The sequence below is a fragment of the Lissotriton vulgaris genome, chromosome 11 (genome assembly GCF_964263255.1).
Source record: "Lissotriton vulgaris chromosome 11, aLisVul1.2, whole genome shotgun sequence".
NCBI lineage: Eukaryota > Metazoa > Chordata > Amphibia > Caudata > Salamandridae > Lissotriton > Lissotriton vulgaris.
The window spans coordinates 1,012,671,135-1,012,815,313 of NC_141699.1; the positions used below are offsets into that span (position 1 = coordinate 1,012,671,135).

The window sequence follows — 144,179 nt, forward strand, 5'->3', positions numbered from 1 at the left end:
CCAACATACAATTCTATTCTCTCATGAATGTCCTTAGCTGAATGTAGTTAGAATGCCATAGATGTTGGATATGATGTTGTGAGAGCCCATAGCTCAAGCCGTGATTTTCTCAAACGTTGTGAGATATCTAGAGGCTATTGGCTTCATTACTTAATGCATTACCCAGTGCCTCAACTGGGAGTAATGGAATCTTTCTTCTTTTGGTATTGTGAAATCCAATTTGCAGTACTCAGAATATTTGATTAGACTTTGTTTGAGCATAGGCCTAATGATAATGCAGTTCACTCCCACAAGCTATCAAAAGCTCAAAGTTTGAACAACGGGGAGAAGCATGAATCCTGGTTTATGGGGATGGAAAAGTAGGGAGTCTGTATTGGTTTTAGATTGCATCCCATTTTTCGAGACTGTGCCTGTGAGAATGCTGTGGTACATATTCGGGCTGGTCTACTTTACACTTCCAGGAGATATAGCGCAATGCATTCCGCGCCAGTATTCACTCAATATGGGGCCTTGTTTCTTGTAGAGCTCAATCATTCAACACCCTGAGGTTGGCCACCTGATAGGATAGGTTAAAGTCATGTAGCCCTCTGACGGCCCCTGTCTGTGAGCATCTTAATTATTCTGCCTAAATGGAGTTACCCTCTGCCATGTAATGGAGAGAAGAAGTTGTTCAAGTTCTTTAAAAAACCTGTGTGAATGGAGGTTGGTAGGGATTGAAATAAGTACAGAAGTCACAGAAGAAGGTTCCTTTTGATGGCATTAATGTGCACCGCCCTTGGGATAAAAGTGATAATTTTCTTTGATCATTTACACGCTGACATAAACTTCTGGAACTTTGCCTTGATCAGGCTATCAACTTTGGGCGCAAGTATCTGATCAATTTGTTTACCCACAAGAAGGGAGTTGCTACTTACAGTGTGTTCACCTTTATCAGTTCAAGGACTAAAGTAAGAATCTCAGATTTGCTAAGTTTAACTTTAAAACATGCCAGTCCCTCTACATTTTGTGGAAGTGACATTTGATTTTGAAGAGAAGTGGAAGTGGAGCGAAGAGTTAATGCCAGTAAAGACATTTTGTGCTTGTCTGGCCCAAAGTGTATGCTCTTGATTCCCATCTCCTTTCTTATCTGAGTTGCCAGCAGTTCAATGGTTTGGGGGAATAGGAGGACAGGAATAAGGTAGCCATGCTAGTGCCATGCTAGTGCCTCTCAGAAGTGAAAGTCCTTTATTGGTATAACCATTCATGTCAATCATAGATAAGGGGTAAAGTGAGCCTGCCAGAGCTAGGCATGGACTAAGACAAATCTCAGTCCACACCTAGCTTTCACATTGCCAGACCTGAGATCCTGGGAGTGGTATTCCCCCAGAGTTTTGAGCCTTCACTGCCCTGTTTTTTCTGAACTCATTTTTGTTGGCATTAGGACCGTGCACTCTGCCCCTGCTAACCAGTGGTAAGGTGCTTTTGCTCTCTCCCTTAAGCATGGTAAAATTGGCACAGACACAATTGTCCCTAGGAAATGGTACTTCATGCAGGCAAAGTCCTGTAAGTTAAACAGTACTAGTGGGCTGTAGCACTGCTTGTACCATACACTAAAGTAGCACTATAAAACATGGCCCAGGCAGCCACAGCAGCCTGTCGTTTAGTTTTAAAATGCTTTTTCGGTCCGGCAATGCAAAATATTTGCCAGACCTAAACCTTTCTTTTTAATACTTAATACTTAAGCCACCCCTAGGGTAGTCTCTAAATGCTCACAGGGCACAGTGCGAGGTATAAAAAATTACTGCATGTGGATTTAAGTTTACCATGTCCTTACAGTGAAAAACTCCTAAAGTCATTTTTCACTGTTGTCAGGTTGTCTCTCCCATTGTATAAACAATGGGTTTCCTTACTATACTTAAGTGATAACCTCAGTTTGGGAACAGATAGCAAAAATTCTTCTTCAACTTAAATTAATTGTAATTTATAATTGTGTTTAATGGTAAAGTTGGCTTTTAAGGTAATATTATGAAAATGTCACTGGAGAGTTGGCACTTTTCTGCCCAACCAAATGTGACTTTCTGCCAGTGTCCAGGATCATATGTCTGTGAATGGCTCTCCTGGGGTGTTTTCTGTATTCCTTACAGATAAGGGGACAAAAGGGCCTTAGGTCTTGGGCAGGGTGTTTCTCTCTTGAGCTTGATATTCAGGTGGGGGATGTACTTAGTTTTCCTGAGTATCGAAGGGAAGCCTCAGAGCTTACCCACCCCTTCCAAACTTCTAATGCCTGCCTGCCCTAGCACTGGCCTCCTGTTTCAGCTACAGAGACACACCAATCTTCCAGAGGCCTCATTGTGACATCCCAGCTGCCCAGCACCAGTGCTGGGATTTGCAGAAACTCTTGCATGAATCTATCCTTTCCTATGTTAGGGGCGTAGACCATGGCTATTGTAAGCTCTCTGTGGAGTATCCAACTACTCACCATGAAATATCTTTCCACTTTATCCCCTTTAGTCTGTATCAGGCTAATTTGTGTCTACCTGTCTAGGAAGATGGCCATGTTATTATATTTGGTTTGAGCAGAAGGCCATTGGATAGAGTGACAGACTTTCTTCACGCACCAATGTTAGACACATTATGAAACTCAGGGGCATATTACCAACGTTTAGCAATATTTATCGCTAACGATGCTTAGCAATGAATTATTTAACGCTAAGCATTGCCGGAAATTATCGCAGAGATAACTTGCTATTAGCAAGGTTTATCTCAGAAGTGATAAAAATCCTCGTGCTAACTGCCAATTGAGAGATTATCGCTGGAAAACCAACGATAATCTCTCGAAGTTTGGCGTTAGCTTGATGATAGGGGCTCACAAACTTAGCCATGATATCCACCTTCCATAGGATATCATGGCTAAGTCAGGAAAATCACGAAACAAAACTACTTAGGGGAGGGTCTGAGGGCTGTTTTACGACTCTATACTGCATACATGCCCCAATCGTACAACTATAACCACAATAGGTATCCAGGAGTCAGTGTTTTACTCGAGGCTTACTACTATGTAACTTGGGCTGTGCGCATTCAAGTGTTAACCAACATTCAGTGTGCAACTAAGGGCAGGAAATATTCCCATCAGTTGCCGTTCTGTACCACCATGTTTTCATCATTTGGGTACTCCATACCCTGGAGTTAGTACACAGAGCTGATCACACTGTGAGTGGTGTGAAGACCGTGTGAGTATGAAGACCGAAGTGAGTGGTATCTTAAGAATGATGTCGGCAATGGTTTACACTTGAGGGAAGCAGTGCAGTGAGGGATGAGTGAAAGTGAGTAAAATTAGGTGGACTCGAGTAGAAAAATGATTTATTGGTTTCTCTCGGACCCCTAAGACTAAAAATAGGTGCAAAAAAGGTAGATTTAACAATATATCTACATGCAAGTGGTCAACATGTTTCTGCATTTATCAGGGGTGTTCCCTATGCATTCTTCAGGACCATGGTATTGCTACTGCTTGCTTTCAATAGTGAGAAGTAAAATTTAAAATGGAAAATTTCACCTGTAAAGCAGGTGTAGAATCTCCGCCACAGTCCAATACTTGTGGGGATGGCGCCTCACCTCACCTGGCGGGAGCTCAGGTAGAAAAGGAGCACTGCTCTCTCCGTCAGTGTCTCCAAACGTCCCTCTGGCCTCCCCAGAAGAGCCCAGAGGGACGTTTGGAGACACTGACGGAGAGAGCAGTGCTCCTTTTCTACCTGAGCTCCCGCCAGGTGAGGTGAGGCGCCATCCCCACAAGTATTGGACTGTGGCGGAGATTCTACACCTGCTTTACAGGTGAAATTTTCCATTTTAAATTTTACTTCTCACTATTGAAAGCAAGCAGTAGCAATACCATGGTCCTGAAGAATGCATAGGGAACACCCCTGATAAATGCAGAAACATGTTGACCACTTGCATGTAGATATATTGTTAAATCTACCTTTTTTGCACCTATTTTTAGTCTTAGGGGTCCGAGAGAAACCAATAAATCATTTTTCTACTCGAGTCCACCTAATTTTACTCACTTTCACTCATCCCTCACTGCACTGCTTCCCTCAAGTGTAAACCATTGCCGACATCATTCTTAAGATACCACTCACTTCGGTCTTCATACTCACACGGTCTTCACACCACTCACAGTGTGATCAGCTCTGTGTACTAACTCCAGGGTATGGAGTACCCAAATGATGAAAACATGGTGGTACAGAACGGCAACTGATGGGAATATTTCCTGCCCTTAGTTGCACACTGAATGTTGGTTAACACTTGAATGCGCACAGCCCAAGTTACATAGTAGTAAGCCTCGAGTAAAACACTGACTCCTGGATACCTATTGTGGTTATAGTAAGTCAGGAAAATACCAGGTGTAAAAAAAGCAGTGCTAACCGCGGTTAGCGCTGCTTTTTTATCAGTAACCCTGTTTTATCACTAACAGGGTTAGCGAAATCCTTGATAATAGGAGAAATGTCGCCTAACAACATTTCTCCTATTATTTTATCTGGAACGCCCCCTTTGCATCTCATAAGAGATGCAAAGGGAAGCGTAGAGAAAAAGGGGGCTAACATGCAAATTTGCGAGTTAGCACCCTGTTGCTGATAGGTAGATAATTTTATTTCCGCTTTCTTGGCTTTTAAAGCCAAAAAAGCGGGGATAAATCCCTTGATAATATGCCCCTCAGTCATTATGGACACTAATAAATATAGGAAGTAATGAAAGTAAACAACCTCATTTATATTAAATGAATACCATGAAAAAGTAAAAATATATCTGCAACACATTTTTCTGATGTGAAAAATATGAAAACTATGCATGGATAAAACTTCAATTCTAACATAGAAATGCAGCTATAAATAATGCTTGTTTCCATCAGTAGCAAACAACAGTAAGGTATGTATTATGTCTGATTTAAAGATGTGTTCATATATTATTCACATACTTGTTAGCAAACCATTTTGCTTCAGCTTTTGTCACGCATAACCATCATGGTCCTGATCTCTTCCAGTCTTGCACATTTTCACACATTGATTAGATCATTTCAGGGAAAATGAAATCACCTTGGCAGTCTAAGGGAAAAAGAACCCAAACGGAAAGCACGCCTTATGTGGCTACCTCTCTTCTCAGTTTCAGTTTGATAAAAAAGGCAGATGAGGGCTGTGAGTTGGCTGTGCGACGGCGATGCCTTTAGAGGCCCAGACGACTATTGATTTTTTTAATTGCAAGTAAGTTTTGATATCAGAACTCTCCCAGCATTATATATGAGATAAAGTACACCAAAAGTACACATTTAAGATAAGAAAGCCAATGAGGAGATCCAAGACCCGTTCAAAAGAGCAAGAAAGTCTCAGCTGCTTTGGAGTATCCTCCGAATATGTTTTTGCTTTTTTATTCTTTAAAATAAAGATTTATAAAATACTTTATCCACAGATAAGGAGAAATATATACAACTGTGAAAACACTTTATATAAATCCTTTGGCTGGAAACCACACATAAATTATCACAAAAACTTAAGGTGACACCAAGGGGCATTTGTACAAGCCCCTGTTGCCACGGGAACTTCACTTTTTGTGACATTTCCATGGCGAAAGGGGTGTTGCCTTATTTACTAGGCAGCATTAAGCCACTTAATGTGGATTAATGCTGCCTTGTAAATAAGGCCCCCTTTCACGCTATGCTTAGCGTGAAAAGGGTGAGCAGTGGTTGGTTTTGATGCTGCCCCCTATTTACAATGGCAGCATTAATAGGAGGTAGCGCCAAAATTAAGACTAGGGAACACCTGGTCTTAACTTGGCGAAACAAGGAGAAATGCTTTATTTATCCTCGTTTTTGCTTTTTTTCTGCACATAAACAATCCTTAAAAAAATTACATTTTGTAACTTCCATGTGTGCTGCATTTAGCAGAAAACATAGAAGTGACAAACAGCATTTAAAGATTGTTTATGTGGAGGAAGGGACACCTTACTACACATAAACAATCGTCCTCTGCACGCAGACAACCCTGCACTATAGTGCAAGGGTGCCTGGGTTAGCGCTGCACTGCTAAGTGTAGCACCAGCACAGGGGAAAACGCAAGACTGCACCATATCCTTCTAAATATGGTCCAGCCTTGCGTTTCTGAAGTGGCAGAGTGATGCTTTAAGCCATGACGGCTAACGCCTCACTCCGCCACTTATTTGTAAATATCCCCCCAGATTTCTTAATAATATGTTTGGATGGTATGTTTATTAAACCAATTCTGTATATTATATCAATTTGTTATCATTTTTCTCAAGATGCTGCTTCAACATTTCAAACTAAAATGCTTAGGTTGTTAGAGGGAGTAGTACATTCCAAGAAAAGTCCATAGGAAGTGCCTAGAGCGAGACAAGCCAGCTGGCTCATTCTTTCAAGCTGTACATAGCATGTTTAATCACACCTGGAAAAAAATATTGTTTCAGAACAGCATTTCAAATTACTTGAAAGATATGCTATTGAAATGTGGTTTCAACTTCACCTGTATTTTACAGAGTGCATATATGTAAGGTCTGGTTATCGGAGCCATTTACTGCAGTAAAATTACACTATGTTTAATGTTGAAATTGGACCCTTTTACTCTGGTCAGGTTTTCACAAAAGTATGCTTTGAAGGATTACCTGTGGCTATTACTATGGAATTGCATGCTACATTTGGCATAGTAGTAAACTCCCAGCAAGGCGTGGAGTGGGAGGATCAAGGTGCATGTTTTCTCTGTGTGTTTGTTGCCATTCACAAACTCCTTTCCAATCCTTGTACACCATTAAAATCCTCTGAGATTGTCTCCAGCACAGGCATGCAGTAGCTTCCTTCTGGGCTGAGAAAAGGAACAGAACACCAGCAATCATTGTAGGGTGAAAGGGAAGAAGTTTCCTCACAGCGCAAGAAACAATGTGTACCTTCATAGGTGGCAGCCTTAGAGCTAATATGCACTTTTACCCTAAATACAGCTTGGCATTGAGGAAATAGCATTACATTCCTAGTAGTATGCCACAGAAACTGTAACTGGCACAGCTTTCTAAGGGCCTCATTACGATGGCTGAGGACCCAACACTCCCAACCGGTCGATGTGAGGCCCTCCGCCATCGTAATGCTGTTTTTCCCCCGCCATATTATGATGGCGGGGAATCGTTGGTTAAACATGGTGGTTGTAAAGACCGCCCCCACGGTTCTGACAGGTGGCCCTTTTCCGACCAAATGTCAGGACAAACACATTGGCCCACATTGCGGCAGTGCCTTGCAGGCACCGCCGTAGAGATTATGATATCCCTTTCCTCCGTTTGTTTTGCAGCGGAAAACTCGCTGCAAAACGAATGGCCGAAACAGATTTGCGGGCCCGTAGCGGCCTCCCTCAATTCCAGGTGCAGGGTCATGTACCCTGGGGGGCACCTATGGTACCCCCCTACATATTCGTGGCCCATGTGGTGCCTGCCACGTAGTGCAGGGATGTGTCTGCACCCTCTATTTTTGGAGGGGGCTACTGACCACATCCCCGACACAATACAAAATATAGGTGATGCGACCACTGTGGTGGCGGTTGCATCGTGATTTGGAGTGTGAGGAGGCCGCCTCATGAACAGCTAGTCCCAAATCTGTATCGATGGCGGACAGACTAAAGTTAGTCCATCATCGTAATGAGGCCCTAGGTTTTTTACAGGGCATGTTCGTGAAGTCCCAAAAAACATATATTTACATATGTGCATAGGATTAGGTGCATCTTTTTTTGTAACTAAAAACACATAAGCCATATCCGAGTAAGGGATAATTGGGACAATAAGGCTTGGAGAACAAACCTAGGGGAAGCAGAAGTCGAAAAAATTAGGATAGAGGACCTTAAAGGATCAAGCATTGAGATGAGCAATCTAGAAGTCAAACAATTCAAATATGATCAAGCTCAAAAGAAGAGGATGCCAGAAGATAAAAAGCGGTAATCTTTGGTCAAAAATCATGAAGAGAACATTAACAATAAAATATCAAACATAGTTATATGTAAACCCAAAGTAGTTAGCTGGTGATAAAAAACAAAAGCAGAACATTGTGAATCCAAAAGAGGTTCAATTGAAAAGAAGAGCAGAAAAATTAGATTAATAATAGTAATGCTCGGCTGAAAGCATGAAAAAAAGAAACTTAAAAGAGAATCAAAATATATTACTTTTATGTTAAAACGGAGCTAGTCAATCGTCAATGAAACCACAACAATCAAAAGAAAAATAACGCACAATTAGATCAAACCAAAGGAGTATCAAAACAGGCAGGGATGGATCCAAAACAGAAGCAAGTTAGACAAGGATTGGCAAGCCAATATATCTGGCTGTTTAATGTGAAAATTCTTCTTCAATGGTCGGCAAGTTTGCATGTGTGGTTGTGTGGTAGGATGAGAGGGTAGGTTGACAATCGTAGAAGGGTTGTAACGGATGATTGAGTTCCTGGCTGAATGAGTGAGTGACCAGCCCCATGCCAATTAATAGGAGAATGCTACATTTGTGTAAGCCTACAATAATGAGCGATTCAAAATGGCCTTGCAGAATACCTAGTAGGAATATAGCACAAAAACACTAACCATCTTCAAACAGTGAAGAAATATACAATAAGCCATCAGTCATTGCAAACAGAGGAGAAATTGAATTTGGAAAGAACACAATATTTTTTATTGATGATGAAACCAATTTTCTTATTTACTGTTACAAACAAGATGCACAAGCAAACACTGAATTAGAATATTTCCAGTGAAAATACAGACTTTCAAAAGGGAAGCGATGAAGAAAATGTTTAAATCCTGATAGGTTAAAATGCATGAGATGGAGAAAAGACTGCATTAAAACAAGCAGTGCATGTGTCTCTCCAAAGCCGCAAGGTATAAAGGGAGAGGTGATGTGGCCATGACACAAACAATCTGTGCACAATACATGTGCATTATGCAATAATTGCTCAGCTCAATTCCTTCTTTGATGTTTAGTGTCTAAACTATAGTTCAAAATTATTTAAATGAGATTGTGTAAACAATAATTTTGGGTAGTAGTTCAGTTGTGGCCGGCATGAATCGCGGGTGGGGAGGCGGGCGGTCGTGCGGGGTGATTAATAAAAAAAAAATTACAACTTACCTTTGCCTCTGGTCCCACGTCTCCTCCCTCTGCTCCTCACAGGAAGCAAACAAAACAGATGATGGACCGAATGTGGATCAATGTCACACATTCACCCCAGTCCAAAGATCTGGGCCCAAATCAATAATTTTTTTGCACTCCACACCACCCTGGGTTAGACAATGGCGATATGCAAATCAGCTCTGACCCTGTGCCCCATGGGAACAGTCCAGTCCGAACTACAAAAGCCATGTCCTTCCCAGAACGGAATCAAGCATCCAAGGACCGGACCGGTTTCGAGGTAACACCTCTCATCAGCCCGGCTAGCTTGACTCCAGTGGTGTGGAGTGCCTGGGACCCACGTCTGAGCATCCCCAGCGCACTTATGGCGGTATTGCAAACAAAACAGGTGATGGACCGAATGTGGATCAATGTCACACATTCACCCCAGTCCAAAGATCTGGGCCCAAATCCATCGTTTTTTTGCACTCCACACCACCCTGGGTTAGACAATGGCGATATGCAAATCAGCTCTGACCCTGTGCCCCATGGAAACAGTCCAGTCCGAACTACAAAAGCCATCTCCTTCCCAGAACGGAATCAAGCATCCGAGGACCGGACCGGTTTCGAGGTATCACCTCTCATCAGCCCGGCTAGCTTGACTCCAGTGGTGTGGAGTGCCTGGGACCCACGTCTGAGCATCCCCAGCGCACTTATGGCGGTATTGCAAACAAAACAGGTGATGGACCGAATGTGGATCAATGTCACACATTCACCCCAGTCCAAAGATCTGGGCCCAAATCCATCGTTTTTTTGCACTCCACACCACCCTGGGTTAGACAATGGCGATATGCAAATCAGCTCTGACCCTGTGCCCCATGGGAACAGTCCAGTCCGAACTACAAAAGCCATGTCCTTCCCAGAACGGAATCAAGCATCCGAGGACCGGACCGGTTTCGAGGTAACACCTCTCATCAGCCCGGCTAGCTTGACTCCAGTGGTGTGGAGTGCCTGGGACCCACGTCTGAGCATCCCCAGCGCACTTATGGCAGTATTGCAAACAAAACAGGTGATGGACCGAATGTGGATCAATGTCACACATTCACCCCAGTCCAAAGATCTGGGCCCAAATCCATCGTTTTTTTGCACTCCACACCACCCTGGGTTAGACAATGGCGATATGCAAATCAGCTCTGACCCTGTGCCCCATGGGAACAGTCCAGTCCGAACTACAAAAGCCATCTCCTTCCCAGAACGGAATCAAGCATCCGAGGACCGGACCGGTTTCGAGGTAACACCTCTCATCAGCCCGGCTAGCTTGACTCCAGTGGTGTGGAGTGCCTGGGACCCACGTCTGAGCATCCCCAGCGCACTTATGGCGGTATTGCAAACAAAACAGGTGATGGACCGAATGTGGATCAATGTCACACATTCACCCCAGTCCAAAGATCTGGGCCCAAATCCATTGTTTTTTTGCACTCCACACCACCCTGGGTTAGACAATGGCGATATGCAAATCAGCTCTGACCCTGTGCCCCATGGGAACAGTCCAGTCCGAACTACAAAAGCCATCTCCTTCCCAGAACGGAATCAAGCATCCGAGGACCGGACCGGTTTCGAGGTAACACCTCTCATCAGCCCGGCTAGCTTGACTCCAGTGGTGTGGAGTGCCTGGGACCCACGTCTGAGCATCCCCAGCGCACTTATGGCGGTATTGCAAACAAAACAGGTGATGGACCGAATGTGGATCAATGTCACACATTCACCCCAGTCCAAAGATCTGGGCCCAAATCCATCGTTTTTTTGCACTCCACACCACCCTGGGTTAGACAATGGCGATATGCAAATCAGCTCTGACCCTGTGCCCCATGGGAACAGTCCAGTCCGAACTACAAAAGCCATGTCCTTCCCAGAACGGAATCAAGCATCCGAGGACCGGACCGGTTTCGAGGTAACACCTCTCATCAGCCCGGCTAGCTTGACTCCAGTGGTGTGGAGTGCCTGGGACCCACGTCTGAGCATCCCCAGCGCACTTATGGCGGTATTGCAAACAAAACAGGTGATGGACCGAATGTGGATCAATGTCACACATTCACCCCAGTCCAAAGATCTGGGCCCAAATCCATCGTTTTTTTGAACTCCACACCACCCTGGGTTAGACAATGGCGATATGCAAATCAGCTCTGACCCTGTGCCCCATGGGAACAGTCCAGTCCGAACTACAAAAGCCATGTCCTTCCCAGAACGGAATCAAGCATCCGAGGACCGGACCGGTTTCGAGGTAACACCTCTCATCAGTGTGTGACATTGATCCACATTCGGTCCATCACATGTTTTGTTTGCAAATTCCGCCCTAAGTGCGCTGGGGATGCCCAGACCTGGGTCCCAGGCACTCCACACCACTGGAGTCAAGCTAGCCGGGCTGATGAGAGGTGTTACCTCGAAACCGGTCCGGTCCACGGATGCTTGATTCCGTTCTGGGAAGGACATGGCTTTTGTAGTTCGGACTGGACTGTTCCCATGGGGCACAGGGTCAGAGCTGATTTGCATATCGCCATTGTCTAACCCAGGGTGGTGTGGAGTGCAAAAAAACGATGGATTTGGGCCCAGATCTTTGGACTGGGGTGAGTGTGTGACATTGATCCACATTCGGTCCATCACCTGTTTTGTTTGCAAATTCCGCCCTAAGTGCGCTGGGGATGCCCAGACGTGGGTCCCAGGCACTCCACACCACTGGAGTCAAGCTAGCCGGGCTGATGAGAGGTGTTACCTCGAAACCGGTCCGGTCCTCGGATGCTTGATTCCGTTCTGGGAAGGACATGGCTTTTGCAGTTCGGACTGGACTGTTCCCATGGGGCACAGGGTCAGAGCTGATTTGCATATCGCCATTGTCTAACCCAGGGTGGTGTGGAGTGCAAAAAAACGATGGATTTGGGCCCAGATCTTTGGACTGGGGTGAGCTCTGACCCTGTGCCCCATGGGAACAGTCCAGTCCGAACTACAAAAGCCATGTCCTTCCCAGAACGGAATCAAGCATTCGAGGACCGGACCGGTTTCGAGGTAACACCTCTCATTAGCCCGGCTAGCTTGACTCCAGTGGTGTGGAGTGCCTGGGACCCACGTCTGAGCATCCCCAGCGCACTTATGGCGGTATTGCAAACAAAACAGGTGATGGACCGAATGTGGATCAATGTCAAATATTCACCCCAGTCCAAAGATCTGGGCCCAAATCCATCGTTTTTTTGCACTCCACACCACCCTGGGTTAGACAATGGCGATATGCAAATCAGCTCTGACCCTGTGCCCTATGGGGACAGTCCAGTCCGAACTACAAAAGCCATGTCCTTTCCAGAACAGAATCAAGCATCCGAGGACCGGACCGGTTTCGAGGTAACACCTCTCATCAGCCCGGCTAGCTTGACTCCAGTGGTGTGGAGTGCCTGGGACCCACGTCTGAGCATCCCCAGCGCACTTATGGCGGTATTGCAAACAAAACAGGTGATGGACCGAATGTGGATCAATGTCACACATTTACCCCAGTCCAAAGATCTGGGCCCAAATCCATCGTTTTTTTGCACTCCACACCACCCTGGGTTAGACAATGGCGATATGCAAATCAGCTCTGACCCTGTGCCCCATGGGAACAGTCCAGTCCGAACTACAAAAGCCATGTCCTTCCCAGAACGGAATCAAGCATCCGAGGACCGGACCGGTTTCGAGGTAACACCTCTCATCAGCCCGGCTAGCTTGACTCCAGTGGTGTGGAGTGCCTGGGACCCACGTCTGAGCATCCCCAGCGCACTTATGGCGGTATTGCAAACAAAACAGGTGATGGCAGATCTTTGGCAGCAGCTCATTCAGAGTTTCATTGTGAGCAGCGCAGTTCTGGTGTGAACAGGACAATTTTTGCGGTCATGAAGAACCCAAAAGCTTGAATTAAAGAGCTCAAGAGCCACACCAAGGGTCCAGGGCATGAGAGGTACCTCTTGGGGGTCAGGAACTCACTGAAGACAGCTCCAGGAGCTGTGGGGGAGCCAGCAATGTCCCTGAGGCTTAGATCAGGATGCCAGCAGACTAGCCCTTTGAGTCACACTGGGGTCCTGGGTTCAAGTTGGAGTTGTAGGTCAAGTTATTCTTCCCCAGGCAAGAGGTCAGCAGGTCAGCACAGCAGGACAGCATTTCCTATAGAGCAGCAGTCCAACAGAGTGGCAGTCCTTGAAGCAGCACAGCAGTCCTTCTTCCTTGCAGAGTATGCACAGGTCCAAAAGTGTGCTGAAGCGGTGGTGTCTGAGGTCTATCTTTTTGACCTTGGTGCAAGAAGCTTCTAGACAGTGACTTTGAAGTGCAAGGAATTCCCTGCCTCTCCTGCACTGTCTCCAAGATGGCTGTGTGGAGACAGGATATAGTCTGTCCAGATATGAGGCTGGGACAGCTCCTCACCCCATTCAACCAGTGATGGCCCAATCAGTCTTACCTTAACTCTATTGTGTGTGGCTGTCTAGTCGGAATACAGAAACCCCAACAGCCAACTACACCCAGTCATGTCACCAGAGACAGGCTGCAGGCTCCAAATGGCTAGGGCAAGAAAATGCCAAATTTGTCAAATTAGCATTTTCCAAATTGTAATTTAAAATCCAACATCACCATAAGTTAAGACGTTAAATTTGGCACCAAACATGAACCCATTATCTCCTCCCATTTGGAAATTGTACTTATAATATGCAATAAGGCAACTCTGAAGGTATCCTATAGGAGAGATTGCATTAGTCAAAATCAAAATGAAGAGTTTTTCCCTACCAGGATATGTAAAACACAAAAGTACATGTCCAACTTTTAAATACATCGCCCCCTGCCCTCTTGGCTGTCTATGGCCTACCCTAATGTGACATATACATATTAAAAAGGAAGGATTGGGTCTGGCAAAAGGTTTATTTTGCCAGGTTGAAATGGCAGTTCAAAACTTCACAAACAGGCTCTGCAATGGCAGGACTCAGGCATGTTTAAAGAGCTACTTAAGTAAGTGGCACAGACATGGCTGCATATAATTTACAGGCCCTGGTACATGTAGTATCAGATTATAAGAGACTTAAAAGTAAATTAAACATGCCAATTAGGGATTAACCAATATTATTGTGTTTTAAGGAGTGAGCACATGCACTTTAGCCCTGGATGGCAGTGTTAAAGTGTGCAGAGTCCTAATGTGAGCAAAAACGAGATCAGAAAAAATGGAGGAGGAAGGCAAAAAGTTGGTGGGAAGACCACCCTAAAGCTGACAGGTATAACAACCCTTAAGTTGTCACCAACTCACATAAACACAAATGCATTATTTCACTGTATACCTGATCACACAAGCTCTCATGCCCCACCGTCTCATATTGTTTAATTGTTTCTTCAAGCGCCCATTCATACCATCTCACTATTGAGACTCAATCATGGACTCACAGACAGCAATGCATTCTTAGATTCACACACTGCTTAAACATGCGCATGCTTCCACAGGCTGTCTGCCTCTGACCTCTGTCAAGGTCACATGTTTGACATCACTGGTCATCGTGCAGCTCAACAACATGATGTAGAGACGCTATCCAGGCTGTCATCTATATCTATACTACAATTATAAAGAGAGAACACAAACCTTTGAGCCAGGTAAACTACAAAAGTAATGCACCAATCACTACACCCAATACACCATTTGAAAGGGGAGATATAGCAGAAGGACATAGGCTATAGATGTGTACACCATATATATAAAAAAAGAAAAAAACCAAAAGTGTAAAAGTAGTCCCTTGGGGGCGTGGCCACGTGTAACAACAGGCGTCTCAAACAAAATATGTGGCCGGTCACAGGGACAAGGCAACTGCAAAGAGGGCAAGCTTACATTGCACACATAGAGCGCTCCTTAGATTTCAGACATAGAGCGGCCCTTACATTGCACCCTTAGAGCGCAAATGTGCTTTCCACAATTTTTAAAACTCACTCACTCAAAACGAGATCGGAAATGCACTTTCACCGGATTTCACACGATTTTAAAAAAACATTTCATATCAACAAAAACGCTATTAAGGATTTAATTATGTGTTTAAAAATAGCGCCGAAATTACCTAAAGACGTCTTCATGTAGCGCTGACCCATAGTTCAATTGCCGTCTTCATGTACCACAAACCCATATTTAAAATCAATGAATTACCCTCGAAGCCAAAAGCGGGAGTGCCTTCCATAATGACGTCACACAGGGGGAGGGTTAATAACATTATTCCACCAATCACAAATCGCTAAATAAAACACACTCACAACTTAGCATAAGACAAATAAGTACTCTGTAACCATTGGACGATCATGTCATAAAGGGGGCAGGAAGTAAACAAGGCTTTGTTTGTTCAACCCGAGGAGGATTGATTTATGCGTGTTTCACAGAGCGTGGAGATTCCCAAAACCATTTACACATAGCACAGACCCGTATTGATAGAACATTTGCCGCGGCAACGTATTTCAACACCTAATGCCTGTTAAACATAGCGCGCCTAATGTAAAAACGCTGTGTTTATGTAGCAATCGCATTTCTACAGCATACATAGCGTGCCAATTTCAAAACGCTGTGTTTAGGTAGCGAGCACATTTTAACAGCATATGCGTGTTACGCATAGCGCGCCAATTAAAAAAAACACCGTGTTTAGGTAGCCCTGACCAGTACTTCAATACCTCACATTTTAAAACCAAAGGCCTCTTTATATAGCGCCGAGCTTACCCAAGGCCGTCAGATCACATCACAAAAGGCACAACAATAAACTCAGGCAATGGTGGCACTTGTGCAAGTATAAACAAGAAACAAAATGTGAGAGGTAGCATACTGTCTATTCAAAATAAAAAGTGGTGTGTGCAACTACTGGAGTTACTACACTTACACACTCAGGCACTACAATAAACACAGGCAATGGTGGCACTTGTGCAACTATAAGCAACAAACGAAATGTGAGAGGTAGCATACTGAGTATTACAAATAAAAAGTGGTGTGTGCAACTTACAAGTACAAGGATAATTACAAAGGCATACTCAGGCACAACAATAAACAATACTCAGCCAATGGTGGCACTTATGCAAGTATCAAACAACAAATAAAATGTGAGAGGTAGCATACTGTGTGTTACAAGGGAAAAGTGCTGTGTGCAACTTACAAATAGTTACTAAATACAAGTACAAGGATAACTCAAACATAAGAAGCACATTACATGTCAAAAGATTACAAAAGCACACCTTACGATACATGAGGGAAAAGTGACTATTGTGACCACAAAAAAAAACATTAGGTAGCAAAAACTGCCAGGACTAAATCGTGACAAGTGTGCAGGTTACAATAAACATAAGGAGCACATTACACGTCAACAGATTACAAAAAGAGACGTTAAGAAACATGAGGGAAAATTCACAATTTTGAAGAAAAAATATACATGCGGTAGCAAAAACTGCCAGAAGGAAACAGTGACAAGTGTGCAGGTTACAAGAAACATAAGGAGCAAATTACACGTGAACAGATTACAAAAGCAGACGTTAACACCAAATTACATGTGAACAGATTACAAAAGCAGACGTTAACATACATAATGGAAAAGTGACAATTGTGAACACAAAAAATACATTAGGTAGCAAAAACTGCCAGGAGAAAACTGTGACAAGTGTGCAAGTTACAATAAACATAAGGAGCACATTACACGTGAACAGATTACAAAAGCACACCTTACAATACATGAGGGAAAAGTGACAATTGTGACCAATAAAAAAACATTAGGTGAAGACAAAAAATACATTAGATAGCAAAAACTGCCAGGAGAAAACCGTGACAAGTGTGCAGGTTACAATAAACATAAGGAGTACATTACACGTGAACAGATTACAAAAGCACACCTTACAATACATGAGGGAAAAGTGACAATTGTGACTAGAAAAAATATATTAGGAAGCAAAATCTGCCAGGAGAAAACCGTGACAAGTGTGCAGGTTACAATAAACATAAGGAGCACATTACACGTGAACAGATTACAAAAGCACACCTTACAATACATGAGGGAAAAGTGACAATTGTGACCAGAAAAAATACATTGGGGGAACACAAAAAATACATTAGGTAGCAAAAACTGCCAGGAGAAAAACGTGACAAGTGTGCAGGTTACAATAAACATAAGGAGCACATTACACGTGAACAGATTACAAAAGCACACCTTAAAATACATGAGGGAAAAGGGACAATTGTGACCAGAAAAAATACATTAGGGGAACACAAAAAATACATAAGGTAGCAAAAACTGCCAGGAGAAAACCGTGACAAGTGTGCAGGTTACAATAAACATAAGGAGCACATTACACGTGAATAGATTACAAAAGCACACCTTACAATGCATGAGGGAAAAGTGACAACTGTGACCAGAAAAAAATACATTAGGTAGCAAAAACTGCCAGGAGAAAAACGTGACAAGTGTGCAGGTTACAATAAACATAAGGAGCACATTACACGTGAACAGATTACAAAAGCACACCTTACGATACATGAGGGAAAAGTGACAATTGTGACCACAAAAAATACATTAGGTAGCAAAAACTGCCAGGAGTAAACCGTGACAAGTGTGCAGGTAACAATAAACATAAGGAGCACATTACACAAGAACAGATTACAAAAGCAGACGTTAAGATACATGAGGGAAAAGTGACAATTGTGACATTACTACGCTAAAACATTTAGGGAAAGCAACAGTGAACATCAACGTAACTACATTACTCTCGCTTTTGTAAATATTTAAAACACATACTTTTCAATATGGTGAAGAGGAAAACACATCTTTCACGGACTACATACAAAAAAGTGCAAACACAAACAAGCACATAAGACATACACAAACAAATAATGAGGAAACATTACATAACATCGAAGCACCATCAACCTCATATCTTTCACAAACAACAAATACAACACATTCACAACAGCATCATAACAGTACTCCACAGCCAACGACCTCTAAGACCACACACACTAACAACAAAAACAACACCAACAAAGACAACACTGACACATTCATTCCCTATCAAACACTGGAGACAAACAACATACAAAAACAACAAAGTTTCACAACTCAAACTATGCAATCACAGCAAGAAGGACATACAGTACAACACCCACACACTCTCAGGTCAGCATTCAACTATAACCCACTTCATGACTACAGCAACAATCCACATGTACAAATTGGACTCATGAACAATATCTGTACTCACTGCAATGCACTTAAATGGAAGGCAGAGCCTAAAGGCCTTTGCTGCTCATTAGGAATAGTAATTCTTAACAACATTGAAGATCCACCGCCACTCATTAGACAACTACTGGATGGTATTCACACACTTTCTAATCATTTCTTAACAAACACACACCGTTATAATACTCTATTCCAAATGACATCCTTTGGTGCAAATGAAGTTAGGGAAGGAAATTTCATGCCGACATTTAAAATGCAGGGACAGTTATACAACTTGATTGGAAGTATGCTGCCAATGGAAGGGAAAGCACCACAGTTCCTACAAATATATTTCCTATCTCAACAGCAACAAATAGACACACGCTCACACATGGTGCCAAATTTGAACACAGACCTTATACAACTACTACAAGACACATTGCACCATCATAACACATACATTCGTTCACTAAAGTACAACTATGAAATGAATTCACAAGAGGAAGATTTGTGCATTATTATACACGCTGATAAACGGCCAACAAATACACATGCAGGAAGATATAATGCACCAACTACCGATGAAGTTGCCGTTCTTTTAGTCAACGAGGACAAGGGACCACACAACATTTTATTACAAACCCGAGAGGGAGTATTACGCAAAGTATCTGAATTACATAGATCCTATGATCCTTAACAATACCCCATCCAATTCCCTAAAGGTGAAGATGGTTACTGTCTCAATATACCACAAAGAAACTCTGCAACAAACAAAACTGTTACATGCATGCAGTACTATGCCTATACTCTTATGGTTAGAAATGCAACTTTCAATACCTTGCATTGGTTCCGCAATCTCTTCAATCAATACATTGTAGATATGATGGCCAAAATGATCACAAAAAGACTAGACTTTATTAGGCACAATCAAAAACAACTACGTGCAGACAACTACATCAATTTAAAAGATGCTGTCAATCAAGATCACAACATACAAGCTCAAGACATTGGACAGCACGTTATTTTACCAGCTACCTTCACTGGATCACCAAGGTACATGCACGAAAAAACACAAGATGCTATGACATACGTCAGGCACTACGGCAGACCAGACTTATTCATTACTTTCATATGCAATCCAGACTGGCAAGAAATTAAAGATCAACTCTTCCCAAAACAAAAACCATGCGATAGACATGACATAGTTGCACGGGTCTTCAATTTAAAAGTTAAAACACTAATGAAACTATTAACACAACAGGGTATCTTTGGATCTGCTAAAGCTTACGTATTTACTATTGAATGGCAAAAGAGAGGACTACCTCATGTACACATACTATTATGGCTTGAACCAAAAATTAATGCAGATGACGTTGATCTCATTATCTCCGCAGAGCTGCCTGATCCTATTAACTATCCAAAACTATTTCTTATTGTCAAGAAAAACATGATACACGGTCCTTGTGGTGAACACAACATTCTTTCACCATGTATGAAAAACGGGATTTGCACCAAAAAATACCCACGCCCTCTCATTAATGAGACAGAAACTGGGGTTAGCGGCTACCCCATTTATCGTAGAAGGAACACCGAACATGGTGGACATACTATCACAATGACGGTTAGAGGACAGGAAGTCACTGTCAATAATCAGTGGGTTGTTCCATATTCCCCACTACTCTGTCGCACTTTCAATGCTCACATTAATATTGAATACTGCCAATCTGTTAAAGCTATCAAATATATTTGCAAATATATTAACAAAGGCTCAGATCAAGCAACTGCTACTATTGAAAACAAACACAATGAAATAGACACATATCTAAATGGACGGTATATTAGCACTTCTGAAGCAGTGTGGCGCATTCTAGAGTTTCACATTCATGAACGCCATCCCACTGTCACACATCTAGCTGTGCATCTTGAAAATGGTCAAAGAGTCTATTTCAACGACAAGAACATTGTACATGTAGCACAGAACCCAACGCACACAACGCTTACTGCCTTCTTCCAATTGTGTGCCACCGACAATTTTGCAAAAACATTGCTATACCAAGAAGTACCACAATACTATACATGGTCAAAATCAAGTTTTCAACGGCGAAAACGTGGACAGCAAGTATTAGGACACCCTGGTGCAAAAAAAGACTCAGCTCTTGGTAGAATGTACACTATTCACCCAAACCAATCGGAGTGTTTCCACTTATGCATTCTTTTACAACATGTTCGCGGGCCTACAGGCTTTGAAACTCTTTTAACGGTTAACGGACAACTAATGCCTACCTATCAAGCAGCGTGTAAAGAACTTGGACTCATTGAAGACGACCAACATTGGAAACATACATTAGGTGATGCTGCACTTTCACATTCCCCATCTAAGTTACGTGAATTATTTGTTACTATTCTGCTGTTTTGTAAACCATCTGATCCTCTCACTTTATGGGACCAATACAAAGAAGATTTGTGTGAAGATATACTACACAATAGGCGTCAAGAAACAAATGATGAATCAATACCAATGAGTAATGACATATTTAACCAGGGTCTCACACTAATTGAAGACTCGCTGTATGTACTAAAGTGAAAAAACTTTAAAAGATTTCAAACTGCTGCAAACAAATAGAACTATACATACACCGTACAACCATACTGGTTTTGACAACTCGACAGAGAACCTACTGCAATATGTTGCACATTTGCCAAACTTAGTGCCCGATCAAACAATAGCATACAACACCATTGTTGAAAGTGTGCAAACAAAAGATGGAAAAATATTCTTCATAGACGCACCAGGAGGGACTGGGAAAACGTACTTAATCAACCTAATACTTGCAAAAATACGCTCATTAGGACTATTGGCTCTGGCAGTTGCATCTTCTGGAATAGCTGCCACTTTGCTAACTGGAGGTAAAACAGCACACTCCACGTTTAAACTACCTTTAACTGTTTCCATTGAAAATGAAACCACTTGCTCAGTACGCAAAAACGGACCCTTAGGCACCCTGCTTCAAAAAGCGTCTCTTATTATGTGGGACGAATGTACTATGACACAGCGCGCACATATAGACGCCGTACACAGAACTCTACAAGACATTAGAAATTGTCCTACAATCATGGGTGGGGTCACTTTTGTCTTTGCAGGTGACTTCCGTCAGACTCTTCCTGTTGTCCCAAGAGGAACACGTGCTGATATACTAAAAGCATGCTTAAAAGCATTACACCTATGGGACTCCGTACAAACTCTTACCTTACGCACTAACATGAGAACACATTTAGGAGGTGGAGATAATCTCTTTGCTGATCTTCTACTACAAGTTGGTAATGGAGATTTACACAACACAAATGATACCATTAATATTGAAAATTTAGGGACAGCTGTCTCGAACTTACAGGAACTCATACAACATGTATACCCAGATGTTCACAATATTATTAACAAAGACTACCAATGGATTTGTCAAAGAGCTATAGTTGCACCCAGAAACACAAGTGTCAACCACATCAATGAACACATACTACTTCAAATCCCAGGGGAAACAAAAGCATATAAATCCATTGACACAGTATTAGATACTGAAGACGCAGTACATTATCCTCAAGAATTCCTAAACTCACTTAACCCTTCGGGACTTCCACCTCATGTACTCCAAATAAAAGTTGGCATTCCATTCATCTTATTGCGAAACCTACATCCGCCAAATCTATGTAATGGAACCAGACTACAAGTTAAAAGTCTTTAACCTTATGTCATTAAAGCAACTATTCTATCTGGCCCTGCTGCCGGCCAGTTAGCTCACATTCCACGCATACCCATGATACCTACAGATCTACCTTTTCAATTTAAACGTTTGCAATTCCCCATTAACATTGCCTTTGCTTCTACCATTAACAAATCGCAAGGTCAAACATATAAAGTTATAGGCATCGACTTACGAGAAGAGTGCTTCACTCATGGTCAGTTATATGTTGCCCTCTCTCGCACCGGGAATGTGCAAAATCAATTTATTCTACATCCTGATTCAAATGAAACTAAAAATGTAGTTTATCGCGAAATCTTACAATAATGACATACTTCATCTGTAACAACATTACACACTTTACATTTCATCCCCGGACAACGTCGGGAAGGGTTGCTAGTAGTCTATAATGCTGCATCAAACCCCCTTGATCGGCATTTTGTCTACGAGAAGGTATATGTCATCACACTGACAAAGCCATATCATGGACTTTCAAAGTCCTTGAAATATCACCTGCTGCAAAAGGTGATATGGTGTGGTATAAACAGTGAATAAAACAGAGAATGTTTGAAAGCTGTTCCAGATGTATTTATGATCAAATGAATCATGCTAATAAAGAAAAATGTTCATTAACTAATGAAACCAACATACTATTCCTTTCAGATCTTAGGAAGCAACTGTGCTGCAAAGCATTATTTAGCTCACTAAAATTCACGCTTTAAACAACCCTAAAAACCTAAATTATGGATTAGCTAACTTTAATATAATAAATTGGACAAATACATCTTGTGCTTCTTTTGAGCTCGATTTTGATGCACACACTCAGACTTACTCAAACACGCTCACTCATACATATACTACAAGAGGCCCATACTGCTCAGGTGACATGAAAAGTTATGTTATGTTATGTTATTGTTATTTGTTGTGCGCACAGCTACTCCAGCTAAGGAGCGTCCTGGCGCATTGACAAGGTAGAACATAACATAACAGGAACTAAACAAGAAACTTGAGGGGGCTAACTAAAACAGAAAGGTTTTTATGGCTTTCCGGAAAGCCGTGAGGTCCTCCAGCAGGCGAATTTCAACCGGAAGAGAGTTCCAAGTTGTTGCAGCTTTGACGCTGAAGGAACGTCCCCCCACACGGCAAAGTGGAACTGAATATGGCCTGCCAGGCAGCTAGCATTAAAGAAGGATGAGATGAGCATGGCAGCAGCCTGAAGGGTGACGGGCCAAGCAAATTGGGCAGTTGAAGGTGGGAAGGAAATAGTGAGGGAGCTGCAGGAGACATGAAGGATGGAGAAGTGGAAGCAGCAGCAGCTTGTAAAGCGCTGTGTGGGGGAAGAGTAGAAGGTATGAATGATCTGAGCAGGGAGAATTTCCTGGAGGCCCAGTAACTCATGGACTCACTCCATTGAGTTCAATCGTTAATTCAGTGAACACTCGGGGGCCTATTCCGATGTCGGACGGACCTGAGTCTGTCTGACATTGGCCAGGAGCTGTAACCGACTGACCTTCTGTCGTCGGTTTCAGCCCTGCTAGTACGATGCGACCAAACAGGGTTCAGTCGCATTGGTATACTTTACAATGCAGGCATGCTTGCCGACCGGAATGCATGCCTGCATTGCTGAAAGCAGGGGTGCAGTTCATCCCTGCAACCTGTGGCTGGCACCCCAAGGTGCCTACCACCGGGAGCAGAGATCAACGGAGGGGCAACATAGGTGCCCTCAGGCCACCATCCCGCGGCCTCACACCCATAGGGCCTTGCTGGGGCCCCCCAGAGACAGCTTACGACTGCCTTTTCATGCCGGACAGACTGGCACAAAAAAGGCAGTGAAAAGCTGCCATCGTACTCCCTTGGTCGGAAAGAGGCGACCAGGGGAGTACTGAGGGATTTCCAGACTGCGGACAGGCTGAGCCTGTCGTCCGCAATCCGGAAATCCGAGTCGGATTCCTTTCCCGACCGAGCCCATAGGAATGGCTCGGTTGGAATGGAATCCGGCCAGCACTGACCAATTCGGTCGGAAGGGCTCCGAACATGGTTTGGAGCCCTTCCGGCCAAAATCGGAATCGGCCCCTCTGTGTACTCTTTTATCACACCTATCACTTACTTACTCACAGAAAAACAGACATGCAATGACTCACATCAACAAACTCATGCACATGTTTATTGTCCCATCAAGTTCTCACTAACACCTGCACGGGTTTGACACCTATTTATGCATGCAGTCACTCACTCAGTCACTCACAAAAAATGCAGTCTTTCATTTACTCACTATTTCAACATGCACATGCTCACACTAAATCAAGCATGATGCTAACTCCTGCACTCATTCACTCGACAAACAATACTCGCACCAACTCATCTAACACCCTCATGCATGCACAATTTGCATCTGCATACTAATGTTTTCACTGTCTATCTCACCATGCACCCATGATGATGCCTCCAGAACCCACCTGAGCCTGCCTAAAATTAACTTAGAGGGTAGGGCCTGAAGTTGAAGTCTGACATCACGCAAACTACCACCTGTCCAGATGGTACCTGGCATCCAACTCTCTCCAAATGAGACCTACCCTGAAGAATAGGCATTTTATTTTAGGACATTGCAGCATGTACGTTGAGGCACTGAAAGGCTGAGCATAACAAGCCTTTCCTCGGGATGGAAGTACAGAGCCTGCATGAAAATGTATTATTAAATATGTGTAACAGATCCTATTCACTTAATGCTCAACATTTCTGCAACCTCTACTCTTCTCTGCAAACCTACTCATTTGGCCACTCTGCCCACTTTGCCAATGCTAATTTATTTTAAATTTTGCAGAGTGGTGAACTTCATTTTCTGGAAGATGGCAGGTAGAAGGGAAACAACAGTTACAACGCAACTGTTACAACGGACTACTTTTACAACGCAACTACTACAATGCAGGATCCTTTACAACGAATGCTTTTACAACGCATGACATTACATAGCAGATGCTATTACAATGCATGACATTACAACGTAAGTATAGGTAAGTTTATCTTTTTTAAAACATTTTTTTAATTTGGGTTTTGGGGTACAGGGGTATTTTAAGGGTTCAGGGCTAGGTTTGGGTTATGGGGCACAGGGATATTTTTAGGTTTCAGGGCTAGTTTTGGGTTTTGGGGTACAGGGGTATTTTGGGGTTTCAGGGATAGGTTTGGGTTATGGGGTACAGGGGTATTTTTAGGGTTCAGGGCTAGGTTTTGGTTTTGGGGTACAGGAGTATTTTTAGGGTTCAGGTCTAGGTTTGGGTATGGGGTACAGGGGTATTTTTAGGTTTCAGGGCTAGTTTTGGGTTTTGGGGTACAGGGGTATTTTTAGGTTTCAGGGCTAGGTTTGGGTTATGGAGTACAGGGGTATTTCTAGGGTTCAGGGCTAGGTTTGGGCTTTGGGGTACAGGGGTATTTTTAGGGTTCAGGCCTAGGTTTGGGTTATGGGGTACAGGGGTATTTTTAGGGTTCAGGGCTAGGTTTGGGTTATGGGGTACAGGGGTATTTTTAGGTTTCAGGGCTAGTTTTGGGTTTTGGGGTACAGGGGTATTTTTAGGGTTCCGGGCTAGGTTTGGGTTATGGGGTACAGGGGTATTTTTAGGGTTCAGGGCTAGGTTTGGGTTTTGGGTACAGGGGTAATTTTAGGGTTCAGGGCTAGGTTTGGGTTATGGGGTACAGGGGTATTTTTAGGGTTCATGGCTAGGTTTGGGTTTTGGGGTACAGGGGTAGCTTTAGTGATTAGGGATAGGTTTGGGGTACAGGGGTACAGGGGTATTTTAAGGGTTCAGTTTAAAAAAAAATACTTTAAATAAATTAAATAATTAAATATTTATTACTTACAATTTTTTTTAAAATGATATACTTACCTATACTTACGTTGTAATGGCATGCGTTGTAATAGCATCTGCTATGTAATGACATGCGTTGTAAAGGCATTTGTTGTATAGGATCCTGCGTTGTAAAAATCGCGTTGTAATGGTATGCGATGTAAAAGTTTGCGTTTTAACGTCATACATCCCATCTCATGAGAAACACAAGATTCTAACAATCTGTTTACCAATGGGGATTGCACCACACCTGGACGACAGTCACACTTGGGGTACAGTCTTTGCTGCAATTTACACAAAAACACGTGGTGTTTCGTCCATGACGGTAATACCAGACATCCTGAAACAGATTCAAAATGAATACGGGGCAGGACCTGCTTTAAATCTCGGTATGAAATTACTGAAGGATTTCAAACAGGTCTCAGCTATAATATTAGCGAATATTGAAGGTGAAGCAGCATCAGTGGCAATCCGCCAAAAACTAAAAGAACTTGATATAGCTGAGCAACCACACGAACTGGCCAGAATGATAGAAAAATCCTATGAAGAACTAGGAAGAGATAGTTTGGGAGGGAAACCTGTAAAGCCCGAACTAACAGAAAATCCTGAAAAAGTTTTTTTAAAAACACACCCACTACTCCTAAGAAGAAGTGGGAAAATACTAAACAGACACTTCCTAAAGAGAAGCGCTCTCAATCCAGAGGTAGGTCTCCTCAAAAGGAGCACTCTGAAAAGAGATATAACCTAAGAAATAGGGATAATTTGAGAAAACCAGATAGATATTAAGATACTGATAAACGTTCCTCTCGTACCTTTCAGACTTCCTCGCAAAAATCCGAAAGAAGAGGACAATCAGAACACAAGGCAGAACGCGTGAAGTCTAAAGACGATCAACACGTTCCAAAAAATAAGAAAACTTAATTCTCCAAAAAGAAAGTAGCACGTATCAAAATCAGACATGCCAAGGATCTTGAGGACACAACTCAAGAACGGGGAGTGGGCCCAGACAATGCCGAACACTGCAGCAGAGGTCACCATAGCTCGCAGGATCCTGAAGGATCATCTGGAGACAGTGGATCTGAATGAATGCATTCAAGTTGAAACTGCAGATACCAGTGTTAGTGTACCCCATAAGGTATATGAAGTAACACTCCGGATAGAAGGGGACATAACTAGAAAAATAAGTGCACTCTTTTTGGAGAAGCTCTCAAAGGGGTATGACATTCTTCTAGCTGAAAAAGACTGGCCACAAGAATTTGTCAGGGAGTGCCCACATGGCGAAGAAATCATTATGCCAGCCTTCTCCAATCATATTCCTATTCATAAAAAATACACCTATGCCAGAAAATGGGGCGTTGCCCAGGCTCCAGCATTATTTAAAAACCACGTGGGATGGGATAAGGACTCTCCTCACCATAAGATCCAGTTAAAAAATCAACCAACTGCTCAGTGGCAGTATCCAATTAAACAGAAAGCTAAAAAACAGGTCAGGGAGATCTTGGATCAACTTGAATACCAAGGGGGGATTGAAACATGCACCTCGTCAATGAACAATCCTTTGTTTCCTGTCTCCAAACCAGACAATACATATTGTCTAGTTTTGGATTACAGACATTCAAACTCTTGTTGCAAAACTTTTCAAGTACAAAATGCACACAGTGCAGCACTGATGAATAACATCGTACGCAAAAATTATAAAACAAAATTCAATATTTCAAACTGTTTCTTCTTTCAGAATATCGCACCTGAAAGCAGGTATTTGACCGCTTGCTCAATAATGGGGACACCACGACACTTCTGTTGCCTCCCCCAGGGATTCAGGAATAGTCCAGGGTTATTTTCAGCCATAGTAACAGAGTTACTACAAATGTATGATGATGAGGCATTATCGTATGTCGATGACATCTATCTTACAGACGATGAATTGGACAGGCACTTGAACAGAGTGAACACCATAATAATTGGTTTTGCATCTGAAGGGTACAAATTCAACTTTAAAAAATCAAGAATTGCCCACCTCAACCTCCTATTCTTGGGATACGAACTTTCAAGTGAAGGCAAAAGCCTGGCAGCAAACTTTTTAGAGAAGTGTGCGCTGCTCCAACCTCCATTTAGGTTTCCTAAATTTTGGAACAACTTACATTCTAAACTACGCAGAAAGGGAAAAACCTCTCTACGAATTAATCAAACCTGATTTCAGACAAACTAATTGGACAAAAAACACACAGAAATTTTGCGTTCAGTGCAAACAGACATGTTAACAACAAAACATTTACAAACACGCAACAACGTACGAAACCTTGTAATCCGAATCATTCCAGGGAGATGCAGATTCACATATACCTAACCTTTAATGAGGGTGAAAAGGTACCCATTGCGTATAAATCACACTTTTAGACACAAGCTGAAATGAAATTCACTTCAACATAAAAAATTCTGATGGCGGTTCAAACTGCAGTAGCAAAAGAGAGAGCCCTAACGCAGGCAAAACGCATAATGGTCGTTACGCTTGTACTTGCCTTAGAGGCAGTGACAAAAGCAAGCATTCCAATTGCAAAGGCTTTACATCCAAAATGGATCTAATGGGTTAATTCTCTTGCTGCAACAGACGTTGAATACGTTTTTGATCCTACTTGAAGACACAAGAAATTCTCCAATATGAACAAGAATGTGCTATGCCCACTGAGATTTTGCATCTAGAACACTACGGATGTATAATATATACAGACGGATCAGCACAGCCCACAATAGGGGGAAAACAAGGTTATAGTGCTGCATGCGCGATTGTTAAAGGTCGCTGGCGCGATGGTAAATTCAGACCTATGGTCACATAAATTCAATCTCTAGGAGACTATACAGCTCAGCGAGCTGAACTACAGGCTTTCAAGATGGCGCTTGAGAATACCGATCGCGAATTCACCACACTCATAGTGTGCGATTCGTATTACTGCATCCAGTCTTACAATGAATACTTGCAGAACTGGGTTCAAAACAGTTTCAAAGTCGCAAAAGGTGTCACAATCAAGCATAAATTGCTTTGGGAACAAATAGTTCTACTACAGAAAGGAACTACAAAAGACTCACGTGATCCATACACTGAGTCATCAGCGTGATGGCGTTCACGTTGAAGGGAATTCATTGGCAGATGAGGCCGTGAAGGCAGCTGTGCAAACGGCTTCCGTAGCTGCAATCATTCGTTCAAAAACAAAAATAGACAGAGAAACAATGCTAGCTGTCAATACTACAAGCAAAGGCTGCGGTGCAGGGTTACCTCTGAACTATCCACTCGAATATACATACATAATTGATGCCAACTCCTTTCCTTTAGCTCGAATCCCTGGAGTGGGTGATAGGGCAATCCCAAACAGGAACCGGAGAGGTGCTTTGATTCAAGAAGCACATATGGGAGAGGGTCCGATACATCAAGGGATCTCAAAATCTCTACTAGAATTAAAAGGGATGTATTAGTGGCCAGGGATGAGTGCCCACATTTACGAATTTGGGATTAATTGCGATGCCTGTTACAGAGATCACAGCTTAGAACGCTGCCAGATACCGGACTACAGTGTAGCCAGCCCAGTACAGACACCATTGTTAGACAGCATTAGACTTTCTACACGCAGACGTCACTATGGACAAATGCGGTCCCATTACTATTAGGACAAGATTCCTTTGGATGTAGCCTCAGCGCTCGGCTGACGCCGGAACTGTTATAAAAGATTTGCAAGTCTTTATCAGCACATACGCAATTGGCACGCTACATTCTGACCAGGGTCCTTCATTTAGCTCCAAAGTTAACAAGGAGGCTATGGCCAATTTGGGCGTTGCATTGCAATTTTTGAGTCCATTCCATCCTGAGGAAAGTTCGGTTGTGGAGAGAAAAAAACGGGACATAATGCAATCTATAACAGCTAGGGTATTAGGTTTGGGTGATGGGTGGGTCAAACATCTAATAAGTGTCCAAGAAATTCTGTGGGTGGAATCACTCCATATGAAATCCTGTTTGGTACTAGAATGATTGTCGAAGACCTCGATCGTCATACTTCAGTGGTAGAACAAAAACCCTTTACTATCAAAGACTGTTTGGCAGTTTTGCTGAACTTAAATGAAACAAGAAAAAGTCTAAGCAACTCCATACAAAACCCAACGACCACTGAAGAAAAACCACCCGTTCCAGCAGGATCTGTCTGGATTCCTAAAATTGGGGATCTGGTCAGAGAAAAAATAGCATATAAGAAGGAATTTGGTCCTTCTTACAGAAAACCAGTACCTGTACCAACGGTCCACGGATCAAGAACAGTGTTACTGCCGCCCCTTGCTGGAAGAAAAGAGAACCGGTTCGTCTCCATCGACCTGGTCAAACCACATCATGTGGCCGATAATAAGTAGTAGGCCCAGTGGACTCCAAAGTTGTAGCAGAAGACCAAATCTTGCTACTATCCAAGAGGTTCAAACTGAAAGACTCAACACCTTTGAAGAATCCGCAGTGAGAAAAGAAGGACTATGCAAAAAAAACATAGAACTTGTGCTTCTAGAAACCCAAATAGCAGTTCGTCAAGAAACTCCCATCTACAATGATGTAGCATCTGACTATACTAACATGTCAAGGGACCAAGCAGCTCCAGCAATTTCGAATAATCTGGATGCAATACCAATAATTGACAGAACTGCCTCTGGCTATTTCATCAACTTTGATAACTTTTCTGAGGATCCTAGTGAGCCCGAAACAACGCCAGCAAATAAAACTTTCAAGGAACAATTATCGGAACTTTGTCACCAGCTTGCAAATACATATCTGGTTTCACCATGGGTTGAATTTTGGATTGTGTTAGGCGTACTTTTTCTCCTACTATGGCTCATTCTCGTATTAAGTTTGGGAAAGCTGATAGATGGAAAATATAGTAAAATGGCACAGCAAGTAAGAACATCACTTGCTCCTGAAGCCACACAAATCATCTCATCGTGAACAAGGAGACCTGTCATCAGTGAACATCACAGCCGTACCTCTACGTGGTGGTATAACTTGGGATAGAACTGATTATGACATGTATGGTCCTGTTGAGCTGCTGAAAATTCCACACCAATTTAAGGTTTCCTTGAGTGATTTTGTTTCACCCAGCACATTTTCTGATGATTGGGACTTTGAAACTGTTAATAACATGATGGCAGACTTAGAAATGTCAGCAAAATTTATAAAACATGAATACTTAGAAGGTTCATCGGATTATGAACAAATGTATTGTTTTAACCATTTTGGTCACCATTATTTGCACAAATCTACAAATCCTAGAATTTTTTTAACTTATTATCAATGGGAACATTGTCCAACACCACCAAAGGGTAGCTCTAAAACATTTTATGAAACATTTCCATACTTTTCAGGTTTCAATACCACTAATCCAGAAACATTTTACTTTGGAAATATTAATAAGACAGGAATGAAAAGTATGATGACTAATACAAAGCAAATTTATTCTGCGGCCTTTTATGCTCAATTGTCCACATTTGGTTTTAACTTTTGGAAAGACAACATTGAGACAAAAACTGTCTGAGGCACAAAGGACTGGCATGTGCAAGGTTTAGAAGCCTTATATAGAGCCTGCATCATCCCAGAACAAATAATGTTTTTAAATGAAACTGTTCAGCAGACATCTATCTTGGCCTAGCTAAGATAAAAGATGTAAACAAACTGTCCATACCTAAGCCCACACCTGATAGTATTGGAACTACAGATGAGGAGATAGATGTAAACTACATTTTAAAACAGAACAGAACTAATCCTAAATGGAAAAAATGGTTAATCTGGCCCTCAGACACGAATAACTGTCAACATAGATTCCTGAACAAGACACAAGGGTTTACAGTAACTAGGCAAGATCCAAGATATGTCCAGAGACAACATCCTGGGATAATAACAACTTACAGTGTAGGAAAACTGTGCATTGAGTGGATACAAAAGTCCACACTCCCGGAAATAAAACAACACTTAAATTTACTTAAAGATGCCGTTGATTTGAGAGACTTCTTACAAGGACCTGGTAAACCACGTCATATATGCCGGTATATACGCTGCTTATAATGAAGCATGGAAAGTCACGCAAATGGAAACTGCAGAACAAATACGAGAAATTGATTGTATTAATTTAGAGAAAGCACTCTCTGTAGTTGACAATGGTTTAACAACTCTGTCATCCAGAATGTATTCTTTGACCAGCATTGTATCCTCTGCCATAGACATAATGGAACAGGACTTGCTAATGTTACAGCATGGCCAGTCTCAATTGCGTTCTATAATGCTGCTATGCTGGACGTTACAAAACCTTTGTTCAGGCTATGTGCCTTGGCGTCTAATCAACACCACATCTTTGTTTATTGGATTTAATCTTTCAGATAAACAAATTTCTAGGGAAAAAGGGGAGCAGACTATACAGTGCTGAGCATAGAAAAACTAGAGAGATTACCATTGACCGTTTCTGAGAAACCAGCCGTTGAATGGTTAATACATGGCACCATCACAATACCAGTGACGATTTTCCGGTTTCAGTATTGCTTAAAACACATACCAGCAGGCCTGCATGAAAGGTTGAGTAAAGAATACATAAAGTCGACCTGGGATTTACCATACACACACAAATGTTGGAGTGGGAAAAATGAGGTGTTTCTTAGTGGTAAAAATTGCAACTACGCACTAAGCGGAACTCTTCTATGTCAAGGCATTAAGTTACATGGAGCCTGTGATGGTTCTTCAAACAACTTATCATGTAACCTGCAGGGTTCCCCGGCAGCAGTGGTAGATCCAATTTTTAGGCAGCTTTCCAATGGGAGCCACATAATGTTGAATGATCACAGCTGTTGTGGAATGATGCCAGGAATAGCCTATCTTGTTAGTGTGTCAGCCAGGGCCACTTGTTTTATGCAAGTATTGTTTCCTAAAACTAAGACATACGGGGAGTCGCTGCTATGGCCTTCACTGAACATCTTTTCTATACAAATTGATACTTTAAGCAGAATGAAAGCCATTCTTTTGCAAAAAACTGTGCCACTGACCGCGTCCAGAGAGACGTATGATCTGCAAGTTTGAAGGTCCTCTGCAGAGATACATGCATTATTATCAACAAACTGCCCCATTCTTTTCGCAGAAATAATAGGTCGTATCTTAAACATGTCTGATACCAGTGGTATAGTACATGTATTTAAGACAATTTTTTCGGAACTGTTAGCACCATTTGAAGCAGTCCTAGGCATTTTTCAAAACTTCGTGCACTCTGTGTTCGGCGGCCTGCCTCTCATCTTGGGACTCATAGTAGGGCTACTATTTTTGTTCCTTCTGCTCCGTTATGGCAAATCCAGTCACCGGCGATACCTAGATTGCCATGGAGAACGCTCTTCTGGCAATGAAGTATCGTTATCACATAACAAAGATTCTTGGCTCGGCTCGTTTGAGAGATCTGAATACCACATGGTTCCTATCGTTCAGACCTATCTGGCAAGATTGCATCTTACCTTTTCTATGATGCCTGCTTTGTGGAGAGGAATGCTTGTTGGCTATCTGTCTAGCACTTCCATCAGCACTGCCAACGGATGTTGATGCTTTGCTTGGTCCGGTAACGGCTCATGCATTGTGTTGTCCCCAACGGCTACCAATCCTAATGACGGCATTCATTGAGGTCTCACCGGCAATTCCAGCTGAGGGTGAGATACGTGGACCAACACGCACACAGGTACCATCTACTGCGAACATTGCTAATGCGACTGATGCTGACTGCGATGCTTCTCATCTGTGTACAATTGATCTACTTAATGAAGTGGCTCAACTTTCATCTACTGTGGTAGACGATTTCGCTGCCAGCCTTGATGACTTAATGTTTTCTCCTGACACCAAGACTAACTTTTGAATTTAGCACACAGCGTTCTATGAACTCTGAATTCGACCTTCGCTTTTCAAAACAAAACTTCTAACTTTGGAACTGTATTTTTCTACGATTTGATTTGACTTTACTCCAAAATTGACCTCTTTTGGCACAAAGTAACCTGCTTAAAGTAGAACTATTCTTACAGAACAAGAATTCTTTGAATACTTCCTAGAAACAATATTGACCTTATCGGCAAACCAAAACAGTTTATATATTCTGCTATGGGATGGTCTCGACTTTTTATTCTGTAACTAAGAGCCATTTCATACATGTAATTTCATTATTCATTCCGTTGGCATTTCCAATATCAAACTGCACATGCTTACAATGAGATAGTTGCTTTAAATGCAAACTGAACAAATGCTCATTTTTATGTGTACAACCATTTTCAAATGCATTTAATGTATTTTTGGGTGGGATTGTAAACACATGCTTTAGATATGTTTAAGTGCTTAGAATTTAGTAATGTCGAACATAATAAAGTGGAGTGGGTGTTGTATAGCGTTTTAGGACCCTAGTGCAATTTTCCAGAATCATGCCCTTATATAGGTATAAATCACCTTGTCCTTATATAGGCATAGAAATCATAACCATATTTAGACATGGCCCATGCAGTCCAAATGCTGCATGGCTACTTCCACTAGTTCTGAAAAACCACAACGATTTCTTGGGAAAACTCGGCTTCAGCAGTTAGGGACTTCCCCTTGCTTGAATATTGATTGGTCCAAGAACTCATGGAGTTTTCAAAGATCTGAGGCTCTTTGATGATGTTATTATGTCCACCTTTACGTCAAACTCGGCACCTTCAAGGTATAAATATGCCCACACTTGCCATAGCAAACACACGGTGGTTTGGAGCAGTTCGACTATCTACTTGCCCTACGCATCCTGCTGCAGCAAGTGCTGAAGGAAGCCGACCCTCCAGCAGACGCACTGAGAGAGACGCTGTCTTTTCTCTTGCTGAGGCATCCAGCTCCAGTGTTTCCAAGCTCCTCTTGCGGGGTGTTGGGAAATCGAGTCCTGAAACAGAGAGATACCAGACCTTCTTCATTCTAAACCAAGGTACGGAGCTGATTAGACCCTAAGAGAAATCTTGGATAGATTCTTGGTAAAAAGAATACTAGATTTATGCTATATCTCACTTACTCCTTCCCTCGTACTAAACTTAGGTTTGGTACATCGGGGTAGGAGTATTTTAGAAGCACCAGTTGAGTACTTTTTAACCTTTTTTTATTTATGTATGTATTTTATGGCTTAGAAACCATACCATGCTTTTACAGTATTATTTTATAATACTCTTCTTGCTGTAGGCATTATACTTTACAGCCAGTATTAATTGTAGCAGTTCATTTCTTCTGCATGAGAAAGAAGACTGTTCAATAAATATTTTTTATTGAAAACGCCCTCCTCTCTATTTCTCTGCACCTCTGGTGAAACGAAGCATGCACGATTGACTGAGTAAAATAGCTATCTATTGTTTCCACAACTCTGAAGATCAGTTTTATCTTGGGGAAACAAAGTTGACATGTTTATGCGGTTGTCAGAAACTAATCCCTTCTTGTTAATTCGAGAAAGTTTCTAGTGACCTCTGAGCTACCTGACACTCACAATTAAGTCTAGTATATTCGATAGAGACCTAATAGACATTAGTCCTACGTCTAATCTATAGGAAATATTATTCCAATGCGCAGAGCCTATTGGGAATATAGGAACTACACTACAGTTTGTTTAATAGTGCATTTGTACTTTTAGTGCCATAGCAGGTTGTGGGGTTTATAGGGGTATGACAATGGAAGTAAAGTAATTGTAATGAATAATTAATTTGCAATTAATATTACATATTTAATTGATTATTAATTATATAAATGGTGTAATTATTTTTTTTAATCAATTTTTTGTGTCAGCTATGGTTTTTGTAGGCGTAAAGGTGTGAAGGAAATTCATTATAAAAATTAATAATTAGTTAATTATTAATAATTATTTAATTGATACTTAATTATGTAAATTGTGTAATTAAGTAAGTTTTTAAAGTCATGTATCAGGTGCAGATTGTTCTGTTTGTAGAGATAAAAGGTGGGAAGTTCCTTAAATATAATTAGTTTATTGTTAGTTTATTGTTATTAATTGTTTAATTGATAATTAATTGTGTAACTTTTACCTCTCCTGAGTCCAACGCTTTCCCTACTGTTGCACTGACTGGAGTGGGAAAAGTGTATTACACCCCTCCAAAATCCAATTACTTTCTCTTCTGTTGCACAGACTGGAGTGGGAATAGTAAATTTTACCCCTCCTGAGTCCAACGATTTCCCAACTGTTGCAGAGATTTCAGTGGAATTGTATATGTATTATTCCTACAATTTTATAGTTTTGTTTACATTGTTTGAATGTATATTAATTTTATGTTTCAGAGTATTTAGCATGACATTATTGTAATTCAATAATGTTTGTAATAGGTAATATATTTTTAGTAAAATGTCATGTTTTATTTGGTTACTTTTATGTGTGCAATTAACTTGGTATGTTTTGTAGATTTTTTAAATTTATTTTTAACGGATTGTAATTAATTAAGTATATGTATATATAATATATGTATATATATATATATTTGTTATTTTTTTAAAGTTTACAAAAAAAAGTACATTGTACTATAAATTATAATTATTATTTCAATGATAGTATAACATTTATATATAATTTTTATTTATTTGAATACATTTAATTTACATTATATTTCTGTGTATTGTTACTATATTTTAATGTTTACTATGTTTAGATTCAATATTAGTGTATATCGATATTTTTGTATGCAATATTTTTGTTATTTACATTTTAAGTGTATAACAACAATGTTTTTGTGCTCAATATTTTTTGACACAATATATTTGTCCCTCGATATTTGTGGTTTTGATCTTTTGTCAGTGAACCCTCAGAAATCATTAGCCTATATTTACATTTACCTTGTCACTCGGTAACCCATATGCATGTTCAGATTTGGACCATCATTCATTTATATTGATTGTATGTTCGTATTTACACTCATAAATGTTGTGAAACTGACCAGTATGGACACATTTGCTCATCATGTGTGCCATGTGTGCCTACTGAGAGGTTGCTGTCAACAGCTGGGGTTGGTCATCAAATCATGTATGTCTTTAGAGTTGTGAATCCAATTCACAATCATAACTTTGGCCTTACCTGGTAATAGATCCCAGATACTCTTTGAGTATGAAGAAGAGGGGGGCACAGCTATGGTGTAATCCTTTATTCTGTATGTGAGATACTATTAATACACCTTTTTGTTCTCACACTTTCTTGACACATCAGTTATCATGGGTTACTGCTACGAAGTTCTAAAGCAACGTACTATATCTTTAGTGATCCGTGTACACTGTTGGGTTCTATGTGGAAACAATGTTTGTATGCTTTGTTGGTAGAATCTCTTGTATTGTATATATATTCAATTTGGCACTTTATGTTTATTGATGTTTGTAGTTCTGTTTTTTATGGAATCTGTCTAAGTCAATGTATGTGCGTTTGTTTTTAAATTGCACTTACCACCCTGAAGAAGCCTTTTTCTGGGGCAAAACACATTGACTGTTCCCCTCTTCTTTTTAATTTATACATGACCCCTCTTATCCGGTCTTCATGCGGCAATCATGTCACCGCGTTTAATTACGCGGACGACATCCAGCTGATCTTTAATATCGATGGCTCGGCGGAGTCCATCCTCAACTTCCAGTCCACCCTCTGCCACATCAGTGACTGGATGGGGGCTAACCACCTGAAGCTTAACCCCGACAAGACAGAACTGGTTCTTGTCGGGGGAGCCGCCAATCCATGGAAATCCATCTTTTGGCCGGTGAGCTTGGGTCTTCCCCCTAGTCCAGTCGACTCAGCAAAAAGTCTGGGAGTCATCATCAGTAACGATCTCACGATGAAGCCCCAGATCAATGCTGTAGTCTCCTCTAGCTTCTTTCAGCTCCGGAAAATCGGGAAGATTGCCCGTTTTTTGACCACTGAAGCTCTTACCTTAGTTCTGCTAGCCTTAGTTATTTTGAGGATTGACTACGCCAATTCACTCTATTTAGGCATCCCGTCCTATTTGCTGAAGAGGCTGCAGCTTATTCAGAACCAGGCTGCTCGCCTCATCCACCATCAACCAAGGCACCTACATGTCAGTCCCTTGTTGAAGACCCTTCATTGGCTCCCCGTGTCTGAGCGGTGCAAATTTAAGCTAGGCTGTACCATCTTTAAGTCCCTCGCTGGCTTGAGCCCTTCTTTTATTTCCTCACTATTGCACTCTTATGTTCCTGCCCGCAATCTTCATTCCTCCCACCTTGCCCTTCTCAAGGTCCCTGCTTTTAAATGTAAGAAACATGGAGGTTCAAGATTTTCCCAATATAAATGTAATAAAATGAAACATATAATTGCACAACTCAATAAGGTCAAATAAAAATAACATGGTAAATAAAAGAATTTCAATCAAACATTAACATAAAAAATAATAATATTTAAATATATTTAAATATATATATATTCACTGAAAAAACCATAGGTTATAGACCATATTTAGTTAGGAATTAGCATTTACAAAACCTTGAAAATTCACTGAAAAAACCATAGGTTATAGACCATATATAGTTAGGGATTAGCATTTACAAAACCTTATTTTACTCGCACAAAACCATTGAAATTCGCATATATAGTTAGTTGCACTAACTATATATCGCGCACCCGCAATCCACTGCTGATGATGTCACATATTACATCATTCATGACATGGTCAGTGACATCACCGATGACATCACTGATGACATCTCAAATGACATCACTGATGACAACATCCAGTGAGTGTATGTTTCTGTAAAGTTAAAATATGTCTTACATATTAAAGAATGAGTGGATGTAATTGTGTCTGGATGAAGGATTTAGTAGGTGCCTGACTGACTGTATGAGTGAGTGATTAAATGTGTCTCACTGAGTGCATGGGTTAGTGACTAAACTGTCTTAATTTGTTCATCATTATGTCTGTTGTTCTGTAAACTGCTGCATGTGTTGATCAGTAGCTATATGAGTAACTATATGGGTTTTTGATTGGTTGCCCAAGTATTTGTATGGGAAACTGAGTGTGTGTGTGGGTGGCTGGGAGGTGTATGACTCTGTGCATAGAGGTGTGGGCCGTTGATTCACTAGATGTATGGGTTCAAAAGTGCATGTGGAAACAGCTGCATGGGCGGTTGACTGTGTGTATGAGTGTATTGGTGAGTGAATTGATATCTCAGTGCTACATGTCAAAGTGAGTACATATGTAAAACACAGTACATGTGAGAGTTGACATATATAAATAACTGTGCATAAGAGCCAGTGAATGTGTGAGTGGCTGTATGGATCATTGTGAACTTGTATCAGGGATTGTATAAGAGAGTAACTATGTGTTAGTATATGTTTGAATAAGTAAGGTGTGTATAACTGTATAGTTGAGGAAATTGAGGTGTGATTGATTCTTTGCATGACTGACTAGGTGTGTGAGTAACTCCATGGATGAGTGACAGTCTGTGAGTGTCTGTTTACACTGAGTGTATCTAAGGTTATATTAGAGTCTGAAGAGGTTCATCGTATTATCACATGAATAATGTCATCAGTGATGTGATCAGTGATGTCATTTGAGTTGTCAACAGTGATGTCATCAGTGATGTCATTTGAGATGTCATCAGTGATGTCATCAGTGATGTCACTGACCATGTCATGAATGATGTAATATGTGACATCATCAGCAGTGGATTGCGGGTGCGCAATATATAGTTAGTGCAACTAACTATATATGCGAATTTCAATGGTTTTGTGCGAGTAAAATAAGGTTTTGTAAATGCTAATCCCTAACTATATATGGTCTATAAGCTATGGTTTTTTCAGTGAATTTTCAAGGTTTTGTAAATGCTAATTCCTAACTATATATGGTCTATAACCTATGGTTTTTTCAGTGAATTTCAATGGTTTTTTAATAGCAAATATCAAAAGATGTAAAATCTATTCTTTTTATTTTTTCACTAAAGTACGCTCCCCGGTTAGCTTACCGGTGCGCGTACCGAGCGCTCCCCCCGCGAAATTTTTTTTCTTCTTAATTTTTGCATGTATCAGCATCCTAATCCTCCCTCCGAAAACCTAGAGGGTCACAAAGTGTCTACCGTGCCCCCTTCTACCCATTCCGTACATTGTTTGTCCTCCATCTTATGTCTTAATTCTACCAATACACAAAATGAAGGACTCCCGTAACACTGCCGGTTCGCGTACCGGGGAGCGCACCGGTAAGCGCTCGATAAAAAAAGGCGGGAAAGTAATTTACAGAAAATCCACTACAGACACTTTCATCAAATATAGAATAGCCCCTACTACATAGCAGTCCCTACCATTTCCCCAAATTTGATGGAATTTCATTGTGAAAATTATGCTGTAAGCCTGATTAAATATCCTGAGGTAAATTACCTAACCAAAACACTTATGAAGTGTTAGAATTGACAACCAATCAAAATGCTACTTTCAATATCTTCTATTATTTCATGACATTTGATTGGTTATGTACCTGAATATATATAAAGAAAGAGAGAGAAACACAGCCATTTTGACTACTACTTCTTGAAGTACATATCAAGTACATTTCAACTGATAACTTGAAGTTCTATTTGAAAGGTAAGATGTTATTTTAAAAACTGAAGTATGTTCTGTACTGTAAGCTAATTAGGAAAACATTTTCTGATAGTTATATACTATCCCTCTGTAATACTTATAGAATAAAATAGACTTCTCTGTTTTAGTTATGGATGGAGTTAGACTTGTCTTGTATAATTAAGAATTGACTTAGAGTTTATTTCATAAATGTTTTCATATTTCTACTTCCAGTTTGATACCATACACTGCCCAACGAAAAAATCACTGTTTAAAAAACCAAACTACCTGTCTGTACTTAAACCCAACAGTGCCCTATCTGTACTGATATATTTTTTTTAATTCATTTTACAGCATAGAAATGGAAGGAGAGCAGAAAAATAACGTGGAAATTGCAGAATGCAACCAAGACAAAGAAAATGATTCAGAATTCTTTGATCAATCAATGGACATAGAACTTCTGCAATGTGTTGAAGCTGTGGATTTGTTAATTGAAAATGAGTCAAAATCTTACCAAGAATTATTAGAAGTTCTTTTTAATTTTGAAAATAAATCAGAATAATAAATTTATATATAATAATTCAAAAATTGTTTGAGACATTATTCATTTTTATATGTATTTTTTAAACTAGTAGCAAATTGATTTTAACGTAAAATCAGACTTTAAATATACTGTGCAACTTTAAGTTTGCTCATAGTTACTTCCTTTCGTCCACTATATCATCTCCAATGTGTATTTAACATCTCTTTATCATCTCCTGCCTCCATGGTGTTTCTGCTTTCCTGACAGACTACGCTATGAATTCCATATATCTCAATAACTTCTGAAACAACCTGCAAGATATCTACAAAGGAAACAATGTATTTTTATTTTTAGACTCTGCATTGGTACCTACATGTTGGTACTTAAATAAAAAAAATAAAAAAAAAAAAATAACAATCAATAAACATACAATATTTGAACATTCTTTCATCCTATTTTCCCAATATTACGCTTCCCGGACCGCTTCCCGGTGCGCGTACCGAGCGCTCCCCCCGCAAAAAAAACGATATAAAAATTATTATTTTTTAACCCCGCGAGGCCCTTTTAAAGCCCCCTCATCAAACCTAGGGGGTCAGGGATGATGTACTCTGTCCCCTTATGCTCATTTCCCACTTTGTTTTGGCCACCTCTTGTGTCTCGATCCTACCGAGACACAAGATGGCGGCCGCTCTGGACTGTTTAGAATGTTTACAGACACCCGAGAGCCAATCAGCTTCGCTTCGCGAAGTTCCGTTACGCGTCAGGTACGCGAACCGGAGCGCTAACCGGAGCTCTGTCACAGATAAATCTGTTTTTTAAAACGTTAATTTCTCAAAATCCACTGGAGCACATATATTGAGACATAGCAAAGGCACTTTGGGCAAACCATATCTACAATTTTGCCAAGTTTCGTGTAAATCCATTCAGCCGTTCGAGCTAAAAGTAAGTCCAACCGCCCTATGGAAAACTCAATGTTAAAAACGCGTTTTGGGACCCCCCTTTTTTCTCGGCCCCCACTTGACGAAACCCCCCCACATTTTTAGGGGCTGCTCAGAAACAAAATGTGCCATTTTCCTGAAAATTTCAGCCAATTCCGTCCACAAACGCCAAAGTTATTCGACATAGAATTTTCAAAAATCCCATAGGAAAAAAATCCTAACTATATATACCTACTGGCGACCGCCAGTAGGTTATATATATATATATATATATATATATATATATATATATATATATATATATTACCTACTGGCGGTCGCCAGTAGGTAGTTATAGTTAGGATTTTTTTCAATGTTAAATCTCAAAATTCTATTTGGAATAACTTTGGAGCCGGTTGACGAATCTGCCTGAAAATTTCCACAAAATGGCCTCGTCGAGCTCCGGTCCTTCCCAGAAAGTTTGGGGGGGATTCGTCAAGCGGGGGCCGAGATAAAAGGGGGGTCCCAAAACGCGTTTTCTCCATGTTAATTTCCATAGGGCGGTCGATTTCACTTTTAGCCCGAACGGATGAATGGATTTCCACCAAACTTGGCAAAATTGTAGGGACTGGTAGCCCGATGTGCCTTTGCTATGTCTCAAGATATGTGCTCCAGTAGAATTTGAGTAATTTAAGTTTTAAAAAATATATATATCTGTAAGCGCGCACCGGTGCGCGCGCCGGCGAGCGCTCCGGTCGCGTCACGTGAGGTGCGCACTGAAAGCTGATTGGCTGTCGGGTGTCTGAAAACATTCGAAACAGACCGGAGCGGCCGCCATCTTGTGTCTCGGTAAAATCGAGACACAAGAGGTGTCAAAAACAAAGGGGGGAATTGACCATAAGGGGGCAGGGTAGACCCCCCTGACCCCCTAGGTTTAATGTGGGGGCCATAAAAGGGCCCCGCGGGGTAAAAAAAAAATATATTTTGTTTGATTATCGCGGGGGCGCGCACGGTAAGCGCACCGGGAAGCGCTCCTGGGAGAAAAGAGAATGGCAGAATTTTAAAATTTAAGTCATTTTATATAAATGGGAGGTAGTTCTGAAAAGAACTGTTTTTTTATTCTTTTTGTTGTTTTATATTTTTTTTGGGAGTTTTTAAACTTTTTTTGCTTTTTTTGGTTTTTCTGAACATTTTTTGTTTTTTTTGTATTTTTTTAAGGAGAGAAACAAAAACCAAGCATTTCAAACGGGCTCAACAGGAGAAAAAAAAAAGGGCAACAAATTAATATTTCCTTTGGCACTTGTGGTTTTCCCAAGCACGATTAATAAGAGTGATGCATTGCTCACCATAGCAAATCATTTGACCACAAAATTTACAAACCATTTTAAAATTTGAAAAGTTGGTTTGTATGATGGAGCATGTCTCCCTAACTTCCAGTCCTGATGGGGTGGGAACAGTAGTTTTGGAGGTGCTGGCAGAAGATTGTACAGGGTTTTTGGCCAGTTCCCTGACCTCTGCCCTAGAATAGTTGTTGGGATGTTTTCTTAGCATATGCCTAATCATTGTGTGGTTGCCGAAGGAGTACTTCTTGTTGGGATTCCCCCTTGACATCTCCTGATGACAGATAAGGCAGGTTGCTTTAGGTGCATTCACTTTTTTTTTGTCACTCGGGATAGAAAAAAATTGCCAAATGATGTGCTCTTTTGGTTTGTATGTTATGTTGTCCTCTGGGACGAATCTACTGTCCTCTTCGTCCTCATCTTCCTCCTGTTCTGGATCTGCACCACTGTGAAGTTGAGGAGGTCCTTGTGGTGGTGGTGGTGGTGGTGGTGGTGGTCCAGAAGATCCAGCAGCTGCAGCTAATGTAGCCATTTTCTATAGATAAAAGTAAAGGTCTTCCTCTCTCAAAGCAAAAAGGTAGAATAAGGAAAAAAGGTGGGGGCTTTCCTCATTTTGAAAAAAAAATATCCTGAACCAATGAAAAGTGTTAATTTTAGGTCACATGACTAGGGGTTTTATCATTATGAAACCAAAACTGTTATGAACCAATCAAAAGTGTTATTTTTAGGGCACATGACCCGACGCGCTTACGCTACGCGCCCAGGGGCGTGCTCGGGGGCGTGCCCCGGGTCACGTAGCATAAGCGCGTCGGTGCGCTTACGTCGTGCTTTCGTTTGCGATATTGGCGCTCACGGGACGCTCCCCGGAGCGCGCCCGGGGGCGCTTTTCGGAAATACGCTTTTCGGGGCGCACTCCGGGGCGCGCTCTGGGAGCGCTCCCCCCAAAATTTAAAAAAAAAAAAAATGGGATAATTGTAGGGACAGGTAGCCCTATTCTGAAGTGGTTTGTAAAAAAATTAACTTTATAAAAATATGTATTGTGCTACATTGGGCTTAATATATGTTAGAGCCAAAATGTAGCCCAAATGTAGCCCAAAGTAGCCCAATGTAGCCCAAAGATGGCCACCAGAGACCAAAAATTGTAAATGTAGCCCAAATTTCAACTAGATGTAGCCCAACTGTAGCCCAATGACAGAATGTAACAGAGTGTTAAAAAGAACAACTAGAGTGCTAACAGTCTTATTTATAAAGTGAAACTTATAGTTAGGAATTAGCATTAACAAAACCTATGAAATTCACTGAAAAAACCATAGGTTTCACACCAGTTATAGTTAGGAATTAGCATTTAAAAAACCTATGAAATTCACTGAAAAAACCATAGGTTTCACACCGGTTATAGTTAGGAATTAGCATTTAAAAAACCTATTAAATTCACTGAAAAAACCATAGGTTTCACACCAGTTATAGTTAGCTGGAAATTTTACTGATATAAAACCATTGAAATTCCCACGTTATAGTTAGTCGGACTCACTATAACTTGCGCGTGCAATGCACTGCTGATGACATCACACATTACATCACTCATGACATGGTGAGTGACATCACTCATGACATCACTGATGACACCATCCTTGTGACACAGTGACAGACCTCCTCTCAGTGTAAAGTAACCCTTGAGACACATATTCAAAAATAGAAACTGAAATTTTTAAAAAATGGACATACCTATATCAGTTACAACAAGCAATTCTGTACTTCCACTATCTATATACACATCCACTCATTCACCAACAGTTCTATATAGTCACTCATACATATACTCACTCATCATATGAAGAGATACACCTATACATCCTGTTACACACCGACATTCATCCAAAAGTTACTCACACACATATTCACACGTGCAAATAAACTATTGAACAACCATTTATTTGAATATAGAGTTATACACACACTTCCACCTTACTTCGATTGAAAATTACACATATTTATTCTCTTAAACAATCACTTATAGAAACACATACTTATTTAAACAGGAACTCTTACAATCTCTTACTCTCACATATACTCACTTATATACATCAATATTCATATATACTAGATTAAAACATATGTAGTTACTGATAAAGACACTAGTGAGACAGTCATTCACTCACTAACGAACACATATAGACACTCATCCACCCATACAGTCCTGTACATATGCTGTCTTCAAAACACATACAAACAAAGAGTCAGTCACTCATGCATCTATGTGCTAAGTAATACCCCCACCAAACCATATAGACACTCAAACTGATACTAATAAAAATATCAAATAACCCATATACATACGCATGTAGCTACTTATCAACACATGTAGCCACTTATACACAAAGTGAAACACTAATATATGTATTTAAATATTTAAACATAACTCACTAATATTTATTTTTCAGAAAGACACATATTCACTGGATGGTGTCATCAGTGATGTCATGAGTGATGTCACTCACCATGTCATGAGTGATGTAATATGTGATGTCATCAGCAGTGCATTGCACGCGCAAGTTATAGTGAGTCCGACTAACTATAACGTGGGAATTTCAATGGTTTTATATCAGTAAAATTTCCAGCTAACTATAACTGGTGTGAAACCTATGGTTTTTTCAGTGAATATATATATATAGGGGTGGGTGAGAAAACAAACACTGCTCGCTTCATTCTCCATTTATTTCATAGAATGAAACACCGCCCTAAGTGGGCGTGGCCTTGTCGTCACAACCAGCGGAATGCTGGTACTTATAGTCCAATGGGCAGTGAAGTATATGTAGCCTATAGTAGGTTCTGTTCCCCTCCATAATAAGGGAGGGCGGTGTTTCATTCTATGAAATAAATGGAGAATGAAGCGAGCAGTGTTTGTTTTCTACGCGTCGACTACTGGAAATATGCATGGAAGGCGAAACCACGAGTGAGAGAGAGGCAAACAGCACGCAAAGTGGGGAGAACGCTGTGTGCCTTCTCAGAGCGCGAGGGCTCTTTGGTGGTTTATGTGTTGCACGGCTGACCCTAGCCGTGGAGAAGAGCACTGACTCCGGCTCAGTTTGGACTGTGTGGCTGAGAGCGGAGGGCTGATGGAGGGGACGAACTTTTCCAGGGACAGCGCGATCTACTGGCAATCAAACACTCATGAATTTTGACTTTCCTCCTTACTATATGGTGTACAATACGGCATAATAAGGGAGGGGAACAGAACCTACTATAGGCTACATATACTTCACTGCCCATTGGACTATAAGTACCAGCATTCCACTGGTTGTGACGACAAGGCCATGCCCACTTAGGGCGGTGTTTCATTCTATGAAATAAATGAAGAATGAAGCGAGCAGTGTTTGTTTTCTCACCCCCCCCCTGCCCTGTCCTGGAAAAAGAGGCGTACCAGCCTCGAAACGCGTCGACTACTGGAAATATGCATGGAAGGCGAAACCACGAGTGAGAGAGAGGCAAACAGCACGCAAAGTGGGGAGAACGCTGTGTGCCTTCTCAGAGCGCGAGGGCTCTTTGGTGGTTTATGTGTTGCACGGCTGACCCTAGCCATGGAAAAGAGCACCGACTCCGGCTCAGTTTGGACTGTGTGGCTAAGAGCGGAGGGCTGATGGAGGGGACGATCCTTTCCAGGGACAGCGCGATCTCCCGGCAATCAAACACTCGTGAATTTTGACTTTCCTCCTTACTATAAGGTGTACAATATGGCATAATAAGGGAGGGGAACAGAACCTACTATAGGCTATATATATATATATATATCAGGTAACTCAAACACATTCCTCATGCCACGAGGAAGAAAGAGCGCGGACCACAATAGCTTCTTTTAGCAAATCACTTTATTGTCATGCGAGGAGCAGTAGAAGCCATGACTCGTTTCATCCCTCCTGGGGGACTTTATCACATGACGCGCTCATGGTAGCACAGTTGGTTTAAATATATTTGACTTTTTTTCTGCAGATACCATGTGATTACAACCATTAACAGTGACAGTGCAAAAACAATTGTTACAATGAAATTTAAAGTGCCAGTGCAATATATACAATTTATACAATGATCCCCGAAAAATAGGTTGCAGTATTTACAACAAACTCATTACTTATGTTAGCAGACATCCATGCTTACATGCAAGATTGTACAGGCCTCCTCAAGTTGATCATTGTAGAAAGGGCTATATAGCTGGCCACATACATATAATGTTTCGGTGTGTACATTTATTCTCATGCCCCATATCTACTATTTTTGAGTGACCCTTCGAAATTCTGCCCAATAATATACCATAAATAATGCAATTTCATAGTCCAAGGAGTCATCATATTCACATGTAGTGCAAGTGTTAGGTTGACATCTCAACTCTGCAAAACCCAATAAAAACAGAGCGATATAGGTAGCAGCTGAGCGGGCAATTTTTGGGTTAAAAAATTGTTGTTGTCACATTCTAGAGGAAGAGAGAAGGAGAACATAACAAATGAATATAAATGTAAACTCATTTTTGTATGTATCTAAAAAGTATTGACCTCATTTGAAGTGGGGGTTTCTATGATTGTGGGCATAGGGGAAGAATGAGGGCATGTGCAAACTGTGCACGCATATAGATATACATATATAAATATATAAATAAATAAATACAATTACTATTATTATGTGGATATAAATATGAATGTGAATATAAATATAACCATAAATATAAATATAAATACATATAAATACAAGGTAGCTAAAATCCAATTGGTTAATATAAAATATAAATATATTAAATATAATCAATATGGATTAGAGCCTAATAAATATCTAAAATCTAACACCTATACACAAAATAGCAATCAATTCTTCCTGCCCTCACTAGTAGTTACCATTATTCCAACCTTGTCTAGTTAATCAAAAATTTTTGTAAAATAAATATCTCCAAACAGTGTGGTCGATTAGGATGGTGGACGGACTTGCGTCCGTCCGCCACCCCCGAGGTGGAGGGACCGACCGCAGGGGCAGCGGCGGTCCCTCTGTAGCAATTAGGATGTGACCGTCACCCTGGCGGTCACATCCCATATATTTTACATTGCGGTGGGTGCTGCTCTGAGCAGCACCCGCCGCAAATTAAAATATGCATGTTTAACTTTGGCATGCACAACTTGACAGGCACCGTGTGGTGCCTACCACCTTGTGCATGCCAAAGCAGGGGGGTACCATAGGTACCCCCCATGTGCAACCCCCACCCCCCAACACCCTGGGGGCCCGCAACGGGCCCCCAAACACAAAAGACCACATCCTTTTCCACGGCGGAAAAGCTGCCGTGGAAAAGCATGTTTCCGTCTGCATCCTAATATGGCTGGGGGTGTCTTGCAGACACTGCCACCATATTTGCTTCCATACACCGTGGCTCATCGGTGGATGGACTTTCCATCCGCCGCTGATCCCACCGCCATCCTAATGTGGTGGTGGGTGTTTCCAATGTCTGCTGCGGTGAATCCGCATTCTCCAGGCCGTCGGTGGCTTCTGCCGGCCCAGAGGATGCGGATTCACCGCCATCCTGATCGGCCATGTGTGTTGCTATTGTGCTTCAAGGCTCGACCAAAGTTCCTCGGTTGCATTGAGGCCCCGCGGGGATTTGGTGTCTAAGTTTAGAATGTACAGCATTTCGAGTTTGCGCATATATATAAATTAAAAGATTACCCAACCAATCCTTTAGCAAACCCCACTACCCACAAAACAAAATAAATACATCATTGTAAAATTATGAACAGGAAAATAATAAAACAGCATATAAGCATTGCCAATCTAAGATATTACACAACAGTAATTAATATACACTTTAAAAATAATACCAACCCTGCAACAAATAATAAAATAATTTCCTATAAGAATTATACACAAAACCTTTAAAATGTATAACAAAACGACATTATAAAACAAATCTCATTAAAGAAATTGCACAATTAATCTTAGTATAAATATATACACATGCACACACACACAAACATGCACAAATGTATGTACAAACTAACCACCCTCTGGTAGGCCACACAAGCTGAAATTAATGTTTATTTCATAATTAATACATTATTAAACATGTAAACAATTAAATATCAATTCAAAGGAAATATTTGAACCATTAATCAAGTAACAATAATTAAAATATCAATAAAAGGACACTAACCTCCCAATCCCCCGATAAATCCAGCTGCAAAAGATATACATAACTATATAATTATAAACATCACACTAAAATTAATAATCAAATAACATAATGCAATATACTGAAGCAATGTTAAATATTATTAAAGTAAAGAATATTCAGAACGTCAATATTAATATTGTAGAAAAGTAGCAAATGATATACCTACCTATGATATTTTGCCCACAATATTTTTGTAATCATTAATCATTATATTTAAGTAGTGACAATATCTTACTCAGAATATCATGGCCAGGTGATATTTTGGAGGCAATAGTGAAGTGTCATACAATTTGCAGAAATATGCATTATGTATGAATTGCGCAACCCTGAAAAGCAAACATTTGCATGGCTTATATAAAAACAGTCCTCCTTCCTAGCGCTATAACGTCTTGCATTTGAACAATACAAAACCACCTTAGTTAGAAAGAACAGGGCATTTTCAAATAAAATGTTGGATATTATATGCTCTAAAATAGGCAAGGACCCAACAACTACCATATGTGCTGCACATTCATTTAACAAGATATCTGGAATCCTTATGTACATGACGTGTTACAATTTGTGTTATGTGTAATCCTACTTATTAAAGGAACGTACTGCAATTCACTGGCCAGTTAAGTTCAGCTGTGCAGCTCTTGCCATGCCTTTCACTTTAAAACCTTCTGGTAGGAAGAGGGTGGGGTTTTCACTCACAGTTACGACCAGTCTTTAGCTCCTGGTAACCGACAGGGTGGACATTTGAAAAATACAGTTATACCTCTTACAAAATTAGTTCTGTTTACGAGTTATTCCCTATTTCACAGTTCAGCTGCAAACACTCTGAAAATGTTACTTGTATCTGGCTAGCTTTGCAAAGGAAATGACTGCTCTAAGGCAATTGAGTAATTTAATGTTATGATTCTGTGTTCAAATATTTCTATGTGAAGTGTTCCTCTAACCTTGTTCTGAAGCCTGTGGTTTATAAATATTGCAGTGTCTAAATAAATAAATAGGCTTTTCTAGGAAGATGAATTTATGATACCCAGATACATGCAAGTAGAAAACATCTGTATTATTTATATTACCTTCTAATAACTGTCATTAAATATATGGAAACCTCTTTACAGAGTGCTCTTGTTGCAAACTAGAAGGAGAAAGGACATGAGTCCGGAATATATGTGCCAATTAGCAAAGATGACTTGTCAGTTCTTTCCCAAATGGATGAGTACATCTTAAGAATACTAATCTACTGCTCATATGCCGTGTCTGTAAACTTGCTTGTTGCAGGCTTGACAGTTCCTGATGTTATTCGTGACTGTCGCTATTTCACAGCGGGACAAGCACCACGGATTACAAAATCATATCTATGAGGCCATGCAAAGCCACTATGCATGGCTTTGAATGGCCTCATAGATATGGAGTAAGGCAAGGGAGTGAAAATTGTTACGCTGCCTTACTCTGTGCTTGGTAGTCATTCCATGGGCATTGCAGTGGGTTTTCCCAAGCAACACACATGGATTTTGACACTGCCCCATATTTACAAGATCATGTTAACCTGGGGAAGTGCCACATCCTTGTACCTCCCGAAGTGAGGCGTAAGGAGGGGAAATATCTTTATTTCTCATAGTGTTTTCCTCTTTCTATGTGTGCTGCATTCTTAAGCACACATAGAAAGATGAAAAATCCTCTTGGAATTGCTTTTTGTCCCCTTCTGCACAAAAACAATCCTGCCGACAAAGCAAGCACCTTTCCAGCATGGTGCAAGGGTGACTGCATTGGCACTAGGCGACCTCAATGACATCAGCACAGGGGGAAATGACAGCAATGCACTGTATTGCTTGATTAGGGTACATTTTCGTCCTTCCACTTTGGTGTATGGCAGCGAAGCAAGGCGACTTGCTATGCTGCCCTATGCCAAATCCCCGTAAATGAGGGCCTAATTGACGGTTAAATAAATGTCTAAGGAAGAAGGAGTGATAGTAACCCAGGAAAGAATTACTGTTAATGCCCTTGACTTAGTAAGTGAAGCTGAGTTTACTCTCTGGTTGGATTATTGAGAGATTAACTGTTCTTAACTTCAACGGAGGTCCAAGATGCTCTGTCCTGGCATGTCAAGACCCTGTGGCATCAGTGCTACTGTCTACTCTGTTGATGGGTAAATCACCTTTGGCGTACATTTTTTATTTGTGTGTAGTACCTGAGGAATACAACAGAACAAATGTTATGCTATTAAGACCTGAAATCCTAACGCATATGTCCCATTGCATTAGCTAGAAAGGTAAATGGGCTACAGATCTGAATGAAAGTACTTGAAAAGTGGATTTCTGCCGATAAGCAATTATTCCACATATGACTGCCAAAGAGAGGTTTTTTTTGCTATCCAATGAAAGTTAGAAGATATTAAAAGAAATCCCATAATAAACTATCACAATAAACTATGATTTTGGGGATCCAGGAATGCACAGAAAGAAGTGAAGCTCAAAGGGTAGTGGCTGGCTGAGTTGAGGGGAATAGGGGATATAATATCAAAAGGGTTGGAAAGCATTTGAAGAAATTAATGTCTAAATACTAAAAAAGCTAAATACTTTGCACAAGTGGAAGCTGGGTTGAGAATTAATATGTCATATAATAAACAGCATTTATATGGTTTGTCCAGGATATGCACAGGGATATGTTATTTTAAATTGCCTATTGGAGAGTAAATGCCCATACGTCACCAAACACAATTATGTACAATAATTATGTGAAGATGTTTTAATCTAATTTTTAATTTTGAAAGGTTAATATTTTACTGTTTTAATGAACATGAAGAAGGATGATAATGTTAATGTATTGGTGGTGTTTGGATATATATTTTGTACTTATAATGTTTTTACTTGCTTTCTGTCTTTTATGGCGCAATGCCGAAATAAAGATTGCTTTACAGTTACAGTAATATAATATTAAATCAGAAGTGGTTTGCTTACAAGAGACATATTTCAATTTTATTGTGGTATAACACAGTGGTAACCTGAACTACACCACATTTAATCACAGGGGACAATTATGTTGGCAGGGAGACATGTTTCCCGCCCACCATATTACAATGGTGGGCAGGTTGATTGAGGTCGGACTCCGACGGGTTCCTTGAATATGCTGGTGAGGTGGAGGGGCTTGTAGTCCTGATCATGTTGGCGGTGCCAGCCAGGCAGCGCCGCAGGGATTACAATGTCCCTTTCCACTGGACTTTTAATGGCGGTTAACCTGTCATGACTACGCTGGCAGAAAGGGACTTTGTGGGCCCGTAATCGGCCCCCTTTACCTTGGACCTGGACTTTGAGTGTTGGGTGACACCTATGGTGCCCCCCAACGTATCCCTGCACCATGTATCAGGCACCGTATGGCAGGGATATGTTTTCTGCCTATTTTTTGTACTGCGGTGGGTGCTGCGGCTCGCAGCACCAGCCGCAATACAAACGATGGACCGTTCTTGGAGGAGGTCGCATTTTAATTTGGTTGACAGGACCTCCGACAGCATGTGTGCCGGTCCTGTTCTCCGATAGGGTGGCGGGCAGACTTGAGTCTGTCTGCCATCCTAATGAGGCCCATAGTTCTAAACATAATCTCAGTTTAAACTTACATCTTACAGGTGTAGTCTTTTTATACTAGTTCACTTTCACATGATAGAGTTTTGATAGTTATGTTGACGGCATACCTCAGGAAAATATAATTACATCTTCAGTCAAACACAAATTCACAGACTTCTTACACTGAGATTGATGTTAATACCATTTCTGGAGTTTACTTTGGATGGCAATCCTATAAATAGGTGACTGGTAAAAGTTGGCCCTTTGAAGAAACCTTACACATATGTTGTGTTCATGTTCTTGTCGCCTCAGTGAAATACACTTGTTAATAAAAATCTCCTTCTTGCCAAAATCCCCTCTCTTAGCTCAGCCATTGATAATTGCTTGACTAACCTCCCTCTTCAATTGATGACAAGGTCTGTTCAGTATTTTGAGCATGCAACTCATCTGTTGAGAGCACAAAGCACAGTTTCCATTTAATAAGTTTTGGTGGGTGCCTACATAATTTAAATGCATGTATTATTTTTGTATCTCCTACTTTTATTCATTGAATAAAGAATGTTTTACAATGCAACTATTTTAATATTTCCATTACTTTACTTGTTATCGTTTTTGTGTGTGATGTCTAGGTTTAGAACAGTTTTAATTATTCATACAATAACTTAATTCACTCATTCATAGTATCCACTTCATTGTGAGTTTCAATATTTTGGACAATAATTAAATTCACTCATTCATAGTGTCCACTTCATTGCGAGTTTAAATATCTTTCCAGGGCTGGGTCGTTGACTTCATTATTTAACAGTATTGCTGAAGCACTGGTTCCCATTCAGGTTGATGAGCCAGGGCACTGGGTGACAGTACAGTTAGTCCAAGGGCTAATGGAAGCTGGATATATATTGACCCAATTAGAATGGTTCAGGAATTGCTGTTAAAAAATCCAGTGCTGGATTGGGCCTTAAATACTTTTGGAGACTTTCCTTCTACTATAGATCCCTTTTGTACAGTAATGAAAGAGTGGCTAGAATTAGCATGGTGGGGATGTGGGCCATTATAGAGCATTTGCAAACAAATACATGGCTAAATGAAGCAGGTGGTTCCACAAAACGTTTTTACCAGCCATTCTGTTAGACGGCAATAGGGTATTTTTTATTAACCCACACACACACATCTCTGGGTTCTACATGCTTTTTAGCCCTTTAGAAATATTGACACCTGCAAATATAGAAATTAATTTAAAGATATCTTGGGACCATAACCCAATAGGTTTTAATGTGGAAATTGGGAACAGAGGGGAGTTGGATCAACATCTTCAGTGGACATTCACCCAATGCCTCCTGCTACGTCCAGTGTTTCTTTGAATAATGAAAGAGATGGTTTGGCTTTATATGGAATAAAAGTGGTGTTGAACTATTTGGGATATATTAAAAATCATTATTAGGGAATTAAAGTATGTTTCTCAATTTTGAAGAATAGGGCTTAGAGCACCCACAGTAAGCAGTTATTTGCACCTGAAATTAAAAATGAGATTGTAATGGGAAAGGATGTATTAGAGATGAAGAGAAGTGTCTCTATACCTCTTGGTAATTGGGTCTCATTAATTTAAATCCTGCTGGGAGTTTGAGATGTCAGCACACTAGAGTGTTTCTATTTATATAGCACTTTGAGGGGAGCAATTAACTGATATTTATCCTCCCTGCAGTTGGCATATGATCAACGAGCAACTGGGTCTTAATTTAGTTGAATCCAGCCTGCAGAATTACTTCTGATCTAGTGGCAGACTAAGATGCTGGCCAAGCCTACTGATAATGCAGGTCCAAAATACTTCTGGAAAATTGAGAGTGTGCCTGAAGACCAGTGCCTCATTCTCGTGGACGGTGCCACAAACCAGTATGTGCTGGTGCTGGTGCTGCCACTCGGTGCTGCACTGGCAAACTGCCTTCTGGGCATAACAGACAATGAGAAATTGGAAGTATACAACCAAAGAGCAGTACACTGGTAGAGTGGCAGTGCAAAATATGGGACCTGAATGTACAGGAGAACAGACGCAACAAACCTGTGAAAAATAATAAGTTAAACTTTAAGCTTGATATTTACACACACAAATAACACAAGGTCTACACTGTAATATTAGGTACATACAAAATCTTTCAGATATTCTGAGTTGTGGAGAAAAACTTTTGGTCACGTCCTGACTGGGAATCAAATGAGTTCTACTCTTAGTTCAACTGTCATTAGGATTGGAATCAATCTACTTCCACTCTTAATTTGACTATCATCACTCCTCATTTCACCCTTATTTAGACTGTCCCCATTCCACATCTCAGGTTCAACCACATGGCACTTGACCAACATCCTTGCATTCCACCATTTTCCCTCTAATAATACTTTATCCCCTCCCCACATCACTGATTTGTTTGGAACAAGATCACCTGGAATAACCCTTCCCTTGACTTTCTCTAAGTGTTCTATCCCCATGACTTTGTTCCCCTTGAATTATGTCTTTGTACATAGGTATTCTGGTAGTCACTGACCTTCTTTCCCAATGACTCCAGATTCACGTTATCCTTAACTGTCCTTTCCAACCACAGAGGGACTGCAGTAGTACATGCTACTCTTCAGTTCAATAGGAAAAATTAAGTTTCACCAGTGATGGTGGCTTGGTTCTATAAGTACATGACATATTTTTAAATAATTGTTTGCATTCCAACCATGTACACAAAGCCAATGGTACACATTCACTCAATGCTCGAACCTTTTCACTAGACCATTTTCCCCAGGGTGATACACAGCGGTGCGATAATGTTTGATACCTTCCAACTTTAGAAAATTACTGAATTCCATTTACATAAATTGTGCGATATAGTCCAATACCAAAATTTCAGGACAACCATCTCTCCTGAAAATCTCTTCACTGAATGATATTACATGATTGGCATTGATCTCTCCCAAGAATGCCACCTTCGGCCACTTGGAAAATAAATCTATTAATACCATAGCATATCTATTTTCTTGTCCTAAGCTATCAAACTGCCCACAAATATCAATGGCTAACTTTTCCCAGGCTCGCTTGGTAAAAGCAGTAGTGGCAATGAGAGTTTCTGTGACAATATGTGACTTTTCACTGCAGGTACATGGATACAATCCATCACAAATCTATTGACATTTTCATTCTTTCCCGGTCACCAAAAATCGATACGTGCCCTGTGTTTCATGGTTCCATGGTTTCATGGCAGAAATTCCCTCATGACCTTCGTGCAATAATTTAAACAATCGGCGATGCAATCCTTTTGGAAACAGTAGTCTGTCTCTGCTCCTAACAAAGCAAACAGAAGATGATTGATGGAGCGCTGCATTTTTTCAGACACTCACCCCCAGTAAGACATCTGGTTTGAATCCATCATTGTTCTTTAGCTCACTTCACCACCCCACTTTAGACCCAGCCATATGCAAATCAGCATTGACCCTGTTCCTCATGTGAACAGTCCAGTCTGAACTGCTAAGCCAGGTCTTCCCAGGACCGGAACCAGGCATCCTGGGACCGGTTTCGGTGTAACACCCCTCATCACCCAGGATAGCCTGAATCCAGTGGCAAAGTGAGCTAAAGAACAATGATGGATTCAACCCAGATCTGTGACTAGGGGTGGGTGTCTGATGAAATGTTTCTACTTCACTTGCCTCAAATTTGCATTTTTCCAAAGCAATTGTTAGTCATGCTTGCTCCAACCTCAACAATACCTCATTCAATTTGGCAACACGTTCTCTCATGTCACTTCCCCTCTCAAAATGTCATCTTGAAAGCATAAGATGTTTGAAAATCCACTCAGCACACCCTGCATTACGTCTGAAACACTGTAGATGCATATGGCAATCAGAAGGGCATGCATATGAATTAATACATACCTTCAGGTGTAATAAATGATGTTAGGTGCTTGGACTTGGCATACAGATATATCTGGTGGTATGTGCTAAACAAATCTAACGTGGAGTAACATTTTGCACTTCTTACACTCATTATCATCTCGCTGATGAGGGGAAGGGGGTGACAATCTACCCATATGCAATTGTTCAAGTCCCTCAAGTAGACATACATTCATATATTGCCCTTAGCCTTCTTGGCAAGTACAATGGTGCTAAGCCATTCTGAGGGCCTCAATGGGCATAATGACTCTGGCCTTGCACAAACAATCCAGGCAGAAACATCAGTAAACATGCGCTACTCAGTGTTTGAAAGGATCTGGAATTGGCGCCATCAGATAGGAAGAAGAGATATCTCTTCAAGATACCCTAGAAAGATTATCTAAGTAGCTGTGCAAACTACAGGGCGATAACTCTTTTTTCAACCCCAGGCAAAGTGTTCAACAGAGTCACCCCTAATAGAATAAAAGAATATGTTGATGCTCAGTTGTGTGTCCAGCAAGCTGACTTCTGCAAAGTTAGGTCCTACACAGACCAAATTGCAACACTGTGCATCATCTTTGAGCAGTCGATGGAATGGAACTCACCTCTCTATGTCAACTTCATCAACTATGAGAAGGCATTCAACAGTGTGGACATAGAGACCTTTTGGAAACTTCTCTGCCTCCACGGTGTGCCAGACAAAATCATAAGAATCTTCAGGAACTCTTATATGGGAATGTCCCACAAGATAGTCCATGGAGGACAACTCATGGAAACCTTGCAAGTGTAGATGGTAGTCCACCAGGATTGTTTGCTTTTGTCTTTTTCCTTCCTGCTTGCCATTGACTGGATCATGAAGACATCCACAGCAAGGAGCAGAACTGGGATCCAGTGGACACTTTGGGTGCAGCTTGACGGTCTGGGCTTTGCAGACAAACCTGATCCTAATCTCTCACACCATCTGCAGATGCATGAGAAGACTGACAATGTGGCAGCCACATCAGAACAACTCGGCCTCAACATCCACAGGGAAAAAACAAGATTTGTAAGGCTAACAAGACCAGCACAACAGCAGTCATTTTTGCAGGCAGGTGATGCACTGGAAGAGGTTAAAGCATTCACCTACCTGGGCAGTGTCATAGACAAGCAAGGAGGCACAGATGCCAATGTCAAGGTAAGAATCAGCTAAGCAAGGGGTGCCTTCATTCAGCTGAAGAAGATCTGGAGCTCCAAGGACCTAACGCCGCAAAAAAAGATCAGGAATTCAGTCCTTTTATATGAAGTAGAAATTTGGGGGACAACAGTGACCACCATCAACAAGTTCCAGACCTTCATCAACACCTGTCTGAAGAAAGTCCTCCAACTCCTCTGGCCAATCATCATCAGCAGCAACTATGGCAGCAGACTTTCCAACTCCCTGCTCATGAAGAAATCAGGAAAAAGATGCTGGAGCTGGATAGGTCACACCCTCTGCAAGCTGCATCAAACACCACCATGCATACCCTAACTCTGATCCCTCAAGGTAAAAGGAAAAAAGGAAGGCCAAGAAATACCTGGTGCTGAGGCCTCGAGGCTGGCTGCAAGAAGATGGGTTACACCAGCAGTTAGATAAAAGAAAAGCCCCAGGACAAAGATGGCTGGAGAGTCCTGGTTGATGATCTACTTCCCAAGAGGGGTAGTAGGCATAAGTAATTAAGTAAGCAGGAAGTCATTTAAGCTGTCACCCATACAGCAATCAATTAAACCATAAAATAATCACTGTGTCAAAATTAGCTTTTTCAATGTTAGACCTTTCCTGGACCCACTTCAGTGACTCCACATAGACTACATTGGAAGAGTAAAAAAAGATATGGATATTATCATTTCATATATTTTTATTGCATGTTAGTTCAGTGCTCTTCATCCAATGGCTATGCCCAAGCACCAACAGTGGAAGGGATGGAATGAGGCTAGGACTTGGAATAAGGGAAAGGGGATTTGGAGGATATGTCTGAAGAATATTTCAGTATTCCAAGAAATGTATGTCTTAACACTCAAAAACACTGCTATTTTTCCCTGAAATAATTACTAGAATGCCTAATGAGCATATGACCTGTACTGAAAATGCAAGTATGGGCCCACACACGTCAAAGTGTCTGATAAATCTTGAATCAAAGTTTCCCTCAGTGCTAGGCTTCTTTCTAAATAGTTCTTAGGAATCTGCAGCATCAAGTAAAAATGGAGTGAGTTGCAGAGGTGACAGATGACAGGAGATAAAAATAAGATACTTAAGTGATGAGACTCTGACTCAGACTGGCATTGGATATGACCTATTGAGGTTAAACTCTGCTGCTTCCGCACAAAACCTTGAGTGGAGTGATCAGCACAGGAAAATTACAGTACCCATGACTCTCCACTACCATCCTGAGGAACCGGAGATGGGGTCAAGACCTCTTGGGTGAAAAGAGGGAGCTTACCCCACTGTCAAAACAGTGCCATCCCTTCTGAAGCTACATATTAGACGAGACACCTTGGAAGCCACCAAACAGATGCTTAAACATGTCAAGTCATACTGGGCTGAACCATTATGCTTAGATTGAATCTCTAAAGATAGGGGACCTTGGGGTTAAAGCACAGTGGGGCAAGAGAAAAGGGTGCAGTAACTAATTCTTTTTATGCATACTTCTATTCATCTTTTTCTCTTTTCCTCCCTGCGCTTCCTTGCTTTCAAATTACCAGATGTCATCCAGGTGTTATTAGATATTTCCTTCGAGATAACTTGTACATTGAGGTTTACATTTTGATCAGGAAAGGGACAGTTTGGATAGATAATGAGTGGTTGTTGTTAATTGTTAATTTCGGCAGACCTTACACCCCTTTATAGCTATAGATACTTGTATCACTCAATCATTTATTCGGTATAAAGAACAATAGACCATAAACGCACATAAAAAATATTGCACATAACTATAAACACACATAGAAGATTAAAATCATTGTACAATGAAGAATATTTTAAAAGTGTTAAAAACTGTTAAATTACAAGACAAACCCATCAGTTAAAGCATCATATATCCAAGCAAGCTGAGCAGCATGACCCTAAAATTACGAAGGAATATTGCACGCAGCTATGAACACACAAGCAGAATTAAAATAAGCAAAAAGCTAAGAAGGTGTTTGGCAGGATGCACAGGGGGCATTCCGAATTTCAAAAGTGATATATCAGAAAATTCATTAGACATCGGAAATCTAAAAAGGGAACCTAGGATGCGAAAACAGAATTAAATTGCAGAACACTAATACATAATAGAGGATAGAAGCTGCAATTAAAGCACCAAGAGGGGGGATAAAGAGAGGGCAAAGACCTCAGATAGGGTCCGCCATATGCTCCTACTATCCCCCGTTAAATAAAATAAGCCCTACACTTCTACCAAGTTCAGTGCACTGAACCGCACTGCGCATAAAGTTCTGTCGGGCTATCCCAACTATGGGGCCTATTACGATTGCGGATTTCCCGCATCCTCTGGGCCGGCGGAAGCCACCGCCGGCCCGGAGGATGTGGGAAAACCGCCGCGGATGCTTGAAAGACCCACCGCCAAATTAGGATGGCTGGTGGGTCTTGGAATCTGTCCGCCGCTTTTCCGCAGCGGTCGCCTTCCAACCCCGGCGGAAAAGCATTAACATGGCTGGCGGTGTCTATCAGACACCGCCAGCCATATTATGATGAAGTAGAAAGTATGCTTTTCCATGGCGGCTTTTCCGCCGTGGAAAAGCATACAGACCTTCACTTCGGGGGCCCGTTGCGGGCCCCCTGGGTGAAGGGGGGGTAGGGGGTGCACATGGGGCGTACCTATGGTACCCCCCTGCATTTGCGTGAACAAAGCGGCAGGCACCGCACGGTGCCTGCCCCTGCCGCTTTGTGCACGCAAATGCCGTGCATGCAGTTTTAACATTGCGGCGGGTGCAGCTTGAAGCTGCACCAGCCGCAATGTTAAAAAAAAAAGGGATGTGACCACCACCCTGGCGGTCACATCCTAATCTGCACGGAGGGACCGCTGCTGCCCCTGCGGACGGTCCCTCCTACTCTATGGTGGCGGACGGACTCAGGTCCGTCCGCCATCATAATCGGCCCCATAGTGTGTTTAGTCCTAATCGCTGCTTTCAGGAAGCCACAAACTGAGAAAACAAATTCAGGGGAGCACAAGGATTGTAAGTGAAGGAGAGCAGGACTGCAGTGGCGAAGGTATAGCCTCCATAATAGGGGAATCAAAAAGTGCAGCCGTGCTATACTGTGCAAAGTGCAAGAAATATTGGACAGTGCGATTATTGCAGGGACAACAGGAGACCACATTCCCTACAGAATCGAAAGAATGTTTAAAAAAGAAATACCAGTAGATTGTACCAGCTCGGAAGCGAAAACGTAAGAACCGCTCCCATCTGGTCATTCAGGGCCAAATACAGCTGGAGTTGTCATTACAAAAGAGATTGTAGTGTTGCAACACCAAGGGTTTAGAAACGTTCAGATTTTAACCTAGTATTTGCTCAGTGAGCCGTAAATATTGATTTCACCTCGGAATTGGCATTATTGGGAATGTGGCTGGGTACAGAGTACCACCAGGGTGAGCTGAGGGAGCTGAAAGTGTCTTGTAAATAGCTCAGCCATGGTATAGAGGAAGCCTTGTCCAATGTCATGCAGTCGAATATATTGTCCTTACATTATTAAAGATGCCAACCCATAATAAAAGCGGCACCATCTGATTTGTATCCTCAATAAAACCCTGGTTTAGCTCGAAGTGCATGATGAGGGTGGAGGTGGATAGTGGTGCACTTAAAAGCCTTCGGAGAAAACAGTTTTTCTCTGCCTGAATGGAGCTGCACTTGCTAAAATCCCAATCTGCCGCTCCATAAGTAGCCACACTAATACATTGGGAGTTAAAGACTTTCAAAGGTGGAGACAGTGTGCCCCTTATTTGTGGTGTGATGAAGTTGCTTACTGTGCCTGCAATTTTGCTTAACTTAGTACAAACCTGAACACAATTGGGATTCCATGACCCTGAGGAACTATAATTGAATCCCAGGTGAACACAATTTTAAACGGACGTCAGAACATGCCCGTTAATACTGATTCATTTGGGCGGCAGGACATGATGTGCGACTTAGAATATTTAGTATTAACATCCAATTTATGCACAAAGGAAACAAAACAATCCACCTGATGTCTCAGGGCTTTTGGGGTAAGGGCCAATAATACTGCATTGTCAGCGTATAACAGAGCAGGAGCTGGGGAGTCTGCAATTCTAGGTATGTCTCTGTGGGTAGAGGCTAGGTGAGCTGTTAAACCGTTAATATATAAAATGAATAAAAGAGGCGCCAATATGCAACCCTGCCTCACCCCACTCTTTAAGCTGTATTCAGGAGAAAGTTCCCCAAGCGAAGTTAAATGGATCCGTGCAGTAAGGTCCAAGTGCAGACAATATAAAAAGTTCACATGGGGTGGATCCACACCTTCATCCAGCAACATTAACCAAAGTTTGGTTCAGTCCACCTTATCAAAGGCAGTGGATAAATCAACCTAGATATATGGGGGTGCACTTGGCCTTAGTATATTTGGAGATTGTCAAAGCCAGATTCAGACATTGTTCGTTCATACCAGATTTAGGTCAAAACCCAAATTGAAAATGGGAAAGTATATCAGCTGCCCAATCCACCAGACTGTCGAAGATGGCTCGGCCAATGATTTTAATCATGCTATCAATGAGCGAAATTGGTCGATAACACTTGGGCGACAATCGGTCTACCTTTTTGAATATGGGGACTATTGTCACAAAAGACCATGAGGGAGAGATAGAAAGAGATAGGGAAGTGTTAAAAGTATTCGTAATGAGTGGGCCCCACAATTTGGGCATGGATTTCATCAGGTCTGTTGGTACCCTGTCTGGACCTGGGGCTTTACCCCTTACTGTGCAGGATCGTTGACTCAACTTCCTCCAAAGTTAGCAAAAGTGGGGACGAAATCTGTAATGCGATGTGAAGAAGAGTGGACTGGATAGGCTATTCCACAGTGTGGTAAATAGAGGCAAAGTGAGTAACCCAATCCGCACAAGATATTATTTCGGAGAGGGGGATTAGTGGGAGAATTCCTGCACCGTATACATTTTTTCTGCGTCCCAAAAGAGTTTTGTTAGACCTGGCATCCTTGGCGTGGTTCCGCTGACTTTTTGCCTCTACCTAGTGTATTTTTGACACTGTGCTGGATTTCGTTTTTGCTGGTTTAGATGCTTTGGGGACTTTGCCACTGCTGATCAGTGCCAAATCGCAAGTGCTCCCTGTGTAAAATATTATTGTAATTTTTTATCCATGATTGGTATAGTTTGTTTTACCAGTAGGTCCCTAGTAAAGTGCACTGCATGTGCAGGGCTGGTAATTCAAATGCTACTAGTGGGCCTGCAGCACTGATTGTGCCACTCACTAGAGTAGCCCCAAAGAGATGTCTCAGGCCTGCCACGGCAGTGCCTGGGCGCAGTTTGCTAACTGCCATGTTGTCCTGGTCAGTGTACTCACTTGCCGGGCCTAACCCTTCCCTTTTCTAACACATTGGACAACCCTATGGTAGGCCCAAGGTACCCACCTGGGCAGGGTGCAGTGAATGTGAAAGGTAGGACATGCATCATTGTGGGTAACTTGTTCTAATAGTGAAATAATGCCAATTTCGTTTTTCACTATTGAAAGGTTATCTTGCCCATAGGACAGAATGGGGAATGCTGTGTTACATGTTTACCTGCATATCTTCCCATAGAAGTAAGATAGAAAATTTAAATCTGGTACCCCTGATTTCAGAATTTAATAACACAGCTTTTAGGAAGGATGGTTTTTAAATTCAGTGTTCGAAAAAAGCACTTTTAGAAAGTGGCCTTTTTCTTGTTCAACCTTTCTGTTGCCTCTGCCTGTTTGTGTATTGACTGTCTGGTTTGGGAGTGACAGGGCCTGGGGTGGCTCCAGGAGTCTGGGTGGTTCAGCACTAGGGTGAATAGACCAATCTGCATGTGTAGTGGTGGGAGGAGTAGCACCTCGGCATGAATAGGGCTTTGCCTGCCTTCCACAATGCTGGCTCTACCTCCTGTGGTGCGACTGATGACCCTGCCCATACTGAAAAAGGAAGAAGTTGTGCACTGGCAGAGTGCACCCAGAACTGGTTTGGACTGGGTCCAGGACCCCTCACACATAAAGAATAAAGACTTTTGGGGTATAAATATCAGAGCTGAAACCCCTAAAAGTTAGACTACTTCATAATGAAGAGGAATCCCTGCCAAAGAAGATCAGCTGAAGAGACAGAGGAGAAGTACTGCCCTTGCTGTGTGTCTGGGGTTGGCCTGCAGTTTTCTGTTTCTACTAGGGAGAGATCTAAATGACTTTGCTGTGTGATGGGTCCCCTTCTTGGAGAAAGACTTTGCTGTGTGCTGTGTCCCTCTGAAGAAAAGTCTCCAAGGGCCTGAGAAGAGCTGGCCTCCTGTTTCTGAAGTCCCAGGCACAAAAGGACTTCACCCCCAGCTTCCCTGAACTCCCTTGCTGGGAATTCCAGTCTGCCAGAAGGACCTGTAACTGTGTGTGAAGCCTTTTTGCTGAAAGGAGCTGGAAGCGGGAAGCAATGAGAGAAGCGTGACGTCGCCACAGCAGCTGCTGTCACATCACCGAGGAAGCGTGTTGCTACTGCCACTGTCTGCCGTCCCATCACCTGAGAAGCATGCCGCCACACAGAGGGTGCTGTCGTATCAGCGGAGAAGCGTGTCGCAGGGCCGTCACATCACTGAGCAAGCGCGCTGCTGCTGATTGCCGCTGCAACACAGGAGAAGCGTGTTGCAGTCACTGAGGGTGTTGTCACATCACCGGGGAAGCATGTCGCAGGCCTTGTCGTGGATCAGAAATCCACCTAGTTCGCCGCACGGATGTAGATCGTGCATGCATTGCCTCTACGTTGTTGCATCGCAGTCAAGGCACCATTTTCTCGCATCGCACCAGATCGTCGCAACGCATCGAGGTGCCATCATGTCGCATCGGAACCGGGGCGCAGGAAGAATCAATGCATCGCATTCTCTGGGACCCTTTTGTTTGTTTTGCATTACGCATCCCAGGTACTTTATGAGTAAAGTGTCGCATTTCATCATCTACAAGTTTATTTTACCAACAACCTTTCTAAAGATATTCTACTGAGTTTTAGTATGTTGGATGTTTGTCGTTTTGGTCTTGTTTAGTTTAGATATATATATTTTATTTTTCTGAACTGGTGTAGTGTCCATTTGTGGTGTTTTCACTGTGTTACTGTGAGTGTTGTTACAAATACTTTACACATTGCCTTTGGGATAAGCCTGCCTGGTCGTTCCAAGCTACCAAGGGGGTGAGCAGGGTTTATCTAAATTGTGTATCCCCCTTACCCTGACTAGAAGCAAGGGTCTCTATTTGGACAAAGGTATCTACTGCCAGCTAGAGACCCCCATTTCTAACAGGTTTACTATCCTTTCCCTGGGACGTGAGTCCCTTTTCCTAATTGCAAGGGCGGATTTGTACTCAGTGCATGCCATGGAGATTTCAGACCTATTCCTAGGGCGTGCGTTGAGGGCTTACCTTAGCCTCCTATTAGCCAATCAGCAAGCCCCATCGAACCATCTTGGGTACGTGCTTGGGATACGGATAGGCTTAAGCACAGAGTCCCTAATTGCATGCATTAGCTGTCTGAAAAGTGTGCCAAGAATCCGGGGCATTCTCCCCAAGATAATAACAAACTTTGTTACTGTGTAATTAAGTAAAACCGTGAGTGACTCTTCTGGATTATTCATATGTCAGAGTAGGCGGAGGCCATTGAACAGATTGTTGCTTGAAGGAAGCTAAGTTACTATTATGTGCCAAGCCCTTAAGCGGTAAATGCAAAGAAGCACCCCAATCTGTAGGCAGAATCTCACTTATGGAGAACCAAGGTAAAAAGTCTCAGCAGACAAACATATAATCTATGAGGGAAGCTCTCTTACCGCCTTTAAATGATGTCTGTGTAATGCATGCACCCCCAAGGTTTTCGAATAGAACAACCAAACCGCGGTTGGTAAGATATCTAGAAAGTTTGGCACCCCTAGCATCTTGCCCAGTACAGTGCCTATTTATGACAGCATCTTTGTTGGTCTTTGCATTTTATCAAAATGTCGCGTGGGAGGTGGGAAACAGGATAATTTGGAGTTTTGTTGGATTGTTCTAATGGCAACATGACATCAAATCCAAAGGTATCACAAGCGGGCAATTTACTAAAACATTTCTAGGAGAAAAACCTGCAAATGACCACCAACAATGGGGAACATGTGTGTTATTACATTGAACGTGACTCACTTGTTGAAAATAGGGGCTTAGGGGCTATTCATAAGACCACCAAGTGGTATAATCCTGATGTCCTCCAATTACAGAGACACACTGATGGGCGATAAATGTTTCTTTTAGGTGCTATTACTTTTCAGTAAAACATCCTGGGACTTCTAGAGGAACCAAGAGAGTTGTGATACTGGTTTGAATCACTGACACATCCAATGGTGCAATATATAGCAATGACTGGTACTTTGCACAGAAAACATCTGTCCTTCATTAGTATGTTTACCAACCCCAACCCTCCCCCACAGCTGTGTAATTTCAGGGGGTCTCTGGATGCCTCATTTCTTAGATTCCCACTGGGTGTTGGATATATTTAGGTAAACTCAACAGATCACTGACTGGAGTTTAGATGAATTGAGGGTCTGTGCACCAACCCAACAGCAATTCCTCTACGCCATCAGCTTCTCTGACTTTAGCAGCATATTTACACAAAGAAGCACTATTATAGACACTATTTGGGAGCCCATGAGTCCTTCAGGAGATTGGACAATTTCCTTATGCCAAACAGAGGTGGGTGAAGAGCTTGCATGCTAGCCAAGGGTCTGTCTGATCATTCACTAGTAAAGCTAATGATAGATCAAGGGTCTAGAGCGGGAAGAATTGACTGGTGCCTCAGTGAGTGTCAGCTGACTGTTAAACAACTTTAGCCTCATACTGCTGCAAAAGCTGAATTATACTTCACTAAAAACCAGGGTATCGTCAAATCACTAGTGACACTGGTAGGCTTTCTAAACTTAAAAATATCTAGTATTAGGGGACCCATCTGTACTTTGCAGCATTGAGCATAACAAAACAGTATTAAGGCAGAAGCTACGGGTGGAGGTCAAAGTGAATGTGGCTAAAACCCCTGCGCTGTATTTATCAATGGACCAAAAAAGACAGTAAAATACTACCTTGGTTCTGCTAAAACAATAGTAGTTAAGGCCATATAACTAAAGTAAAAGATGAAAGAAGACAGGCTGCCGCAGAGAACTGCTCTGCACATCAAACCTTTGTATCCTCCTATTCAACCTTATATATAATAAAACTTTAAATATAGCAGATTTGGAGAACTCATACATGACTTACCAAAAAGATGCCTGTCCAGAGCAGAACATGACTTCTCAGAGTAGGACATCACTGTGGCAGAGTTATCATCTGCCTTCGGTGAACTCAGGTGGGCAAAACGCCCTACCATATGGGTTTCCAGTTGACTTCCTTACACAGTTCTCATCAAGGGTCTTTCCCAACAAGGCAATTCTAGAAGGTGCAGTAAAGAGAGGAATGGGGTAGTGTAATGACCGGATTCTCAGACCAGATTGGATCAGCTCACCAGAGCACCACCAACCCGGCCAAAACGTAACCAACTCCCTCCTCAGGACCCATCTTTCCAGGCACCTGGGTACCTACCTGAGGATGGGGAACTCGCAATATACAAGCTCATATCATCAGAAACACCACTAAATCTATAGGGATTACTAGGGATACTCACTGATTACTGAGGACGTCCATACCCTACACCACACTCATACCTCATAGTCTCGCGACCACATGGGCCCAGACTAATCTACCCTGGGGCAGTTCTGATTATATACCATTACACACTGGCCACAACCAGTGCTCCCTCAAGCCACAATCCGGTGGGTATACATACCAGTCTCCACCCTGGTACTCGCTAAACAAGCCACAATCCGGTGGGTATACATACCAGTCTCCTCCCTGGTACTCGCTAAACAAGCCAAAATCCTGTGGGTATAACGCTGCATCCCAATGACGATCACTTTCCTATGAATACCTTCAGCTCTCTCTCTCTCTGTTGGGAAGTTTCTCTCACTATTCACTAGAGGATCACTACTACAATATTATGAATAAAGGCCGAATTACTTAGTGTATAACTTATTCTCTTAGCTCAAGGGCTCCTCTCTCCCTAATTATTCAGAGGTCACTTACCTGATCGGGGGTCGCTTCCGTTCGTGCACTGACACCTGACTAGAAGAAAAGGTTACCTGCACTATATAAGAACAAGGTATACGCTGGTTCACTAAGAACTGGGGTATCTTTATTACAATAACATAACACCATACTATAACACATAGCCTGAAAAGTAAAATGGGAATAGACACATACACAGATCTGCGGGGTCTCTGTAAAGCTTTATTACTATACCACATCCACATGTAACTAACAGGGACTGTAAATAGCTAAAGAGGGAATGGATTATACTGCACACCGCTGAAAGGAAAAGGATTAGCAACACAATAGGGACAAGGTTAATGTTTAAATGTAAAGCAAACTGATTAATAAGAAGGATATCACCTAATGAGTATGAAGTCTTGCTTTAGCTGTCATCTGGGTTCCTCTCTCGTCTGTGCCTTAGCTCGTCTTAGATCCTCCACTGCACTCTTGGACACGCATCTGCGCTGATCACTCTGCACTGGATTCCTCTCCCCCACGAACTCTCCCCACCTTCCAACTTCAGCCTAATAGTTTCTGCCACTCTGATAACCGTTCGCTCCACTAGCTTCTTCACTCTGTCTGATTATCTCAGTTCCAATGTCCAATTCACTCCAGCTGCTCCCACAGATTAATCCACGATATAACTTCAGTCTCTTCCAAAAGGCATCACTTCAGACTCCAGCTGATCACAACTCCTCCTGATAAGTAACTGCTTCTGATTGCTTCCTTGAGTTCCAAACATCATCTCACTTCTCTCTGTTAAAAACACAATCTGCTCACAACTGCTTCTGACTTCTCTCTCTGGTTCCAGCTCACTGACTGTCTGTATGACTTCTCTCTGTTCCAAGCATCTTCTTCTTTCTCTGACTCCAACTATCTCACTGACAAACTGACTAACTGACTTCTCTCTGTTCCAAGCATCCACTGTATCTTCTTCTCTCCTCTGCTCCAACTCAACTCCAACTGCTACTAACTCTTTCTGTTCCAATCATCGACTGACTGACTCCGCCTCTGCACTTCACTAATATGGAATGCTGTCTCCTCATGGAAAGTTCCAGCCAGCAGCCTCCTCCCACCGATTCCATGTACCAGGCTCCTTGCGCTAGACGCTCCCACAGTGACCAGCTGCTTGTTTCGTCTAGAGACCTGAGCCCAGAGACACTTCCTGATTAGATTCAGCTCTGGCCGGTTCTCTCCAGTTCGCTTAGGGCGAACAACACCTCATAACTAAAACATGACCTTTACCCTGCAAGCATCTCAGTTCCGCAGAGACAGAAAGCAAAATGGAGTCTCTCTAGTTCTGGGCCTTGTAGGCCTGAGAAGGATGAAATAACACTTAGCTCTATCAGAGTACATACACAAACCATACTAATATGTAATATAAAGTCAGGACTACAGGATCCACCATCTACTATAGGTAGGATGATGAAAGGACACATAATTATGTCAAAGCCAATAGGCAATAGATGGATTAGAGTCAAGAATAAGGGATCTATCATCATATTAAGCAGCTATCCTCTAGTTTATGCTTCTAGGTCTGGAAAAAGGCCTTAAAAGGACCAACACAATGCAAGAAAAGAGATTCAAGATGGTAGCAAGCTTAAAGGCACCATCACTCAAAAATAGAGCCAAAACCATGTCAGCACAGGTAGGCAGAGAAAATATTGATTTTTAAATATCGACATACAATAATGTTGATGTTTAAATATCAACGGGACAAAATATAGACGTTTGCAATATCGATATTTTTAATATCGATGGGACAGAATTTAAATAATAAAGGTAAGTAATATCTATTTTGTTAATATCAATGTTAGTAATATCGATGTTACTAATATCGATGTTAGCAATATCGATGTTACTAATATCGATTTTTATATGATTTTTTATGTATATTATTATGTATTTAATATGTTTTTTTCTTAAATATAATTTATTTATATTTTGTATTTTAGTACCGTAGCAGGTTGTGGGTTTATAGGGGAATAGGGTGAGAAGTAATCTAATTATACTAATTTAATTATTAATTCTTAGGAAACATAAATCTAATTTAACTAATTAGTAATTAATTTAAATCAATAAGTAATTAATTTAAATTAGTTGATTATTTGGTAATTATGTTCTATAGCAGGTTGTGGGTTTACAGGGGAATAGGGTGGGAAGTAATTTAAATGTAATTAAGTAATCATTTATTTTGATTAATTGTTTTTGTTAATTATATAATTGTCAATTTATTATTAATTGGTAATCAATTTTTATTAATTGATTCATTGATAATTATGTTCTGTAGCGGGTTATGAGTTTATAGGGGAGTAGGGTGGGAAGTAAATTAAATGTAATTCAGTAACAATTTATTTTAATTAATTGTTTTTGTTAATTATATTATTGGTGATTAATTATAATTTATAATAACTAATATTAATTAGTATTCATTTTTACTTAATTATTCATTAGTAATAATGTTTTCAAAAATGATGTATTGGTATTTGTAAATAGTTTAGATTGATTTAATAATGACTTTTTTAATATTTTAAAATATTAATTCATTTATGAGTATGGTATTTTTAACTTCTACGCTATCCAACACTTTCCCTACCATAGCACTCTCTGGAGTGGGAATAGTACATTTTAACCCCTACGCTATACAACACTTTCCTTACTGTTACACTCTCTGGAGTTGGAATAGTAATTTTTACCCCTACGCTATCCAACACTTTCCCTATTGTTGCACTCTCTGGAGTGGGAATAGTAATTTTTACCCCTACGCTAACCAACACTTTCCCTACTGTTGCACTCTCTGGAGTGGGAATACAATTTTTACCCCTACGCCATCCAACGCTTTTCCTACTGTTGCACTCTTTGGAGTGGGAATAGGAATTTTTAACCCTACGCTATCCAACACTTTCCCTACTGTTGCACTCTATGGAGTGGGAATAGTAATTTTTACCCCTACGCTATCCAACACTTTCCCTACTATTGCACTCCTTGGAGTAAGAATAGTAATTTTTACCCCTACGCTATCCATCCAACACTTTCCCTACTGTTGCACTCCTTGGAGTGGGAATAGTAATTTTTACCCCTACACTATCCAACACTTTCCATACTGTTGCACTCTTTGGAGTGGTAATACTAATTTTTACCTCTACGCTATCCAACATTTTACTTACTGTTGTTTTTTTTTTAGTTATAATACTATTTTATTCCCTGTTATTCTATATATTTTGTATAGTTTTAGATAATGTAGTATATAATTAATTTTAAAAATATTAAAAGTAATATTTTTTTTTAATTTGCTTTGCATAAATATTTAATTTTTATTTATGTTAATACTTTGGAGTCGATTCCGGAAAAGAATCCGCACAACGATTCGTATTCGTAGCAGTTTCCGTCCGAATCGTACGGATCCGTCCAAATCGCGTAGTACGATACATCTCAAGAAAATACTTTCGAATCATTGCGAACCGTACGAAAATGAAATGTAAATCCGTACGACATCGGCCCGCACAGTGAACCGTACAATTCGTAAAAATGCTGTATGACCCGCCAAGTACGATCCGGACTGGGAAATGAGTATGCGATTCGTACGTTAAACGTCGCCTATGAGCAATTCGTACGGAGGGCAACGCTATCACATATGCACTGTACCCCTGAAGTCAAGGGGTGTACACACGGGGTGTACGCAGCGTACACCTACGACCTTGGGGTGTATGAACCGTACCCTTACGGTCCGTACACCTACGATCATGGGGTGTTCGCACGGGGACATACGCACCGTACCCCTGAAATCCAGGGGTGTACGCACCGTTCTTGGTGGGGGTCCGTTTCATACGCATTTCAAGGCGAAATCTGCTTTTACAGATGTTTTAAGGTCCTGTAGAAAAAGAGGCGTACGGAGTGTTGGTGATACGCTTCGTACTTGCTGGGGCGGAAAATGCAGCTTCGTTCCGTACGGACATCACGTACTGCGCGTTCTGAATGCGATTCGTACGGATTTGTGAGTTGTACGGTCTTCGGTACGATTCGTATGGAGAACTGCTTTGGGTACAAATCGTACTACATCGTACGTACGGGTACGGTTCTACATACGATTCGTACGAGAAAAAAGCTCCGTAGGGCTATTCGGAGGGCATTTTACCGAATTGGAATCCACCCCTTTATGTGTATAGATGAATATGTAATTTATAATATTTTTAATTATTTATAATTTATTAAAATAATTATAAAGAATTATTATTAAGTAAGTATATATATTATATACATTTTATATATATGTTTAATTATTTTTTTATTAAATTATGTCTATACTTAATCATTTGAAATATAATAAAATACTCTTAACTATGTTTATTATATTTGCAAGTATTATTTAATTTATTTTACATATTTAAAACATTTTTAAAAACGTTATTTTTTTAAAACGATATTTTTGACATATTTTTTTTCAATATTTTTGTACTTGCCTTGTTGTAGATAGGATATCGATATTGTTGACATCGATATTAATGATCCGATATTTTTGTACCTCAATATTACGTCTTTCTATATTTTGTCAGACATTCGAGGAATAGACACTTGACTTACGCCTCATCGAGATTGTGGTAATATACAAAACTGGTTCAACCACCACTGAAGTGACCCTCTTACCATACAATCTCCTTGAAGAATGTCCTGGGTAGTGGTATGGCAACTGTGATTAGATCCCTCATTCATCTGATCAGAGCAGTTCCATACCAGACAGAGGCACAAGGCATACTATTCGAGGCATTGACAATGCACTTGCTTTGGCTGATAGCTTACTGTGAGAACACCTTTGATTCGGTGGGGTGGGAATAACTGTTTGCACTACTAAGAAAGGCGCTTATGGGAACCAAAGATTCTCTGCTATGTGTGCCTGGTATGCACCCACCTGATGGTAACTGTTAGAGGGGATGTTTGACACCAAAAATCCTTCCCTGTGTGCAGGGGCACCAGGCAGGGCTGCCCTTCATCCCACCTGCACGTTGCCATTGCCTCAGAACCTTTTGCGAATGTAGCCAGATAGATAGTATACGCAGTGGATTAGAATACGCCCTGGGTTAGCAGATACAGCCTCTTTGTATTTGGATAACCTACCCATCTTCCTGTACAATCCAGTGATCTGGTCCAGTGGGTACTTCAAATGTTCAGAATACCTTGTGAATTTTCAGGGCCTACAACCAACTTGGCCAAATTTCGGGTATACCCTTTAGGAATGACCCATCAAAATGTCCATTGGAAACAAGGCCTCACAGTTGTTAGAGATGGCTCTCAATTCTTAGGTATCTATGCTGCAATGGATAACACCATTGCATGTCTCTGGTGGACAAAAGTGGCTATTATTAAGATGGTATCCTTGCTGTGAATACTTTATCAGCTCCAAAATGTTCCATATTTGATCCCACGAGAATATTTTGCAAAGTCTCAACCACCTTATTAAAGGCTTATAGTGGAAACTAAAATACCACAGAACAGCCCTTGCAAAGCATTTTAAATTTACAGTGTTATGGGGCATTAGTGTGGCAGATATCTCTTCACATTATAGAGTATTCCGCTTGATTACAATTAATGAATTGCTACATAACACACATGCAGATCCAGCGTTTGCAGCTGAAAGGTGGGCAAAGAAAGATTCTGATCGACTGCACTCAATTTATGAGGGAAGGGTTTAGTACTCTCTTCCCCCAGCTTCACAGACAGTGATTAGACTAAAACACCCCAAATGCTCTGGTTTGGCATAATAAACTGACAAAGACTACTTTGTATTTGGGAAATATATTAGGTCAAGTGCTAGTATTTCTGGAGTTCTAGATCTGGGACTCCATAGTGGTATGAAAGCTGTCTGGGTCAGAGTTCCGGTCCTTTGAAATTATCCAAAGACAAGTTTAGCCAGTTCTTTCAGTATTTTCAATTAGACCACACCATCCCCCTATATAAATGATTTTTCCAAACTTCTGAATTTATCCATATATAATCTAAGTTACTGATGAGAGAGGTGACAGAGCTCAAAATATCCCAAATCTAACGCTTGTTGATGAGTCAAACCCTAAATTCCTTTGACATCATCTTGCTTTCTTGGGAAAAAGACACGGGGGAAGTAACAAATAAAGAATAACAGGAAGCCCGAACGTCCCATTCCAATCAGTAATAGTCTCTCAATTGTGAATAATCCAAATGAAATACCTGCATTGTACATGCAATCAAAATGATGGCGTTATGGCCAATATGCAATACAGAAAGTCTTAGGTGTTAGAGTCAAATGGGGGATTTCGTAAACACTATTTAGCAAGTTAAGACCTTTTTGGAAAGAGGTTCATCATACACTTGGAAGAGTGCTGGGTTCTAAATTTCCTGTAGATCCAAAACTAGCCTTGCTACACATAAGAACAGACATTGATACAAATAGATAAAAAATGGCACTCTTATGGCTAGGCCTGCTAATATCCAAAAAAGACATTACCAAGAACTGGTCCAATGCATAACCTTGGCTATCCTGATTTACAGATCCAGATCATGTCCTCATAGATGCCTTAAAAACTAAGGGGTTTGTTACCAATACAGGGTAATTTTCCTCGATTTGTCCCAAGACCGATAAGCAACTAGGATTCCTCAATATTTTAGCCTGTTGTATATTTTCCTCACTCTAGGTCTCTAGTTATTATTAGCTGCTTGAGATAGGAATCCATTAGAATTATTTTCAGAGTATTGTCATTTTCTTAGGCCATTCTTCTTTTTTGTTCTTTCTTGAACAAAATGAGAATGTCAAAAAAAGTTTCAGCACCGCCCGCCGCAATGCTAAAAATGCGTGGCGGGCCCATCCTAATATGTACAAGGGGACCCCCGCCCTTATAGCGGGTGGTCCCATTCACCGGTAGGATGACGGGCGTACAAAGTCCGTCCGTCATCCTAATGGGTGCCCTAGACAATCCCAAACGATTTGATCCTTTGTACAGTAGGATGCAAAAAGATTTTTGCAGCTAGCACATTAACCATGTAAGCTTCCCTAGGTTCGTAATATAACATAGTTATGCAGCATGTCCGCTGTTTATATTCTTTATGTCTAATAGAGTACCTATATTCCAAGTCTAAAGGCTATATTTATTTAATGAAATGTTTTATAAATATTATATAAGGGAAATATATATGTCACATTTTAACTAATAATAAAAAAACTAATTATTTATGTTTTTATAAAGTTTACATAATTTAAACACTTTTCAATTGTAAAAAAAATATATAATATTTATTTTTGCTAGTGATATCCAACTTCAGCAATTAAATTTAAATCATGAAGTGCACAAGTTTGAGAGATTTCATAGAATGATCTCGCATGCACTCCAAAATTGTGAATACTCTGAACACCATTGCTATATTACCACTTCATGCTTGAATATTAATTTCCCGGTCTTTTAATATTTTTAGCTTCCTATGACAGACAGCTTGTCATTTTTCTTTAGGCTATCAACACTGCTGTGCTGTCATATTATGAAAAATAAGGGAACAGATATTAGCGCGCTCTCAGTAGGTTCGTTCCGAGAGCCTGCAGTGTAAGTAATGGCCTATTTTATTCCGTTCATTCAAAATGCAGGACGGCTAATTAGGAAAAAGGTGCGGCAGAAATTGCGAGAACACAGAAATGGTGAGAAGGCAAGTGGAATAAAGGAGGGAGCTTTTAGCAGCAATGAACTCGCTTGTCATTTCTAAACTCCAAAAATGCCCGGCGGCTAGCGCAGAAAAAAAAGAACTATTAGCTCGCAGTTCAGGGCCTTAGCTTCCACTTTCCCTGATAATGCACTATGGGGCTTATCACATATGGTGCAGCTGTGTAAATACAGTTTTAATTATGAATACCAGTACGGCTGTAAAATGAAACGACAGCGTTAGTAGCAACCCAGTGAAAATGAAGGTAATGGCTGACCTATGCAACCGAAATTGGCATGCCCTGGCAAAGACAATAGCTTTGACGTTTCTATGGTAAATGACATGACGTCAGTTGCAGACTGAGGGGCAGATTTACAAGCCCCTTGCGACATCTTTACGACACCAATGGAAAGTCACTTCTGTGACGCAGCGGCGTCATAAACAATGCGCCACTTTGCAAGATATTTGAAATGTGGCGCAATCAGTGAGATGCGTCACGTTGTAAAGCCCTGTGCTACATTATATCAGAATCAGGTATAATGTATGTAGGGTGGGCGTTCTGTCGCAAGGAAGCCTCGTAAAAGTGATGCAGTGAAATCTCCAAGATTTTACTGAGTCACTTTTACGACTCCGCTGCGTCAAAACCTTATGCCTGCTTGAAGCAGGCGTAAGGAGTGACGTAGCACAATAGGTATAGGCCGCCCCTGAGCATTGCTGGAGTTGCGTTGCGCCACGACTGCAGCAATGCGCTGCCTTTACGACAGAAGATGCGAAACGCATCTGACTATCCTTGCTCCACAGTGCGCCGCATTGTAAATGCAACACATCCATGGTGGCGCAAGTGTATTCCAACGTGTTGCATCTTTACTGGCGTGTCCCTGCTAATATGCAGGGATGCACCAGTTCTTGTAAATCTGCCCCCAATTCTTCAACTTCCGTGCCATACATTTTAATTACAGGATTCAGGGGCATGAAAAAACAAAATTACAAACACCAAAATGATAGAAAATAAAACACAGCAGGGAGATTCACTTGCCACCGACCTCACCGCACTAGAGTTCTTTTTTTTTTTAGTAAGCCATTGCTGGCGCCTCACTGTCATCACACAGAGTGGTCCTCTAATGAGGGTGTGTAGATAGACATTTAGGGGCAGATTTATGTTAACTGGCGCATCCCCAGGGATGCGCCAGTTAACGTGCGCCAGAGTGCGCCACAGCTCCGCCACCCATGGTGCGCCGCATTTATAATGCGGCGCACCATGGTGCAAAAACGGCACAGATGCGTGACGCATCTGTGCCGGAAATGTGGCGCATTGTTGGAGTTGCGTTGCAAGCGCGACGCAGCTCCAGCAAGGCTCGGGGGTACACCATGCGCAATGCTGCGTCAAGACCTACGCCTGCTTCAAGCAGGCGCAGGGTTTTGACACAGCATTGCCCTGAAAGTGACTGAGTGAAATCTCATAGATTTCACTCAGCCACTTTCAGGAGGCGTTCCTGCGCAGGAACACCTCCTTATGGCGCAGTGCTTTACAACGTGACGCATCTCCTAGATGCGTCACGTTGTAAATAGGGCGCATTGTTTGCGCCGCAGTTGCGTCAAATAAAGTGGCGCAATTGCGGCGCAAAGAGGCGCAACGGCCTCATAAATCTGCCCCTTAGAGGTTGCACTTGTGACAGCAGGGACATGTCGGAGCAGCTCATTCTCTTTACACCACATGCCTCCTAGCAGTCGGAGAAGAAAAGTCCAGGTTTGAACCCGAGTCCCAGCCGAAAAGCAGTTCAGGGACCAGATGCCGGCATCAATGAGCTAGAAAGAGATGCCCAACAACTTTGTGTCATGAGGTTCTCTGCCCTGCCGCTGCCACTACTTTCTCTACCTTTCTATGCCTGACAAGTAGCTTCCTACTGGCAGCAATCAGAAGGGCATTGTGCCCGGAACATCTTGAAGTTTCCAATTACAGCTCTGTCGTGACATTTCACAAAGATACACACAGTTGAATACATAGCAATAATCTTTTCTGCTCTCACGAGGGACTCGATTCTGCATTTGGGTATTGCCCAAAATTCATGCTTCATAATGTGCCGTAATAAAACATGCCTGAAAGTTTATTTTTATGCTGCATTAAGATGTGTTTTCTTCTCAGATTCACTGTCTGCCTAAAGTAGGAGCCATTTGAGAAAGGGACAAAAGCTAAACACAAGACAGCTCTGCTCTCTTTTAAATCGATACAATTAACCAACATATCTTTGACTGCATGGCCAAGGATAGCCTAGGAAATGGTTGGCACCCACAAATTATAACAACAGTCTGTGATTAGTTCTTTGGGTGATGTTTATTTCCTCTCAAGTCTTTCCTGAAATAAATACCCAAAACCTGTGCTTCTTCTACAATAGATTATAACACTTGCATAACAGCTTCTGGCTGCGCAATTATGCAAGGCCAGCCAGAAATCGTATAACAACATGCAACTAACATCTATAGGCAAGTTAAATCATGAGATCATAGAGCCCCAGCAAGCAGAAAAACAGAAAACATTCATAAAAGAGCCTGTGTACAGCTTGGTAGTTAATAAAGTTGCGTGACACAATACTGAGTACAGAAATATTGTGATGAAAAAATATTGTGACAAAAACATTTATAACCATAATATTGATAAAAAACATTGCTAACCATAACTATCTATTTTCTTAAAGCTCTTATGGAAATAACAAAAATATAACTATAAAAATAGAGGGACATATTATCAAGACAGGCGATAAAATTATCGCCCCTTTAGCGGCAGAAAACTGCTGCTAAAACAGGCGATAATGGGCTTGATAATATGCTCTATGGAATTCCAATTGAAGCCCATGTTAGATGTCCAACAAGGGGTGGTGAGGGACAGAGTCTCTGAATTAAACAGAATACTCTCACCCAGTCAAGAGATCAGGGCTAGATCCAACACCGTTTTTTAGCTCACTGCACCATCCCAGTTTCAGAACCTGACTGTATGCAAATTAGTCTGTTCCTGTCCCAGTGCATGATGGGAACAGGGCAAACCAAACTACAAAAGCCAATCCTTACACTGGGAAGGAAACAAGCTACCGGGGACCGGTTTCTGGCATTTCAGCCTCTTCGGCCCGGCTTGCTTGAATCCTGATGGTGCAATGAGCAAGGGACTCACATCTGAGTATACCCTTCCACGCTTAGGGTGGACAAAAATATTTACAACAAGGGGTGGTGAGGGACAGAGTCTCTGAATTAAACAGAATACTCTCACCCAGTCAAGAGATCAGGGCTAGATCCAACACCGTTTTTTAGCTCACTGCACCATCCCAGTTTCAGAACCTGACTGTATGCAAATTAGTCTGTTCCTGTCCCAGTGCATGATGGGAACAGGGCAAACCAAACTACAAAAGCCAATTCTTACACTGGGAAGGAAACAAGCTACCGGGGACCGGTTTCTGGCATTTCAGCCTCTTCGGCCCGGCTTGCTTGAATCCTGATGGTGCAATGAGCAAGGGACTCACATCTGAGTATACCCTTCCACGCTTAGGGTGGACAAAAATATTTACAACAAGGGGTGGTGAGGGACAGAGTCTCTGAATTAAACAGAATACTCTCACCCAGTCAAGAGATCAGGGCTAGATCCAACACCGTTTTTTAGCTCACTGCACCATCCCAGTTTCAGAACCTGACTGTATGCAAATTAGTCTGTTCCTGTCCCAGTGCATGATGGGAACAGGGCAAACCAAACTACAAAAGCCAATTCTTACACTGGGAAGGAAACAAGCTACCGGGGACCGGTTTCTGGCATTTCAGCCTCTTCGGCCCGGCTTGCTTGAATCCTGATGGTGCAATGAGCAAGGGACTCACATCTGAGTATACCCTTCCACGCTTAGGGTGGACAAAAATATTTACAACAAGGGGTGGTGAGGGACAGAGTCTCTGAATTAAACAGAATACTCTCACCCAGTCAAGAGATCAGGGCTAGATCCAACACCGTTTTTTAGCTCACTGCACCATCCCAGTTTCAGAACCTGACTGTATGCAAATTAGTCTGTTCCTGTCCCAGTGCATGATGGGAACAGGGCAAACCAAACTACAAAAGCCAATTCTTACACTGGGAAGGAAACAAGCTACCGGGGACCGGTTTCTGGCATTTCAGCCTCTTCGGCCCGGCTTGCTTGAATCCTGATGGTGCAATGAGCAAGGGACTCACATCTGAGTATACCCTTCCACGCTTAGGGTGGACAAAAATATTTACAACAAGGGGTGGTGAGGGACAGAGTCTCTGAATTAAACAGAATACTCTCACCCAGTCAAGAGATCAGGGCTAGATCCAACACCGTTTTTTAGCTCACTGCACCATCCCAGTTTCAGAACCTGACTGTATGCAAATTAGTCTGTTCCTGTCCCAGTGCATGATGGGAACAGGGCAAACCAAACTACAAAAGCCAATTCTTACACTGGGAAGGAAACAAGCTACCGGGGACCGGTTTCTGGCATTTCAGCCTCTTCGGCCCAGCTTGCTTGAATCCTGATGGTGCAATGAGCAAGGGACTCACATCTGAGTATACCCTTCCACGCTTAGGGTGGACAAAAATATTTACAACAAGGGGTGGTGAGGGACAGAGTCTCTGAATTAAACAGAATACTCTCACCCAGTCAAGAGATCAGGGCTAGATCCAACACCGTTTTTTAGCTCACTGCACCATCCCAGTTTCAGAACCTGACTGTATGCAAATTAGTCTGTTCCTGTCCCAGTGCATGATGGGAACAGGGCAAACCAAACTACAAAAGCCAATTCTTACACTGGGAAGGAAACAAGCTACCGGGGACCGGTTTCTGGCATTTCAGCCTCTTCGGCCCGGCTTGCTTGAATCCTGATGGTGCAATGAGCAAGGGACTCACATCTGAGTATACCCTTCCACGCTTAGGGTGGACAAAAATATTTACAACAAGGGGTGGTGAGGGCCAGAGTCTCTGAATTAAACAGAATACTCTCACCCAGTCAAGAGATCAGGGCTAGATCCAACACCTTTTTTTAGCTCACTGCACCATCCCAGTTTCAGAACCTGACTGTATGCAAATTAGTCTGTTCCTGTCCCAGTGCATGATGGGAACAGGGCAAACCAAACTACAAAAGCCAATTCTTACACTGGGAAGGAAACAAGCTACCGGGGACCGGTTTCTGGCATTTCAGCCTCTTCGGCCCGGCTTGCTTGAATCCTGATGGTGCAATGAGCAAGGGACTCACATCTGAGTATACCCTTCCACGCTTAGGGTGGACAAAAATATTTACAACATACAACAAGGGGTGGTGAGGGACAGAGTCTCTGAATTAAACAGAATACTCTCACCCAGTCAAGAGATCAGGGCTAGATCCAACACCGTTTTTTAGCTCACTGCACCATCCCAGTTTCAGAACCTGACTGTATGCAAATTAGTCTGTTCCTCTCCCAGTGCATGATGGGAACAGGGCAAACCAAACTACAAAAGCCAATTCTTACACTGGGAAGGAAACAAGCTACCGGGGACCGGTTTCTGGCATTTCAGCCTCTTCGGCCCGGCTTGCTTGAATCCTGATGGTGCAATGAGCAAGGGACTCACATCTGAGTATACCCTTCCACGCTTAGGGTGGACAAAAATATTTACAACAAGGGGTGGTGAGGGACAGAGTCTCTGAATTAAACAGAATACTCTCACCCAGTCAAGAGATCAGGGCTAGATCCAACACCGTTTTTTAGCTCACTGCACCATCCCAGTTTCAGAACCTGACTGTATGCAAATTAGTCTGTTCCTGTCCCAGTGCATGATGGGAACAGGGCAAACCAAACTACAAAAGCCAATTCTTACACTGGGAAGGAAACAAGCTACCGGGGACCGGTTTCTGGCATTTCAGCCTCTTCGGCCCGGCTTGCTTGAATCCTGATGGTGCAATGAGCAAGGGACTCACATCTGAGTATACCCTTCCACGCTTAGGGTGGACAAAAATATTTACAACAAGGGGTGGTGAGGGACAGAGTCTCTGAATTAAACAGAATACTCTCACCCAGTCAAGAGATCAGGGCTAGATCCAACACCGTTTTTTAGCTCACTGCACCATCCCAGTTTCAGAACCTGACTGTATGCAAATTAGTCTGTTCCTGTCCCAGTGCATGATGGGAACAGGGCAAACCAAACTACAAAAGCCAATTCTTACACTGGGAAGGAAACAAGCTACCGGGGACCGGTTTCTGGCATTTCAGCCTCTTCGGCCCGGCTTGCTTGAATCCTGATGGTGCAATGAGCAAGGGACTCACATCTGAGTATACCCTTCCACGCTTAGGGTGGACAAAAATATTTACAACAAGGGGTGGTGAGGGACAGAGTCTCTGAATTAAACAGAATACTCTCACCCAGTCAAGAGATCAGGGCTAGATCCAACACCGTTTTTTAGCTCACTGCACCATCCCAGTTTCAGAACCTGACTGTATGCAAATTAGTCTGTTCCTGTCCCAGTGCATGATGGGAACAGGGCAAACCAAACTACAAAAGCAAGCAATTCAAGCAAGCCGGGCCGAAGAAGGCTGAAATGCCAGAAACCGGTCCCCGGTAGCTTGTCTCCTTTCTGGTGAAGAATTGGCTTGGTAGTTTAGTCTGCCCTGTTCCCATGATGCACTGGGCCAGGGACAGACTGATTTGCATATAGCCAGGTTCTGAGCTGGGATGGGGCAGTGAGATAAATAACGGTGATGGATCAAGCCCTGATCTTTGGACTGGGTAAGAGTGGTCTGTTTAACTCAGACACTCTGTTCATCACCACCCCCTTTTTGTAAATCATGTTAGATGTCCTTCACATTTAACAGGGGCTCCAATTGGAATTCCATAGAGCATATTATCAAGCCCATTATCGCCGTTTTAGTGGCAGTTTTCTGCCGCTAGAGCAATAATAATTTTATCGCCTGTCTTGATAATATGCCCCCCAATCCTTCAAATCATCGGAAAACCAACAATATCAACATGAAAATATTGATAACCTACTAAGACAAATGGAAAGGGGCGACCATTCGGTCCCCCCGAACGTATGGCAGAGTACCACGATCCCCCCGGGAAGCCATCTTGGGCGGGAGGCGAGTCTCGGCTGGTATGCCCGAAGCGGCATAGCCGGGGCGCGCCTTTTCCCGCCCTAGAGTGGGTTGGCCTAGACACGGACGCGGCTGGCCACGCCCTTGGGCAGGCAGGGGCGGGTTTACGCCCGCCCTGAAGACGGATAAAAGGAGAAGTAAGACCAGAAGACATCCTCTTGTTCCTGTGCTCTGAAGCTGCACCTCCTCGCTGCACGTGAGCTCGAGACGGAACGAAGAGCCAATTTTGAGCGTTGTAATCGTTCTTGTTTGTTTTTCAGATACTCTGTCGGAGAATGCCGAAGAAGGCGGGAAAGCGAATGACTACCGAACAGATGCTGCGCGTTCTCATGAAAGAGATGACCGACCTAAAGAGGCGAATGGATAAAAACGAGGAAGGGGGGCCGAAACGTCCTTTGGCGGGAGCAGCCCCGGGAGGAAAAGGCAAGAGGCCCAGGAGGGGAGCAACTGGGGGAGACATCCCGGGTCCCAGTACCCCGCTCGAAGCACCCACTCCCGTGCCGGAAGAAGGGAACCCGATTCCCGTAGTGGTCACTCCCGTGTCCGGGGAAGATATGCCGCCCGAACTGGCAGCACAATTAGCAGCGTGGTTGGGTAAAGGTAGCGAGGGCGCCACGGCTGCCGACGCGCAGGTCTTGATGAAACAACTGCGTGAAACTCGGGAAGCAGCGAAGGTATCCACGCCGGCTGCGGCAGTAGAGAAGCCACAGGGGACTGGTTCAGTCGCAGAGACAGCGTCCAGTTCAGGTAAGCGGCCATTGCCGATTGCGAGGGATGAGTCAGCACCCTCTCGAAGGGAAAAGTTGGGTCAGCATGTCCCTGTGGCTATTAAGGAAAAGATATGGGCAGGGGAGTATGTAAACATCTTCTCGTTGCTTACTGATCATTATGAGATGGAGCATGTTAAGGGCCAGAAAGACCTCATGCATCCGAGTGTTTGGCGCGCAAAGATGGCCGCCTTTAAGGTAAATGAAAACATTGGCAATTGGGGCAAAGCGTGGGGGATTTTTACATCGATCTTGGGGGAACGAAGGCCTGAATTGCTACCCGAATTGCCGATTTATCAGTCACGGATCATGGGGTACTCTGTATCACACGAGGGTAATCATTGGTTCTGCTATGATAATCTGTTCAGAAAGGCAAAAGAACACGATAAGAATTTAACTTGGGATTGTTATGATTCTGTGTCCTGGTCCAAAATGGAGGATACTGGTATGTTGAAATTGCCATTGGTAGGGAGTAGCGTTGGCGAACCCTCCCGCCAATATGCGGGGACGCCCTTTCGATCAGGTACGGGTACCGACAGGCACCCGAGGCCTACCGGCAATACAGGTAAAAGGGGGGTCTGTTGGAACTTTAACAGAGGTAAATGTACTAGGCCCCAGGGGTCGTGCAAATTTAGGCACGAATGTAGTGGGTGTGGGCAATCATCCCATCCTGAGTCCACGTGCAGAGCCAAAACGGGTGATAACGGGGGTAGAGGAAGCGCCAAACAGGTCTAACATAGTCCGAGGGGCGCCTTTACCTACCCCGATTGATACCTTGGCAATGATTCCCTGGCTCAGCGAATACCCGGATCGTACTTCCGCTGGGGTGTTACGAAACGGTTTTTCATATGGTTTCCGCATCCCAGTGGGGGACTTTCAAGGAATAGAGAAATGTAAAAATCAGTTATCGGTCTTGCAGCATACGACCGTGGTACAGGCAAAGATCCGGAAGGAGGTTACTCGAGGTCGAGTCGCCGGTCCGTTTAGTGTACCCCCGGTGGCTAACTTTGTTTGTTCTCCTTTAGGGGTGGTCCCCAAGAAGGACCCGGGGGAGTTTCGGCTGATACATAATTTATCAGCCCCACGTGGTGCTTCCGTAAACGAAGCAATAGACCCGGAAGTGTGTTCGGTGCGGTACGCATCCTTCGATGAGGCCGTGGCCATTTTGAATCGCCTGGGGCCCGGTGCGCTGATGGCAAAATCTGATATCGAGTCAGCGTTCCGGTTGCTCCCGGTACACCCAGACGATCAGCGTCTCCTAGGTTTCATGTTTCAGGGTCATTATTACATGGATAGGTGTATGCCGATGGGGTGCTCTATATCTTGTGCCTATTTCGAGAAATTCAGTAGTTTCCTACAATGGGTCTTCACAAAGAAGACGGGTTTCCAACATGTGATGCATTATCTCGATGATTTTTTGTTCCTGGGGGCAGCCGGGGATCCGGAATGTGGGCAGGCTTTGTCTGCATTTTGTGTCTTAATGAATCAGTTTGGCGTGCCATTGGCACCAGGTAAGACTGTTGGTCCTTCGACTTGCCTCGAGTTTCTGGGGATCGAGTTGAACTCCGGAGAAGGTTGTTTCCGTTTACCAGGGGACAAAGTGTTAAGGTTCAGGTCATCCCTGCAAATGTGTATAGGTGAATCTAAGGTTAAGCTGCATCAATTACAGCAGTTAGTGGGACAGTTGAATTTTGCCCTGAGAGTTATACCAATGGCCCGCCCCTTTTCCCGCTCGATCGCTCAAGCCATGGTCGGCCTGAAAGAGGGCCATCATCGCACAAGGCTCTCGGCAGAGGTCCGCCAGGACATGCGCATTTGGTTGGCATTTCTGGCGGATTTCAATGGTCGAGTCGTCTGGAGCAAACCGGCCGTGTCCTCTGAAGAGCTGGGGCTGTGGACAGATTCGGCTGGGAGCATAGGTTTTGGTGCCATTTTTGGCACTCGTTGGTCTGCACAAAAGTGGCCGGCATGGTGGCATGACAGTGGATTGACAAGTAACATTGCTTTCCTGGAACTTTTCCCCATTTTGGTGGCCCTGAGAACATGGCCTGAAGGGTTCAGAGATCACTCTGTGGTATTCTGGTCTGACAATATGACCGTGGTTGAGTGTATCAATAGCCAGGCAGCACGATGCAAATGGATTTTGAGGCTGCTCAAGGAAATCGTATTACTGTGTATGCAATTGAATGTCCTATTCAGAGCAAGACATGTCCCTGGGGTAATGAACCAGGCGGCTGATGCCCTTTCTCGTTTTCGTATGCAGGCCTTCTGGGGTTTTCTTCCCACAGCGGACCCGGAGCCGGCACCCTTTCCCGAAGCTCTCTGGTCTCTCGGTGCCCCGAACTTCGTAACCTCGTGGGAGAGAGTTTAGCACCCAGGACGAGGAAGGCATATGAAGGGGCGTTCCGGTCCTATTTTGCCTTCTTGGGGACTGCTAGAGAGGAGCTTTGGTGTCAGGAGGAATGGGTAGTGAACTTTCTGATGTCTTTACATCTGGCTGGGAAATCGGTGGCCACGGCCCAGAGGCATCGGGCTGCCATTTCCTTTGTTGCTAGGGCTCATGGGATCCAGGACCCGACAGCGTCTTTCGTTGTACAAAAAGCGCTACGTGGGTGGCAACGCCTTGAGGGTCGCAGAGTAGATGAAAGGCGCCCGATAGGTTTGGATAGGTTGGCCCAGTTATTATCCAGACTCCCTGCAACTTGTTCATCTCAGTTTGAGACAGTGTTATTCCGGGCCGCTTTTACGCTGGCATTTCATGGGGCTATGCGGGTAAGCGAATTAGTGGCGAGGAACAAGCAGGATGTGACGGGAGGGCTGTGCGCAGAGCACGTACAGATCAGAGGGGAGACAATGACTGTCTCGTTTGTGAGGTCCAAGACCGATCAGAGTGGGATGGGTGACTGCATAATCATACGCAGGATTCCCGGGTCCTCCATGTGCCCGGTGATGTGTTTAGAGGATTATTTAACACGAAGGGTGGCATCATGGGGGGGGACCTTGTTGAGACACGCTGACGCCACCCCACTGACAAGGTTTCAGTTTCAGCGGGTGCTTGCGATGTCGATTACAGCTGCGGGCTTGAACCCGGGCGAGTTTGGGACCCATTCCTTTCGGATAGGGGCTGCTACAGAGGCTACAGCCAGGGGTCTGAATGTGGAACAAGTTAAACGGGTGGGGCGTTGGTCCTCCAATTGTTATAAGAGGTATGTGCGTTTGCACATGTTGTGAAGCTGTAATGATGTACTCATGCTTCTTGTTTGTTTGGTTTTCAGTTACGCAAGCCTACGAGGCGGGGCGGACTATGCAGTCGACCCAACACCGGGCCAGCGGTCAGACATCACCGGCTGTGAAAAGGGAGGTGTGGGTCGTGGGCCACTCATACGTGAGGCGTGCCGCGGACGTATTCAAGACAGGTGACATGATTCACGTGGCTGGGGAATACGGGTACAGTGTGTCCTTCTACAGAAGGGGCGGTCTCTGTATTGACCAGTTTCAATCGTTTTTCGAGGGTTTGCTAGGGCGGATGAGGTCACCGCCCTCTGTAGTCATAGTGCATCTTGGGGGCAATGATTTGGTCACCACTGGTAGACGACTTCTCCTGGAGGCAATGCTTTCCACCGTAAGTTGGGTAGCAAGGAGAGTTCCAGGGTGCACGATTGCGTGGTCCCATATAATCCCACGGAAGGTGTGGCGGGGGGCGTTTTCTGTTTCAGCTTTGAATCATTCGGTAAGAAAAATTAATAACAAAGTGAGTAGGTTGTTCCGTTCCAGTACACTGCATTCTATTTCGCATGGTTGTATTAATGGGGACAGTATGTATTTGAGTGATGGTGTGCATCTGTCTCGGGTGGGGAATGAGTTACTCATAGGAGACTTCATAGCTTGGCTAAAAACGTTAAAACATGACCTTTAGGTAGGAGTGTTGTGGGGGGTCCGGATAGCCGGTCAACTATCCGGTCCTGTGGCGGTAAGGTCATGATCGGTGAGCACTAATTGGAAGATCCCTATGAGTGGGCGTCACCCATTACGGATGGGAGCGCGCAGGGGAGGTGGCCATTGGCCCCTCAACGGGGAGGCGGTCCCTTCTAAGGATGGGTCGCCGAAAAGGAAAGGAAAGGCGGTCAAGACCCCTTCCTGGGTAGGAGGGGTTACAGCCCCCTCCTGGGGAATTTCCCGGGGCCAGGACGTCTGCGACGGCAGATGTGGTAAGTTGTGTGGGGTTTGGGGGGGGGTCTACGCTACCTTCTAGATACCTCACACGAGTCCTCGTACGACCTTTAAGTGGCGTCGAGTTTTATTGGGGGCCCCCGTCAAGTCAAGGGAAATTGGTAAGTTGCACTTGAGGTACGCCTCTGTGCCGCCCCTCACAAGTGGGGGGGATATTTCTGGGTTAGGGATCTTGACACCGGTTACGACCTTGCCGTTGGCCCTTAAACGTTAGGATGTACAATTTCAAAATTTCAAGTAAATGTTTTGTAGGATGTTAGTTCAGCTAGGAGGACCTTTGTATTAGAGAATATGTTAAGGTTAGCCAAACATCGCAATGTGGTTATGAAATTGTACATAATATGAAACTGTTAATTTTGTTTTAATTTTGTTTCATATTTTAATAAATACGGCCGGGAGGGTCACTCCCTCCCGACTTCCAAAAACTTCAGAATTGTTTCCGGTTTCCCATCCTTGGGGATTTGTGTTGAGAGGGGGTGGCGGGTATCTCAGCCATATGGAAAGGGGCGACCATTCGGTCCCCCCGAACGTATGGCAGAGTACCACGATCCCCCCGGGAAGCCATCTTGGGCGGGAGGCGAGTCTCGGCTGGTATGCCCGAAGCGGCGTAGCCGGGGCGCGCCTTTTCCCGCCCTAGAGTGGGTTGGCCTAGACACGGATGCGGCTGGCCACGCCCTTGGGCAGGCAGGGGCGGGTTTACGCCCGCCCTGAAGACGGATAAAAGGAGAAGTAAGACCAGAAGACATCCTCTTGTTCCTGTGCTCTGAAGCTGCACCTCCTCGCTGCACGTGAGCTCGAGACGGAACGAAGAGCCAATTTTGACCCACCCACCAGCCCCTGAAGACAGCGTTTGGTTTTGGATAAAGTTGATGTTAATTGGAATTTTTTCGTTTACAGGTTGTCGTATTATCGTGATGACTTTGAGTATGCAATAAAGAATGGTCGATTGGTATTATGTTTTGCAAATAAAGTAATTCTGCTTTGGTGTCCTTGAGTAAGCATGCATTTAATAAATTTGTTGTTGCTATTGTCTTTTAGAATTAGTCATTTGTAATTTAAGTTAGCATTGTCGTATTTATTTTGGTCGGGCGGTAAGGTCATGATCGGTGAGCACTAATTGGAAGATCCCTATGAGTGGGCGTCACCCATTACGGATGGGAGCGCGCAGGGGAGGTGGCCATTGGCCCCTCAACGGGGAGGCGGTCCCTTCTAAGGATGGGTCGCCGAAAAGGAAAGGAAAGGCGGTCAAGACCCCTTCCTGGGTAGGAGGGGTTACAGCCCCCTCCTGGGGAATTTCCCGGGGCCAGGACGTCTGCGACGGCAGATGTGGTAAGTTGTGTGGGGTTTGGGGGGGGGTCTACGCTACCTTCTAGATACCTCACACGAGTCCTCGTACGACCTTTAAGTGGCGTCGAGTTTTATTGGGGGCCCCCGTCAAGTCAAGGGAAATTGGTAAGTTGCACTTGAGGTACGCCTCTGTGCCGCCCCTCACAAGTGGGGGGGATATTTCTGGGTTAGGGATCTTGACACCGGTTACGACCTTGCCGTTGGCCCTTAAACGTTAGGATGTACAATTTCAAAATTTCAAGTAAATGTTTTGTAGGATGTTAGTTCGGCTAGGAGGACCTTTGTATTAGAGAATATGTTAAGGTTAGCCAAACATCGCAATGTGGTTATGAAATTGTACATAATATGAAACTGTTAATTTTGTTTTAATTTTGTTTCATATTTTAATAAATACGGCCGGGAGGGTCACTCCCTCCCGACTTCCAAAAACTTCAGAATTGTTTCCGGTTTCCCATCCTTGGGGATTTGTGTTGAGAGGGGGTGGCGGGTATCTCAGCCATATGTGAAACAACAAAAAGATCAATAACTGACATTTGGACTACCCTAATAGCAGTATAAAGCATAATGTTATGTTTAAACACAAAAAAGCATACTACAGCACTAAATAAAAAGTTAACTTTTCAAAAATACTTAATAAACATTGCATATAAAAATAATCCTTGCATTATCATCTACTAACATCAGCCGCGGCCCGTGCAGGTGAGAGTGGTAGGGCAGTGGGTAAGGGTTGGCAGTGGATTCGACAGACTACTACAAGGAGAAATTAAATAAATGAATAATTTTCCCTCGTAGTCTGTTGAAATCCCCCCACTACCCTTCCCCCAACCGGTCTCACCCCTCTTACCTGCACGAGGCGCGGCTGACTAACATATGTTACTACCTAAAAAATGTAAACTTAATTATACATTTAACCAATCAGATATAAAAAGAAGCAAAACAGTTGACAAATAGAAAAACGTAAGAAATGTTAAAAGAATATAAATATGGAACACAAGACACACAAACTGCTGCAAAGCTGGCCCACAGTCAAGGAGATGATCACTTTGCTTAAGTGGAACCCCTCCAGCACCTTTGCCTGCAGTACACTCAGGAAAAGGAAATGCATCCTGTAAAAAAGTAAGCTCACTATAATTGTATAATTAAAAACCCATAAAGTTTATTACCATAATCAAAAACAATTGTTGTACAACTAATCAAATGCACTTCCTTGTTTAATATATTCCCAGTACTGCAGACAATGTTTAAAACCCTACAAAACAACTCCAGCAAAGAGTAAAAAAACTTTAAGTACAGCACAAATCCAACACTAGACAGAAAGGAAAACAGATGGTGAGTATAGAATGCAAAAGCAAAAAAAACGATTAACCCTGAACATTTTAACTCTTTAAACATGTCAATTGAAATAAGTTGAATTATATATTTTACATATGTATATCATTCAAAGATTCAAAATTGTCAAGGATAGCTCTGTATACAACTTTACATAAAGGGAAGCCCGCTACCGGCTTATATGGCTCACACCTTCACTAAAAAGAACACTACCTACAAAAGAATCCATAGGAAGTACACTAAGAACCACTCTAATAATTGTTAATATCAAGCAATTACCATTAATGACAACTCAAGATAAAAGAACATAAGCATCCTCCTAATGTAGCTGAAGTAGAAATTCATAATTTAGTGCTATACACAAAAGAAGCAAGAACTAGTTCTTCAGCACAAACAGGAACAATTTTAAAAGACTAAGGGGCCCATTAGGATGTCGGGCGGATCGCCACCGCTATGCGGGCGGTGGCGATGCGCCGGACATCCTTGCATGCCCGCCACCCATTTCCCCCGCCATATCACTATGGCGGGGGGGCCGCGGCGGACGGAAAGACCGCCTGCCGCTTTTCTGGCGGAAAAGGTTTAATATGGTGGCTGTGTCTATCAGACACCGCCAGTCATATTAGTATGGGCCCCCATGGTGAAGGTGAGGTGGGGGATGCACATGGGGGTACCCGTGGTACCTCCCTGCATTTGCATCCGCAATGCGGCAGGCACTGCGCGGTATCTGCCGCTTAGTGTATGCAAATGCATACTTGCATTTTTAGCATTGTGGCAGGCGGTGCTCTCAGCACCGCCCGCCAAAAGGTTTAAAATGCAGGATGCGCCCTCCACTGTGGCGGGCGCATCCTAATACCCCCCACGGGACCCCCGCCCTTATGGCAGGTGGTCCCGTTATCCGATAGGATGGCGGGTGGACTAAGTCATCCTAATGATCCCCTAAGGGTCTCTGTTTAGAGTTTGGTGGACGGTTTTCCTCCTGCCATGGCGAGGGTACTCCACAGCTAAATTTAAATATGTCAGCTGGCCCAATGAACAAGTCTCAAGTGCATGATATTAACAATCATTGGAGAGGTTCCTAGTGTACTTCCTATGGATTGTTTTGTAGGATTAGTGGAGTGGGCACTCCATTGCTGTTGCTCCAAATTGTGCCCTAAAATCCATAATGGTATACTGCAGCACGTAAGCTCAACACCAAATTTAAAAAGACTAATTAGTAGAACCAAAACTTCAATGTTTACTATTCCTTCAAAATAAACTCAGAAAACTGTGCAACTCTAACAGGCACACTCAAAATGCCCATGTATACTCCTAGAAATGTCTTTGTTGGGTGCTGTGCAGTTGATGGGTGTTTCTGAAGGGAGTTGAATGCCTGTCTATGAGATATTTTCTTGTTGTCTTTTGGCTTTGCAAGAGTGTCTGGAACAATCGTAAGTGCAGACTTGAGCCTTTTGAGGGTGTCTATTGGCGGTGCGCTGTTTTCTTGTGTATTTTGAGTGAATCACAGGGGCAATAATAGTGTATTTACTACCATTGTGAGGGTGTATGTGGTTGTAAGTATATTGGTGTTGTGTTTTGAAAATTTTGAAACAGTTGTGAATGTGCCGGGAGTGGGCTTTGTGGGTGTCTGGTTGCAAATCCGTGTCTGAGCAATGCTCTGTGTATGAGGGGTTTCTTGATTGTGCCATAGAGAGGTTTTGCTCATGTCTGATGGGTGTTTTCAACGTGTTTACAGCATTTTCTAGCAGCCTTAGAGATTTGTTGACCATTTGGGGGGCAAAAGTGGCTATCTGGGTTGTTGTGCAGTTGGTGGATGTATCTGAAAAGAGCTGTTGGGAGTTCTGTAGTTGTCTTTGGGTGCCTCAATGTGTCTGTGTTAATAGTAACAATGCACAGTGGCATTTTTATGATGTAGGTTTGCATTATGAGAGTGTTCCTTGCCCAACTTTGTACTCCTGCGTCAAAGATGCCACCTCTAAAATAGGAACATTAGGAACTCCAAAGCAGCATTCATTCTAAATCAACATGACACCAAAATCATCAGAAATCAAACCACCTTCAAAAGTGATCCTGCTTCCTCAAATATAAAAGCATTGCCTAATTTTGAAACTTTCACCTCTTTTTCACAGAGAACATGTCGTTAATCACCAACGACATCCAGACCACACTCAGTCTTCTACCTCTCCAACCTCTCCAACTCCCCCCACAATGGCCCAGGAAGTTCACACATATTTCCAAATTCTCACCCAGAAATGATGTCTCATGGTCTCGCTTCATAACCATTGATGAGATTGGCACTCTGAATCTTCTTACCTACTTGAAATATTCTAACTACTTCAGTGATCTATCTCCTCTAAACTTCTGAATGAGTCCATTCACCTCCTTCTCCCTCTGTGGACTAAGATAATTAATGCCTCTCTCTCCCAGAGTTTCCTACCTGACTGCCTCAAAATAGATCAGGTCACCCCATCCTAAAAAATTCTAACTCAAACCAGTCAGATCCCAACAACTACCGCCCCATCTCCAACATACCTACTCTGGCCAAACTCCTGGAAAAAAGGTAACAACTCCTCGACCACTGCCAGTCTGGCTTCCGATCGGGCCACATCCCTGAAACGGAAATGAGTACTAAATATCTTTGTAGCAATATCCAATTCAAGTCATATTGTCCAAAACCATAAGTGTTTGAAATATACCTTATGAAAACAAATTAACTTTTTCATTCCAACCAATATCATTAACATTAGCTCCATCTATGGTGATTAATTGTTCTCTTCCAATTTTTGACTAACAACGTTATGCTATGGTTCTTTTTGGCAGCTTTAATTTGACTCTCCATCATGTTTTGTTTGATTTGTCTGTCTTAATTCAGAATCCTGTAGTCAACTCACTCCCCTATTTTTTACGACCATGTTGAGATGGCAGCCGTTGTCCTTTTGGGCTAGCACATGAATGTTTAATCTTACCTATTCCAGTGAGTCCCTTTTCATTTTTTTTACTGATTAAGATGGCTGCCATCTCCACTATTGTCCAAAATAACGGCGTAGCTTTCTGTACACTGACACTTTGTGACATGCTTTATAACTTTACTCTTTATCGACAGTAAAAATAACCAGGCGGAACTTTTATAATTATTTCTTATTTGGTTACTAGTCCTTCTGTATGTATGGTTTTGACTACACCAATATGGAGGAGAGTGTTCAAGAAAGATGTCGGACTCCTATATCTTCAATTTAGAATATTTATACTCTTCCGCTGGGTGACTTTTTCCCTCAATTCAATCCTATAAGTGAGGACGACAATGAAGAAGCCGGCAACTTCTGATTAAATAAGTGTTAGTTTGAGTGTTTAATTTGTCACAATACCCACAAGGATGGTAGTGGTATAGCTCAGTTTCTGTTTTTATTTATTTTTCAGTGCAGGAGTTGCCTTTTATCTCAACAGAAATAACACCTGTGACACTAAAGATAAATGATACTTCGTTACAAGCGGTTACAACCATTGGGTTGCTACCAATTTAAGCCAGGTAAGCTCACATGAACTAGGCGTGGGTCAGACGACCTTGCAGGGATAGTACACTTAAATAATTAGCTTCCAAACATGGATTGTCTTTCAGGAGTGTCAACGTTATGTTACCTTCCCTCAGTTATTTCCTTACTGTCAACATAGGATATTTATCTTCAGCAATTAATGATATAGACGTCTGACCATATACTCAATATCCAACTTAGATGCCTCCAGAATCCATGAGGCAGGCAGTTTTATTTCTCATAACATGACAATTTGAGTTAACGTAATGGAGAAGATTTCCATCCTCTTGTTATAGATTTTAGGAGAATTCTTTTTCCCCCTCCCCACTTTTATTTGATTGCCTCCGCTAATTTGGTTTATGATCCAGCACTTGTTCTGGGCTCAGAGCAGTGTGTGATAAACGAAGTAAAGCCCTGGTTAAATCAATTAGTGACAATGTCACTCAGCAGAGTTAGTGCCAGTGTGATCATCAACATAAAGTTGCCATTTTTTTCTCAGATCTTTTGGAGCGCCACTGTCTATTGGCTACTGTTCTGTACAGTCATGGAATACACTGCCAGGTCTCTTACTACCTAGTAAGTCCATAAGAAGTTTTGCTTAGTTTGTGTTGGTGAAGGTGATTCTGCTTTCCATAGTTTTGGATGTTATTTCTACTCCACATTGATTAGTTTCCTATTTTTCCACATTCTGGGTGTATTAATTTCTTCTCTTAAGATATCTTTTATTGATCTGAAATTATCTGGATTGTTCTCTTCATATAAGGTTCACCAATACACACAAGAATCTTCTGCCTGATAATGGTCTTATTTTTTTAATTTTATTTTTTATTTTGGAAGTCTTCTATTGTGCTGGCCAGACCCGATATCAGAGCGCTTTACAACATGGTGAGGAAGAGACAAAAATACAGAGTAAAGGCAAGGAAGGAGAGATACAGAAAAAGCTCAAATGGAAGCATTACAGAGTTCAACTGAGGGTCAGGGGTAAGCCGATTGAGGGAGAAAATGTTCAAAAGGAGTCTTTACAGTTCTCTTTGGTCTTCGCGGTGAGCCGATTGAGGTAGGCACAGAGGAGGAGGAGTCAGGAAGAAGTATCAAAGCCCTAGGAAGGCACAACTGGTGGTGGAGAAGTTTATTTCGTGGTGTCAGCCGGGGGGCTGAGATATGGAAGAGGTAGGAAGTGGCTGTGCGATGACTGGTGGCTACCCGTTGGGGGAGCGCTGACGGGAGGCAACCAGGATGAGGCAAGGGCATCACGTAATTGCATTCGAGAAGGCGCGGTTGAGGTAGAGAGTTTTAAGGAGGCTTTTGAATTTTGGAAAGGAGGGGGTGGTTCTGATGTTGATTTGGATGGCGTTCCAGATTTTTGGGGCGCTTCCTGCAAAAGAGCAGGCAGCAGTCTTTTGTTTATGTGTTTTTAAGGGAATGAGGAGGAGAGAGTTGGAACTCCTGAGATTTCTTGCTTGACCGGCTTTCTTGAGTATTCCGGTTTCCCTGTGTGCAGGGCTTTGTGTGTGAGGCAGGCAGTTCTGAAACTGGCCACATTTCAACTGGTATCCATTTCAGATCTCTGAGGGCAGGAGAAATGTGGACACATTTCTTGATTCCGGTGACCATTCTGGCTGCAGCATTGAGGGTGGTTTTGAGCGGGGCAAGGTGAGAGCAAGCAGTCCCGGTGAGAACTCCGTTCCCATAGTCTAGTCTGGACAACACCAGGGCTTGGGTTGCTTGCTTGAGGTCGGAGGAGGGGATGTGGGGTTTGATTTTGTTAGGTAGCTTCAGATTGAGGAAGGCGCTCTTGGGTGAGTTCTTGATGTGATTGGACATGGAGAGTTTGTGGTCAAGGGTGATTCCCAGGGATTTGACCGAGGTAGCCAGGGTGAGATTTCCGTTGAGGGCATCAATAGCTTTCAACCATTCAACGATTTGCGGGTTTTCTTCCTTGTTAGAGATGAGAAGGATCTCAATTTTGCCCTGATTGAGTTTGAGGTGGTTCTTTGCTAGCCATTCTTGGACTTCATTGAATGTATTGTTGAGTCTTTGAATGTCGTTGAGGGAGGAGGTTTCCAAGTAGATCTGTGTATAATCTGCATAGAGATGAAAGGGGATATTCGCTTTTTTCAGAATGAAGGTGAGAGGTTCCATATATATGTTGAACAGTTTAGGGGAGAGAATGGAGCCTTGAGGAACTCCTCTGTTGACGGGAACGAGTTCGGAGGCAAAGGATTTGATTTTTACTCTTTGTGAGCGGTTCTGGAAGAAGGAGGAGAACGACTGAAGGACCACTTTCTCTGCGACAGCTCGTTCATTGAGAGCTTTGAAGAGGAGACTGTGGTCTACAGTGTCAAATGCAGCAGACAAGTCTAGGAGGATGAGGAGACAGCAGTGGTCAGCGTCGAGGGAGTTGAAGTGACCCATTTTCTCTCCTCTTTAAACAATCTGTCAGGAATTCTTCATTGTATTGTCAATTATGTCATACCTGTTAAATAATTTGTGAAATGGGCAAGGGCATTAGTGTGTCATGTTAAAAGATCTATATGAAAAAGTGTCTACTTCAGTCACCTTTGATCTCACTTGATTTACAATCTGTACCCTTTTTATAATCTTTTTTATAAATTTAACCCTGATTAAGTATACAAATGTGTTGAATTGTATTACTCTGTTGAATTTTGTTCATTTTTCTGTGTTTTATTTCGCTGAAAAATTATCAATTTAGTTTGACATTGGTGTTGAAGAAGCCACTATTTAGGGCTCCAGGTAATTTAATTTTTGAAATTATGAATAACTTAGATCTCAAAAAGAATCACTTGAGGGCATCTTTACCTTAACTTTTAGAATGTTGGCATTTTTCTGTCCCAACCATTTGCTATCTGATGCTTGTTCCTGGGTTACATGACTTGGGGTTGTTGGCATTTGTTCTTTGTGTGTATATCCCAGGCAGTGAGACAAAGTGAAGCTTGATGTTGAGGAAAAGGAGCTGTCACCTACCACACTTGCCCATCACCAAGGCCCTGCCAAAGAACTTTCACAAATGTGTTTGACAATAGTCTTTTGTGACTTCAGACAATTTGGGGCCAGGGCAAGGAGGCAGGGAATTCCAAGCACCTCTCGGGTGGGAACCTCTTGATGTTTCTCCTACTTCAAAGTGGGCTTCAGGTGTAAACATTGGACCCTAGAGCCCACCTCTTCACATCACGCCTGGGCCAGTGGACTTTGCCAGGAAGAAGGACTGTCCAGCTGTGAAGTCTGCCCTACTGACCTACTTTGCTGCCCAAGGACTGCTGTTGCTGCACCAGGACTCTTCGGATGCGGGCTGTCCTACTAAAACCAGCCTGCGTGTGTGTCCCAGGACTCCAATATCTCCAAGGGTCTGTCGGCTGACCTCCTGCTCTCAAGCCACAGGGACACAACTGGCTGCTCTGCAGCATGCATCCTCAATATAGGTCCACTCATCAACGTGATAGGTCAGCAAGATTGATCCAGCACAAAGAATCTTTACATCAAAAACTGGCCCAGTGCCCCACAGCTCCTCACAGCTCAGACGCAGTACTATGCAGTGCCTCAGTGGCTGCGCCAGCCCGAGGGATGCATCTCAATGCCGAGAACCAGCCCAGCTTGATGCAGCTCTGTGCATTTTGACGCAAGTCCTCAACAGACCCTGTGGCTACACTAAAAAAGAAGTCAAACTTCAGTGGCTACACCAGCAACGGCCTAGTGTGAGACATCTTGACGTAGAGGCCTCCTCGGCGACACACCAGACGTTCCATCGGAAGCCCCTGTTGATGGTCACTGACTTTGATGCAAGATGCAACTTGGTGCACGGCTTCACATCACATGCTCTGCATAGGTGATTGTTTAATGTTGATCAGCGCAACTCAACGCAAGGAATTTGCATCTCTACACAATCAGGATTTAAGGTACTCTTGAGCAGCAGAGCTAACGGAGTCCCCATAACTGGTCCACACTCCATCGCGGTCAGCCTAAATTTGTGACTTTGTCCTGGTCTGACGGGCCAAATAGCCAGAGTTGGTGTTTTGTGATTTTTTGGCACTATATGCACTGAAAGCTTTAAAACTGCTTATATCCTTTTCTACTGATTGTATTTTGGTGTTTTGGTCCCAAATTATTTATGACATTTTACTCTATATTTCTAATGTGGTGTGGAGTTTTTCTTTTTATTTCTGTTTGAAATGTTGCATACATACTTTACACATTGCCTCTAAGTTAAACCTGATTGCTCTGTGCCAAGCTACAGGAGGGTTGAGCACAGGTTAATTTGGGGTTTGCTTGTGACCTTCATCCTAATAGAAAATTGTGGTTTCTGCTTGGGTAGGGTTTGTGACTGACACAAATACACTTCTTCTGACAATGACATCGCAATTTCCTCTAGAGGGGAACTTTATTATTAGTAAGCTAGATTTCTTGAGGCAAAATATGAATGAGAGGAAACGGTTACATTAACCTACACAGTTTGAGGCATTGAATACATGAGATTGAATGGCCACAGAGATGGAGAGAAAGAAAATCAAGAAGCAGTGAAGGGTTCGTTTAGACAATGGTTGGAAGATAAGTGAGTTCATCAGAAGGGGAGAGGTTATAGCCTTATGGCTAGAGCGGTTGACCTCAAAGCTGGGGAACCAGGTTCAAGTCTCACAACGACGCTCAACATCTTATGATTCTGGGAAAAGCACTTAATCTCCCTGTGCCTAACGAAAACAAATATGATTGAGTCCATCTGTAACGAAAATGGTGCTCATATGAGTGGCTCTGATACCCGGTGTCTTGGGTCTAGATCGCGCTATATAAAACTATTAAAAATATTTTTAAATTTATTTATTTATTTATTTAAACTTGTAAGGCGCACAGCTACCCGCAATGGGTTTCCCGGCGCCAAGGGAAAGACTGAAGAAGAAAAACTACAAGACTTAAAGGAGGGACGGCTGTTCAAAGAAAACAGTGCTTACTTAAAAAACCCATTGCTGAAAAAGCCAAGTTTTTAGTCCCTTACGGAACTTAACAAAGTTAGTTTCCAACTTCAGACTCACAGGCAAGGTGTTCCACGTTTTAGTGGCCAGATGCGAAAAGGAGTGGCCGCCCATCTTCACCAGCTTAAATCTAGGAACGACAAAGTCTCCCTTACCTGCAGATCTAAGGGTACGGCTAGGAGTATAGGCATGAATAAGATTTTGTAGATATTTGGGGGCAGAGCCTTGTTTAATCTTGAAAATATAACACAAGGCCTTAAATTTAATTCTATTTTTAATTTCTAGCCAGTGCAAATCGCGAAGGGCAGGGAGTGCTGATACTCTCCTGGGAACATTGCGTAGCAGCCTTGCGGCCGCATTTTGAGCTACCTGAAGTTTTCTCAGCGTAGTCAGATCAGCGCCAAGGTACAGGACATTCCCGTAGTCCAGGCGTGATGTTATCAAAGCCTGGACCACTGTCCTTTGGGTGTTGGTCGGAAGCATCCACAGGATTTTTTTATGTGAGCGTTTTTCCTGCAATAGTTAAGGAAACAACAGACAAAAAGAAAACAGATGAGGGAGACACAGAAAAGAAAGAAGAGGTGAGAACAAGATTCAGATGAGGAGTGTCATCTTTTAAATGACTTTTCGTATTCCAGATCTCTTCTGTATACAGATGGGACTCAGAGATAGATGCAGGGGCCCACGGTACCTGATGTGGGTCCAGCGGGTGAATGTTGGAATGTACAGGCACAGGGATTGACTGTAATGGCAGTTTTGGGTGAATCAGTGAGTTTCCCACCTGAGAATCATTTGACGGCTTGGCCAAGTTCTAGCACAGACTCTAGTCTTGTCTCTCCAGTTTCAGATTATATACTTACTGCTGTTTCTGCTGAGCCTCATGAAGAGAGAGATATTAATCATGAGCTTTTTAACACTGAATCAGCAGACATTCTACATGAGCAAATGAAAAAAGTAGGTTGATGACATACAATGGAGATAAAATGAGATGTTTGATCAGAAAAGTAATGAATGTAAAGTCATTATTGGTAGAATGAGGAATTTGCAGAGAAATTACAAAATGGATATGACCAATGATGAAATAAAAGAGTTGGACTTGGTGATTTTGCAAGCTCACATTAAATATCTAGTTGAAAAGATGTAGGAAGGAGGGATTTGAAGAAGTACAGAGAAAGGTAGAAGAGGGGAACTGCAAAAAGGAAAGCTACAGAGTCAGGAAAGGAAAAGGGTATGTTAGTGATTCCACAGTGTAGGCAGTTTTAGGATTTCATTTAACAGAACTACATGGAGAGAAATATGTGTTTGTGCCTTGGACAAGAGATGATCTTTACTCTAAGGGTGGGCGGAGCTGGCCTAGTGCCCCTACGCGTAGATCCGCGAGTTTGAAAAAAACTCAGTGGAACTATGCTTCACTCCGCTCCCTCCCCGCTCCCTCCCCCCTCCCAAATTCTTTAAAAATTGTAGAAAAAGGCACTTAACTGTATTTCTGCCACCTACCCTGCCTGGCCGCTCTCCTTCCTGCTCCTCGCGTCCTTCTTCATTGAAGAAAATACTATGCTGTACATCTTGCATGTGCGCATGCAATTAGGTAGCCCAAAGACTAACATTGGGTTACCTAATTACATTTAATAGGTGCTAACTTCAGTTTGGGAGCAAAAAAACTATGTTTACACTTAAATGACTTGTAATTTAAAAATGTTAAGTTGAATTTTAGATTATACCACTTATATGGAGTCTGTATTTCCATGCCTAAAGTTTCTGAGGCCTTTCTAGGAGTTTCCAGCTGCCTGGGCCTGTTAATGGTCCCCATCAAGTTTGAGTATTGGGCCCAGATAGTAAACCATTGGGATCTGGAAGTAGCTGGGAGATGGTCTTCCTGACAGGATGGCTTGGGAGGTGGTGTACACTGACCTGATTTCATTTCAAAAGACCTTGCCTGCAGCACACAAACAGGAGCCAGACACCGGGCATGCCAATGATTTGGTCATTTAGACAGTGTGCAGCCAGGATCAGGCAAAGGGGAAGAGCTGTGCAGAACCCATTTTTGGGGCAGTTCAAGGAATTCCCACACACAAATGCTAACACCAGGTTTAAAAAGAGGACATTCAGATCATTCTTGGACCTGTGGGAGATTCAGAAGATGGACTTCCTTGCTGCCAGAAGGAATGCCTTGCTGCTTGAAGGACGGCTTTGCTGTCAGAAGGATGACGATTGGAGTTAGTTTCCTTGATGCCAGGCTACACAGAGTTACTCCAAGGGTCAGTTGACCAGACTCCTGTGTGAGCTAAAGAGACACAACAAGCTTCCAGAAACCTCCCTGCAGTTGCCTAGCTGACCAGCTGCAACTGGGACTGCCTGGAAATGCTTGGACCTAACTGAGCCCTGCTTCCGGCCTCTGCTGGAGAAAGTCCTTATCCCGAAGAATTACCCCCGTTTCGTGGACACTTGGATGGCATCAGTCAGAGCTTCTCCTGAAAAAAAAGGTGAAAATCCTAATTTCTGTGCTCTTTGCAACTTCGCACAGGCTGCCGTGTCAAAACTCTGCCACCCCAACCATTTCGAAGATCAACTAATGCAAGGCTACAGGAATGATCGGCTCACCAAGCTAAAGCAATGACGGTCCATGACTCTCAACCTGCTTTCCATGCCGAAAGCCTCTTCCTCGCTGCCTCCACCAACGTAAACAGAACTCTTCGCACCTGACTTGAGAAGGTGACTCTTCAGCAGGACTAACTGGGTCCCTGTATTTGGCCCATACTCCATTATGGTAGACTTAACTTGTAGCTAGTGTAAAAAGATAGCCAAGGGTGGTGCTTTGTGCTTTATGCTGCTATTTTCACTAAAGAAAAAAAGAAAAATAATCATAATCTCTAATTCTACTTTACACATTGCCCATAAATTAAGACGGATTGTTTTTGTGCAAGGCACTAGAGGGTTAATTTAGTGACTGTTGTGGTTCACAAGGATTGTGGTTGTTGCCTGAATGGGACTTCTACCTCCCTCAACCAATAACCCAATTTCTTACAACAAGAATTTCAAAAATGCTTTAGACTGAGTTGGACACACTGTTTGAAATTGTTATTCCTTGTGGATTATGGTGCAGGGTTGCTGTTGCTTTGCTGACTGAAGAACCAGCTGCCTTGCGGCCAATAATGCCCCATCTAAAGTAGTTGCTGACAAGTTCAGAGCAGTGATAGACAATTTTGAAAAGGAGATTTCCAGAGAAAGAAATTAGTTGGGCAAAGATCATGGGTTCTACACAAGAGCAGAAAGAGACAATGCATGCTTACTGTTGAGTTGATGCAGAATAAAAAAAAACACAACAGAGTAGAAGATCTCGAGAAAGATGTTCCTGCCGGTTTTATATCTGTTGTTGGTATGGGTCTTCATTCTGAACTTAATTCGAATATTCAGTGGAATCTGATGTGTTGGCAGACTAAAGGTATCAATGAGATCCCGAACTATGCCAAATATTGTAGTGATTGATTTGATGTGAAGCAGAAAAGGATTAAGGAGAAGCTGATGGTTGCACAGACAAAGCAATTTCAGAGAAATGGCAGGAATCATATTATGGGTTCTACTTGGGTTTTGTGTCTTCTGATAGTTTAGGAATGAGTGGTGTACATCTGATGCAAGGTGTGAGAATGAGAAATTAGATCATGAAGATTCAAGGTTGTGGAACAGGAGTTGCAAATAATTTAGGAGTGAATGCAAATATTGATTTGCCGATGAAGAGCACTACTTGACTCTTTCTCTCACTCTTAGCCTTTACTTTGTGCCTCTTTCTCTCACTCTTTCTCTTTGGTTTGTGCCACTTTCTTTCACTCTTTACCACTGCTTTATGCCTCTTTCTCCCACACTTTGCCTCTACTTCTGGAGGTTTTCTTTCCCTCTTTGCCTTTTTGCTTTGTTCTACCGTTTTCACTCCTTGCCTTTTCTTTCTGCCCCTTTCTCTCACTTGTTTCCATTGCTTGTGCCCCTTTCTCTCTCTTTTACTTTGGGCCTCTTTCTCTCACTCTTTTACTTTGTGCCTCTTTAATGTGTGCCTCTATCTTTTCCTCAGTCCCTCCAACCCTATCCCATTTGTTGCCTCCCCATCCCTACCTGCTCTCCTGCATCTTCTTCCCATTTCTTCTTACCACACCTTAGCCCCACCCACTGCCCCCTGCACTCCTCCCCCTGCCAGAACCGACTTATTGGAGGCCGCTGCACATCGAAGGCAAGCCCAATTGTGCCAGTCTACGTGTGGATTATGCCTAGCGCCACGAACCCTGGTCGGATCACCCACTGACGCTATCCTGCAGCGACCCCCCACTCACTCAACCCTGGGCACCCCTACATCTCCTGCTGCTGCACTGCACTTTACAGCATGGTAGAATATTTCTACTCATAGCTCTTCTTCAATGCTCTGATTAAGGGAAGATGGGATCGCCATGCTCTCATCCTCAGGGTGATGTACATGTGCCTGGTATGTCTGTAGAGCCAAGGTGGCTCTTATAGCATTTGCCCTTGTCCACATTGCATGCTGGTCTATGTAGATTCTGAGACTTCATCCACTAATAACGTTTGTGTGGCTCCTTGTCCTGTCCCTGAGAGGCCTTCCACACAACGCTCATTTCAATATCTTTTAATGGTTCCTGGTTGACTCACAGTTTGATATTTTAGAGTTGAAGACTTACTGTGGCTGTACTAGCTTAGATGTGTATCCTTAAAATGCTTGAAATATTTGTTTATATAAAAAGTAGTGTTTGTGGTTATATTACAAACCTACATACAATTTCTTTTCACAAAGAAGGAAAGAATTTTCAGTAAGCATAACATGGGAATGCCCTTTTGGCTTATGGTCGCTGACTATCAGTTTGAAAAGGTGGATGTACCCATGTGTATGGGTTTCAGACTTCTTGTAAATATTGGCAGCGGAGTGTACAGAATGTGTATTTCACAAAATAAATACGCAAATTGGCTCTTCTTTGAGCAAATATGATTTTGCTAGCAGTGACAGATATCTATTTCAGTTATTAAAACATTTGAAGTTATTGTATTATTACCATTTACAAACAAACCACAAAGGTTGCATGGCAGGGATCAAGATACTCTTTTGTATTTATCCTTTGATGTTGTCTTATTAATAGCTTTGGAAGATTTTCATAAGTTAGACGATGGTTAGACAGTGCTTGTTTGTAATTCTTACCTTTTAAAATACATTCTTCTGATTTTAAAAACAGTGATACCTCACTGCAGATCCAAAAAGAAAGCATCAGAGGAAAAGGTATCACGATAGCAATCACCTTAAAAAAACTAAATGGAAGACTCACTAGTCCATCTCTCCTTCCCCTGACGCAAGTTATACGGGCCAAACTTTTGCCCACAATTACCTATGGCAGCGAAGCACAAAGAGGAAGAGACGCAGTGACTCTGGACAAAACTGTAACAGCAGCATATAGGATTCTTTTCGGTCTGCCAAAACATACCTCTTAGGTTAGAGTTTGGTGGCCAAAAACAGTCTCTGGCTAGACAAGGGGCCTACATAACTACGTGGGACAAAATCAGGAAAGCCAAAAAGGGAACTTTAAACAGCTTCTTATGGGCAGAAATACAGAGAAATCCGGCCTCGCCAGCTGCCAAATACCTGGAAAAAAGCTTGGCGACCCTAGGTATACAGGAGCTGTGGAATACCCCTACTAATCACACCACGGTCAAAAGATTAGTAAAGAAAACTACAAAATATCTTTCGTGGATAGAGGACAAGGCGACTGTTGCCAAGAGGTCACATGGATGGATTATCCTAAACTCTTATTCCAATCAAGGCCAACAGAGCTACCTCGACCAGGGGTATTCAAGAATTACAAAATTGAAATTTCTAAAGCTCAGATTGGGCCTGTTACCCTGTATATGCCATCTCCCACACTGGCTGAGGGATAAAGGGGGCTCCCTCTGTCATTTATGTGGCAAGGTATTCGAGGACATGACACATCTGTTGTGTTGCTGCGACAAACTGCTGGAGGAAAGAAAACGTCTGCTGAAATTAAAGTTCAACCGACGAGGAATACGTACTCGCAGACATGCAGTTCTTGCCTGTTTCACACCAGACGATCCGCAGCTGAACTGCAGCCTGGTAAAGTTTATGAAGGTGGTGGAGAAAAAGATGCAGGATTTTAACCTTTAACTAAGCTCGTAGTTATTTAATTAAGCTGAACTATGACTAAAGTGTTGCCTAATAATATCAACTCTAAGGAGCAGCAGAAATGAGTGTGTTTAAGCTCTCAGAGAACAATGAAACTAAGATGAATTTTATATAATAATGTCTGGTAAATTGCATTTAATTTTCATGATTTTAAAAATTGTAAATTGTTTTACATGTTACGTTATTGATATAGTGAAAATGCACAGTACATACATGTCATATTTTTAATGGGCGAACTGCAATGGTTTTTATTCAAATTGCAATGGTTTTAATTAACTATGCAAAATAAATGTACTTGCTTACTTACTTACTTATTTACATTGCAGATAGGCATTTTCAAGATTTCCTTTCTGCCAGTTTCAGAAGTACCAATATAGCTACCTGTTACTTTTGCCAAGAAAATATTAACAGAGGCAAGGGCGTACCTACAAATGGTGCAGCATGGTTAGTGGACCAGGGGCGTGAGAAACTCTTGGTATATAACTAATACCTGTATTTTACATTTTTCTACACAATTGGACAGCTATTTCTTTGTTTACGGGAGTGATCAGTAGATGTGGTATCCCTAACTTTTTCACTCGCACAAGAGTACACTACAAAACGCACTCATAGTGGTGATACAACAATCTGATGTGGCATCGGGCAGACTGGCCCTTTATTCTACTTGGCTTTGCCCCAGGAGTCTGGGTTTCAGGGCAGGGGGGTGCTCCTGGTATGTCTGTCACTTTCTCCAACTTACCAAGGTTAATTTCAGCAGGCATGGGAGGTTTTAAGAAAGAGAGCACTGCGGGGAAGTGGAGGGAAAGTGATCACAGTGGGGGAAGAGAGGAAAGAAGACGATAGAGGGAACGGATGGATGAAAAGTAAGAGATTACATGAGGCGATGAAGGGAGTGGGACTAGTTGGAGCATGTTTGCCAGGGCCGCTATTGGCTATCCAGTTCAGCATTGAGTGGCATGCTTTCGTTCATATATATTTATACAAGCATAGGTCGCGCATTCACACGAGTTTGAGCTATTGGCATTGTAAACGACAATGGCTTTTATTTATGTTGTGGGTTTTAAAACATAAATAAAAGGCATTGTCATTTACAATACTAATAGCTTAAACTCTCGGAAATGAGAGACCTATTGCATTGTAATAAAGGGCCTTCTCGACCACTTGAAGAGACTGGCCTGCAACGTCTCCAAAGTAGTGATCAATAGTGAAGTGAAGAAGATGTGTAAGTGTTGTAAATTATAATTATACAGACACAATGTGTGAAATGAGAGTTACATATGATCCGAGCTATAAACACTAACAAAGCGCTCCAACACCTCTCGCTCTGTGATTTTACTGTCACAGCTCAGGAGGAAGAGTGGGAGGGGGGCTATTTCCTGCCCTCTCCTTGATTTGAGAGTGCAGTGTGGGATTGTGTAATGTCATTGCTATCTTTGGACTAATATAAGGCACTTCAGCTGTAGTAAGGCCCTGGGTTCACCTCCTGGTGCAGGGCGGCCTGTGCTTAATGACAGGCATGGAGGGAGGGAGGGAGAGATGGTCTTGGCTGCAGCTGCGGCATCTTACAGTGCCCCTGCTATTACTAGCTAGCGAGAGGCGCTGAGGTGGTGGTATCAGTGTTGGTGGTATTGGTATTGGTGGTGGTGGTATTGGTGGTATTGCTGATGCTGGTATTGGTGGTGATGGTATTGGTGGCATTGGTGGTGGTAGTGGTATCGGTGGTAGTAGTTTTGGTGGCAATGGTGGTAGTGTTGGTGGTATTATTGGTGGTGGTGGTATTGGTAGTATTGGTGGTGGTAATGGTTGCGGTATTGGTGGGAGTGGTTTGGTGGAGGTATTGGTGGTGGGGGTATTGGTGATGGTAATGATGGTATTAGTGGTGGTGGTATTGGTGATAGTATTGGTGGTGGTGGTATTGGTGGTGGTTGTGTTGGTGGTGGTTTTGGTGGTGGGGTGGTATTGGTGGTGGTGGAGTAGGTATTGGTGATGGTATTGGTGGTGATATTGGTATTGATTGTGGTATTAGTGGTGGTGATGGTATTGGTGGTGGTGGTTGTGGTGGTATTGGTGGTGGTATTGCTGGTGTGATATTAGTGGTGGTGATGGTATTGGTGGTGGTGGTAGTGGTGGTATTGGTGGTGGTATTGCTGGTGTGATATTAGTGGTGGTGGTGATATTGGTGGCGGTGGTATTGGTGGTGGTGGTATTGGTAGTGGTATTGGTGGTGGTGCTACTGGTGGTATTGATGGTGGTGGTATTGGTGGTGGTGGTATTGGTGGTTATGGTTCTGGTGGTATTGGTATTGGTGGTATAGGTGGTGATGGTATTGGCAGTGGTATTGATATTGGTGGTATTGGAGTGGTGGTGGTGGTGGTAGTATTGGTGGTGGTATTTGTGGTGGTGGTAGTATTGGTTTGGTGGTATTGGTGGTGGTGATGGTATTGGTATTGGTGGTGGTGGTATTGGTGGTGGTATTGGTATTGGTGGTGGTAGTGGTGGTAGAAGTGGTGGTATTGGTGGTGGTGGTGGTAGTATTTGTGGAGTGGAGGTATTGGTGGTTGTGATATTTGTGGTGGTGGTATTGGTAGTGGTATTGGTAGTGTTATTGCTGGTGGTGTTATTGGTAGTGGTGGTATTGGTGGTGGTGGTGTTGGTGGTAGCGGTATTGGCGGTGAAATTGGTGGCGGTGTTGGTGGTGGTGGTATTGCTGGTGATGGTATTGGTGGGGGTGGTATTGGTAGTGGTGTTGGTGGTGGTGGTATTATTGGTGGTGGTGGTGTTGGTGGTGGTGAAGGTGGTGGTGTTGGTGGTGGTGGAGGTGGTGGTATTGGTGGTGGTATTGGTGGTGGTGGTGGTATAGGTGGTAGTAGTGGTGCTGTTAATAAAACAGGCTTTTAAAAACAACCCATCAGGTGGCTTTAGTGTAGAAGACATGTAACACAGATGTGCTGTTGTCAGCTTCAGCCCATTAGCACAAGATTATGTTCTACCTGGAATTCACATGATTTAATTTGCTCATCATTTCTAAATCCATTTTACTCAGGGGGTTGAAACCGACACAAGATAATGCTGGGTTAAAGTGATTGAAAGTGGACGACGTGTTATGGGGCGGCTGTGCTGCTTAAAAAAACGCAAGCGGTTTCAGCTGAAGCATCTCATGTCTGGCTTGCAATAAGAGAAACACAATATAGTAAATAGTGCTTACAAACGAAATAACAGGTCCCGTGTAACGACCGAAGTAAAGGGGCCCGTCACCATGGGAGGTTACAAATGAAGACAAGGCTGTACTAAGGATAGACTAACAAGCCTATTAAAGAAGGCAGCATTTACAAAAGACAATGACGCAAGCCAATGAAAAATATCGGCAGAGAGTGGGAGCGGCTACTCTCCCATACTCTATCATTGCAGTCTTGCAGAGCGAGCAGCTATGCGCGCTGCCGCTAGGCTTGAACTAAAAATATGAAACATCAGACGAATCATGTAGATACTTAAGTCAAGGTAGGGGATGCAATACATCACATTCAGAGCGCTACTTAAATGCCTAAATAAATAAGCTAGGCACTCATCTTTTTGCTAGTCTATCTCATATTCTGTTTATAAGATAACAAGACCTTTGAACTGAGGGTACAGTTGGTTCCCTGCCAGCAAATGGCGACTCACATATATTTACCTAGAAAGTTGATTTCCAAATTCTATCAGGTTAAAACAGACAAGTTTATCGGAGGAGGGGGGTCATTGACAGACCTGCCAGCTCACATGGTGCCACCTTGTGTTACACTATATGAGATCACTTTACACAGTCCCCCAGTGAGAAGCTGATTTCACACTGTGACAGAGAAGACAAGCTATAACCCACTGCACAGGCTTAATTTCCAGTTCATCTTAGAATGTTTTGAACAGCCAATGTACATTAAGAAGTGTGAAAACCCCCAAGGACATAGGAGGCAGCCTTAGAAAGCTTTTATTTTCTTTGGTATATGTGAGAATTTGGTGAGAGTCGGTGGTTTGGAGGCGCAGCAATGCCTCTTAATGCACTTCCTGCATAAAAACAATCATTAGGGGCATTTTCCTCTTTCTATGTGGGCTGCAGAATGCAGCACACGTGCAAAGAGGAAATAAAGAGGAGAAACAGAGATGTGTCTCTCCTTTATGTCTCACTGGAGAAGACATAGCATTTTGACACTTCCCAGGTTAATTAGTTTTAGTAAATCTGGAAATGCACCAAAATCCATGGGCGGATACATGGCAATGCCCATGCCCCCCACATGGAACACTTGCCCAACGTAAGGTAATGTAAGGCAGCACTATATGCCCGGTTGTATTACGTTGTAATTACTAACCCACACAATGGCCTAGAAAAGTGGCTTTACATGGCTAAGTAGATACCAAAAATGATTTTGCATCCAGCTGCTCCACAAAAGTGACACAGGCCAGATTCAAAATCATTTCAAATCTGCCCCTTATTGTTATGATTTGTGGCCAGCAAGCAAAAAAACCTGACCAAGTTCTGGCACATTGTTAAATGGGGTAATTCCCTTAACTCGCATGTTCCTACAAACCACGTCCCTGCCGAGATCTGGGTTGAGCACTTTGGGTCCCAGTTTTCTGGGCCGAAACTTATTGACTAAACCTCCCCCTATGACTCCCGTCCTATGACTAACATATACAACATTACATTTGACTGCAGAGAAGTTGAGGAAGCTTTGAGCAAGATCCCCCGTGGAAAGGCCCCGGGTATTGATTGCATCCCGGCTGACCTCTTCAAACATGATCAAACAAACTGAGTACCTTATATTGTATTTCTGGCTAACGCAATCCCCAATGGGGCTGTTATCCCGGATTCATGGATAGGAGCTGAGATACTGCCAATATATAAGAAGGGAGATCGTTCAAGCCCGGGGAACTATCGTCCAATCAGCTTGATTGACTCTATTCAAAAAATTGTTGCCAGGATGGTCCTGGCAAGAATTCAGAGTTGGATTGAGCTGGAGGATCTGTTATCTCCCCTTCAGGCCGGGTTTAGATCCTGCATTAGTACCATCGAGCAGGTCCTCAGGTTCCAACTGATTTATTGGAAAATAATCAGCTTAGGTGGTGGTACTCTGTTCGCCGCCTTTGTAGACCTTAAGTCAGCATTTGACTTAGTTCCTAGGGTCAAACTGTGGGGGGTTTTAGGAAACCTGGGAATGCCCCCGAACCTTTTGAATGTCGTGATTAGGCTCCACGAGGCAAACTTTGCACAAGTTAGCTGGGGCAAGCAAGAGCAGGTCACAAATAGATTCACAGTGTCACGGGGTGTCAGGCAAGGGTGCGTCCTAGTGCCAACCCTGTTTTTGTTATTCATCAACAGGGTTGTGCAGTATTTTTCTACCTTCCCGACAGACGCCCCTTCCCTGGGTGGCACCAAGTTTCCGCTACTCATGTTTGCGGATGACACCCTCCTACTATCGCAGACACAGGTGGGCCTGCAGGTGGCCCTGAACAAGTTTGAAGAATTTTGCCAAGATCATGATCTACAGGTTAATGTCACCAAAACCAAGTTTATGATTCTTAATAAGGGTACACCAATGGTTGGCCATGTCACGATGAATAATAATAACCCTTTCGATGCTCATGACGAGCTCAGCTCGTCATGATGCACGGTTGAGCTGTGCTGATGACGAGCTGAGCTCGTCATAAATAAAGTAAAAAAGCAGTTTCCAGCACAGGAGGGGAAAACACCTAGCAGCCAAGGTGTTAAGTTAGAGCAGACAAATGTAATGACTTATTTGAGGATTGTTTTAGAGAGCTAACTGAGATGGAAGCCCCAAATAGACACCCTATCGGTTAAGTTTGCCCAGCTTTCAGGGTGTTTGGTCAAAGAACAGAGAATGTCCCAGACCAAAAGGATAGGCCCAGCTTTGAAGATCTACAACTCCAGGATAGGTTCAGCGATCCTGTACGGTGCGGACCTCTGGGGATTTGTGGACCTTTCCCCGTTGGTCAAAGTACAAAATAATTTTTTAAGGAATCTTACAGGTCTTCCCTGCTCTAGTCCCACAAAACCGTTGTTAATGGATTTAGGCTGTCACTCCATAGACGACATTGCTCGTTTTAAACCAGTGGCTCTATGGAGGAGGATCTGGACCACCCCCGAACTAGCCCCATACGCTAAAGTAATTATGGATGTTAGATCCATTTTGGGTTCGGGAAATATACTATGGTTCAAGCAAGTCAGATTGCTCTTGGAGTTTATGGGCCTGGGAAACCTGTTGACTGACCCTGCCAATAATCCCTTTCCACCTAAAAAACTATTTAAAAGCCTATACTGGTCTTTAATAAGCCAGAAACATATCAGACAACTTTCGGCCACCTCTTTGTCTGGTATGTTCATTGAGCTTAAAAGTGATCCTTCCCTAGAAGACTACTGGGACACTATCAGCATGTCCAGCGACAGGAAACTTTACCATCAGTTAAATGTCGGCTGCCTTCCTATCAGATCATTTACTAAAAATTGGAAGGGCCAGGAGTCTGAATCCTGTCGCTGGTGCACTGACCGTAGGGAAACCATTGGACATATATTCTTTGAATGACTGGCTAATGCTGCCCCCCCGGGCCAAATGGCTGAAACCAATTTGTCGTAATATGGGCGAAAGGGTGGGGTCTGTAGCCTTAAGGATCTTGAGGTATGACACGAGCAAACCCATTGTAATTGCTGTTGCAAAATTCCTAGGCTGGGTGTGGATTATTAGGGCCAGGCAGCAAGCAGTGTAGTGATTCCTCTTAACTTTTATTCTGACCATATTGATTGTATTTTTATCCTTTTAATGGAATAACAATCTCTATTTTAAATGCTAGCATTTCTTTTATAAGGCTCGTATAATTGTATTTTAACTTCTTTTATGAATTGTTGTATGTCTTTTTCTATGATGTATTTTATATTGTTAACTTCTTTTATGATGAAACATTCAAAATAAAGACATATGAAAAATGAAAAAAAAATGTTATGATTTAAGCGAGAAGCACCACCCTTCTGTAAAATGACCAGTGAAAAGTAGCTGTTGCTGGCTGCCCCTTGTCTTTATTGCACACAGAATTTGTTTAAGCTCATCTCATACTGTGCAGATATTAAAAAGGACATGCTGAGCAGAGGGGGATGTACTCTTGAATAGATTCCCAAAAAGCATGTGATGAAAGAGTGGTAAAATGGAAAGGAAAGCCATCCCTGAGAACGGCAAAACAAGTTGTTCAATTTACTGGATTGGTATTAAAGTTTGACAAGATGATAATGAAACTAAGCATAGTTAGAACAAGTGTTGATCCTTACTCACAGTAGTGCATATGTAATATGAGAATGAATATGAATGGGTTAATATATGTTTTCAAGTGTTGAAGTCATAATTGGCCTATTCACGCTGCCTGGGATAGTTAATTCCCAGAGACTATGGGAAAATAACTTTAATAATAGTGGCTCACAATGGCCACATACCTCACACTGCAAAAACTTCAGTGGGGATCATCAGCAGTCCCAAGATTTCAAAATGGAATCCTTTATTCTTGTGGGAGGGTCTCAGGCATGAAATCTTGTTTCAGCAGCTGTCAAAAGCAGATATAATCTGTGACTGTGATATGTTTCATCCCAAAGTTTGGGTCTTCTTCATAGGTGGCTAATGGGTACAGCCTTGAGGAACAGAGTGATACATTTTTTAATTGTTTGACATGTCTGTTGTGCTAGGATTTAATTTTAGAGCTTGAAGCCCTAGTATGTTTGGTGAAAGCATTGTTGTGAACGTTTCTAACTCTTTCGTGATCACGACTGAGCAGAAATTATTGTAAAATGTGTTTAGGGAGGAAGGAATAATTTAGGCTTGTATTCCCCAGGATGTTGGGATTCATGAGTACGTGTGGGTGTGTGTGTATGTGAGTGTGTGTGTGTAGATGTGAGGGTGCGTGTGTGTATGTGGATGTGTTACTTCAATATTTCTATTTTTAAAATCAGAATGCGTCACATACAGTTGAAGATGACAGCATGCTGCTAAAAAAATAATCTATGGAGGTCTGAGAAAGAATTTCATTAAGTGAAAAAGTCAATAAAAGGTGTGGTCTGACTTTGTTGGTTTCGAATCATTTAAACCGCATGCCTTCGATGACACTTGGACACAATGTGTTTACATTCACATGTGGTTTATGTAATAGCTCACAGAGAGATTTGCACTAATTGCAAGGATTGGTGTCACTACAACGCATGCTTTTACATCGCATGTCTTTACAACGCGGTTTTTACCACGCAGTCCATTACAACGCATAATGCTTTTAGGCGCTGGATAGTGAATTATTTAATTTACTATTCCAACTCCAGTCCCCGTGGATAGCAGGGAAGGTGTTGGATAGTAAATTAAATATATTCCCTATCCTAGAGCGCCCCCCAGCGCAATGCGTTGTAATGGTATGCGATGTAATGGTTGCGATGTAATGGTAGTGCGTTGTAAAAAATGCGTTGTAAGTGATGTTCCCCAATTGCAAGGCTCAGATGGTAGGCCTATTTGTTATACTCTGATATGTGGGGATGCTTCAGATAATGTTAACTAATTCCACTTGTCCCACTGAAATAGCTGATACAGAGGCTTCCAGACCTCCTCTCTGCAAAAAGAAAAACAACTGGTATGACATGGTAGGTGACTGGATTATTTGTTTATGTTTAAAACTGCTTGCATGCCATACACAAAATTAGCTTTCTTTGGACCACCCACCCACATTATTCACTGAAGAGCTGTCCCAGAGTAAATATTGAGCTGAGAGTACAACACTATAATCTCCCACTACACCAGATTGAGCATCACTGACTGCCTTGTACCTCTACTGATGTCCCCTATTCATTCACCCAAACCAGACTTACTATCTTCTTACTGCCACTGCAGTTAGTATACCCTTTTACTACTGGACCACAACCACACTCTTTAAGTAAGCCAGCTCCACGTGTCCCAACCGGAGGATACTCATCGACTATACTTCTTCAAGACCACTCACGACTCACTGATTATCCACTACGCTTTTCCTAATCAGAATCCACTACCGCATCCATCTATCCACCCAACCAACCATATAACCACACACAACCACAAAATACGCTCTCCATTCTAATATTTCAGTGCTCGCATAGGCAGGTTGTTGCTCTTTTGCACATTTGTGCTTAAGCAACAGTACTAGCCCCAAAACATAGAATGTGCATATTTCATCTTACCTCACCATATACCAGAATCATATCTTTTTATTGAAACCATTTCTTTCCTCATAACTTCTTAATTTGCCTGAGGAAGGCACGGTCCAACTGTAATCATAAATCACATCTTTTTTCACTCTCCAACTCTGCTAGGTCACCCTGACTGACTGTTTGACCCATTCTAGTGCCTCTTACAGGCCACTGCTCTGCGGCACAGGTCACACAACTACCACCAAATCAACTTGAACCCAAAGTGTGAGGGGTATGACTCATTTTCTCAAAACCCCTCTGTTAGAAAGACCTATATAAATGACTTTATGCACATCTCACTCGAGGACCTATTTATCTCTTTCATATCCCACTATTCCTAATATCACGCCCTTCTGCATTTCAACTAGAGTCAATGTATTTTTCCATGGGTTAAACCAAGTCCTGGACAATAACTCAGTGACCACCCTGCCACTGCCTATTTTCATCATATTTCTGATTTTAATGGCTCTTTCTATTGACTTGAGTGACAAAGCTAATAGTAGGAAATCACAGATTTTTACCTTGGCACCTGATTATTTTTCTCTTGATGACTGGCATTCTTCATGATCACCCCCAAAAATTTGGACTGATGCTGCTGTTTTTTTGACTGCGAAAGTGCACTTAGGTCTGCTACCCAGAACTCAGTGCCAGTGCTCTGACTCTTAAAAGGTATATGTCTGATTCGTTAACCCACATTTGGCATAAGTTAACTCAATCATAAGTCTCTAGTATATGGTACCAGAGGTTCCCAGGGACACCAACTTTAAGTATGCGTCATGGACTGCAGCACTTGTTGTGCCACCGCAAGTGTGACACAGTAAAGAAAGACTCCAAGTTTGCCATTGCTGGCAGGCAAAGATGTTGTTAAACTGGTAACTAGACTTTGCAATTTAAACTTAAGAAAGTCGAGACCTTCCTTTTTAATTTACATAAGTTACCCCTCAAGCAGACCTATTGAAGCCTAAGGCAGTTTGCTGTAGATTAACAAGTGGAGCATGCGTTTTTACATGTTCTAACAATAAAAACCTCAAATGGTCATTTTTGCTGGAGAAAGGCTCGTAGCCCCATTGGCAAGTACGGGGTTTCGCTCTGACAACTCAGCAGCCTTAACTTCTCAATGGGATTCCTAAAGTTGGTTTTTAATGGTATCTAAAAAACATTACATCAAACCCGACTTAATTCCCATAAGTTGAATTTAATGTAACTTTTAAGTAAAAGGCAATTTAAGAAACTTGCCACGCTGTTGCTTACTTTTTCCAGGGACCATTTATGGTTGCAGCCACAAGACAGCCTTCTCCCATCCTGGGGATAGGTGTGAATGACTCTCAGATCAGTTCAGGTTGGTTTAATATCATGCTTCAAAAGGCAGTACAAACAACTCGTATACACACGTACTACAAAAAAAACAATAGTATTAAATTGTATATGTTTACAATAAAAAATTGTTCCTAGCATACTTTACCCTCCCACACAATAGTGTTTAAAAGAAACACATTTATTTTACCTGCTACCCGATCAATATAAAAACACTTTAAAATCTCTCCTGTTTACTATGCATTACAAAACAACAGAATACAAAAGAGAGGGAGAAGGGCCCAAGGGGAAATTTAAAGACCCCACACTACTATAGCCCCTTAATACAAACTTTCACAACAAAGAATAGTAGTGGGTCTATCAAACAGTTGGCTCGAGTATGTGTCTGAAAGGTAGGCTTTGAACTACGTCAAAAGTTGAGCATCTTTCCTGTGTGGAAAAATACCCATCAGCTGTCGATCCTGGACGCCCTGTTCATCATATGGGTTTCCTTCACACCGGGAAGGTGGGTTTTAAGCCAATAGTGATGATAGAAATGAAAACAATAGACCTTAACCCCTTTGCCACAGGAACATTTCATCAATCTTATTTCCAGACAGGGTTCACATAATCTTTGTGCAAAATACAATCCACTAAGGTGTAAACTAGGCCATTGGCATTATAACTGCAATTATTTTAATATCTTGAGCAAGTAAGTGAGATAGACATTGGATAAACATTTCACCATATACAAAAACTATTTCATATATTCAAAAATAGTCAATGATAATACAGGAAAAATCATATTTCAACAATCATTTTTAGACCGTGCGCAATTTTCAAAATGGACATTAAGCTTGTCTATACCAAAATGATCAGTTATCAGAGTGCAATAATGCTATTTCCTATGTGCAAAATAAAGCAGCAAAAGTACAAAATACATTTACTACTATACAGATTACTATTTAAAAAAACTTTTTCACAAAATATCCTTTCTTATGTTGATGGTATAACTAAAACTAAGATACCTCAATATACACATTACATATCCCTAATGCAGCAAGCCTTTCAGCTTAATTAACTGGTCATATACAACAGACAAGATTTTCCCTACTGCATACCACACAGGTATGATATCAACTTAAAATTAATTGCATTAGACCTTTTGTATGTTGGATGTGAGTCAATCTAAAGGTCGGTAGCAACAATGTTCGTCTACTAGCAGCAAAACAGGAGCAAGTTATAAGGAAGTGCAAAACGGTCAGTGGTCTTCTCAGGCAGATGGGACACTTCGCTTTATCCAACTCAACCTACAGAGCCATCTTTCATTGTATAAAAATTGGCACTTGCCCCAATCTTACATTTCAGTGCCCACCTCCTTATATAGGTTGTAGTGAGGGCAGGGCCGTGCGTATACAAATTGCTATGTTAACGTAGGCTTATTAGAAGACTAAACGCCATTTTACCTTTTTGCTGCTTTTGCACACAACACAATATGTAACTGTTGTTGTCAGTTAGGGTGCGTGAATTCTTCACATGAGAATGACTTGTTTTCCACATCCCTAGATTTACATATCGACCTTAGTCTGCACAGTGTGTGCTGAAGCCACCAAGGTTATCAAAACAATGTTAGGTGTTGTTCGGGCTGCTCGGCTCTTGCACTACACATAACACGCACGCAACTGCAACTAGCTGAAATTCTGGCATCTTTAATATCACAATGCATGCATGATTTAGGCACTTGGAGCAAATCTGTTTCCAGAGAGAGAGCTGCAGATACTGATGTGATTTACTCCTGCTGATCGTGGCGGTATGGGGTCCCCATTCAAGCCTAAGAGACCTTCTATATTTTATAAAATATAGCCCCTAGCTAAAGAGGGTGGTACACTAGGCACTATAACTCCTATTTCCACCCGCATTATAAAAAAATTTCTCCTTTTGTGTTTTATGGAATTGTTACAATGCTGATTATATTATTTTTAATCATATGCCTGCTTAGGCTTGCACAATTACTGCATCTTAGAGCACGTTGTTAAAATAAACATTTTAAACTTTACAGTGTCTCTTTTCTTACCCATGTTGTGGACTGGTATGAGAATATAATGAAAGATTTTTCTTGATTCCCACCATTCCTGTGAGTAACCTAAGTCGCCTGTTCTAGGTTGACTAATCATTGGTTCCTTTGCTATAGGACGAAGAGCTAATGTGACACTGATGCTTGGCAGTTAGGGCGTTCTAAGTACTGAGGTGAGTTTTTTGGTCCACCACAATTCACTGATGTCCTGGGTCTCTGTGCACAGTTCTGTGTCTGAGCAGAATCCCTGCAACATGGCGCACCTAACGATGTGGTCTTATTTTGAGACTCTCGAGTAGTGCTTATATCAGTCCACAACACCCTCATCATTGTTTCCGGTTGACAGTGGTGACGGAATAACTCCCTATAGTTACATAGGTTCTTTCAAGCTTGATAATTTAAAAAGGTTCTGATTGAGTTACTCCCCATTAGAGCTACATTTCTTTGCATTGTACTTTACTCTATTGTATCCTTATGGCTGACGTTGAGATAAAACAACATAGTAGGGTGACTGTCTGCAAACTTTTGCAGACGTATAGCGTCACAGTGGATGGCATGGCAGTAGTTTTCGTGGTGAGTGCTGAAGCAGCTTACCCATTTGAGCTATTTTACCCATGGGTTACCTTTCCGGCAGTCTTTGCGGATTCTGGTCTGTTTCACATTTATAATCCGACGGCTGTGCCTCTAAACTTCATCCCATATAGGACACTGGAGATTCCTATTTTAGCTTGGCAGCATCAAGTTTGGTTTAATGGTGCCCTTCCCCAATCGGTGACGACAGTTTGGTTAGGCCCTTAGTCTATTCCGGGGGGCACATGGCTGGTTTTGGCCGGTTACACGCCGCATCCTCGTCACATGCAAGTCACTATTGATGAGTTGCGTGTGCTCTATACCTCTTTGGTCATAGTGCACTGGGCTCTAGTGCAATAAGTTTCCCGCCACGTCCAGGCAGGGCCGCCTGACAATGCAGTGCAACCAGCTGGACCAGCCGGGTTGAAAATTGATCCTGTCATGGTTAATTTGGTTATGGGCAAGCGGCCCCAAGATAAGGATGATTTACCTTTTTGGCTTGCTGAGAAATTTGACCAGCTGGAAGAAGTGTTTCCTAATACGTCTCCTGTTGAGAAACACAGGATTCTAACGATTAGATTGCAGAAAGACTTGATACCGGAGGTATCTGATTGTGACACTTGGGGTAAGATTTTTACGACAGTCTATACTAAGTGCTTCGGCACTCCGTTGATGGCTGTTCTGCCCTCCGTCATTAAGCGTGTCCAAGACGAACACGGAGCTGAGGCGGCTGTTGAATTGGGGATGAGACTCCTTGGATCGTTTGAAGTTGTTTCCGATCTCGTCCTTGCTAATTTTAAGGGAGATGCGGTTAACTTCCAGGTGTCTAATGCTTTGCACGATGTCCCTGATGCCGATAAGCCCCAACAGTTACCGAAAATCATTGCTGCTGCTTATAAGACCATTGGCCACAACAGTTTGGGTGTTAAGCCTTTTGCTAAGACGGCAAAACAGAAGCAGTCTTCCGAGCAGGAGGAACACACCACTATTCCAAAAAAGAATTGGAACAAAAATAAAAAACAGGGGAAAAAGGAACAGAAACAGGGGTCGCATCCTTCTTCGCCAATACCTGTGTCTACTGAGCGCACATATGATTTGTGCAACCGCACTAATATTAAGTCGCCTGGTCATTTACAGGTTCCTGATCAACGTTCTCCTGGCTCTTTGCAGGATCCATCAGTCTCACCAACCGGTGGTGGAGACAGCGGCAGAGGACGGGGTGCCCAACAAATCCGTGAGCAGCCCCGCAAGACGGAGGATAAAGGCAAGCAAGACGACTCTCAACGTCAAGGACCCCAGTTCCAGAAGAAGAAAATTGCTGCTTTAACAGCCCGATAAGCAATGGATAGTAAGAACGCAGCTTTGGAATCTGACATGTGCGCTGACGCTGTTAGACAGCGCGGTGGAAATTACAGTAGTGCGGGAAGCATTGCGTCCCCTTCTGAAGGTGACAGCAACTGACATGTTTCTTGCTTTTGAAACTGCTGACACTAAAGTGGCTCCCCCTGAAAGACTTTATGTAATAGTCTTCTTAATTGAAGGTGACATACAACGTACTGTAAAAGGGGCATTTTGGAAAAAATCTGACCACTACATATGACATTTTGTTAGCTGAGGCTGACTAGCCCCCACCTTCGTTCTGTCTGCTCCACAGGGGAAGGAGGTAATCCTCCCTGCTTTCGCACACACAGTGCCGAAGGAGCAGGCTCTGCATTTTGCAGAAGAGTGGGCTAAGGCGCTTGCGCCAGCATTGTACCGTACTCATTGCGGATGGGACAAGTTTTACCCCAGACATGAGATACCATTGCCACAGCCTCAACGCCAATATTCCATGCGACGAGAAGCGAAAGCTCCCGTGGCGGAAATCCTTGACCAATTGGAATATTAAGGTGTGATTGAAACCTGTGTGTCTCCGATGAATATTCCTTTTTTTACTGTGACCAAGCCTGATGGCTCATATCGTTTGGTGTTGGATTACCGGCATTTTGAATTATCATTGTCGGACCTGCGCGGTACAGAATACTCACAGTTCTGCCCTTGTGGATAGTCTTGTGCGTAAAAGGTTTAAAACCACACGACATATTCAATGTTTTTTTAGCCATAATCTGTCCTCTCTTAGTATTCAATGTACAGCATTTACCTGTGGCGGTAAACAAAAACAGTTCAGAAGATTAGCTATGGGCTATAAGAACAGTCCTGGCGTCTTTGCCGCCCGCATTGTCACTCTTTTGGAGAGACTCGACCCTGATACATGTTCGTATGTTGATGACATTTAACTCACTGACGACGAATTATGGATGCATCTGTGTCGTGTTAACCGCATCATTTGTACATTTGCGGACTTCGGTTAAAAATTTAACTTTGCAAAGTCACATATTGCAAAGTACACAGTGTTGTTCTTGGGCTATGAGCTCAACAATGAAGGTCGAGGTTTAGCACCTCACTTTCTGGAGAAATGCGCACAGCTGCGTGCTCCGACAACTCTAAAAAAACTACAATCTTTACTGTTTTTTTTTTAATTCGGGCGTACTTACATTCCTGAATATGCTCAGCGTATCAACCCTCTTTATGCTTTGGTACAACCTACTTTCACCAAAGCTTGCTGGCTGCCTGAACATTCTGCAATTTTGCATTCTTTGCAGTTTGAACTTCTTGGATCTAAATACTTACTGACTCGTGACAACCGCACCAACCTGGTCATAAGAATTGTGCCTATGGCGAAGGGTTTCACATACCTGACTTTTAATGAGGGTGACACAGTCCCTATAGCTTACAAGTCAAACTTGTACACTTTGGCTGAAATGCGTTTCTCCTCTGTGGAAAAAGTTTTGACTGCAGTGCAGATGGCGATTCTTATGGAACGGGTACTGTTGCAGTGGAAAAGCATGTTGGTTGTTACACTCGACCCTGCATTGTAGGCAGGGATGAAAGCCACTGTACCGAATTCTAAAGCTTTGCACTCTAGGTGGATACAATGGGCCACGTCCTTGATGTCTCTGGATGTCACGTTAATTTTTAATTCCTCTTTGCAAACTCAGGAGTATTTACAATATGAATTAGTTCATCCAGCTCCTCTGACCATGCGCCCGCTGGAGGATTTCCATTGTATCATTTACATGCTTATTCTGCTGCCTGCGCAATTGTGGTTGGTACTATGGTGAGTTGAGAGTTCAAATACGATGTTGTGCATACACAGACAGTAGGAGACTGTACCACCCAATTGGCAGAGCTATGTGCTCTGGTGCTTGCACTGGAGTACGCTGACCCTAGTGTGACTAGTCTGATTGTGAGTGACTCTTACTACTGTGTTCAGTCTTACAATGTCAATTTATTCTTTTGGGCCCCGAATGACTATCGTGATTACAAAGGCACGGTTAAACACAAAATGCTATGGGTTCGAGTGGCTGAGCTTACAGAACAACTCTCACTCGTGTTTGTAATTCATACTCTTGGTCACCAACGCATGGAGGTACACTCTGTTGGTAACTGTCTTGCTGATGAAGCAGCAAAGACCGCAGTAGCAACATATGTAGTTGCAGCAGTTACACGTTCCAAAAGTAAGATTGATGATGAAATCTTGGCAGCTATTGCCGCAACAGAGAAGGGAGGTAATTACCCTAAAGGTTTCCCTTCTAAATACTCTTATCATTTAAATCCTCTTTATATTCTGCACATAATGATGAATTGCCCCCCCCTTACTGTACATCCTTTAGATGACACAGATTATCTCTCTTACACACATCTTCTAGGTCACTCCTCCTAGAGCCTCCCTTTACTAAATGTTTTACAGTTTGTTTCTGTTGTGTAACAGACAACGATTGGAGTTTCTCCCCTGCTGCAACATCAAGGGATACCTTAATATCCAGTAGGTTAGCCACTAACCTACATGCATATTTCTCCTGCAAGCACAATTTTATAATTTGCCAAATTCGAGCCTCAGGGCACTATTTACATTTTTCCTCTAGGTGGGCCCAGCCATTTCCTCTAAACATTAATTTCTATGGTTTGCATCATTCTTACATATTTTACGGGCACCACCTCACATCCACACAGCAGCAAACTAACAATTTTATTATTTTCGGTCTCTCTAACCACTTCAGTGGATTTATGGCCCAATGCGGCATCCATACTATATAATGAAAATACAGTGGCTTTAACCCTCCCCTCCTGAATATCAATATGTGCTGAAAAATCAGGATTGGATCTAAAAAGAAGGCCAAGATAGTGATATTCCTTTACCTCTTCTACTGGGACGCCATTTACCCAGTGCTTAGAACTTCTCTTCCGTACCATCCCTTTCATAAAAACCATAAGCTTAGTCTTTGCTGTATTTTTTTTTCAACAAATTGGACTTGCTATACTCAGCAAATGCATCCAATTATCTCTGCAGGCCGACCTGCGTCAAATCCAGCAAAACAGTATCATCTGCATAAAACATTACTGTAATGGCTCTTCAGTTTTGGTGAAAAGGATCAAACTATGCTTAATCCTTACAACAATGTCCGCTATGTATGAGGAAAACAGAAGTGAGGCCAACATTCATCCCTGCCTCAATCCATTTGGTGGGGTCAATATTTCTTGTTAGTGCTCCATTTTCCCCCAATTCCACCCTGGTCCATGAACCTTCGTCTAGCTGGATGATCAGTTTTAGTAACTCTAGTAGGCACTCCAATTTCCTCATCTTCTCCCTGAATAGGTGCCCATTTATCAGGTCAAACGTTGTTGACAAATCAATGTATGACATGTACAAAGGTTGCTTTTTCTTAAAGGCATATTTTTCAGCTAAAAGATTTAATGAAAGACAGACATCCGTTGTTGAATAGCCTTTTCGAAACCCAATTTGGATTCTAGGTAGAATGTCAGCTTCGCTTACCCAGTTCTCTAGCAACCAAAGGACGTGTTTTCATATATCTCACTGGGAATATCAAGTAGCGTGATCATACGCCAATTGGAGAGTAAGCTCCGATTTCCCTTTTGAAAAGCGGGACCCGTATACTGCCTTTCCCGGTTCTTGGAATACCCTGTGCACTTAATATTGCTTTAAATGCTGGTACTAAAACTTGGGCCCACAGATTTGAATTAAGTTTATATCAGAGGGGAGACTGTCACAGTGCTGGGCCTTGGAACTTTTTAAGCCTTTTATGATGATTTCTATCTCCACTACAGAGAGAATCCAGTGACTAACCTTTTTCCCCTGATAAGAATCCCCAACCTGCCCACTCCCTACTCCATCCATCTCTGCCTCCATGATTTTGTACAATCCGATAAATACCTCACACAAGTTTCTTCCAGTACAGGGGCAGATACAATACTTTTGGCCCCCTCCTGCAGTCTATTTACTATGGTCCAAAAGCCTTTTGTATTTCCCACTCTCATTTAGGTTATTGGTTTCGTCCATGTATTCTCCTTCTCTTCTCATGCAATTCTTCAAAGCTCTTTTCTATAGTTTTTCTTGTAGCCTTTAATGAAATGATCCCTATCAGTGCCACCTTTCTTATAAGCCTTCCTTATGTTCTTGTTTAAATACTACCTTAGACTTTTTTTTGGCCTAGTCCACCGGGTCCTTCTGGTCCCTACCACACTTTCTTCTACTGCCATTTTGCTTTGGGAGCAATTAAGATCTCATACTCCTGAACCATAAGCTGTGGCATCAAAGAAGATTGTACTTTCAGTACTTCCTGCATTTTATTTTGTGTATAATGTTTCAGCTTACCAGTCCATATTAGTCTGTACTTGTTCGATGTTGTATATTATAGAGCTATTTTGCCACAGATCTCTTAAGCGTATGTCCCTTTGCTGTGTTAAGATCAGAGGTTTATGATCAATGCCTGTTAAACCGCTAACCACTAGGTCCATGATTAAACTCAAACGTTTGGTAGAGATCATAACATAATGTATTTATTTAGACACTCTTCCATTATCTAAGGTGCACTGAGTAGGCTGGTCCGCTACACATCTGCCATTCACAATAGTTAGATTTAAGCTATCAAGTAACAGACAAAATTTCCCCCTCTCCCTTCACCCTGATGATATTCCAAATGCTGGTAGGGAAACCCAGGGTATTTTCTTTCTCCCTTTGAAATTCATCCTGAATTAAATGGGATTTTAGCATGAAAACTCCAATCAACACGATAGTAACCTTTGGAAAATGTAAACTCACCCTATCCATCAGGGTTACAAGCTCCTTCAGCTGGTTATCCAACATTTTATTCGGAGGGAAGTAACAGTTGATTCATATGAAATCTGGGAAGCCTTTTGCACATCTTTTGCCCTGCTTTTCAGGTAATATACCACTCACTGAGACTGTCAGGAAATGTGTATATTCCTAAAATAGAATGCTCCCCTCAATCTTATATTTTACACCAATCACTACAGCAAACCCTCCAGCTGGCCAGCCAAACTTGCCCTTAGCTGTGCTAGTGCTAGAAACTTTAGAGTCACTCACCACCACCTTGTGCTCTTCCCTGGTCTCCTGCTATACAATTATCAAAGCGGTACTATCCTCAATAACTATCCTTTTTGGCCAACAATGTTCCATGACGGCACATTGCCCCTTATATCATCAGGATCTAGAAATTATGGGTCTAGAAAACAGACATTTTTATCATTTAATGCACACACAATCCATTCCCATGCATTATTGTCTTGCTTTGCTTTTTTGCACTGTTTTGCACTGTTCGAAAAAATCTGCCTTCCCTTTTCAGATTTCATATCCTTAAAAGAAAGTTTTGACAATCGTGGGATTGATTAAAAAAGGGATACAATGAATGACCTGTTAAAACACATTCCATATTGCAAAAATTCTACCAATTTAACAACTCACTCTACTTCCTCAGAGGGACGAACTACTGATTATTCAACCCATCTTTGTTTCACTTTTAGTCTGAAAGGCTATGCTTCCACATTTAAAAGGCCTTACACTGCCCGTGTACCCTTCTATCCAGGCCCAGCTGTTCCAGTTCATCACATGGAATACCAATCACTCCTACACCTTTTTGTAGACTAGGGATCACTAATGTGGATATTAACCCAACCTGAAGCATCTGTAAAGACAACTACTGTAACTGTTTGCAACCTACAAATGTTCTCTTTTCTCTGTCTAATGCCTAGTTTACTAGTGGATTCTAACATCTTACTTTTATAATTCTTTAAAGATTGGAAAACCTCCTCATCCTGTATTAGATCTAGATGCTCATCCCCCTTACTAGTACCCACTTGGCTTGTAACATCTTGTTTACTGAGGAAAGAATACAGCTGATATAGGTCCTCTGACAACTCCCCCTTAATATCCATTATTTTACATTCCTTTTCAGGGTTCCCTGTCTGGACTACTGTACCAGAGCTTTTGACACTCACAGTGATACTTGCTCCAGCTGATTTGAAAGGTGATTCCTTAATTATCACTGATAACATTTTTAAAATATGATTAGACTATCCTCTGTCTTTTCTGATAACAACAAAATTAAATAATCTGCTGGGACATTACTAAGCTGGTTCAATACCAAATCAGGTGACCCTGAAATAATTGATAAACAGAGGCTATATGACCTGGTGTACTAGAAAACATCTCCAATAATTTGTTCGACCTTTTAGTTGCTTTTTAGTCATTCTTTATTTATTACTTACTCATTCATTTTAAAAAGCAAAATCTACCGTAATGAGTAGTCCAATACTATAGCTAGCTCTGTAAGTCCTAGATTTTTGCTACAGTAATATACATAAGTGGATGCTCACTCATGAAAGCATTTTCCTCCCTCTTATGCTGTTTCTAGACTAGCTCAATAGAGTTATGCAGCACTCTCTCAGTCTCAATTGGCTCAATATGCATATCATCACCGACTTGCGGTCTCTCCTTCATTTCTGTCTGCACGGGAACTGTAGTAGAACAGGGGGTATTCTTCAGAAAGTGTTTAGAAATATGTTGATATAATTCCGCTCCCCTTTAGAGCTCCCAAGTGAGGTGCCTTGTTCTTAATGGGTTGGATTTCATTTTCTGGCACAGATTCAAAGAGAGTATTTGACCGGATCTAAGTTTTCTTGTGGTCATAGTGCAGGCTGCTGATAGGAGCTCACTTTAATCCCTAGGGTCCCTAGGCCACTGGTTTACCCCTTACTCCAGAAAACTGCCTTCAGTACCGCCTCACCTTCCTCTGATTGTCGGCTCAATAATTTCTCTACATGGGAGGAGCATGAGCACACCTTATGAATGTCCCAGTTATCCAGTTATCTCACAAGGCCATCGAAATTACCAGTGCCCAACACCTTCAGTTATCCTGCTCAGTACATCTCACTACACCTTCTCCATGTTAATCAGCTTACACCTGTACTCCACATAGGTACAACTCAAATGTAGTTAAAATGAAAATCTTATACATGCCACTCATTGCTGATTAAGTTAACTCTAGAAAGTGAAATTCAAAATCTGCTACCATATGAGCAGATTTGTCTCCACTGGACACCACCTCCAGGCTATCCCACTTTTACAGTGCACCTTCCAGAACCACGAGAACAGAGCCCAGGGAATACTAGCCTAGGCTCTCAGAAACTGGGTTGTTATCCAGGTCGCTATCTTGGACCCAGAAAAAGAAGCCTGCAGCAAAGTTGGACGTCTGTACCAACATGTCACAGTCAGCTGCCCAACATGACTCTCAGGAAGGAACATAAAGGTCTGTAGATGGAAGAGGCATTACGTTTTCCTGGACGGAAGGCTGAACAGGATGTGACCCCAAAATGTTAGCTTCTAATGGGGAGATGCATTTGATGGGCAAATGGTGGACACACACAAGAGGGGCTGCTCTTTTGTTGGGCAAGACAGGTTGGAGTTGGGCCATACAGGGGAAAACATTTACCAAACCAGTTTTCTTGTGGGTGTGTAACCCTCAGGAAGCCACACCTCTGGGTTAGGCAACCTAGCTCCACACACCGAAAGAAGGGTTCTGCCATCTTGGGAGTAGGCAGAGTATTGCAATCTGGTATAGCTAGATGGCACACTTTGCAGGAAGTTGTCATCAGACTCAAAGGGACCTGGTAGTTCATTGGCTAGTAGTCGCCACATCCCTAGAAGGCAAGTTGCGGGCATAAAATTGGCACCTCTGTCTCTCAGACCTCAGATCACATCTGCACTGGAGAAAGAACTAAAGAAGGATTGCCCTGCTATTCCTTGGACCTGGTAAAGAGAGGATGTAACAAGGACTGGACTGCCCCTGCTGATCCTTAGGCTTGCAAAGAGAGGACTATTTCTGTGGTTCTGTTATGTTTGATAGGGTACCCCAATATAGACCTGAGTAATCTCCTGACCATTCACCTACATTTAACATACCATTACACTACATAACAGGTTTTGGTATTGACCTTTTACCTAGTTAAGCACTGCATAAAATATCAAGTGATTTTCCCCGAAAACTAGCCTCATTAATTATGCATGAAGATTCTCAGAATCACAGCAGGACTACCATCTTCTGCATAATAACTATGTATAAGGGTCATCCCTTCCGTCATCCTATACCGACATGACAGCAAGGTAGAATCCCCTAAGGGTACCTTTTGGGTATATATACACCATATCTTTGCCAAGACAGGCAGAGGAGAATGACTTCCATGCTGACACACTGACATGAGGAGCTGAGGTTCCTGCATGCAGACACTCCAGCTCGTATTGGTCTGACATCACTTGCCGGGTGTCCATCTCAAGACCAAGACAGGGTCCCACAGTCTCTCACTTCAGGTAATGAGGTTGGCTTCAGCCTTGGATGATTCCTGGCTCTACACCTACATACATGCTCGGTATACTTAGGTACGTCTAGTTAGGGTTGCATCGTAGGAGTACACATTGTTACTATCATGTATTTATATGCTTGCATATTCATTTGTTTTAGCATTATGGTAGAAATCTACCATCCATTTACTCTGTAAATGCTTATAATCATTTATATATGTTTCTGTCTTATGGGTGTTTCAGCACACCTATTTTACATTAGAATGATGCTGGTTCAATAAATCAATATTGAAAAGGTCCCCACCGTTTATTCAGTGTATTTCTCTGAGACAAAGTGAGCACGAGTGACTGAGTGAAAAGTACTGTACTTTTTTCATGCTCTCTGATGGGACAGAGTTGTCATGTTCGATAGTTGCCGAGAACTATTCTCTCCTTGGTAAGAGGGGTTTACAGTGGCATTGTGAGCTAGCTGGTATACAGGCGTACATACCCAGTGGTGGTGTCTTGAATCAGTCTGGACACAAATCCCACAGTCTATGTTATCTAAACGTGTAGATCCTATATAGGTTAATAGGAATTACATGGCAGTGCCCTGCTCCAGAAAAGTCGTACCTGGATCCCAGACAGAGGAAATGACTCCAAGAGTCAGTTGGCTGACTCCCCGTTACAGATATAGGGTCCAAAAAGCTAAAGAAGCCTGCCTAAGTGAGTTCTTAGCCACAATGACTTGACCACCACTGGCTGTCGAAGTGTAGCGTGGGTGATTCAGTCTCAGTGCTCAAAAGTTGCACCTGCATTTGCTGTCCTGGGAAATTCTTCAGAGTGCAGTTTGATCACCAATGACAGACACCAGCCTCCGTTAGAGCAAACCGCTGGATTTGCTGTAACCAGAGACCAGTAGACCATTGGACTTCCAGGTACATCAAATCCTGTGGCCAAAGTTCCCCCACCATGTTCGTGGACCAAAGGGTGGCCCCAGGAAGACCGCCTACCACCAGATCAGCATTCTCAGCATCCTTAAGCATCCTGTATCCCTTGCATCAGTACCACTCCATTGATGTCAATGTCACTTCATATATAAAACCTGGAACTCAACTGGAGACTGCTTTGACTGCAAGCTAAAGGCCCAGGCAAGCCTCATTGGCCGCTGTGACTTGCTTCCTGTCAGAGTTGGTCCCCAAGATAGGGCCAGAGTAGTCGTCATCAACTTTACAAACGTTTTCCAAGTAACTTATAACTGCAGTATCTGTCACTGCTTGTTTGTGTTTTAATAAAAATAAGTGATTTAATATTTACTTAATAATTTATAGCTCCTGAACCCTCTGGTAGATTTGCTCATTTTGGTGTGTAAACATTAATTACAATAAGGGCTATCTTTATAGTTGGTGTTGCATTCTCTTTCCATTGTGTTTCTTCCTATTCAACTATTTTGTTACTTCTAAATGCTTTCCACTTGTTCGATTGACACAACTTGACTGCTCGAAGCCACAGCTCCCCAGGGTTAAGTTAAAGTTTTGCAAACAAGCCTGAACGGACTCAAGATGGATTTGTGATTTATTACATGGTGAGGTCGCACACCCACAGCATAAAATAAACTGCTTTCCTCACAGTATTTTGTTCTTTAAGGTAACGGAGACCTTCTGAACAAGCCTCATTTACTTTTTCTTTGCATAAAAATACAACTGCTTTAGTTTAAAGTTGTCATACCTGCAATATTGTAAAATCAATTGCCATTTGCGCAAATAACTTGGGCATTTGTAAAAGGATAAAGGATGCAGAAATAAATGAAATGATTCTACACTTCCACTTAAAAAAGTATTTGTGCATTAGGTAGCAAGTTTCCTGCAGTCAGTTTGTAGTAAATATCTTAAATCTAACATTTGGATTGGAATAATCTGATTATAACTGAGGTTTATGCAGCTCTGAATTATTAAATAGAGCTGGCCTGAAACTCAGCTGCAGTGTTTAGCATGAGGTGTTCCACATTCCTTGCTAATCTCACATCACTCAGCTGTTAATACATCAAAGGAATAGCACACCTTCGAATCAGAAAAAGGAATCCAAATGTATCTCATGATTTACCAAGCCAATGATTGTAAAAGGTCCCAGAAGAAAACCCTTCTTATAAACTGGTGTACCAGGGACAAACGTTAAGAGCCAAGGACAGCATTAGGTGTAGAACAGATATAGGATGGAAGGTAGACATTAATTTCACCCTTGGTTTGGAGTATGTGGGCTGACTTTCAGAGGGATTTGGTGAATGATAGAGAAGAACAAAGGAGCTTAGCCAAGACTCCACAATTTTAGGTTTATGCAGTGAAAATAACTTTGTGGGGACTTTTACCTGAAAACATATCAGTAGATAATATCCCCTGAAACAAATTGTCAATCAATCAATCAATCAATCATTTGTAAAGCGCACTACATACCCGCAAGGGTCTCAAGGCGCTGGGAGGGGGGGCCCTACTGATCGAACAGCCAGGTCTTGAGGATCCTCCTGAAGGACATCAGATCTTGGGTCTGTTATAGGCTCAGTGGGAGGGTGTTCCATGTCTTGGCGGCGAGGTGGGAGAAGGATCTCCCACCAGTGGTTGTTCATCAGATGCGTGGGACGGTGGTGAGTGAGAGGTCAGCGGAGCGTAGCTGGCGGTTGGGGATGTAGACGGAGAGCCGTCTGTTGAGGTAGGCTGGGCCGGTCTTGTGGAGTGCCTTTTGTGCGTGGGTGAGGAGTTTGAAGGATATCCTCTTGTTGACGGGGAGCCAGTGCAGATTTCTCAAGTGGGGGGTGATGTGGCCGTGGCATGGTATGTCGAGGATCAGTTGTGCCGAGGCGTTTTGGATGCGTTGTAGTCGTTTGATGAGCTTGGTCGGGGCTTCTGCGTAGAGGGCTTTTCCGTAGTCGAGTCTGCTGCTGACGAGGGCCTGGGTGACTGTCTTTCTTGTATCTGTCGGGATCCATCTGTAGATCTTGTGGAGCATGCAGAGGGTGTGGAAGCACGAGGAGGAGATGACGTTGACTTGCTTGGTCATTGAGAGCGTTGAGTCGAGGATGATTCCCAGGTTGCGTGCGTGGTTGGTGGGTGTCGGGGCTGCCGCCAGTGCCGTCGACCACCAGGAGTTGTCCCAGGCTGAAGGGTTGGAGCAGAGGATGAGGACCTCCGTCTTGTCTGAGTTCAGCTTCAGAAGGCAGGTCTTCATCCAGTCGGCGATGGTCTTCATTCCTTCGTGGAGGTTGGCTTAGGCGGTGATGGGGTCCTTGGTGAGGGAGAGGATCAGCTGAGTGTCGTCGGCGTAGGAGATTATGTTGAGATCGTGCTGTCGGGCTATGTGTGCGAGTGCCAGTGGGGCAATGTAAATGTTGAACAGCGTCGGGCTGAGGGAGAATCCCTGGGGTACGCCGCAGATTATCTCGGAGGCTTTGGAATGGAATGGGGGGAGGCAGATGCTCTGGGTTCTGCAGGAGAGGAAGGAGGTGGTCCAATCCAGAGCCTTGTCTCGGATCCCTGCGGCGTGGAGGCGTGCGCGTAGTGTGCTGTGGAAGGCGATGTCGAAGGCCGCAGAGAGGTCTAGGAGGATGAGTGCTGCGGTCTTGCCGTTGTCCAGCAGGGTCCTGATGTCATCAGTGGTGGCGATGAGGGCAGTCTCAGTGCTGTGGTTGCTGCTGAACCCTGACTGGGAAGGTTCCAGAATTCTGTTTTCTTCGAGGTATCTGGTTAGCTGTCTGTTAACGATTTTCTTGATGACCTTGGCCGGGAAGGGGAGCAGAGAGGTGGGCTGGAAGTTCTTGAAGTCTCTTGGGTCTGCCTTTGGTTTTTTGAGTAGGACGTTGATCTCGGCGTGTTTCCAGATTTCTGGGAAGGTCACGGTCTCGAGGGAGACATTGATGACGTTGCGCAGGTGGGATGCGATGGAGCTGCTTGCTCTGTTGAAGACGTGGTGCGGGAATGGGTGTGACGGAGACCCAGAATGGATTGTGCACATGGTCTTGATGGTTTCATCGATGCTCATGCTGGCCCAGGCTAGCAGGGGGTCGTGGTCCATGGCGTGTGGAGGGTCTGTTGTGTTGCTGTCTGTTGGGGCTGTCTGGGTGTTGAAGCTGTTGTGGATGTCTGCTATCTTGCGGTGGAAGAAGGTGGCGAGGGAGTCGCACAGGGCTTGTGACGGCGGGATGTCGTTGGTGTTGGAGCTGGGGTTGGAGAGTTCCTTCACGATGTTGAAGAGCTCCTTGCTATTGTGTGCATTGTTGTCAAGGCAGTCTTTGAAGGAGGTCCTCTTGGCCACCCTGATGAGGTGGTGGTGATTGCGGATGGCGTCCTTGTGTGCTGCGTGGCTGTCCGGAGTTTGTTCACTGTGCCATTTCTTCTCTAGTTTCTGGCAGGCTTGCTTGGAGCTAGGAGTTCTGGGGTGAACCAGCTGTCCCTCTTGCTGGTGTCTCTGTGGGGGGGTTTCTTCAGCGGGGCGAGGGTGTTGGCACAGTCCTCGATCCAGCGTCTGAGGCTATGGGCAATGTCGTCGGTGTTGGAGGGCTCTGTGGCTGGGCTGAGAGCGATGTTGGTGTGTAGTTGGTCTTCGGTTATTTTGTTCCAGCAGCGGCAGGGGATCTGTTGGGTGCGGTGGTGTGTGGTGGGCTTCTGGAAGGCAAAGTGGATGCAGCAGTGGTCGGTCCAGAGGAGTTCGGTTGTGTGGCTGAAGGAGACGTGCAGGCTTGAGGGGAAGACCGGGTCGAGAGTGTGGCCGGCAGAGTGGGTGGGCGCTGTGACGAGTTGCTTCAGTCCGAGGTTGGCGAGGCTATCAATCAGGGTTGTGGAGTTGTTGTCATTGTTGTTCTCAAGGTGAAAGTTCAGGCCTCCAAGGAGGATGTAGTTGGTGGAGATCAGGGCTGTTCTTGTAGACAATGGCGATTCCTCCTCCGACTCCGTTGGTGCCGTCTCTGCGGGTGATCTTGTAGCCATCTAGGATGGCTATGGCGATGTTGAGTGCGGAGGAGGCGTTAAACAAGGACTCTGTCAGGAAGGCGACGTCCGGGGATGTTGTGTCGAGCAGGTCCCAGAGCTCGACGGGATGCTTGCGTGCGGAGCGGGTGTTCAGTAGTATGCATCGGAGGTGGTTGGGGTCTTTCTTGGTGGGTGGTTCGTCGGCTCTGAGGCTGGTGTAGCTGCAGTTCGGGCAGGTGAAGGGGCCGTGTGTGCGTTTCAGGGCGGCATTGAAGCAGGTGTGGCTCCGTCCGGAGTTGAGAGCGTGCAGAGTGCTGGCGTCGTAGTGGAGGGTGCGGGGGCCAGGGGTTCTGGCACTTGGCGCGGTCCAGGCGCGGACGGGCAACAACAGACTTGCCTTAGGCACGCTGTTGGCGTGCCTTAGGTGCGCCGTTGGCGTGCCAGCGGCCGGCATATATGGGGAGGTAGGAGGGAGGAGCAGCTGGGAGGCAGGACTTTTGGAAGGAAAAGGCTTGGAATTGCAGTTTTACTTAGTTATTGGTTATCACCAATTGCTAGCTAGATGTAACCTTCCTGTTGTCTTGCTTGACTTACTCCACACAGAAGAGAGATGAGAAGAAAAAGGATGTCCCTGCTTAATGTGTGGAAGAATGCCTGCTTACCTGCCTAACAGGGAACTGAACATGGTTTGCCACTCTCTCTGCCATACATTTCTGGGACAGGAAGTTCGCTCTAAGTACTAGTAGCAATAGCATCTTGAAGGCACCCAATATTATAGATGTGCAGGTCCTGTGGAAGAAGCTTGCGTGTTCTTATGGAACCTCTTTACTATTAAAAGCGATTGAGGAAAGTCCAGGAACAAAGAAGGCTGGGGCCTGCCTAGTCATGACTATGGAACTGTTCTTCTGTGCTTGATAAGTGCAGAAGGTACTGTAGACAATAGATACTGCAGCAGTTACTGTTAAAAAAATCACAAAAACCAGTTGGATCTAGTCCTTTTACTGTGGGCCTGACCTGGAGTAGTGAAAAGCACCCTTGCATCTTGAACCCATTGATTAATGTTTGATGAAGCTAAGGGGAAGGGAACTGTTTATAAAGTTTGGAAGCAGAAAACATACTCTCTGGATGTCTGAAGCAAAATAAAAGGCTATCAAGAAAAAGATGCAACCTCAGTGGCTTACCTGTTTTTGCTTTTCATAACTTTATTGTGTGGCGTTTGAGGCTACAGTGTGAAAACTCAAGTCTCAATACGCATTCAAGCTTGTAGAACTGTTCTTTGCTCCAGAGCCCAGACTTCTCTGCTGAAACCTTTTACAACTTCCAGACATTCTCTCCATTTTCTCATCATATATTTTTACAAGTACCTCATGAAGTTACTTCCTGCTTATAAAAGGTTTTTCCTAATAAGAAAAACTGTTTAACTATTAGGTAGTGCATCTTTTGGGTTGTGTGGGAACACAGCCACAGTTTACACAAATACTGTGGCCTCTAAGCCAATAAGGTTGTATGCAATTCTGAAGAACGTGAGTAAAGCTAATAACCTTATAGTCTTGAGATCCTGAGGCAACTTTACAAAGTTTTACACGTGAACTGTCTCAAACCTCATCATGAACTTTTGCCTATTCTGACATGATGTAATTTACACAAATGCCACACGTATAATTGAAGTATATAGGAAATCTTGGTTGATCCTAGACTTGCCTATTTGATCAGCCTCTAGTAGTAATCTGATCTGACTTAGGATCACCACTACATTTGAGTTCACTTGCAAATGGACTGACCCAATAGCAATGATTTCACTGCAGTTCACACTCCCAGTAGCCAGATTGTGTCATACTTTGGTGCTCACCAAGCAACACCCAATGTGCATTCAGTAGGAAAGGACAGTCCTGTCATATATCAGTGACATCATACTACCACTCTTTTCCAAATCACATACCGAGATTTGGAAAAGTGTCATTTATATGGTGGTGGTCATGGTCTCTTCTTCCCTGGCAAAGGATCATTCAACATATTTAGAGATCCTCACCAGGCATGTGGTGTCAACTGTGACTTCAACGGTGCCATTGATGCACCCATTAGGCAAAGGTTTCTGTTTTCAGATAAAAAACACAATGGTCATGGAGTTTCTACCATAGGTAGGGAAAACAGTCGCTATCTTCTGATCTTAAGTAGGGCAGATGAGCTACACTATGTTGCAAGGGCTTTTAGATCAGAGGCTTGTGGGTGTGGATCCAGCTGAATCTTCATCCATTGACACCAAGCGGCTCCAACATGGGGGCAAGTAGATTTATCAGGGCGGAAAGCTGCCTGTTAATGCTGTGTTCCTGCCCTGCCAAACTCTAAATGATGCCCTGAATGTGTTAGGTAATTCTTCCAGCAAATAAATCTTTTCACAAATTATGTTACTTTCCTCAATTGGCATGTATATGCAAATCATTGTTTTGTGAGTTCCCCACATTTTCCTTTGATCTAATTTGGAACTTCGGCATGTAGTATTTATCTATTTGCTTAGATTTGTAGTGCATGATTGCAGCTACACATCAAGTCACTCCTGTTTAGTAGACGTGGTACTACACATTTGCAAAGTTAATATGTAAAGAAGGTGTGCCTTAGTAGATAGAATGGAGGACGGGGCAGTGGAGATTTGGATGGGGGCTAGTGAGAAGTCAGTGGAAGGGTGCTTTGATGTTGGTTGACATTCACTCCCGCCTAAACAAATGTATTATAGCGTACAGTATCAGTAATACGATCAACTAGATATCCGTAACATTTTGACAGAGTATCCCATCTGCCAAATTCTAAATAGCGCCCAGGATCTCTGCTATTGATGTGCTGAAAAATTTAGTCTCAATGATTTATCATCTAATCAACACAGTCCGGTCTATTACTCAAAGGGCATCTGTGCCTAATATGCATGTGTACTACAGGCTTTTTCAAACTCTGTGAACCTTGCTCACTTTTTACATTCAACGTTCAAACAAGGTTTTTAGGTTCTGTCTGGCGATCCGCTGCGCAGCAGCATTCGCGCAGGCGAAAACTTTTGTTTACCAGTATGGGGCTTTGTCCCGCCACTCTCTTCCATTGGCTAGCTCCATAAATGGAGGCTAGCCATTGGAAGAGATTGGTAGTCAATCACTCTTTCCCGTCAAGACGCGATTCAGGGGCGTTTCTGGGTCTTTTTTTAAGTCCCGCCCTCTCCTCTTCCTATTGGCTGGAATTTTACCTTCCAGCCAATGGGAAGGGGAGAGCATGCAAACATGCCCCCGAATCCCAAAATGACCTTGTTTTTTTCTGTCACATGTCTGATCGTTGAAACTCCCGAAATTACGTTAACCTCTGAGCTAGCAAGAGTACAGTTTTCTCGAGAGCTCGTCACAGACATCCTTTATGGTGTGTTTTGTCGAATGTTACAGTGAGTCATTCTGCCAATTTGTTAAGGAATACATTTATAAAAAAATAAAACTTTTTTTAAGGTGAAACGAAAGCTTCATATTTCACGAAGGGTCGGCGTGCATTTCATTGTTACCATTGGTTTTGGTGGAATCTGCAAATAACTAGTGGCATTTTATTGGTACCTTTGTTATATTTGGGCAGTGCTGTATACTTTTTCGTCTGTTGCATTGCAAGGAGATAGCGTGTGGCAAAGACGCGTTTGGTTAAATGCATTTACTGCTGGGAGTTCTAGAGGGGTGTCGTCCATGTAGATGCAGCACTGGGAGTAATTAGGAAGTGGAAACAGTTTTAACGTGGATATAGCATGGCCGCCCCACTCTAGCCGAGTATGGGTGCAGTTTGAGATCCGGAGGCACGGGCAGTCGTCCCTCTCGAAGGTTTAAGATCTCGCGGGGGCTGGTAGAATGAGGGTTAAACAGACCAGGAGTGTGACTGCCTTGTACGGGGTGTCGGAGTGCTGTGGTTAACAGTGTGACACTCTGAGGCATTCAAAGTCTGCCTGCCTACCCCATTCTCCTTCCTACTCTACTACCATCCAGACTGCTGCAGAGACGGGTTCCCTTGCCCAATTACCCACCCCTCCATCCCGGCAGAGCATCGGGGTTGGCCTGGCGGTGCCGATAGACCTTTAGCTCTAGCATTATGCCTTCTCTGTAGCGGGCGAGAGCCCTGTTCAGAGCGCCATATTGGCAGTCCGGTCGTCTGCGCCTTTGCAACAGGGACACAGTCTCTTCTTTGGAGGAATAGTTGCTGCCCTTTGCCATGGACTGTTGTGTGTCTCGGCGAAAGGCAGCCCATAGCCAGACCATACCACTTCTGCTTGGGAGAGGGGAGCATTTCCTGCTGAAGCACAAAGATGTTTATAATTTCTTGTGTGTTTTTAATAGTCGCCGCTTTGTGCGCATGCTCTATTTGCTGTATATCGCGTCAGTCTCCTGCCCACTCCTTGGAGTTCTTCCCTTTCGTCACCAATGAAACCCACCCCTCCCCCAAAAATGCCTTTTCTGTTGCTGCTTGGGAGAGACCGGCATGCTGGCTCCTCCCATTTGTGCTCAGCAGCAGCTGACGCCTGTAGTGAACGCGGGAGCGCCGAAGCTTTACTGCTTTACAGCCCTGAATGCATCGGCTCTGGTCAAACTAGGCTTTAACACTGACTGCGACCCGCCACCAAAGACCCATGGCTGCCTCGCGAGCCTTCCCGTGTGAGGGCTCGTTTATTTGGTGTCTACTTTTCGTTTTTTGCTAACCTTAGGCTGGCTCTCTAATATAAAACAGAAGTTGAGGTGCGTGAAGTCGGGCGGGGGAGGGGGGAGAGTTCTAGGCGTATAATGGTATTAGAGGAACGTTCGAGTGCGACTTGTACCAGAGGTAGTAGCCACAAGCTCCTCGAGCTAAATGGACAATTAGTTCTGTTAGGTTGCGATTGGAGGCCTGGCCCTTTTGTTATCAGAAGACATTTATATATGCTCGAATGGTTTAACTATATACAGATTGGAGTGGCAATTATTTACCTTAAGTTTGTGTGGGGTCTGATCTCGGCGAACCGTCAAATCTGACCCTTGGGTGGAATGATGGAGTTGTTTTTATATTTTTATTTACTAGCATTGATGAGGCTGCCACATGCATGCTTTTCTCGACGGGGAGAGGATGTGACTTTAGAGCCAGAGCGGCCGACTTTGGATCTGGGGATCCAAGTTCCAGTCTCAGCTAAACATCCTGTAATTTTGGGCAAATCGGTTAATCTCCCCGTGCCCCAAGTACGAAAAAAATGAATATGACCTTGTGTAAATGTAACTGGTGCTTGGGTAGAGCACTTCAATAATTCAGGCCGAGTTCGCAATATATACACCTACAAATAAAAATAAATAAAATGTTAAGCAGGGTAGACTTTTCTGCATCTAATTTTGAACTGCTTGATTGGCGTAATCGTAGGTAAAGTGATTTTGATGTAAGCAGTGAAACTGTAATAAAGAAAATGTTAAACTTTCTCTTGCTGTCAGGGCTCACTTAAGAAAAAGAAGAAAGAAATTAAGTTTTAGAGGAAGGCGTCACAAGGCGTACCTTTACCTGATAAAACATGCAAGAAAAGAAAAAAGCAACATGTTAAGTTAATTCTCCCGCTCTTTGTATTGCTTTCAAAATGCAGTGGAGGGAATGGATCCAAAAGTTATGGACAACAGTGAGGGAAAAGACAGGAGAACGAGTAACATGATTATTGTGCATTTAGTGCCCTTCATCCGCTCTCACAAAATACCCACACGTTTCAGTGTTTAGGGACCTTTGAATTCATTAGACACTTATAAAGTAGCTAGCAGTCCTTGGGTGTCTTAACTTGTCAGTAGGCAAAAGGAAGCGAACTTGTCAGTAGGTAAAAGGAAGCGTAAGACTAAGTGGAATCTGGACAGGGTATGACAGACTTTGAAGCAGTATTAGTGAAGGGGACTTACTCCTACCCTCTTTCCCTAATGGGGTACTCATTGGGCCTCTACTGTCCATAGCTTAATAAAATCGAGCTCGGGCCTCTTGTTTCTACCTGCACATTGGCTTTCGGGAAAGAACATTATTGGGGTGGAAGTAGTCCTGTGCAGGCTGCTGAAGGCTTTGCTCTAGCAATGTTCGAGTGTAGTTTGACCAGGATTAAGCTTTAACTCTTGTAACAACATCCTAGGGGGCCTAGCTGGAGAGCGCCAGTGAAATTGAGATTCTGTGCTTTTGACTCTCTTGTTTTTCCATTGAAAAGCTTGCATTATATTTTGAATATATAATCTCAAGAAAATGAAAAAATGTCAAAAACACGGTTTTTCTCTTTTCCTAAATACAGAGTGGAATCTGTTTAAATTCCCCAGCCGTGTTTCAAAAGTAGCTCATGAGATAAAGGGTGCGCACCTTAGACCAGACTAACTAATTGCAAGTAGGCATTATAATTAATTCTGGTGGGAGAGAAGGGAGATGACTTGTGTGCATGAGCTCCTCACCCCCCTCCCCCCTCGTTGCTAGTGTGCGTGCGCTCCTCACCCCCCCCTCGCCCCTGGTTGCTTATGTGCGTGAGCTCCTCACCCCCTCCCCCCCTCGTTGCTTGTGTGCGTAAGCTCCTCACCCTCCCCTCCGTTGCTTGTGTGCGTGAGCTCCTCACCCCCTCCTCCCTTGTTACTTGTGTGCGTGAGCTCCTCCCCCCCTCCCCCCTCGTTGCTTGTGTGCGTGAGCTCCTCACCCTCCCCCCTCATTGCTTGTGTGCGTGAGCTCCTCACCCCCTCCCCCCCTCATTGCTTGTGTGCGTGAGCTCCTCACCCCCTCCCCCCCTAGTTACTTGTGTGCGTGAGCTCCTCAATCCCCCCCCCCCCCCACCCCTCGTTGCTTGTTTATTTGTTGCACCTCTGTGGTAAGTGTAGGGAATGATGATCTGTTATGTGAAATGTGTCAGATTTAAAGAATGTTGGGATTAATGGACAAGGGCAGAGGTCTGTACGCAGTCAGTTTAGAGTCAATTCGTACTTATTCCAGGTGCATTGGTGTGGTGGGCTTATGGTCGAAGAATTGCTGTTGGGAGCCTTGAAAGCTAGTCTATTTCACAGATGATCTTTGTTAGATGTTTTGTTAAGTTGTATGTTAGTGGATGTTGTGTTTTGGCCAGTAGTACCATTATGAGCTTCTGGCTACCTAACTATTTTGAGTATCCTAACTTTGTGGGATGTGCGTGATGGCGTCATGGATCAAATGTTGCATGCTGTCTTGTCCGATTCCCCCGATTCAGTGGAAAGGTTCACACTTAATTATTATTCAAAAATAGTTTGTGATGTTTCTGAGCTTTCTTGTGGAACATTGACACCTTTTGTTTACAAATATGTCATTTAGGGCTCTTCCTTTCTCTGCAAGGGGTTTTCAGATATTTATTGCCTCACCTAAGCACAAGAACATTTGCCATGAGCAATGACAAAAGCTCTAACTTTAACAAAAGCGAAACCGTTACATTGTAAATGCTTGTTCTTTTTCTGACCTAGACACTCATATCCACATTTTAACCATAACCTAAATGTATTAAGTGGCTTCTTTTTCTCATACCTAGATAAAGAATTACCTCTTGTCTGAAGACCTTTGATAGTCCTATTTGCAAAATGCTGAATATATCCTGGCCCAACCTGCCCGCTTATTCCACTGGGCATTTTCCAGGTTGGCTGCTGTCACTGGAGGCCAGGTTATGAAACCAGAGGGCTGCTAGCTCTACTGGCACCACTACCACTTTCTCCGGCTTCCTTAAGTAATTATAGCAGGCAGAGCAGGTGCTTCAGTCAAAAGAGGGGAGAGAAAAGGAGATAGAGAAATTATAGATGTTAGAAATTGGGTTGGTGGTTTACCTAAAAATGAGTCCTAGCCAAGCAGCAACCACAATTCTAGCCAGGGTAAGAAGCAGGCAAATCCTAAATTAACCTGTGCTCACCCTCTTGTAGCTTGGCACAAAGCTCTGAGGCTTAACTTTAGAGGCAATGTGTAAAGTATTTGTGCAGCACTTAAAACAGTAAAACAGTGAAACACCACACATACGTATTCCACACCGGGTTAGAAAGATAGAACTTAATTTAATGAATAAACCAAGACCAGAATGCCAAAAATACAATAAGTAGAGATGAGATATTAAATTTAGGTAAAAATAGTGCCAATAAGCAAAAAGCTCTATTTGGCATATCTGATCTCGCCGGACTGGGACAAAGGTAAAGGTTCCCAGCAATTGTGATGGAGCGCAAGCTGGCTACTTGGACCCAGGTAGGTCCGCTGAAACAAAGTACCTTCATCCTGGTTGCGGAGCAATTGCGTGGATCTGTGTTGAAGATGCATTGTGCAGTTGAGGCAATGCGTCAGTTTCGAGATGCGGTGAGGCTGCAGTTTGAGGTCCTGATGCATCAACATTGAGGATCCTGCAGATGGGGCTTGCGGTGTGAAGGCCGCTGTCGAGGATGTGAGGCACAGAAGAAGAGATGCAGTGGTTCCAATGAGCAGTGAAGTTGTGCTTCGGAGATCCATCGTCAAGGCAGCTGTCGATGAGGATATGAGGAGCTTGTGCCATGTGAAGCATCACGCAGTGGCAGTTCTGAATGTGATGGGTCGGTCCCAGATGAAGGAGGCTGCAGCAATGTAAGTCTTTTTTGACAAGTCCGATCAATGCTACAGTGGTGATGCCTTGGCTCTTCACCAAGATGCACCACTCAGCCAAGGAGATGCATTGTTTCTGCTCCGGCCTGCTTCGCTCAGCAAAGGATGTTTCTGTTCCTCTGGAGATACAGCTTATGCCCAATTTCATGGGTCCTGGATTAGGGTGCACCATTTCCCATGGCAGACTCACAGATGTCTGATTCTAGGTGCAGAGTCATGGTTGTTGGAAGTCCTTTATGTCCCTGAGACTTCAGGTCAGAAGGCTGCCAGCTAACCCTTGGAGTCACTCTGTGGTCTGGGGTCAACTGATACAGGTCATGTTCTTCTCACCCCGGCAGAAGGTCAGCAAGCCAACACCTCAGCACAGCAAAATATGAGTCCAGCAAACAGCAGCCCAGCAGTGTGGCAAACCTTCAGCAGCACAGCAGTCCTTCTTCCTGGCGGAATATCCACAGGTCCAGACGTGTACTGAAATGGTGGGGCCAGAGGTCCAGTATTTATTCCCAGTTGTACCTTGGAAGTGGAGTAGACTTCAAATACATGTATTTGAAGTGCACAGAGGCCCTCCCTTCCTACTTTGTCTCCAGACTCACTTCAGGGGGTAAGAAGCCCTTTGTGTGGGGACAGGAAACAACCTATTCAGGTGAAAGTAAGGCTTGGTCCAGCTCCTCCCTCCCATTCCACCAGGAAGGCCCATTAAGTCATACCTAAGCTCCTATTATGTGTGTATGTAGCGGGAATACACAAAGGCCAACTTTCACCCACCTCAAACATGTGATCAGAGGCAAGCAGCCGGCACCAAATGGCTAAAATAAAAAAATGGCAACTTTCTAAATGTGCCATTTTCAGAATTGCAATTTAAAATCTGATTTTACCATAAGTTTGGATTTTTAATTGTGATTCCAAGGGCATGTAATCCCAATGTTTTCCTATGGGAGGGATAGACCTTGCTGTAGTGAAAAACGAATTTGGGGGGTTGCACTACCAGGACATGCAAATCTTAAAAGAACACATACTGTCTTTTGAATGCATTGCATCCTGCACTGTGGGTTGTCAAGGGACTACCTCAGGGGTGACTTATATGCGTAAAAAGGGAAGGTTACGGCTTAGCAAAGGGTTATTTTGCTAGGTCGACAAAGCAGTGTAACTGCATATACAGGCTCCGCAATGGCATGACTGATACGGGTAAGGGGCTATTTACGTGGGTGGCACATCAGTGCTGCAGACCCACTAGTACCATTTAATTTACAGAACCTGGGCACATGCAGAGCACTGCACTTATTTGTAAATCAAATACGCCAATTGGGTATGAGCCAATGTTACCATGTTTAGCGGAGAGAGAACATGCACTTTAGCAATGGTTTGCAGTGGTAAAATGCTCAGACTCCTAAGGCCAACAAAAAAGAATTCAGCAAAATGTGGAGGGTAAAAGCAAAATGTGGCTGTAGAGAGGCCCCTTTTCCAACAAGTGACTTGGAAGGGAGTGGAGCTGATTGAATATTTATGCCAGGGCTGCTTTTAGTTCCCAGTCTGGCCCCGATATTACAGTGTCCTAAAAGACTAAAACAGGGCTGTAACCACTGGGGCCATTTGAGGGTAGGGCCAGCCCATAATAATCTTTGGCTCCCCCAAAACAACTGAGGAAGCTGACACAGTATAGAGGTGCAGGAGTTCGGAAGGGAAATGAGCAATAATAATGTCTTTAAATGTTGTCTTTATCTTGTTAGATTTGCTGGTGTTGAAAGACAGGTTACATTCCAGGTTGCTTATTCTTTTAATGTGGAGATGTTGTTTACTTTTCTTTCATTGACTGCAAAGTGATAGGATTTTGCGAAGTGAACTAAGTGACCATCTATCTGGGGTACAGCCAGGGCCACTGGAATTAGGCAGTAGGGGAGGCCTACATTATATGTCAATGTTGAAATTATATTAAAAAATCACAAATTATACAGCCTAGTCTGGCACATTTTGTGATGGTAGCACTCCATTTGTTTGTCACTTTTACATGTTAGCACCATTTTGACAAAGGTTTTACTTCATTAGTACCAGTTACACATCCAAATACAGCTTTAAGTAACTGAAGGATGACCAGTCAACCTTTGTGAAGGACCATCTACAGCACAGCAGCATGCATTGTAGCATGTTTTGCAACGATTCATCAGTTTGAGCAAGAAACATAATTTTGTTTTGTTAAAATCTTCAGAATATGGGGCAGCTGATGGGTTATTTGACAAATGTGGTAAAGTCATAGCTGTGCGGAAAACATCACAGCCTCAGAATTGAATAATTACATTAGCCTTGAGTACAGGGAGTGTGAAAAAAATACTGTAGGGTGTCAATTCGTTTGAAATTCAGAAAAAAATGTAACACCTGCAAATTAATTATACAAATATTTCAACTTATTACTGCAGTGA

General features: G+C 42.8%; 1 pseudogene; it reads left to right on the forward strand.

Moving 5' to 3' along the window:
- The first annotated feature begins 54,785 nt into the window (after nt 1–54,785).
- On the forward strand, nt 54,786–119,853 carry LOC147683940 (uncharacterized; annotated as a pseudogene).
- Nucleotides 119,854–144,179: the final 24,326 nt, after the last annotated feature.